General features: G+C 44.6%; 4 protein-coding genes across 4 annotated transcripts; 2 read left to right on the top strand and 2 right to left on the bottom strand.

Annotated features, from left to right (window-relative positions):
* Nucleotides 1–52,460: 52,460 nt before the first annotated feature.
* Nucleotides 52,461–64,413, bottom strand: LOC311128166 (ectoderm-neural cortex protein 1). The gene is made up of 4 exons (XM_084160152.1): nt 64,060–64,413; nt 62,183–62,410; nt 60,422–62,031; nt 52,461–55,641 (listed from the first exon to the last, which is right to left on the bottom strand). The coding sequence occupies exons 2-3, from the start codon at nt 62,402–62,404 to the stop codon at nt 60,478–60,480; spliced, it is 1,776 nt and encodes a 591-aa protein (XP_084016278.1). The 5' UTR covers nt 62,405–62,410; nt 64,060–64,413; the 3' UTR covers nt 52,461–55,641; nt 60,422–60,477.
* Nucleotides 64,414–66,831: 2,418 nt separating this feature from the next.
* On the top strand, nt 66,832–79,855 carry LOC311128431 (beta-hexosaminidase subunit beta-like). Its single transcript, XM_084160565.1, has 14 exons — nt 66,832–67,129; nt 67,792–67,943; nt 69,201–69,266; nt 70,097–70,143; nt 70,242–70,352; nt 70,506–70,607; nt 70,928–71,060; nt 71,282–71,462; nt 72,109–72,195; nt 72,380–72,452; nt 72,969–73,143; nt 78,890–78,980; nt 79,132–79,236; nt 79,434–79,855. Exons 1-14 carry the CDS (start codon nt 66,873–66,875, stop codon nt 79,495–79,497), a joined length of 1,644 nt encoding a protein of 547 aa, XP_084016691.1. The 5' UTR covers nt 66,832–66,872; the 3' UTR covers nt 79,498–79,855.
* A 6,253-nt stretch (nt 79,856–86,108) lies between these two features.
* On the top strand, nt 86,109–98,919 carry LOC311128672 (ribosome biogenesis protein NSA2 homolog). Its single transcript, XM_084160871.1, has 6 exons — nt 86,109–86,295; nt 86,702–86,889; nt 87,089–87,239; nt 88,187–88,366; nt 97,832–98,024; nt 98,480–98,919. Exons 1-6 carry the CDS (start codon nt 86,293–86,295, stop codon nt 98,545–98,547), a joined length of 783 nt encoding a protein of 260 aa, XP_084016997.1. The 5' UTR covers nt 86,109–86,292; the 3' UTR covers nt 98,548–98,919.
* A 1,949-nt stretch (nt 98,920–100,868) lies between these two features.
* Nucleotides 100,869–107,405, bottom strand: LOC311128674 (torsin-1A-like). Its single transcript, XM_084160873.1, has 5 exons — nt 107,124–107,405; nt 104,419–104,684; nt 104,055–104,230; nt 103,249–103,376; nt 100,869–102,974 (listed from the first exon to the last, which is right to left on the bottom strand). Exons 1-5 carry the CDS (start codon nt 107,308–107,310, stop codon nt 102,730–102,732), a joined length of 1,002 nt encoding a protein of 333 aa, XP_084016999.1. The 5' UTR covers nt 107,311–107,405; the 3' UTR covers nt 100,869–102,729.
* Nucleotides 107,406–134,144: the final 26,739 nt, after the last annotated feature.

The raw sequence follows: 134,144 nt of genomic DNA, 5'->3' as shown, positions 1-134,144 counted from the left end.
GAGAGAGAGAGAGAGAGAGAGAGAGAGAGAGAGAGAGAGAGAGAGAGAGAGAGAGAGAGAGAGAGAGACTAAGCCAAGGCTGCCTGACTAGGGGCTGAGACATAGGACACAGCTGATCCAATTATGTCAACCCACACTGCCACGTCTCTGGTGTGCTGCTACTAAACCAGCAGCCAATCACATTGACAGTTATTGCACTGTTACTAAGGGAAGATCCATGGAACCATAGGTAGTGATCAGGGCCTGCCCAGCAGAGCGTGAGTAGAATAGTAATAGCATCGCATAGCTATAACGCATTTAGAAATTCTGATTCCTTGTGAGAAGGCTTGTCATATAATTATGTGAATTTACACTACCGTTCAAAAGTTTGGGGTCACTTAGAAATGTCCTTGTTTTCGAAAGAAAAGCTTTTTTTTTGTCCATTAAAATAACATCAAATTGATCTGAAATACAGTGCAGACATTGTTAATGTTGTAAATGTCTGTTGTAGCTGGAAACGGCTGATTTGTAATGGAATATCTACATAGGCATACAGAGGCCCATTATCAGCAACCATCAGTCCTGTGTTCCAATGGCACGTTGTGTTTGCTAATCCAAGTTTATCATTTTAAAAGGCTAATTGATCATTAGAAAACCCTTTTGCAATTATGTTAGCACATCTGAAAACTGTTGTGCTGATTAAAGAAGCAATAAAACTGGCCTTCTTGAGACTAGTTGAGTATTCTGGTTAGAGCCAGTTTACGCTGTTCTGTGAAGGGAGTAGTACACAGCGTTGTACGAGATCTTCAGTTTCTTGGCAATTTCTCGCATGGAATAGCCTTCATTTCTCAGAACAAGAATAGACTGACGAGTTTCAGTAGAAAGTTGTTTGTTTCTTGCCATTTTGAGCCTGTAATCGAACCCACAATTGCTGATGCTCCAGATACTCAACTAGTCTCAAGAAGGCCAGTTTTATTGCTTCTTTAATCAGCACAACAGTTTTCAGATGTGCTAACATAATTGCAAAAGGGTTTATTTTCATTTATTTGTTATTATTATTATTATTATTATTATATATATTTTTTATATATATATATAAAAAAAAAAATCTAATTCTTTTTAATGTTTTTATTTTATTTTATTTTAGTAAAAAATAAATGCACTGTTGGTTAAGGGCTGTAAGTAAGCATTTCACTGTAATGTCTGCACCTGTTGTATTCGGCGCATGTGACCAATAAAATTTGATTTGATTTGATTTGCACGTACGCACGCACACACACACACACACACACACACACACACACACACACACACACACACACTGGTCAGTTGCCATAGCCTACATAAGGCTCAGCAATTAGGTCCTTATTCACTCACACTGTCTGCATTTATTACCCACCACAGCCTGGCAGCATTGTGTGTGTGTGTGTGTGTGTGTGTGTGTGTGTGTGTGTGTGTATGCGTGTGTGTGTGTGTGTGTGTGTGTGTGTATGCGTGATTGTGTGTGCGTGTGTGTGTGTGTGTGTGTGTGTGTGTGTGTGTAATAAAGTGCATTTCTCCATTTAATGGTGTACTGTAGACTCTCTCTCTCTCTGCCTCCAAGGGCTTTTTCATCTTTGACCCTGGGGACAGGAGAAAGCACATAAACTAAGCCCAGGAAAAGGAAACATGTCCCTCAGTGTTTCGTAAAGGCTCTGATAAAGCCTCTGTTTTTTCCTCAACATCTATCTCCTCTAAATACTGTAAATTCCAGACACTGTTTCTCCCAGACACAACATCGTTAAAGCAGTCTAAGAGTGGTTAAGGGGAGTTATGTCTCCTTCTTGACATACACTGCTACAAACGAGACTGATATACAGTCTATTGTATGACTTCCAAAGTTACAACAGATATTTTCTGTTTGTTTTTTGTTTGTTTTGGATCACTTTCTATCCTATTTAAGTCCTATTTTCTATCTCTTAAAGGAGATATCTAAAGTATTATCATTCAGGCCCATGCACAGACTACTCCTGTGTGTTAGTGTCTCAAAGCTGGGGTTAATTATGCGAGACATAGCGGTCGTTATTGGTGGTTTTAATCATATAAAACATCTCAGTGGGTGTTATAGGAATAGTAATGTCCTCAATCAATCACCTGTGGACACATCATTATATAACACACAAACAAACACAGGTTATGTTCACAAGCAAGCTCAAACACATACACACACGCGCATGCACGCATAGACAATCACACACGTTGGCTTTACCATCAAAGTGGGGACCCAAAAATGTATTCCCATTCAAAATCCTATTTTCCCTAACCCCTAAATCTAACCCTTAACCTAACCTTAACCTTAACCCCAAACCTCTAACCCTAAAACTAAACCTAACCCTAATCCTAACCCTTTACCTTAATTCTAATCCTAACCCTAATTGTAACCCTAACCCTAAACCTAACCCTTAAGCCTAAAATATAATTAGCGAAATGTCCCCACTTGTCAAATTTTCCTTGTTTTACTATCCTTGTGAGGACTTTTGGAACCCAAAAGGAAAGTAAATTTAGACCAAACACACACACACACACACACACACACACACAGGGGGGGGGACTTAATCACTGAAAGACATCTGTTATCTGCGACTAGGGACACAGACAGGGGCTTTTGTGTACAAATGTTGGGATAACACTTCCCCGAATCACATTTCTGACATCTCTGATAACTTTTTCAGACAATCTGAGCCGTGGCAGACAGGTGATGTTGATTGGCCCCTGGGTGGGGTGTGTGTGTATGTGTGTGTGTATGTGTGTTTGCGTGCTCACGCATGCGTGCGTGGCTGCCTGCGTGTGTGTCCGTTGGGACTGGCCCCTGTTCCCTGTAGGGTTGGGTTGGAGGGGATTGGGGGTGTCTGATCTGAACAATTAACAGAGGAGCAACTAATACTGCCTGGTATAGGGCTTACATCACTCAGGAAACCAGCCCAGTCTGTCTAATACTGCCTGGTATAGGGCTTACATCACTCAGGAAACCAGCCCAGTCTGTCTAATACTGCCTGGTATAGGGCTTACATCACTCAGGAAACCAGCCCAGTCTGTCTAATACTGCCTGGTATAGGGCTTACATCACTCAGGAAACCAGCCCAGTCTGTCTAATACTGCATGGTATAAGGCTTACATCACTCAGGAAACCAGCCCAGTCTGTCTAATACTGCATGGTATAAGGCTTACATCACTCAGGAAACCAGCCCAGTCTGTCTAATACTGCCTGGTATAGGGCTTACATCACTCAGGAAACCAGCCCAGTCTGTCTAATACTGCCTGGTATAGGGCTTACATCACTCAGGAAACCAGCCCAGTCTGTCTAATACTGCCTGGTATAGGGCTTACATCACTCAGGAAACCAGCCCAGTCTGTCTAATACTGCCTGGTATAGGGCTTACATCACTCAGGAAACCAGCCCAGTCTGTCTAATACTGCATGGTATAAGGCTTACATCACTCAGGAAACCAGCCCAGTCTGTCTAATACTGCATGGTATAAGGCTTACATCACTCAGGAAACCAGCCCAGTCTGTCTAATACTGCCTGGTATAGGGCTTACATCACTCAGGAAACCAGCCCAGTCTGTCTAATACTGCCTGGTATAGGGCTTACATCACTCAGGAAACCAGCCCAGTCTGTCTAATACTGCCTGGTATAGGGCTTACATCACGCAGGAAACCAGCCCAGTCTGTCTAATACTGCCTGGTATAGGGCTTACATCACGCAGGAAACCAGCCCAGTCTGTCTAATACTGCAGTCTGTCTAATACTCACTGCGCAATAACTAGTTGAATCAACGTTGTTTCCACGTAATTTCAAACCAAAAAATCAATGTGATGATGTTGAATCAAAGTGGAAAACTGATTTCATTTGCAAAAAGTCATCAACGTTAAAGCATTTAGTCTCTGCCTCTGCCTCTGTCTCTGTCTGTCTGTCTGTCTGTCTGTCTGTCTGTCTGTCTGTCTGTCTGTCTGTCTGTCTGTCTGTCTGTCTGTCTGTCTGTCTGTCTGTCTGTCTGTCTGTCTGTCTGTCTGTCTGTCTGTCTGTCTGTCTCTGTCTCTGTCTCTGTCTCTGTCTCTGTCTCTGTCTCTGTCTTTGTCTTTGTCTTTGTCTCTGCCTCTGCCTCTGCCTCTGCCTCTGCCTCTGTCTCTGTCTCTGTCTCTGTCTCTGCCTCTGTCTCTGTCTCTGCCTCTGTCTCTGTCTCTGCCTTTGCCTCTGTCTCTGCCTCTGTCTCTGTCTCTGTCTCTGCCTCTGCCTCTGTCTCTGTCTCTGCCTCTGTCTCTGCCTCTGTCTCTGTCTCTGTCTCTGTCTCTGCCTCTGTCTCTGTCTCTGTCTCTGCCTCTGTCTCTGTCTCTGCCTCTGTCTCTGTCTCTGTCTCTGCCTCTGTCTCTGTCTCTGTCTCTGCCTCTGTCTCTGTCTCTGTCTCTGCCTCTGTCTCTGTCTCTGTCTCTGTCTCTGTCTCTGTCTCTGTCTCTGCCTCTGCCTCTGCCTCTGTCTGTCTCTGTCATTGTCTGTCTCTGTCTCTGCCTCTGCCTCTGTCTCTGTCTCTGTCTCTGTCTCTGTCTCTGTCTCTGTCTCTGCCTCTGCCGCTGTGTCTGCATCTGTCTCTGTCTGTCTCTATCTCTGTCTCTGTCTCTACCTCTGCCGCTTTGTCTGCCTCTCTCTGTCTCTGTCTCTGTCTCTGTCTCTGTCTCTGTCTCTGTCTCTGTCTCTGTCTCTGTCTCTGTCTCTGTCTCTGTCTCTGTCTCTGCCTCTGTATGTCTCTGTCTCTATCTCTGTCTCTGTCTCTACCTCTGCCGCTTTGTCTGCCTCTCTCTGTCTCTGTCTCTGTCTCTGCCTCTGTCTGTCTCTGCCTCTGCCTATCTCTGCCTCTGTCTCTGTCTCTGCCTCTGCCTCTGTCTCTGTCTCTGTCTCTGTCTCTGTCTCTGTCTCTGTCTCTGTCTCTGTCTCTGTCTCTGTCTCTGTCTCTGCCTGTCTCTGTCTCTGTCTCTGTCTGCCTCTGCCTCTGCCTGTCTCTTTCTCTGTCTGTCTCTGCCTCTGTCTGTCTCTGTCTCTGTCTCTGTCTCTGTCTGTCTGCCTCTGCCTCTGCCTCTGCCTCTGCCTCTGTCTCTGTCTCTGTCTCTGCCTCTGCCTCTGTCTCTGTCTCTGGAACTGCCTCTGCCTCTGCCTCTGCCTCTGCCTCTGCCTCTGCCTCTGCCTCTGCCTCTGCCTCTGCCTCTGCCTCTGCCTCTGCCTCTGTCTCTGTCTCTGTCTCTGTGTCTGTCTCTGTCTCTGTCTCTGTCTGTCTGCACCTGCCTCTGCCTCTGTCTTTGTCTCTGTCTCTGTCTCTGCCTCTGTTTCTGTCTCTGTCTCTGCCTCTGCCTCTGCCTGTCTCTGTCTCTGTCTCTGTCTGTCTCTGCCTCTGTCTGTCTCTGTCTCTGTCTCTGTCCATTCCTCTGTCTCTGTCTCTGTCTCTGTCTCTGTCTCTGTCTCTGCCTCTCTCTGCCTCTGTCTCTGTCTCTGTCTCTGTCTCTGTCTCTGTCTCTGTGTCTGTGTCTGTGTCTGTCTCTGTCTCTGTGTCTGCCTCTGCCTCTGCCTGTCTCTGTCTCTGTCTCTGTCTCTTTCTCTGTCTCTGTCTCTGCCCCTGTCTCTGTCTCTGTCTCTGTCTCTGTCTCTGTCTCTGTCTCTGTCTCTGTCTCTGTCTCTGTCTCTGTCTCTGTCTGTCTCTGTCTTTGTCTCTGTCTCTTTCTCTGTCTGTCTGTCTCTGTCTCTGTCCATTCCTCTGTCTCTGTCTCTGTCTCTTTCTCTGTCTCTGTCTCTGTCTCTGCCTCTGTCTGTCTCTGCCTCTGCCTATCTCTGCCTCTGTCTCTGTCTCTGCCTCTGCCTCTGTCTCTGTCTCTGTCTCTGTCTCTGTCTCTGTCTCTGTCTCTGTCTCTGTCTCTGTCTCTGTCTCTGTCTCTGCCTGTCTCTGTCTCTGTCTCTGTCTGCCTCTGCCTCTGCCTGTCTCTTTCTCTGTCTGTCTCTGCCTCTGTCTGTCTCTGTCTCTGTCTCTGTCTCTGTCTCTGCCTCTGCCTCTGCCTCTGCCTCTGCCTCTGCCTCTGCCTCTGTCTGTCTCTGTCTCTGTCTCTGTCACTGTCTCTGTCTCTGTCACTGTCTCTGTCTCTGTCTCTGTCTCTGCCTCTGCCTCTGCCTCTGCCTCTGCCTCTGCCTCTGCCTCTGCCTCTGCCTCTGCCTCTGCCTCTGCCTCTGCCTCTGTCTGTGTCTGTGTCTGTCTCTGTCTCTGTCTCTGTCTCTGTCTCTGTCACTGTCTCTGTCTCTGTCTCTGTCTCTGTCTCTGCCTCTGCCTCTGCCTCTGCCTCTGCCTCTGTCTGTGTCTGTCTCTGTCTCTGTCTCTGTCTCTGTCTCTGTCTCTGTCTCTGTCTCTGTCACTGTCTCTGTCTCTGTCTCTGTCTCTGTCTCTGCCTCTGCCTCTGCCTCTGCCTCTGCCTCTGCCTCTGCCTCTGCCTCTGCCCCTGCCTCTGCCTCTGCCTCTGCCTCTGCCTCTGCCTTTGCCTTTGCCTCTGCCTCTGCCTCTGCCTCTGCCTCTGCCTCTGCCTCTGCCTCTGCCTCTGCCTCTGTCTGTCTCTGTCTGCCTCTGCCTCTGTCTGTTTCTCTCTCTGCCTCTGCCTGTCTCTGTCTCTGTCTCTGTCTCTGTCTCTGTCTCTGTCTCTGTCTCTGTCTCTGTCTCTGTTTCTTTCTCTGTCTCTGTCTCTGTCTCTGTCTCTGTCTCTGTCTCTGTCTCTGTCTCTGTCTCTGTCTCTGCCTCTGTCTCTGCCTCTGCCTCTGCCTCTGCCTCTGCCTCTGCCTCTGCCTCTGCCTCTGCCTCTGTCTCTGCTTCTGTCTGTCTCTGCTTCTGTCTGTCTCTGCTTCTGTCTGTCTCTGTCTCTGTCTCTGTCTCTGTCTCTGTCTCTGCCTCTGTCTCTGTCTCTGTCTCTGTCTCTGTCTCTGTCTCTGTCTCTGTCTCTGCTTCTGTCTGTCTCTGTCTCTGTCTTTGTCTCTGTCTCTGCCTCTGCCTCTGCATCTGCCTCTGCCTCTGCCTCTGCCTCTGCCTCTGCCTCTGCCCCTGGACTTCCTGACGGGCCGCCCCCAGGTGGTAAGGGTAGGTAACAACACATCTGCCACACTGATCCTCAACACGGGGGCCCCTCAGGGGTGCGTGCTCAGTCCCCTCCTGTACTCTCTGTTCACCCATGACTGCATGGCCAGGCATGACTCCAACACCATCATTAAGTTTGCCGACGACACAACAGTGGTAGGCCTGATCACCGACAACGATGAGACAGCCTATAGGGAGGAGGTCAGAGATCTGGCCGTGTGGTGCCAGGACAACAACCTCTCCCTCAACGTGACCAAGACAAAGGAGATGATTGTGGACTACAGGAAAAAAAAGAGGACTGAGCACGCCCCCATTCTCATCGACGGGGCTGTAGTGGAACAGGTTGAGAGCTTCAAGTTCCTTGGTGTCCACATCACCAACGAACTATCATGGTCCAAACACACCAAGACAGTCGTGAAGAGGGCACGACAAAGCCTATTCCCCCTCAGGAGACTAAAAAAATTTGGCATGGGTCCTCAGATCCTCAAAAAATTCTACAGCTGCACCATCGAGAGCATCCTGACTGGTTGCATCACCGCCTGGTATGGCAACTGCTTGGCCTCTGACCGCAAGGCACTACAGAGGGTAGTGCGTACGGCCCAGTACATCACTGGGGCAAAGCTTCCTGCCATCCAGGACCTCTATACCAGGCGGTGTCAGAGGAAGGCCCTCAAAATTGTCAAAGACTCCAGCCACCCTAGTCATAGACTGTTCTCTCTGCTACCGCACGGCAAGCGGTACCGGAGTACCAAGTCTAGGTCCAAAAGACTTCTCAACAGCTTCTACCCCCAAGCCATAAGACTCCTGAACAGCTAATCATGGCTACCCGGACTATTTGCACTGCCCCCCCATCCCATCCTTTTTACGCTGCTGCTACTCTGTTAAGTATTTATGCATAGTCACTTTAACTCTACCCACATGTACATATTACCTCAACTACCTCAACTAGCCGGTGCCCCCGCACATTGACTCTGCAACGGTACCCCCCTGTATATATAGCCTCCCTACTGTCACTTTATTTTACTTCTGCTCTTTTTTTCTCAACACTTTTTTTGATGTTGTTTTATTCTTACTTTTTTTGTTTAAAATAAATGCACTGTTGGTTAAGGGCTGTAAGTAAGCATTTCACTGTAATGTCTGCACCTGTTGTATTCGGCGCATGTGACCAATAAAATTTTATTTTATTTGATTTTATTTTATTTGATTTTATTTTATTTGATTTGTCTCTGTCTCTGCTACTGTCTGTCTCTGCTTCTGTCTGTCTCTGTCTCTGTCTCTGTCTCTGTCTCTGTCTCTGTCTCTGTCTCTGCCTCTGCCTCTGTCTCTGTCTCTGTCTCTGTCTCTGTCTCTGTCTCTGTCTCTGCTTCTGTCTGTCTCTGTCTCTGTCTTTGTCTCTGTCTCTATCTCTATCTCTGTCTCTGTCTCTGTCTCCCAACCCATGAATTCTAGGACAATCTGCTTTTTTTCCCCATCCCTCTTTTTCTTAATGTTTTGTCATTCTCCCTCAAGTCTCTGTCTATTGCTCTTCTTTCTTTATCCCTCTCTTTCCCTCTTTCTTTTGACGTCCTCCCTCTGTCTCTCTGTCTCTGTCGTTGTGCATCCATGGCCGCTGGCAGTCCAAGCGAGGGATGTCATTTGGAGAATAATGTGACCACATTCTTCAGCTTGCTCTGATACGTTAGTTTCTAACAGCTAGGAGGCATCAGTCAGCCTTTCTTCCTAAGGCTACGGTCAAACTTTTTATTTGATTTCTGGGTTTTGGGAGAAAGCGCTGAAGACAATATCCAGTCAGTCTGGCACATGACAGAGACATCAAAGATGTAAGGAGGTTTAGGAGAAAGGGCAAATGTTAAAATATGGAACTAAAAGACAAAGCATTCATGTTAACTCGTCTCCCACAGGAGTGATGAAGAGTTAGTCATGTCCTTTAACGATAATCTAGAAAGAATAACACCTGTTTGTACACAAAGTAACAAATTAGATACAAGTCCTTGAATACTGTCACGACTTCGGCCGAGGCTGCCTCCCCTACTTGTTCGGGCAGGCTTCGGCGTTCGTCGTCACCGGCTTACTAACCACTGCCGCCCCAATCATCATCACAATTGTCTCGTCTTGTCAATCACACACACCTGGTTCCTATCCCCTAATTAGTCTGTGTATAAGTGTTCCCTCTGCCCCCTTGTCCTTGTGGGTGATTGTTAATTGTGAGAGTATGTAGCTCGGTGGAGCTACTCATAACATTATGTTGGCAGGGTAGATTTCCCCCCTGTGCCTATGTATTATTGGATTCCGTTACAGTGTAATTGACAGGGATGTTTGTTTCCCCTGTGCCTGTTTCGTTGATCGCTATTGGAGCGCATTTGTGTGTCAACAAAGGAATAAACTCTGTTTTTGGTGATTACCCTCCTGCGCCTGACTCCTTTCACCACACTCATCACAGATACACTTTAACAGCAAGAGCCTAGCCTGAAAGACACAAGACAGAGAGTGTAACGTCACATTCACACAAGCATCATGGGATACGAGAATCTTATAGTTGGGGTGACATGACAAACATAGGCGACAGAAACACAGCTACACCTCTCCTGTAGCTCATATGTATCTGGGAAATTGACAGACAGCCATGAAAAATATTCATGCTTTTTAAAGGAAACCATGTCAGAAATCAAATTCATCTTGGTTTTTTACAACATCTACACATCATACATTTTTAGAGGCCTATTTTTCTTTCTATCTCAATCCTATACACTGTTGTTCTCAATCACTGTTTTTATTTCAGAGGGGTTGTGACAAAATGGGATTCTCATAAAACTCAGTGAAAATATTTCCGCCGCTGAAGCTAGGTTTCCATCCAATTGGCGACAGAGCTTCATGCGAATATGATAAAATCTGCATAAAAACAATATGCACATTTTCCCACCAGAAATGTGTTTTCATCAAATGGACTTGTTGCGGATAAAAGGCTGTGCGTAATGACATAATACACATACAAAATGCCTTTTGCAGTTAAATTCCCATGTACTGAATAAAACATAGACGTTAAATGGGTTTCCGTCCCATTTTCAACTCAACTAATGGTTTTCTCACAACAACAAAAATGTGCATTATATAGCAAGTGTGCCCACTCTGGTATTGGCACGTGTCTTCTAGCCAACAACTCGCAGACTTGCATGAAAAGGTTGGATGAAACCTGGTTTGATATAACAAACAGTTTTTCTATGACTTTCTCCTTTCTGTGAGTGAGGAAACCCAAACCGGATTGGGGGATGGATGAAAGGTCTGTCCCGGACTGAAGCAGATCAGGGGGTGAACGCCACTCAGACACAGATGTGACCTCGATATTATCTGATACCCCTGTAGGGTGAAATTGCATCCTATTCCCTATATAGTGCACCATTTTTTACTAGGGCCCACACGGCTCTGGTCAAAAGTAGTGCACTATATTGGGAATAGGATGCCATTTCAGACACAGACATATCATCTGATACCCCTAGCTAAGCATCTGGGTCTGGATCAGGTCTGGCATCAGAGGACCAACACCTTTTATAGTCAGACTTGGGGAAGAGGGGGAAGAGGGACAATCTCTCATATGACAGACTGGATGCCATAGTCGTAGCGTAGGCTAACTGTAACAAGATGTTAAAGCGTCAGACAGACCAGCCCAATGCACGGACATAACACGTCCAGCAGCTCTGATTCAGCCTACACACACACACACACACACACACACGCGTTGTTTCCCTATCACCATGCTTTGAGAAAAATAACACTGTCACGACTAGCGACCTCGCTCTCCAACCAAGGTGCATGAATAGCAGCACTGTGCACAGAGCTTTGGGCAGCCCCCCAACCCCCATAAAAGAAAATCGGCTTCATAATTCATACTATACCAACTGTCTTTGTAGCCAAAATGTCAACATATGTAGGCCTATTTATTTTCCGCAAAACACAACTCATCACACATTGTAAGCAAGTAAGAGCCAGTGACTCCTGGTAACAAGAGAAAACTAATCAATTGACATCAGGAAATGACAACATAGCGAATGATGATGTAAATCTGCTAGTTAGCTATGCTGTCTTTTTTTTACTTTATTTGAATTTGTTCTGCTGCTGCTGACATCTGCCTCTTACTAACAAGCAGTGGAATTGCCCCCTTCTCTGCCCCTAACAGTACGAGACACACATGACAACTCAAACGTAGCCTACCAGTATTCAAACTCTCCTCCCGGCGTCCGTAGCCAGTGGCCACTGCAAGCAGAAGTCAGGCGAGTGTGCACTTGGGGCTGGAGGGTGCAGAAGGGGCAATATTTCAGAGATTCAAGTTTATGAAATTAGCTAGTTTGATGTGCACTTCATTACATTTAAATTTAAAACATTAAAAATAAATTCTAAATAAAAAGTATTTCATAAAATGTAATAAATCCACTGAGCTGAGAGGACATTTTTTCATAGAAAGGCAGCTCTCACAGTCTCACTTCAGAATGAGATATTCATCCATGTTTCTCAAACCTCAAATTTAGGAGTTGTTCCAAATGTCAAATTTAGAAGTGTTTAAGGTTAAGTTCAGGCATTAACTCAGAATGGTTAAGGTAAGGGTTAAGGTTTGGGATAGTCTTAAAACAAAAATATCAAAAACAACTTTCTATCGCTCCGATTTTCCGAACTGAAGATGACCTCATGATTTGACCTCGTATTTTTCTGAGTTCCCAGTTGTCTTGAAAGCACCATAAAACTCATGGTACCCTTTGCCAGCTCATATCTGTATGAAGCTGAATTCAGTGCTCTCTCTGCATTAAAACCAAATATCGATCCAGGTTGGATGTGACAGTAGAGATGAGGCGGGCACTGTCAACCACACCCCCTGACTTTGAGAATCTCAGAGGAGACATGCATCAAGCACACCCATCTCATTAGATTAATTTGTAATTGACTGTCATAGCGCCACATTAAATGTACAGTGCCAGTCAAAAGGTTAGACACACCTACTCATTCCAGTGTTTTATTTTTATTTTATTTTTACTATTTTCTACATTGTAGAATAACAGTGAAGACATCAAAAATATATTTTATTTGTGGCCACCCTTTGCCTTGATGACATTTTTACATTTACATCATTTAGCAGACGCTCTTATCCAGAGCGACTTACAAATTGGTGCATTCAACTTATGATAGCCAGTGGGACAACCACCTATTTTTTAAAATTATTTTTTGATGGGGGGTGGGGGAAGAAGGATTACTTTATACTATTCCAGGTATTCCTTAAAGAGGTAGGGTTTCAAGTGTCTCCGGAAGGTGGTCAGTGACTCTGCTGTCCTGGCGTCGTGGGGGAGCTTGTTCCACCATTGGGGTGCCAGAGCAGCGAATAGCTTTGACTGGGCTGAGCGGGAACTGTGCTTCCGTAGAGGTAGGGGAGCTAGCAGGCCAGAGGTGGATGAACGTTGTGCCCTCGTTTGTGTGTAGGGTCTGATCAGAGCCTGAAGGTAAGGAGGTGCCGTTCCCCTCACAGCTCCGTAGGCAAGCGCCATGGTCTTGTAGTAGACGCGAGCCTCAACTGGAAGCCAGTGGAGTGTGCGGAGGAGCGGGGTGACATGAGAGAACTTGGGAAGGTTGAACACCAGACGGGCTGCAGCGTTCTGGATAAGTTGAAGGGGTTTAATGGCACAGGCAGGGAGCCCAGCCAACAGCGAGTTGCATTAATCCAGACGGGAGATGACAAGTGCCTGGATTAGGACCTGTGCCGCTTTCTGTGTAAGGTAGGGTCGTCCTCTGCGAATGTTGTAGAGCATGAACCTGCAGGATCGGGTCACCGCTTTGATGTTAGCGGAGAACGACAGGGTATTGTCCAGGGTCACGCCAAGGTTCTTTGCACTCTGGGAGGAGGACACAATGGAGTTGTCAACCGTGATGGCGAGATCATGGAGCGGGCAGTCTTTCCCCGGGAGGAAGAGCAGCTACGTGTTGCCGAGGTTCAGCTTGAGGTGGTGATCCGACATCCACACTGATATGTCTGCCAGACATGCAGAGATGCGATTCGCCACCTGGTTATCAGAAGGGGGAAAGGAGAAAATGAATTGTGTGTCATCTGCGTAGCAATGATAGGAGAGACCATGTGAGGATATGACAGAGCCATGTGACTTGGTGTATGGAGAGAATAGGAGAGGGCCTAGAACTGAGCCCTGGGGGACACCAGTGGTGAGAGCACGTGGTGCGGAGACAGATTCTCGCCACGCCACCAGGTAGTAGCGACCTGTCAGGTAGGACACAATCCAAGAGTGAGCAGCGCCGGAGATGCCCAACTCGGAGAGGGTGGAGAGGAGGAACTGATGGTTCACAGTATCAAAGGCAGCGGATAGGTCTAGAAGGATAAGAGCAGAGGAGAGAGAGTTAGCTTTAGCAGTGCGGAGAGCCTCCGTGACACAGAGAAGAGCAGTCTCAGTTGAATGACCAGTCTTGAAACCTGACTGGTTTGGATCAAGAAGGTCATTCTGAGAGAGATAGCAGGAGAGTTGGCTAGAGACGGCACGCTCAAGAGTTTTGAAGAGAAAAGAAAGAAGGGATACTGGTCTGTAGTTGTTGACATCGGAGGGATCGAGTGTAGGTTTTTTGAGGAGGGGTGCAACTCTCGCTCTCTTGAAGACGGAAGGGACATGGCCAGTGGTCAAGAATGAGTTGATGAGCGAGGTGAGGTAAGGGAGAAGGTCTCCGGAAATGGTCTGGAGAAGAGAGGAGGGGATAGGGTCAAGCGGGCAGGTTGTTGGGCGGCCGGCCATCACAAGTCGCAAGATTTCATCTGGAGAGAGAGGGGAGAAAGAAGTAAAAGCATAGGGTAGGGCAGTGTGAGCAGGACCAGCGGTGTCATTTGACTTAATAAATGAGGATCGGATGTCGTCAACCTTCTTTTCAAAATGGTTGACGAAGTCATCCACAGAGAGGGATGAGGGAGGGGGAGGAGGAGGGGGATTCAGCAGGGAGGAGAAGGTGGCAAAGAGCTTCCTAGGGTTAGAGGCAGAGGCTTGAAATTTAGAGTGGTAGAAAGTGGTAGAAAGTGGCTTTAGCAGCGGAAACAGAGGAAGAGAATGTAGAGAGGAGGGAGTGAAAAGATGACAGGTCCGCAGGGAGTCTAGTTTTCCTCCATTTCTGCTTGGCTGCCCGGAGCCCTCTTCTGTGAGCTCGCAATGAGTCGTTAAGCCACGGAGCAGGAGGGGAGGACCGAGCCAGCCGGGAGGATAGGGGACATAGAGAGTCAAAAGATGCAGAAAGGGAGGAGAGGAGGGTTGAGGAGGCAGAATCAGGAGATTGAAGGGAGAAGGATTTAGCAGAGGGAGAGAGAGAGCGGGAGAGAGAGAGCGAAGGTTGCGACGGCACATTACCATTGGAGTAGGGGCAGAGTGAGTAGTGTTGGAGGAGAGCGAGAGAGAAAAGGATACAAAGTAGTGGTCGGAGACTTGGAGGGGAGTTGCAGTGAGATTAGTAGAAGAACAGCATCTAGTAAAGATGAGGTCAAGCGTATTGCTTGCCTTGTGAGTAGGGGGGGACGGTGAGAGGGTGAGGTCAAAAGAGGAAAGGAGTGGAAAGAAGGAGGCAGAGAGAAATGAGTCAAAGGCAGACGTAGGGAGGTTAAAGTCACCCAGAACTGTGAGGGGTGAGCCATCCTCAGGAAAGGAACTTATCAAGGCATCAAGCTCATTGATGAACTCTCCAAGGGAACCTGGAGGGCGATAAATGACAAGGATGTTAAGCTTGAATGGGCTAGTGACTGTGACAGCATGGAATTCAAATGAGGAGATAGACAGATGGGTCAGGGGAAAAAGAGAGAATGTCCACTTGGGAGAGATTCCTGTGCCACCGCCGCGCTGACCAGATGCTCTCGGGGTATGAGAGAACACATGGTCAGACGAGGAAAGAGCAGTAGGAGTAGCAGTGTTTTCTGTGGTAATCCATGTTTCCGTCAGCGCCAAGAAGTCGAGAGACTGGAGGATAGCGTAGGCTGAGATGAACTCTGCCTTGTTGGCCGCAGAACGGCAGTTCCAGAGGCTGCCAGAGACCTGGAACTCCACGTGGGTCGTGCGCGCAGGGACCATCAGATTAGAGTGGCAGCAGCCACGCGGTGTGAAGCGTTTGTATGGCCTGTGCAGAGAGGAGAGAACAGGGATAGACAGACACATAGTTGACAGGCTACAGAAAAAGGCTACAATAATGCAAAGGAGATTGGAATGAAATGAACTAAACATCTGGGAAAGCGAGAGAGCGAGGCCTCCCTCACTTACGTTTCACTGAAACACTCAAATATAACTCTTCCAACTTCCACTTTAGAAATTATAATTGTTGTAAACTACAGTGGTTCAATGTTTTCTAGGAATAGACTCTAACTTAGTTTATTCAGCTAGCTAACTTGATACAGTATTCTTCTGTGAAAACCGTCCAGGGCACAGAATCGTATGACGCCATAGCCAACTAGCATGCCAGCCTCCAATAACACGGTTTAGCACCAATACTCGGTTACAACAAACCAGTGTGTTAACACGCCAAACAGATCATTCGTGTCCGTGTCTAACGTTGTGTAAAGTTTTGGGTTAGTTTTGACAGTTTGAGTGAGTACGTCGTCAACTTATTCAGCCAATTAGTTAGCTAGAATAGTTAGCATACTAGCTAGCCATTGCTCTCTGCCAACGAACCACCCCTCCTCCGACGGCACGAAACACACAGAGAGAGCCAAGCTAACGTTAACTAGTCACCCATGTCCCGAATTCCCTTGAACGACTCTTGTTACCAGTATGTAAAAACAAAACAAAAATAAATGTAGGTTATAACTTACCCTTAGTAGCTACTGTTAGCCAGTTAAGTGCAAAGCTAGCCACTGAATCGATTCAGCCAGTTCGCGTCTGTCCCAACGGAGAGAAAGCGTCTCCAGATATTACAGCTAGGTCGTTCCAGCTATTGTTTAGTTAGCTATCCAGGTAGCAACAAGCTACCTACATTTCGAGTACAGTAGCTACTAACTACCTAACGTTAACGCTTCAGATAATGAGGTTAGAAAAACAGCTGAATGGTAGGTAGCTAGCTGGCATAATTACAGGTACTCTTAAGCGTGAAATAACATTGGAAACAACTATCCACAATTGATAATAGTTACCAGTAGCTACCCGCTAGCTAGCTAGCTTTATTGGTCCAGGTAGTGGGTTAGCTAGCCTTGTGCTTCACCGGGCTCAGCCGAATACAATACTTACCTACAATAATTACCTACAATAACCTACAATAACTACCTAGATAAACTACCTACAATACCTAACTACAATACCTACCTACAATCTAAAGCTGATGACAGCTTTGCACACTCATGGCATTCTCTCAACCAGCTTCATGAGGAATGCTTTTCCAACAGTCTTGAATGAGTTCCCACATATGCTCAGCACTTGTTGGCTGCTTTTGTTTAACACTTTTTTGGTTACTACATGATTCCATATGTGTTATTTCATAGTTTTGATGTCTTCACTATTATTCTACAATGTAGAAAATAGTAAAAATAAAGAAAAACCCTGGAATGAGTAGGTGTGTCCAAACTTTTGACTGGTACTGTATGTGATGGTGAGTTGAGAAGACAATCAGAAATACTGTTAGAATGTTTTTCAATAGACTGCCATAGCCCCAAATAAAAAAGTAAATATTGGCTGTTAATTGTATATTTTTCTTCACATGGTTGGAGTCGTGATAATTTTTTGATATCAAAATGGGGTTGTGGGCCAAAAAAGTTTGGGAACCCCTGCCCTAGCAAAATCGAAACCTACTTGAAGGTAACAGCGCTCACTGTTGCCCCTAGTGGCCGGTTTCTATGTAATCTCCCAACGTCCTCAGACATGGATGGATTAACGGTGACCTGGCTGAAAAGGGCAGGTGTGACGGGGAGGAAATATAACCAATTTTGAGTGTGGCCCTCTGGACTTCGTTGAAGACCTAATACGGCCTCTGGGGCAAAATCAGTTTGACACCCCTGATATAAATGGTAAAAAAGCATCACATTGTCCTCTAGATGTTTACTGGTCTGTCCTGACCTGACCTATATCAGTCGCCCACAGACCATCTCTCTCTCTTTCGCTCTCTTTCTCTTTCTCCCTCTCCATCTCTCTCTCTCTCCCTCTCTCCCTCTCTCCCTCCTTCCCTATCTCCATCTCTCGTTCTCTCTCTCTCAACCACATCTATCTCTACCTCTCTCTCTCTGTTTCTCTCTCACTACTTCTCTTTTTCTCTCTCACTCTCTTTCCACTCTCTCTCTCTGTCTCCTTCGGTCTCTCTCATTATTCATATTAACGATGCTGACACACACACATCAGAGGTCATTTATCAGACCCACAGAGAAAGAAAGAGAATGAACGAGAGAGAGCTATTCAAATATGAATGCTCTGCTCATGACTCCCTCTCTTCTCCTATCAGGGCTCAGAGACACACAACTACAGTATGTTAATATATTATTCAACACCTACAGAACTGAACAGAACCACACTACCTGAGCACTGGACAGGTTCATTTCAGTCCACAGGTATTTTCAAAAACCATACCATGTAAAATTCCCAAAGTGCTTTCTTTGTCTAAAATGGACGAAAAGTTTTGATCCGCAAGTAGGTCTTTCTTCGGGCAAAGAAAACACAACAGCAAATCTTCAGTGATTAGTTATTCAACTGCTACAAGCCTAAACCACTATAATGTACTGCGTTCACCTCTACACAGACCTTTATGAATTACAAGGCCTGTCCATACCATATTCTAACCACGGGACACTGTTAATAAGTGATAAGCATTATGCGTGAGTAAGAATTAAGCACTTTTATATCACAACCTCTCAAACCCCTCCCTTTAACATCACAGTATTCACAACCTCCCCTCCCTTTAACATCACAGTATTCACAACCACACCCCCTCCATTTTATATCATAGTATTCAAAACCTCCCTCACACCCCTCACTTTAATATCACAGTATTCACAACCTCTCTCACACCCCCTTCCTTTAATATCACAGTAATCACGAACTCTCTCACACACCCTCCCTTTAATATCACAGTATTCACAACCTCTCTCACACCGCCTCCATTTTATATCACAGTATTCACAATCTCTCTCACACCCCCTCCCTTTAATAGCACAATATTCACAACCTCTCAAACCCCCTCCCTTTAATATCACAGTATTCACAACCTCCCTCACACCCGGTCCCACTAACTAACTAACTAACTAACTCCAAAAAGTTTTGGGACACTGTAAAGTTCATGGAAAATAAGAGCAGCTCCTCCCAACTGCCCACTGCACTGAGGCTAGGAAACACTGTCACCACCGATAAATCTACTATAATCGAGAATTTCAACAAGCATTTTGCTACGGCTGGCCATGCTTTCTACCTGGCTACCACTACCCCGGCCACCAGCTCTGCACCCTCTGCTGCAACTTGCCCATGCCACCCCCCCCCCGCTTCTCCTTCACACAAATTCAGACAGCTGATGTTCTGAAAGAGCTGAAAAATCTGGACCCCTACAAATCATCTGGGCTAGACAATCTGGACCCTTTCTTTCTAAAATTAGCCGCCGAAATTGTCGCAACCCCATATTACTAGCCTGTTCAACCTCTCTTTCGTAACGTCTGAGATCCCCAGAGATTGGAAAGCTGCCGCGGTCATCCCCCTCTTCAAAGGGGGTGACACTCTAGATCCAAACTGTTACAGACCTATATCCATCCTGCCCTGCCTTTCGAAAGTATTTGAAAGCCAAGTTAACAAACAGATCACCGACCATTTCCAATCCCACCGTACCTTCTCCGCTATGCAATCTGGTTTCCGAGCTGGTCATGGGTGTACCTCAGCCACGCTCAAGGTCCTAAACGATATTATAACCGCGATCGATAAAAGACAGTACTGCGCAGCCGTCTTCATCGACCTGGCCAAGGCTTTCGACTCTGTCAACCACCGCATTCTTATTGGCAGACTAAATAGCCTTGGTTTCTCTAATGACTGCCTCGCCTGGTTCACCAACTACTTCTCAGATAGAGTTCAATGTGTCAAATCGGAGGGCCTGTTGTTTGGACCTATGGCCGTATCTATGGGGGTGCCACAGGGTTCAATTCTCGGGCCGACTCTATTCTCTGTGTATATCAATGATGTCGCTCTTGCTGCTGGTGACGCTCGGATCCACCTCTATGCGCACAACACCATTTTGTATACATCTGGCCCTTCATTGGACACTGTGTTAACAAACCTCCAAACGAGCTTCAACGCCATACAACACTCCTTCCGTAGCCTCCAACTGCTCTTAAACACTAGTAAAACTAAATGCATGCTCTTCAACCGAACGCTGCTTGCACCCGCCCACCCGACTAGAATCAATACTCTCGGCGGGTCTGACCTAGAGTATGTGGACAACTACAAATACCTAGGTGTCTGGTTAGACTGTAAACTCTCCTTCTAGACTCACATTAAGCATCTCCAATCAAAATGTAGATCTTGAATCAGCTTCCTATTTCGCAACAAAGCCTCCTTCACTCATGCTGCCAAACATGCCCTCGTAAAACTGACTATCCTACCGATCCTTGAATTCGGCGATGTCATTTAAAAAATAGCCTCCAACACTCTACTCAGCAAATTGGATGTAGTCTATCACAGTGCCATCCGTTTTGTCACCAAAGCCCCATATACTACCCACCATTGTGACCTGTACGCTCTTGTTGGCTGGCCCTCACTACATATTCGTCGCCAAACCCACTGGCTCCAGGTCATCTACAAATCACTGCTAGGCAAATCCCCGTCTTATCTTAGCTCACTGGTCACCATAGCAACACCCACCCATAGTCTGCGCTCCAGCAGGTATATCTCACTGGTCATCCCCAAAGCCAACACCTCCTTTGGCCGCCATTCCTTCCAGTTCTCTGCTGCCAATGACTGGAACGAACTGCAAAAATCAGAAATTTTCATCTACGTAACATTGCAAAAATCAGAAATTTTCTGTCCAAAAATGATGCAGAAAAATTAATCCATGCATTTGTTACTTCTAGGTTAGACTACTGCAATGCTCTATTTTCCGGCTACCCGGATAAAGCACTAAATAAACTTCAGTTAGTGCTAAATACGGCTGCTAGAATCCTGACTAGAACCAAGAAATTTGATCATATTACTCCAGTGCTAGCTTCCCTACACTGGCTTCCTGTTAAGGCAAGGGCTGATTTCAAGGTTTTACTGTTAACCTATAAAGCGTTACATGGGCTTGCTCCTACCTATCTTTCCGAGTTGGTCCTGCCGTACATACCAATACGTACGCTACGGTCACAAGACGCAGGCCTCCTAATTGTCCCTAGAATTTCTAAGCAAACAGCGGGAGGCAGGGCTTTCTCCTATAGATCTCCATTTTTATGGAACAGTCTGCCTACCCATGTGAGAGACGCAGACTCGGTCTCAACCTTTAAGTCTTTACTGAAGACTTATCTCTTCAGTAGGTCATATGATTGAGTGTAGTCTGGCCCAGGAGTGTGAAGGTGAACGGAAAGGCTGGAGCAACGAACAGCCCTTGCTGTCTCTGCCAGGCCGGTTCCCCTCTCCACTGGGGTTCTCTGCCTCTAACCCTGTTGCAGGGGCTGAGTCACTGGCTTGCTGGTGCTCTTTCATGCCGTCCCTGGGAGGGGTGCGTCACTTGAGTGGGTTGAGTTACTGACGTGATCTTCCTGTCTGGGTTGGCGCCCCCCTCTTGGTTTGTGCTGTGGTGGAGACCTCTGTGGGCTATACTCGGCCTTGTCTCAGGATTGTAAGTTGGTGGTTGGGGATATCCCTCTAGTGGTGCGGGGGCTGTGCTTTGGCGGAGTGGGTGGGGTTATATCCTTCCTGTTTGGCCCTGTCCGGGGGTTTCTTCGGATGGGGCCACAGTGTCTCCGGACCGCTCCTGTCTCAGCCTCCAGTATTTATGCTGCAGTAGTTTATGTGTCGGGGGGCTGGGGTTAGTTGGTTATACCTGGAGTACTTCTCCTGTCTTATCCAGTGTCCTGTGTGAATTTAAGTATGCTCTCTCTAATTCTCTCGTTCTCTCTTTCTCTCTGAGAACCTGAGCCCTAGGACCATACGTCAGGACTACCGGGCATGATGACACCTTGCTGTCCCCAGTCCGCCTGGCCTTGCTGCTATTCCAGTTTCAACTGTTCTGCCTGCGGCTACGAAACCCCTACCTGTCCCAGACCTGCTGTTTTCAACTCTTAATGATCGGCTATGAAAAGCCAACTGAGAGACCTGAGCCCTAGGACCATACGTCGGGACTACCGGCCGTGGTGACTCCTTGCTGTCCCCAGTCCGCCTGGCCTTGCTGCTATTCCAGTTTAAACTGTTCTGCCTGCGGTTATGGAACCCCTACCTGTCCCAGACCTGCTGTTTTAAACTCTTAATGATCGGCTATGAAAAGCCAACTGAGATTTATTCCTGATTATTATTTGACCATGCTTGTCACTTATGAACATTTTTGAACATCTTGGCATGGTTCTGTTATAATCTCCACCCGGCACAGCCAGAAGAGGACTGGCCACCCCTCATAGCCTGGTTCCTCTCTAGGTTTCTTCCTAGGTTTTGCCTTTCTAGGGAGTTTTTCCTAGCCACCGTGCTTCTACACCTGCATTACTAGCTGTTTGGGGTTTTAGGCTGGGTTTCTGTACAGCACTTCGAGATATTAGCTGATGTAAGAAGGGCTATATAAAATAAAATTGATTGAAAATTGATTGATATCACAGTAATCACAACCTCTCTCACATACCCCCTCCCTTTAATATCACAGTATTCACAACCTCTCTCACACCCCCTCCCTTTAATATCACAGTAATCACAACCTCCCTCACACCCTCACACCATCTCCATTTGAACCTCTTCTCTCTCTGAGCACAACCACACTGACGGGGGTCCAGACTCTACATGGACCCCCTGTCCTTATCTCCCTTTTTTCTTTGACTGGGGTAACTGGTGGGGTAAGGCTGGGGGTCGATTTAGCTTCAGCTACAGCCTGTCAGTCTGTTCTGTCTGTTCTATAGGGATTCATCAGCAGACCAGAGCCATGCCAGGTCGGGTTTGTTTGGGTGCCTGACTGTAGACTGGACATCCCCATTGAGGCCCAGGCCCTGTTTCCTAAACATGTAGCAGTGGTTACACCAGAGGGGGGGACTGGTGGGGGTGGGGGGTGGAGTGGGGGGGTTAGGATGGAGGGGGTGGATGGAGAGGTTGCGTTAGGATTGAAGAGGGTTCAAGAGAGGCTGTAGTAGCTTTCAAACCCCAGTCGGTCACATTTGAATGGAAGAGGAGGAGTGAAGATGGGTTGCAGTTCAGTAGCATGACTCTCCCTGTGTCTGTCTGTCTGTCTGTGCTTTTGAGATGGAATGTTGTGGTTGGGATGATTAAGACAGAACAGGATGACTGTTCAGTCTCTCTCTCCTGACAACATAGCCCCTCCCCTTCTCTGACTGTCTGTCCCCCATATAACCCTTCCCCTTTCTCTGTTCTATTCAGTTCAGCATTGGGTTGTATCATACATTCTGGGACCAGAATTTGTTATTTTGATTTCTGTTTTACATTCTGGGACTAGAGTTAGTTATTTCTAGGAAGAAGGCAAATCCTCCTGGTACCCAACAACCAGCATCACCCTGGCCTCTCTATTTGTATTCTATCCCCTCTAAAGTTTGGGGATTTGAAAAGTATGAGTCAGCGCCAGTTCAGTTCACTGTGTCCGATTATTCCCCAGCGGAAGTGTGAGTTCTATTGTTAATGGTAATGAGTAAACAAAGCTTTACTCATCCTTTTCTCAGAGGGCCAAGGAACAGACCTGAGGGAGGAAGAGAAGAGTAGCATACCATCTTACACATGCACACACAAACGCACGCTCGCTTACAAGCACACATGCACACGTGCACACACACAACCTACTGCTGTAGTTACTGCGTTTCCCAGATGTTTTATTTTCCTGAGATATTAGTTGTTCCGCTTCACTGAGCTGTGGTGGACAGAAAAGCAGTTTGAAACAGTAAAAAGCTTATTATAGTGAAAACATCCAGGAATAAACACGTTATTACCTACTAGAACAAATTAAAGCCAATCTTGTGCATCACAATGGAGAGTCATTAGACTGTTTGTGTGGAAATGGAACACAGGGGAACAAACTATCCCATAAGAGGGTTGTTCATCCATTCAGTACACCAAACAGGGTTAAACGGTAACCTTTGGTCTTATCTAGCCCTCTCCAGGCTCCACTAGCAGTATCTAGAGGGGCATTTGCATCCTAGACGTGGCTAGTGGGAGTAGAAGTAGCCTTAAGGCCTTTTGAACGAGGAAGGTGTGTGTGTGTGTGTGTGTGTGTGTGTGTGTGTGTGTGTGTGTGTGTGTGTGTGTGTGTGTGTGTGTGTGTGTGTGTGCGTGCGTGCGTGTGTGTGTGTGTGTGTGTGTGCGTGTGTGTGTGTGCGTGCGTGCGTGTGTGTACCGCTCCAATGTATATGTGTGTGTGTGTGTGTGGGTGTGTGTGCGGGCACCCCGGTCTGCCCGTGTGTGGGTGTGTGTGTGTGTGTGTGTGTGTGTGTGTGTGTGTGTGTGTGTGTGTGTGTGTGTGCGTGCGTGCGTGTGTGTGTGTGTGTGTGTGTGCGTGTGTGTGTGTGCGTGCGTGCGTGTGTGTACCGCTCCAATGTATATGTGTGTGTGTGTGTGTGGGTGTGTGTGCGGGCACCCCGGTCTGCCCGTGTGTGGGTGTGTGTGTGTGTGTGTGTGTGTGTGTGTGTGTGTGTGTGTGTGTGTGTGTGTGTGTGTGCGGCGTGCGTGTGTGTACCACTCCAGTGTGTGTGTGTGTGTGTGTGTGTGTGTGTGTGTGTGTGCGTGTGTGTGTACCGCTCAAATGTTTGTGTGTGTGTGTGTGTGTGTGTATGTGTGTGTGTGTGTGTGTGTGTGTGTGTGTGTGTGTGTGTGTGTGTGTGTGTGTGTGTGTGTGTGTGTGTGCGTGCGTGCGTGCGTGTGTGTGTACCGCTCCAATGTTTGTGTGTGTGTGGGTGTGTGTGTGTGTATGTGTGTGTGTGTGTGTGTGTGTTTGTGTGTGTGTGTGTGTGTGCGAGCACCCCGGTCTGCCCATGTGTGGATGTGTGTGTGTGTGTGTGTGTGTGCGGGCACCCCGGTCTGCCCATGTGTGGATGTGTGTGTGTGTGTGTGTGTGCGGGCACCCCGGTCTGCCCGTGTGTGTGTGTGTGCTGTCATTCTGGGTCAATTAACATTCCAGCCTAGTTTCTCAGGGGTTTAGCATGCGTGACCTGAGGCCCCAGGGCATCTTGGGATAGCCGAGGTCTGTGGTGGAGCAAGCCATCCTTCCCCGCTACTGACCTTTGACCTTCAACTGAGCATGGCTCAGGAGCTAAACAGCTAAGTAAATGTTGGAGGATGTTAGAGAAAATGGTTGTGTTGCAGGTGGTTTTCTGTGGTGACTGATGTGCGGAAGTCAAAAGCCTGGAGCATTGACACTGGAGATACACTACATTACCAAAATATGTGGACACCTGCTTGAACATTAATATGGAGTTGGTCACCCCTTTGCTGCTATAACAGACTCCACTGTACTGGAAAGGCTTTCCACTAGATGTTGGAACATTGCTGCGGGGACTTGCTTCCATTCAGCCACAAGAGCATCAGTGAGGTTGGGCAATGATGTTGGGCGATTAGGCCTGGCTCACAGTCGCCGTTCCAATTCATCCCAAAAGTGTTCAATAGAGTTGAGCTCAGGGCTCTGTGCAGGCCAGTCAAGTTTTTCCACACTGATCTCGACAAACCATTTCTGTACGGACCTCGCTTTGTGCACGGGGGCATTGTCATGCTGAAACAGGAAAGGGCCTTCCCCAAACTGTTGCCACAAAGTTGGAAGCACAGAATCGTCTAGAATGTCATTGTATGCTGTAGCGTTAACTAAGGGGCCTAGCCCAAACTATGAAAAACAGCCCCAAACCATTATTCCTCCTCCACCAAACTTTACAGTTGTCACGATCGTCGGATATAGAGGACCAAGGCGCAGCGTGGAAGGTGAACATACTTATTTATTAAATGATACACGAACAAAACAACAAATCGACACGTGACGTCCACAGGTGCCACGAACACTGTGGGAAAACCACCTGACTAAATATGGTTCCCAATCAGAGACAACCAGCAACAGCTGATACTCGTTGCCACTGATTGAGAACCACTCTGGCCAACATAGATATACAAAAACTAGACTAGACACAACGAGCACAAAACATAAACTCTACACACCCTGGCTCAACTTAAAAGAGTCCCTAGAGCCAGGGCGTGACAACAGTTGGCACTATGCATTTGGGCAGGTAGCGTTCTCCTGGCATCCACCGAACCCAGATTCGTCCGTCGGACTACCAGATGGTGAAGCATGATTCATCACTCCAGAGAACGTGTTTCCACTGCTCCAGAGTCCAATGGCGGCGAACTTTACACAATTCCAGCCGACGCTTGGCATTGCGCATGGTGATCTTAGGCTTGTGTGCGGCTGCTCGGCCATGGAAACCCATTTCATGAAGCTCCTGACGAACAGTTATTGTGCTGAAGTTGCTTCCAGAAGCAGTTTGGAACTGAGTAATGAGTGTTGCAATCGAGGACAGACGATTTTACGCGCTACGCGCTTCAGCTGAGCTGCTGCTCCTAGACGTTTCCACTTCACATTAACAGCACTTACAGTTGACCGGGGCAGCTCTAGCAGGACAGAAATGTGACAAACTGACTTGTTGGAAAGGTGGCATCCTATGACGGTGCCACGTTGAAAGTCACTGAGCACTTCAGTAAGGCCATTCTACTGCTAATGTTTGTCTATGGAGATTGCATGGCGGTGTGCTCGATTTTATACAACTGTCAGCAACGGGTGTGGCTGAAATATCCACTAATTTGAAGGGGTGTCCACATACTTTTGTATATATAGTGTATTTTCCCTCATCATACAAAAATATAAATGCAACATGTAAAGTATTGGTCCCATTCTTCATGAGCTGAAATAAATCATCCCCAAAATGTTTCATCCGCACAAAAAGCTTATTTCCCTCAAAGTTTGTGCACAAATTTGTTTACATCCCTGTTTGTGAGCATTTCTCCTTTGCCAAGATAATCCATCCACCTGACAGGTGTGGCATATCAAGAAGCTGATTAAACAGCATGATCATTACACAGGTGCACCTTGTGCTGGGGACAATAAAAGGCCACTCTAAAATGTGCAGTTTTGTCACACAGCACAATGCCACAGATCTCTCATGTTTTGAGGGAGCGTGCAATTGGCTTGCTGACTGCAGGAATGTCCACCAGAGCTGTTGCCAGGGAATGCAATGTTAATTTTTCTACTATAAGCCACCTCCAACTTCGTTTTAGAGAATTTGGCAGTACGTCCAACAGGCCTCACAACCGCAGACCACGTGTAACCACACCAGCCCTGGACCTCCACATCCGGCTTCTTTACCTGCGGGATCATCAGAGACCAGCCACCCAGACACCTGATGAAACTGAGGAATATTTCTGTCTGTAATAAAGCCTTTTTGTGGGCAAAAACTAATTCTGATTGTCTGGGCCTGGCTCCAAGGTGGGTGCCCCTGCCTAGTCATGTGAAATCCATAGATTAGGGCCTAATTTATTTATTTATTTCAATTGACTGATTTCCTTATATCAACTGTAACTCAGTAAAATCATTGAAATTATCACATGTTGCATTTATTTTCTTGTTCAGTATAAATAATGTATTTCTCTCTCTTTCTCTTTTTTTCTCTCTCTCTTATTCTATCTCTTTCTCACACACAGAAACAAACACACACACACATACACACAAACACACACACATACACACAAACACACACACACAGAAACTACACACTCAGGAAACCAAACACATGGCCTGCCTGAGGCAAAGGGAAATGTGAATATTGAATGGCAACCTTTGACTGACCTCAGAGATGCAGAGCTCTCTCCATCATGATTGAACTGATGCCAAGCCAGGGTCGTCCCTACTGGGTCGGGGCCAAAGTGGGCTCATTCATGCTGGAGTGGGGCCAAAGTGATGACTCAGTCAGGCGGGCAGTGGAGGTGTTGTGAGTCCCACTAATGATGAGAGGAGAGAAGAGGAGAGGGAAGAGGAGAGGAAAGGAAAGGAAAGGAAAGGAAAGGAAAGGAAAGGAAAGGAGAGGAGAGGAGAGGAGAGGAGAGGAGAGGAGAGGAGAGGAGAGGAGAGGAGAGGAGAGGAGAGGAGAGGAGAGGAGAGGAGAGGAGAGGAGAGGAGAGGAGAGGAGAGGAGAGGAGAGGAGAGGAGAGGAGAGGAGAGGAGAGGAGAGGAGAGGAGAAGAGAGGAGAGGAGAGGAGAGGAGACATTGCTCTCTGAGTCAGAGCATGGGACTGAGATGAGTAAGAAGAGAAAGAGTGGGATTATGCGAGAGGGGAGGATAGGGAGAGAGAAAAAGACAACAATACAGACAGAGAAAAACCTAGGGTTTTGTAGAGAACAAAACAGTGATTCAGTGCTTGGTTCAGACATGTTTTCATGAGAGTTAGCATTATGGAGTGGATAGGGGTAGACAGAGCACTGAATATACAGTATGCACTAAACACAACTGACTACAATATTGCTCACTATGGAGATCATGCTACACTAAAGATGCTCCAGGTCAAGATATGTAGGGGGAAGGAACGGCCATGGCTTGTCTCTAAACGTGGGAGGGACTGCTTTGTAGATGGGAAAATATCCCGGAAGATCAGTCATGAGGGAAAGATGGAGGGAGAAGGGAGGAGGGAAGGAGAGAGGAGTTTTATGTATTTTCATGAGGTCTGATAGATGGAGAATGTCTGTGCACACAGAACAGAAGGGTCAGGGAGAGTTGAAAGTTGAAAAATGGGTCATGGTCTCCAAGGATCAAATCAAATCAAATCAAATGTTATTTGCCACATGCGCCGAATACAACAGGTGAAATGCTTACTTACAAGCCCTTAACCAACAATGCAAAGTAAAAAAATAAAAAAAAGTGTTAAGCAAAAAAAATAAAAGCAAATAACTAAAGAGCAGCAGTAAAATAAAATAACAGTAGGGAGGCTATATACAGGGGGGTACCAGTGCAGAGTCAATGTGCGGGGGCACCGGCTAGTCGAGGTAATTGAGGTAATATGTACATGTGGGTAGAGTTAAAGTGACTATGCATAACTAATAAACAGAGTAGCAGCAGAGTAAAAAAGGGGGACGGGGTGGGGGTGCAGTTCAAATTGTCCAGGTAGCCATGATTATCTGTTCAGGAGTCTTATGGCTTGGGGGTGGAAGCTGTTGAGAAGCCTTTTGGAACTAGACTTGGCGCTCCGGTACCGCTTGCCGTGCGGTAGCAGAGAGAACAGTCTATAACTAGGGTTGCTGGAGTCTGGAGAATTTTGAGGGCCTTCCTCTGACACCACCTGGTATAGAGTTCCTGGATGGCAGAAGGCTTGGCCCCAGTGATGTACTGGGCCGTACGCACTACCCTCTGTAGTGCCTTGCGGTCGGAGGCCGAGCAGTTGCCATACCAGGCGGTGATGCAACCAGTCAGGATGCTCTCGATGGTGCAGCTGTATAACTTTTTGAGGATCTGAGGACCCATGCCAAATGTTTTCAGTCTCACATTTTTACATTTGAGTAATTTAGCAGAAGCTCTTATCCAGAGCAACTTACAGGAGCAATTAGGGTTAAGTGCCTTGCTCAAGGGCACATCAACAGATTTTTCACCTAGTAGGCTCAGGGATTAGAACCAGCGACCTTTCGGTTACTGGCACAACACTCTTAACCACTAAGCTACCTGCCTCCCTGTCTCCTGAGGGGGAATAGGCTTTGTCGTGCCCTCTTCACGACTGTCTGGTGTGTTTGGACCATGATAGTTCGTTGGTGATGTGGACACCAAGGAACTTGAAGCTCTCAACCTGTTCCACTACAGCCCCGTCGATGAGAATGGGGGTGTGCTCAGTCGTCTTTTTTTTCCTGTAGCCCACAATCATCACCTTTGTCTTGATCACGTTGAGGGAGAGGTTGTTATCCTGGCACCACACGGCCAGGTCTCTGACCTCCTCCCTATAGGCTGTCTCATCATTGTCTGTGGGGATTGAGCACGCACCCCTGAGGGGCCCCCGTGTTGAGGATCAGCGTGGCAGATGTGTTGTTACCTACCCTTACCACCTGGGGGCGGCCCGTCAGTAAGTCCAGGATCCAGTTGCAGAGGGAGGTGTTTAGTCCCAGGATCCTTAGCTTAGTGATGAGCTTTGAGGGCACTATGGTGTTGAACGCTGAGCTGTAGTCAATGAATAGCATTCTCACATAGGTGTTCCTCTTGTCCAGGTGGGAAAGGGCAGTGTGGAGTGCAATAGAGATTGCATCATCTGTGGATCTGTTGGGGCGGTATGCAAATTGGAGTGGGTCTAGGGTTACTGGGATAATGGTGTGGATGTGAGTCATGACCAGCCTTTCAAAGCACTTCATGGCTACAGACGTGAGTGCTACTGGTCGGTAGTCATTTAGGCAGGTTATCTTAGTGTTCTTGGGCACAGGGACTATGGTGGTCTGCTTGAAACATGTTGGTATTACACTCAGTCAGGGACATGTTGAAAATGTAAGTTAAGACACTTGCCAGTTGGTCAGCACATGCTCGGAGTACACGTCCTGGTAATCCGTCTGGCCCTGCGGCTTTGTGAATGTTGACCTGCTTAAAAGTCTTACTCACATCGGCTACGGAGAGCGCAATCACATAGTCATCTGGAACAGCTGGTGCTCTCATGCATGCTTCAGTGTTGCTTGCCTCGAAGCGAGCATAGAAGTGATTTAGCTCGTCTGGTAGGCTTGTGTCATTGGGCAGCTCGCGGCTGTGCTTCCCTTTGTAGTCTGTAATAGCTTTCAAGCCCTGCCACATCCGACGAGCGTCAGAGCCAGTGTAGTACAATTCTATCTTAGTCCTGTATTGGCTCTTTGCCTGTTTGATGGTTCGTCTGAGGGCATAGCGGGATTTCTTATAAGCGTCCGGGTTAGAGTCCCGCTCCTTGAAAGCGGCAGCTCTAGCCTTTCGCTCAGTGCGGATGTTTCCTGGAATCCATGGCTTCTGGTTGGGGTATGTACGTACAGTCACTGTGGCGGACGATGTCATCGATGCACTTATTGATGAAGCCAGTGACTGATGTGGCGTACTCCTCAATGCTATCTGAAGAATCCCGGAACATATTCCAGTCTGTGCTAGCAAAACAGTCCTGTAGCTTAGCATCTGCGTCATCTGACCACCTTTTTATTAACCGAGTCACTGGTGCTTCCTGCTTTAGTTTTTGCTTATAAGCGGGAATCAGGAGGATAGAGTTATGGTCAGATTTGCCAAATGGAGGGCGAGGGAGGGCTGTGTATGCGTCTCTGTGTGTGGAGTAAAGCTGGTCTAGAGGTTTTTTTTCCTTTGGTTGCACATTTAACATGCTGGTAGAAATTAGGTAGAACGGATGTAAGTTTCCCTGCATTAAAGTCCCCGGCAACTAGGAGCGCTGCCTCTGGATGAGCGTTTTCCTGTTTACTTATGGCCTTATACAGCTCATTGAGTGCAGTCTTAGTGCCAGCATTGGTTTGTGGTGGTATATAGACAGCTACGAAAAATAGGATTGATGGAATAGGCAGTTTACTCGCTCGCCGTCAGATCCTTACAAAGCACCCCGACCTATGTCCACGATGGCTCCGTCTCTTTCTTATGCAAAGGACGGGGATTTGGGCCTTGTCGGATGTTAACGTCTAGAGAGAGCCGAAGTTGGAGATAATGATGCAGCAAGGGAGGAATGTGAAACAGAGATGTTTAGTTTCTCATATATTCCCCTTGAAAAAGTAATTAGGAAAACGCTGAATAGTAATATAGAAACTGAATGATTGTCTAATACAGCAGTATTGAGGATAATTCTGAAAAAAATGAATATGCAGTATTATAGAGAGTTGGTTAGTTAAAACATTTAAAATGTATCAATATAAGCAAGGAGAGTCAGTTGTAAATGGAAAATGTATCAATGTAAGCAAGGGGAGTCAGTTGTAAATGGAAAATGTATCGATGTGAGAGAGCAGAGGGAAGGAAGGAATTGGCTCTGGTGTAGGTGAGACCCGGCACATGAAGTGGGCCTGTTCAGAGGGTATGGATGATGGAGGTACTGTAAGGATGTTGATGTGATATGGAGGTTATAGGAGGTTTATAGAGGTATGAAGGTTGAACGTCAAGGCAATAGAGAGTACAGTAGGCTGAGCCAGGCTGTTTCGCCCTCACTGAGGTGTACTGTAGTTGCACACTGAACAAAGAGAGGTTTCCTTCCTCCCTCCACAGCTGTAATGGTTTGCCAGCTGGACCCTTTCCAATCTTTAAATATTAAACAAAATCACAAAACGTAATTGAATTGGGAAACACAAAGAAACAGAAAGGAAGGAGAAACTTAAAGGGAGCAAGGCAGGGATGGAGGGGGGAGGGAGGGAGGGAGCGAGAGAGAGAGAGAGAGAAAAGTGAAGGCTATGGAGACTGAGGAGATAAAGGGGCATTCCCATTTCCCTCCTGAAGATTATCCTCCCTGCCTGCCTGCTTCTCCTCCTTGCCTCTCCTCCCTGCCTGCCTCTCCTCGCTCTCTGCCTGCCTCTCCTTCCTCCCTCCCTGCCTGCCTCTCCTCCCTGCCTGCCTCTCCTCCCTGCCTGCCTCTCCTCCCTCCCTGCCTGCTTCTCCTCCCTCCCTGCCTGCCTCACCTCCCTCCCTGCCTGCTTCTCCTCCCTGCCTCTCCTCCCTGCCTGCCTCACCTCCCTCCCTACCTGCTTCTCCTCCCTGCCTCTCCTCCCTGCCTGCCTGCCTCAACTCACTAGTCCCTCCCTCCCTCCCTCCCTCCCTGCCTCTCCTCCCTGCCTGCCTCAACTCTCTCCCTGCCTGCTTCTCCTCCCTCCCTCCCTCCCTCCCTCCCTCCCTCCCTCCCTCCCTCCCTCCCTCCCTGCCTCAACTCCCTCCCTGCCTGCTTCTCCTCCCTGCCTCTCCTCCCTCCCTCCCTGCCTGCCTCTCCGCCCTAGTCCCTCCCTTGCTCCCTCCCTCCCTGCCTCCCTGCCTCCCTGCCTGCCTGCCTGCCTCTAACCCCACTGCTTCCTGCCTGCCTCTCGTCCCTCCCTGCCTGCCTCTCCCCACTGCTAACTGCCTGCCTCTCTGCCTGCCCATGTTTCATACAGCACTATTCTCCCCCCTGAACATAAAATACTTGTTTTCACCCAGATCCAGTCCATACGCTGTCGCAGGAATCAACAGAAATAATAGTTTCTGTAATAGTCTCTGTGACTTTGCGGAAGGGCAAAGTCATTTTCCACCATAATTGGAATGCTTCGTCATTTCATTCTATCTATCATGTGTGAGCTGGTGGAGGGAGAGAGGGAAGGAGGAAGAGAGAGCGAGACAGAGAGAGAGAGAGAGGGGAGAGAGAGAAAGAGAGAGGGAGAGAGAAAGAGAGAGCAAGAGAGAGAGAAAGAGTGAGAGGGAGAGTATGAGAGGGAGAGAGAGTAAGAGAGAGACAGAGAGAGAGAGAGAAAGATTGAGAGTTGAATTTAAATTTAAATTGAATTGAAATTGAATTGAGAGAGAGAGAAGCGAGTGTTCCTGACGCTCACCCTTTATTTTCTCTCTCACACACACATCTATAGACAGACACTAGCTCATACACATAAAGTCATACACACACAAACACACACACACAATCAAACACACACACAGACACACACACACACACACACACATCAACACACACAAATACACACAAACACACAGACCCATGAGCACAGAACCCAATCACCCGCTGTCTGTCTCCCTCTCTGTAGAATCCCAGGCTAAATCCCCTCGCTAATCTTCAATGAAAACAGTGATAATAGCTGTTAGCATAACGCAGTGACTGGCTGGCTAGTCCTCCACTCCTCCACCCAGTGACTGGCTGGCTAGTCCTCCACCTCTCCACCCAGTGATTGGCTGGCTAGCCCTCGACCCCTCCACCCAGTTACTGGCTGGCTAGCCCTAGACCCCTCCACCCTGAATCCATCCCTCCACCCCTCCACCCCTCCACCCCTCCACCCCTCCACCCCTCCACCCCTCCACCCTGAATCCACCCCCCACCTCTCCACCCTGAATCCATCCCTCCATCCCTCCACACCTCCACCCTGAATCTATCCCTCCATCCCTCTCCCTTTAAATCTGTAACAGGGGACTCAAGCAAGCACACTCACAAGCATGCACACATACACACACACACACACACACACACACACACACACACACACACACACACACACACACACACACACACACACACAGGCAAACATTGCCGGCCGGACTCTTTTCCAGAGGATTGACCTAAATCGAGCCCCACTTCACAAACTAATTTGTGTTTAACACAAAGAGGGATTAATGCAGATTAGGATGACAGGGTCTGAGGCGTAACAGGCCGGGCCAATTAGAATCACTTAGTGCGTCCCAAATTGCACCCTATTCCTATGCAGTGCACTACTTTGGAACAGAGCCCTATGGGCCCTGGTTAAAAGTAGTGCACTAAATAGGGAAGGTGTGTCATTTGGGATGCAGCCACTGCCTTTACAAAGACACCAATTGGGCTAATCCAGCTAGCCGTGACGTAGAGGCTAACACTGGAGTCTGTTATATATGGCTCCGAACTGTTACAACACTCTGTTACAGAACTGTTACGTACAGCACTTGTCACGAAACCTGCGTTCAACAAGTATTTGCCTGGCGCAAAAGAATCAATGAGATAACCCTAAACCTAAACCTTCTACTAATCTTCATTGAACTTGTATCACTCATCCTCCTATAATACATAATATAATATATGTAATATGAGTGTGGGAAGGGGGGGGGGGGGGGGGTCTATGAGTGTGGGAAGGGGGCGGTGAGGGGGGTGGGGGGGTCTATGAGTGTGGGATGGGGGGTCTATGAGTGTGGGAAGGGGGGGTCTATGAGTGTGGGAAGGGGGGATCTATGAGTGTGGGAAGGGGGGGTCTATGAGTGTGGGAAGGGGGGATCTATGAGTGTGGGAAGTGAGGGTCTATGAGTGTGGGAAGGGGGAGTCTATGAGTGTGGGATGGGGGGTCTATGAGTGTGGGAAGGGGGGGGGTCTATGAGTGTGACTAGGGGTGGTCAATAAGTGTGTGTGCAGGGGGGGGGGGGTCTATGTCTGAATTACTGTGGTTGAGCGCATGCCTTTGTGGGTGTTTGGAAGTGTGTTCAGCACATGGTTGTGGTTATGAGTGTGTCTGTCTGTCTGTGTGTGTGTGTGCATGTGTGTGTGTGTCTAGCCTCAGATGGAGGAACAGAAGCAGGACACTCAGTAGAGTTGGCGTATGCACAGCAACGCAGCAGCGAAGAAAAAGAGAGGAGGCACAGAGGCTTTTATCCATCCGGCCCCATCCACAGCACAGAGGCTTTTATCCATCCGGCCCCATCCACAGCACAGAGACATCCAGACATCCAGGCCCCATCCACAGCTCAGAGACATCCAGATATCCAGGCCCCATCCACAGCACAGAGACATCCAGACATCCAGGCCCCATCCACAGCACAGAGACATCCAGACATCCAGGCCCCATCCACAGCACAGAGACATCCAGACATCCAGGCCCCATCCACAGCACAGAGACATCCAGACATCCAGGCCCCATCCACAGGACAGAGACATCCAGACATCCAGGCCCCATCCACAGCACAGAGACATCCAGACATCCAGGCCCCATCCACAGCACAGAGACATCCAGACATCCAGGCCCCATCCACAGCACAGAGACATCCAGACATCCAGGCCCCATCCACAGCACAGAGACATCCAGACATCCAGGCCCCATCCACAGCACAGAGACATCCAGACATCCAGGCCCCATCCACAGCACAGAGACATACAGACATCCAGGCCCCATCCACAGCACAGAGACATACAGACATCCAGGCCCCATCCACAGCACAGAGACATACAGACATCCAGGCCCCATCCACAGCACAGATACATCCAGACATCCAGGCCCCATCCACAGCACAGAGACATCCAGACATCCAGGCCCCATCCACAGCACAGAGACATCCAGACATCCAGGCCCCATCCACAGCACAGAGACATACAGACATCCAGGCCCCATCCACAGCACAGAGACATACAGACATCCAGGCCCCATCCACAGCACAGAGACATACAGACATCCAGGCCCCATCCACAGCATAGAGACATACAGACATCCAGGCCCCATCCACAGCACAGAGACATCCAGACATCCAGGCCCCATCCACAGCACAGAGACATCCAGACATCCAGGCCCCATCCACAGCACAGAGACATCCAGACATCCAGGCCCCATCCACAGCACAGAGACATCCAGACATCCAGGCCCCATCCACAGCACAGAGACATACAGACATCCAGGCCCCATCCACAGCACAGAGACATACAGACATCCAGGCCCCATCCACAGCACAGAGACATACAGACATCCAGGCCCCATCCACAGCACAGATACATCCAGACATCCAGGCCCCATCCACAGCACAGAGACATCCAGACATCCAGGCCCCATCCACAGCACAGAGACATCCAGACATCCAGGCCCCATCCACAGCACAGAGACATACAGACATCCAGGCCCCATCCACAGCACAGAGACATACAGACATCCAGGCCCCATCCACAGCACAGAGACATACAGACATCCAGGCCCCATCCACAGCATAGAGACATACAGACATCCAGGCCCCATCCACAGCACAGAGACATCCAGACATCCAGGCCCCATCCACAGCACAGAGACATCCAGACATCCAGGCCCCATCCACAGCACAGAGACATACAGACATCCAGGCCCCATCCACAGCACAGAGACATACAGACATCCAGGCCCCATCCACAGCACAGAGACATCCAGACATCCAGGCCCCATCCACAGCACAGAGACATCCAGACATCCAGGCCCCATCCACAGCACAGAGAGATACAGACACCCTGGTGGGGACCACATGGTTACTGTAAGTGAAGCGTTGTTGTGTTTGATGGATGCAAAAAAGGTTTGGCGTTTGGAGCGATAATGTATTTGCCATTATAGCAGAGATAGAGTATGACTCAGTTTCTAGTTTTATTAGTCTTCTGTACAGGATACACATGGTATTTACGGTCCAACGAAATGCCAACTTGCAGGTTACTTCTCGACAAAGCAACAACAATAAGAAATAAAATAGAAGAATACGAACATAAAGTAAATGGCTCAGTAGAATATAAGAAATATTTTAGCGTAAGTATAATACAGGAAGACACAATTTATAGTCCAATATTTACACATGTACTGGGGAAGGGGGGGATGGAGGGCAGTGTATCCACTGAGCAGTATAATAAGAGTCTGGTAGCAGCAGTTGTGATATGTCTGTGTGGGTGTGTGCATGAGTGAGACCGTGTGTGCTAAGGTGCAGAGATCAAACACATCAAACATATGGAAACCATGTGTGTGTGTGTGTGTGTGTGTGTGTGTGTGTGTGTGTGTGTGTGTGTGTGTGTGTGTGTGTGTGTGTGTGTGTGTGTGTGTGTGTGTGTGTGGCAGAGATAATGTTTAGAGAGTGAAGCTGCATGCCGCTGGTCGGAGGTCAGTCCTAGTTGGAGGAGCGGAATGTGTCTCTCTCTATCAGAGGCACAGTTAGCAAGCTGCCTTGGGGGCAGAGGATAAAATCAGTCAAACTCCTCGCCAGCTGTTGGACGTCCTGACTAACTCTGCTAATTACAAACTCAGTGGGCTTCCTCTCTGTCCAGACTCCCCCTGCAGACACACACACACTCACACACGTGTGCGCAGACACGCACACGCACACACACACACACCCTGTCCCGTCCCACACCGCCTGTCCCGTCCGACCCCCACCTCCGCTCCATCTGCTAGCGAGCTGTTTAATTTGGAGCAGCTCTTTAGTTGATGAAAGAGAGTGAAGGCTTGAAAACTTCAAACCAAGTCTGCTAAATGACAAAAAAATAAAAAAAATAAAAACCAAACCACGGCACGTCTGCGCTGCCCTCAACCCCACATACAACTGCGTCTGAAGTTGGCCTCCTCCCTCCTTCATTAACATTAGCTAACGGTGGCTATGCTAGCTACCTCGTCATGTCAGACCCCATTAATTAATCGGGCATCTCAGGTAAAGCTAGTGTGCCTCCATAAACAAAGGCTTTTCCTGAAGCTATGTTGAAGCTATGTTGTTCTTTGTTTGCTGGACTTGTTTTCTGTCTGTGGTTGTTTTGGTTTGTAGATGAAGGTCTTTGCTTGGGACTGTTGTTTGGACTTGCTAGCAGGCTGGCAGGAGCACTGATCTTGTTACTGACATGTATCTTCATTGGGGGTTTGGTAGGGTGGGGTGTGTGTGTCTGTGTGAGGGGGGTCAGTTCTTTGCTGTGGAGGTAGAACAGTGGCCTTGTGTTGGCATGGATGGAATATTGATAGTTTTGATCCGTTAACAACATTCCCCATAATTTGTTGTCTGCTGTTGTCAACACTCCACCTATTTCCCTCCTCACTCTTCATTCAGGTGGAGTGTCTGACCTTCATTCAGATGGAGTGTCTGGCCTTCATTCAGATGGAGTGTCTGGCCTTCATTCAGGTGGAGTTTCTGACCTTCATTCAGATGGATGGTCTGACCTTCATTCAGATGGATGGTCTGACCTTCATTCAGATGGATGGTCTGACCTTCATTCAGATGGAGTTTCTGACCTTCATTCAGATGGAGTGTCTGAACTTCATTCAGATGGAGTGTCTGAACTTCATTCAGATGGAGTGTCTGACCTGAGCCGCAAAAATAGTGCACTACGTAAGGAATAGGGTGCCATTTGAGATGCATCCAAGGCCTGCCGGTCAATTGAGTGGCAGATTGAAACGGGTCAATATTGACATCCTCTGTGCTGGTTCCTCATTCTAATCTAATCACCTCCTCTGTGCTGGTTCCTCATTCTAATCTAATCACCTCCTCTGTGCTGGTTCCTCATTCTAATCTAATCACCTCCTCTGTGCTGGTTCCTCATTCTAATCTAATCACCTCCTCTGTGCCGGTTCCTCATTCTAATCTAATCACCTCCTCTGTACTGGTTCCTCATTCTAATCTAATCACCTCCTCTGTGCTGGTTCCTCATTCTAATCTAATCACATCCTCTGTGCTGGTTCCTCCTTCTAATCTAATCACCTCCTCTGTGTGTTTGAAAAGGGCAGCTGACAGGGAATCACTGGAGTCTGACAACAGTGGAGGCAGGCTCACTGGATGTGTCCCAAATTGCACCCTATTCCCTATATAGTGTACTACTTTTGACCATAGGGCTCTGGTCAAAATTAGTGCACTTATAGGGAATAGGGTGCAATTTGGGACACAAGCACTGTTCAACTGCCAGGCAACGGACTCATTACCAAATTCCTAGCTGTAATTAGAAGGCTGATGATCGCTCACCTCAATAATGTTTAGTGTTTAACAGACTTCACCAAAACTATGCTACTTTAAAGTGAAAATAATAAATAACCAACCTAGCTAATTCAACAACCCCTCCTCTCTCTCACCCTCTCCTTATCACATATGCCATTTATCACAAACTCAACCTTAACCACACCCCAGCAAAAAACCCTTATAACAGTAGAAATTGCAGGGCGAACCAACGCCTTTCCTTTGAGTGAGAGCTTGATTAAAAGACCAAACAGACCTATTTCAAAGAGAGAGAGAGAAGGGTGTAAACAATGTTATGAGGCTGCCTGCTACACCTCCCGCCCGCCTGCCTGCAGGGACTCAGACTTGTACCACACTGTTATTACACTGCATCCCAAATGGCACCCTATTCCCAATAGGCCCTGGTCAAAAGTAAATCAAATCAAATAACATTTTATTTGTCACATGCGCCGAATACAACAGGTGTAGACCTTACCGTGAAATGCTTACTTACAAGCCCTTAACCAACAATGCAGTTCAAGAAATAGAGTTAAGAAAACATTTACTAAATAAACTAAAGTAAAAAAGAAAAGAAAATGTAACTATAACGAGGCTATACAGGGGGTGCCTGTACCGAGTCAATGTGCGGGAGAACAGGTTAGTCTAGGTAATTTGTACATGTACAATGAGGGAAAAAAGTATTTGATCCCCTGCTGATTTTGTACGTTTGCCCACTGACAAAGACATGATTAGTCTATACTTTTTATGGTAGGTTTATTTGAACAGTGAGAGACAGAATAACAACAAAAAAATCCAGAATAACGCATGTCAAAAATTGTATAAATTGATTTGCATTTTAATGAGCAAATAAGTATTTGACCCCTCTTAGTACTTGGTGGCAAAACCCTTGTTGGCAATCACAGAGGTCAGACGTTTCTTGTAGTTGGCCACCAGGTTTGCACACATCTCAGGAGGGATTTTGTTCCACTCCTCTTTGCAGATCTTCTCCAAGTCATTACGGTTTTGAGGCTGACTTTTGGCAACTCGAACCTTCAGCTCCCTCCACAGATTTTCTATGGGATTAAGGTCTGGAGACTGGCTAGGCCACTCCAGGACCTTAATGTGCTTCTTCTTGAGCCACTCCTTTGTTGCCTTGGCCGTGTGTTTTGGGTCATTGTCATGCTGGAATACCCATCCAAGACCAATTTTCAATGCCCTGGCTGAGGGAAGGAGGTTCTCACCCAAGATTTGACGGTACATGGCCCCGTCCATCGTCCCTTTGATGCGGTGAAGTTGTCCTGTCCCCTTAGCAGAAAAACACCCCCAAAGCATAATGTTTCCACCTCCATGTTTGACGGTGGGGATGGTGTTCTTGGGGTCATAGGCAGCATTCCTCCTCCTCCAAACACGGCGAGTTGAGTTGATGCCAAAGAGCTCAATTTTGGTCTCATCTGACCACAACACTTTCACCCAGTTCTCCTCTGAATCATTCAGATGTTCATTGGCAAACTTCAGACGGCCCTGTATATGTGCTTTCTTGAGCAGGGGAACCTTGTGGGCGCTGCAGGATTTCAGTCCTTCACGACGTAGTGTGTTACCAATTGTTTTCTTGGTGACTATGGTCCCAGCTGCCTTGAGATCATTGACAAGATCCTCCCGTGTAGTTCTGGGCTGATTCCTCACCGTTTTCATGATCATTGCAACTCCACAAGGTGAGATCTTGCATGGAGCCCCAGGCCGAGAGAGATTGACAGTTCTTTTGTGTTTCTTCCATTTGCGAATAATCGCACCAACTGTTGTCACCTTCTCACCAAGCTGCTTGGCGATGGTCTTGTAGCCCATTCCAATCTTGTCCCTGACATCCTTGGAGAGCTCTTTGGTCTTGGCCATGGTGGAGAGTTTGGAATCTGATTGATTGATTGCTTCTGTGGACAGGTGTCTTTTATACAGGTAACAAGCTGAGATTAGGAGCACTCCCTTTAAGAGTGTGCTCCTAATCTCAGCTCGTTACCTGTATAAAAGACATCTGGGAGCCAGAAATCTTTCGGATTGAGAGGGGGTCAAATACTTATTTCCCTCATTAAAATGCAAATCAATTTATAACATTTTTGACATGCGTTTTTCTGGATTTTGTTGTTGTTATTCTGTCTCTCACTGTTCAAATGAACCTACCATTACAATTATAGACTGATAATTTCTTTGTCAGTGGGCAAACGTACAAAATCAGCAGGGGATCAAATACTTTTTTCCCTCACTGTAGGTAGGGGTAAAGTGACTAATAAACAGCGAGTAGCAGCAGTGAAAATAGTGTTCAGCAGTCTAATGGCTTGGGGGTAGAAGTTGTTAAGGAGCCTTTTGGAACTAGACTTGGCGCTCCGGTACCGCTTGCCATGCGGTAGCAGAGAGAACAGTCTATGACTTGGGTGACTGGAGACTGACAATTTTTTGGGCCTTCCTCTGACACCGCCTAGTATATAGGTCTTGGATGGCAGGAAGCTTGGCCCCAGTGATGTACTGGGCCGTACACATTACCATCTGTAGCACCTTATGGTCGGAGGCCGAGCAGTTGCCATACCAGGCAGTGATGCAACCGGTCAGGATGCTCTCGATGGTGCAGCTGTATAACTTTTTGAGGATCTGGGGACCCATGCCAAATATTTTCAGTCTCCTGAGGGGGAAAAGGTGTTGTCGTGCCCTCTTTACAACTGTCTTAGTGTGTTTGGACCATGATAGTTTGTTGGTGATGTGGACACCAAGGAACTTGAAATACTCGACCCGCTCCACTACAGCCCCATTGCTGTTAATAGGGGCCTGTTCGGCCCTCCTTTTCCTGTAGTCCACGATCAGCTCCTTTGTCTTGCTCACATTGAGGGAGAGGTTGTTGTCCTGGCACGACATTGCCAGGTCTCTGACCTCCTCCCTGTAGGCTGTCTCATCGTTGTCGGTGATCAGGCTTACCACTGTTGTGTGGTCATCAAACGTAATGATGGTGTTGGAGTCATGCTTGGCCACGCAGTCGTGGGTGAATAGGGAGTACAGGAGGGGACTTAGCACGCACCCCTGAGGGGCCGCAGCGTTGAAGATCAGCGTGGTTGATGTGTTGTTACCTTCCCTTACCAACTGGGGGCGGCCCGTCAGGAAGTCCAGGATCCAGTTGCAGAGGGAAATGTTTAGTCCCAGGGTCCTTAGCTTAGTTATGAGCTTTGTGGGCACTATGGAGTTGAACGCTGAGCTGTAGTCAAAGAACAGCATTCTCACATAGGTGTTCCTTTTGTCCAGGTGGTTATAGGTGGTTACTTCTGATAACCAGGTGGCGAATCGCATCTCTGCATGTCTGGCAGACATATCAGTGTGGATGATGGATCACCACCTCAAGCTGAACCTCGGCAAGACGGAGCTGCTCTTCCTCCCGGGGAAGGACTGCCCGCTCCATGATCTCACCATCACGGTTGACAACTCCATTGTGTCATCTTCCCAGAGTGCAAAGAGCCTTGGCGTGACCCTGGTCGTTCTCCGCTAACATCAAGGCGGTGACCCGATCCTGTAGGTTCATGCTCTACAACATTCGGAGAGTACGACCCTGCCTTACACAGGAAGCGGCACAGGTCCTAATCCAGGCACTTGTCATCTCCCGTCTGGATTACTGCAACTGGCTGTTGGCTGGGCTCCCTGCCTGTGCCATTAAACCCCTACAACTCCTCCAGAATGCCGCAGCCCGTCTGGTGTTCAACCTTCCCAAGTTCTCTCACGTCACCCCGCTCCTCCGCACACTCCACTGGCTTCCAGTTGAAGCTTGCATCTGCTACAAGACCATGGTGCTTGCCTACGGAGCTGTGAGGGGAACAGCACCTCTGTACCTTCAGGCTCTGATCAGTCCCTACACCCAAACGAGGGCATTGCGTTCATCCACCTCTGGCCTGCTGGCCCCCCTATCTCTGCGGAAGCACAGTTCCCGCTCAGCCCAGTCAAAACTGTTCGCTGCTCTGGCACCCCAATGGTGGAACAAGCTCCCTCACGACGCTAGGACAGCGGAGTCACTCACCACCTTCCGGAGACACTTGAATCCCCACCTCTTTAAGGAATCCTTCTACCCCCCCTTACCCCACCCACCAAAAAGAAAAAAGAAAAAAAAACATATTGTAAAGTGGTTATAAGGTGAATGCACCAATTTGTAAGTCGCTCTGGATAAGAGCGTCTGCTAAATTACGTACATGTAAATGTAAAGGGCAGTGTGGAGTGCGATTGAAATTGCATCATCTGTGGATCTGTTGGGGCGGTATTGGAGTGGGTCTAGGGTTTCCATGTCACGATCGTCGTATGGAGTAGACCAAGGCGCAGCGTGATGAACGAACATGTTTATTTATCTTTAGTGATAATACGGACAATAAACAAAACAACAAACGATACGTGCAGACCTACGGTTTAGACCAAAAGGAAACAAGATCCCACAAACACTAAGGGAAACAGACTGTTTAAATATGGCTCCCAATCAGAGACAACCAGCAACAGCTGACACTCGTTGCCTCTGATTGGGAGCCACTCTGGCCAACATAGAAATACAACAACTAGAACTCCCGACATAGAAACACAACACATAGAATGAACACACCCTGGCTCAACATATAGAGTCCCAGAGCCAGGGTGTGACAGTACACCCCCCCCTAAAGGCGCGGACTGCGACCGCGCCTCAACTTGAACCAAACAGGGGAGGGCTGGGTGGGCATTCCTCCACGGAGGCGGTTCCGGCTCCGGGCTTGCCCACCACCCTCCAATAATCCCCCCATAGCGCCCCTGGTCCGGTCTGGCCCCGCTGGCTGGAGCTGAACTGGACATCGTAGGAGCGGATAGCTTCAGCTCCGGTGTGTAGTAGCTGACCGGTACCTGACCAGGCACCGGTGACCCAGGCACGGGTTGTGCCGGACTGACGACGCACACCCCTGGCTTGGTGCGTGGAGCAGGAACGGGCCGGACCGGGCTGACGATGCGCACCCCTGGCTTGGTGCGTGGAGCAGCTACGGGCCGGACCGGGCTGACGATGCGTACCCCTGGCTTGGTGCGTGGAGCAGCAACGGGCCGGACCTGGCTGACGATGCGCACCCCTGGCTTGGTGCGTGGAGCCGGAACGGGCCTTACCGGGCTGACGACTCGCACCCCTGGCTTGGTGCGAGTAGCAGGAACAGGCCGGGCCGGGCTGGCGACGTGCACCGTAGGCTTGGTGCGAGTGGCAGGAACAGGCCGGGCCGGGCTGGCGACGCGCACCGTAGGCTTGGTGCGAGTGGCAGGAACAGGCCGGGCCGGGCTGGCGACGCGCACCGTAGGCTTGGTGCGAGTGGCAGGAACAGGCCGGGCCGGGCTGGCTACGCACACCGTAGGCTTGGTGCGAGTGGCAGGAACAGGCCGGGCCGGGCTGGCGACGCGCACCGTAGGCTTGGTGCGAGGGGCAGGAACAGGCCGGACCGGGCTGTGGAGACGGATAGGAGACCTGGAGTGAAGAGCGGCCACAACCCGTCCTGGCTGAATGCCTACCTTCACACACTCTGTGTGAGGCATCCGCACAGGACACACAGGGCTGTGTACCCGTACTGGCATAACAGCACGTGACACTGGCGCAGGATATCCGGGACCGAGGAGAGGCACTGGAGACCACGAGCGCTGAGCCGGTACACTCCGTCCTGGCTGCATGCCCACCTTCGCACGACACGTGCGGGGTGCTCGCACAGGACGTACCGGACTATGCCGGACCACTCGTGGCACAGTACGCCGCTCCGCATACCGCGGAACCTGCCCAGTCCCATGCTGCCATGCCTGAGTATGGGAAGTTGGTTCCGCTCTCCATCCAGGCTCCGCCAACCTGCCTTCTGGCCCCCCAAACCCGGTGGCCTCCTCTCCAAATCTCCCAAATCGCCCTGTGGCAGCCTCCTGCTGCCCAGTCTCCCATGCCGTGTGCCCCCCCCCCCCCTAATATTTTTTTGGGGTTGCCTCTCGTCCGACCGACGACGACACTGTTTACGCCGTTGCTCCTCTCTCGCCAGGGCCTTAATCTTAGCCCATGGCCCCTTGCCCCCGAGCATGTCCTCCCAGGACCACGATTTGCCCACCTGGGCCATCGCCAACCTTTCCAGCTCCTTTCCCGGCGCTTCCTCCCATGTCCAGGCCGCCTGCTCCTGGACACGCTGCTTGGTCCTGGTATGGTGGGATCTTCTGTCACGATCGTCGTATGGAGTAGACCAAGGCGCAGCGTGATGAACGAACATGTTTATTTATCTTTAGTGATAATACGGACAATAAACAAAACAACAAACGATACGTGCAGACCTACGGTTTAGACCAAAAGGAAACAAGATCCCACAAACACTAAGGGAAACAGACTGTTTAAATATGGCTCCCAATCAGAGACAACCAGCAACAGCTGACACTCGTTGCCTCTGATTGGGAGCCACTCTGGCCAACATAGAAATACAACAACTAGAACTCCCGACATAGAAACACAACACATAGAATGAACACACCCTGGCTCAACATATAGAGTCCCAGAGCCAGGGTGTGACATTCCAGCCTTTCAAAGCACTTCATGGCTACCGAGGCGGTAGTCATCTAGGCAGGTTACCTTCATTTTCTTGGGCACAGTGACTATGGTGGTCTGCTTGAAACGTAGATATTACAGACTCGGCCAGGGAGAGGTTGAAAATGTCAGGGAAGACACTTGCCAGTTGGTCCGTGCATGCTCTGAGTACACGTCCTGGTAATCTGTCTGGCCCCGCGGACTTGTGAATGTTGACCTGTTTAAAGGTCTTGCTCACATTGGCTACGGAGAGTGTGATCACACAGTCATCCGGAACAGCTGGTGCTCTCATGTATGCTTCAGTGTTGCTTGCCTCGAAGCAAGCATAAAAGACATTTAGCTAATCTGGTAGGCTCGCGTCACTGGGCAGCTCGCGGCTGGGTTTCCCTTTGTAGTCCGTAATAGTTTGCAAGCCCTGCCACATCCGACGAGCGTCAGAGCCGGTGTAGTAGGATTCAAAGTAGTGTACTATATAGGGAATATGGTGCCATTTGGGACGCAGACTGCATCCACCTTATTAAGTAGTCCATATGGTGTTTCATCTCTATCCATGAGATAAGCCTCTGAGCGCTGAGGTAAGCTAAGTGGCACTAAAAGCAATACTTATGACGTTAATAATTATACTCTAACGACCCTAAACACATTTTGTCTTATATGAAAGAAAAAAATCCTTCTCATATATTCAACGGGGCGATGCGGTGGTGTGTTTGGAATTTACAAGCACAAAGTATGAGGGAAGGAAGGCTTTTAAATCTGCTGCTATGAGAGAAATGAGAGCGGGTGCGTTACAAGGCTTGGCTGCAACACAAAGGTATGGAGCCTCAGCCCCAGTGCTTCACACACAGAGAGAGAGAGAGAGAGAGAGAGAGAGAGAGAGAGAGAGAGAGAGAGAGAGAGAGAGAGAGAGAGAGAGAGAGTATCAGTCAGTTTTCTTATCAGTATGTGATGGGGAGTTTCATGCGTTTCCAAGGATAAAGCTTTGTAAAACCATTAGTCTCTAGGTGTGGAGCTGGAAGATTTGTTGCACGGTGAGGTAGGTTGGTGTCAAAGTTGTTGGACAAAACAGAGCTTATTGAGCTCCTCATAAAACATTTACAGCTGCCTGCTTCTGATGACCTTGCTATGAACAGCTATTTTCACAGGCTTTCGAAAGATGAACAGCACAAACCTTGTCTGGAGGGTTTTTAACTTATTTCCCACTATCCAAAGATGTAATCAGAAATATCTTATTTGTGGGATTTGGCAATGTTAGAAATATACTACTGGCTTTAACTGGGATTGGGCGAAGTTGGTAACTTGTACCATGCTAGACCATATTAGCCTAGGTTAACCATAGTCATCAGATGACTATGACCTTAGGCTGCTTCCCAAGAAAAGCTTCCAGAATCTGTTGCAATCCTCTGTCTTATTAGTCAGAGAAGGCTTGACCCTCTCCCCATAAACCGACATCAACTTTAGCCCCTTTCGTTACCACTCACATCTGACAGATAGCATTGAGCATCACATCCCACTCCAAATTGTTTGTTGTGTCACGTCCAGTCTGCATCTGTAAACCAGCTGAGAGGTTTCTGGGCTGAGACAGGACTGGATTAAGGAGCATCCTGGTGCTTTATTCCACAGATAAGCTGTGTCAACTCTGACACTGATAAGCCAAGCGAAGCGGAGCGGAGCCGCTGTCCTTCTCCTGACACTCACCCATACTGAGTCCCAAATGGCACCATATTCCCTACGGGCCTTGGTCAAAAGTAGTGGACTATATAGGGAATAGGGTGCCATTTGGGACGCACACCCAGTCAACTGTCTCTTTACACAAACAACAACTGTTTTCCTAAATAGTTTTATGTTTAAGCTTAGAACAGTCTTTGTAGATCGAATCTGGAAGAGGAGAGAAGATAGAGCAGACAGGCAGAGCAGACATCTAGAGCAGACAGGCAGAGCAGACAGGTAGAGCAGACAGGCAGAGCAGACAGGCAGAGCAGACATCTAGAGCAGACAGGCAGAGCAGACAGGTAGAGCAGACCTCTAGAGCAAACAGGTAGAGCAGACCTCTAGAGCAAACAGGCAGAGCAGACATCTAGAGCAGACAGGCAGAGCAGACAGGCAGAGCAGACAGGCAGAGCAGACATCTAGAGAAGACAGGTAGAGCAGATATCTAGAGCAGACAGGTAGAGCAGACAGGTAGAGAAGACATCTAGAGCAGACAGGTAGAGCAGACATCTAGAGCAGACAGGTAGAGCAGACAGGTAGAGAAGACATCTAGAGCAGACAGGTAGAGCAGACATCTAGAGCAGACAGGTAGAGCAGACATCTAGAGCAGACAGGCAGAGCAGACAGGTAGAGCAGACATCTAGAGCAGACAGGTAGAGCAGACAGGTAGAGCAGACATCTAGAGCAGACAGGTAGAGCAGACAGGTAGAGCAGACATCTAGAGCAGACAGGTAGAGCAGACATCTAGAGCAGACATCTAGAGCAGACAGGCAGAGCAGACAGGCAGAGCAGACAGGCAAGATCAGTGGTTGTTTGTTCCTCCCCAGTGTTCGATTAATTCCATCGCTTAGCTAACTACTGTCCTCATTCTGATGGAAAATCACTTCAGATTAGGTTCAAGTAGTAAATCAGGCGCTGACTGCATTTGGAAGGCGACCTAATCAACCCAAGATCTCTCCAAGGACTGCAGACAGAGAGCAAAAAGGACAAAGCTAGGAGGATCTAATGAGGAAGAAGGGAGTTAAAACAGAGTGAGGGGAACTGTAAGAGGGGTAGAGAGCAGAGGAGGCTGGTGAGCTATAGGAGGACGATGGTGAGCATTGCAATGGCTGGACATGTGGTTTCCATGTGTTCGATGTGTTTGATACCGTTCCAATTCTTCCATTCCAGCCATTACAATGAGCCCGTCCTGCTATATCTCCTCCCACCAGCCTCCTTTGGTAGAGAGAGGAGCTATTGTAATGCGTTCTGGACCCCCTCCAAGCTAATTAAATCAATTTTAATTTCCCTGTTCGTCCAATCATGCTGTAGAGGGGACAGAAGCAGATGTGTTGTACCTGAGAAGAACCAATGAACTGTCTCCCCTCTCTCACTCCATGGAAACATTGGGGCATTTCTGATACAAACATTCTATCTCTCATTCTTTTCTCTGTATGTTCTCTTATGATGCAGCAATCGACAATCACTCTCTTTCAGCAAGGGAAGTGCAATCTCTGTGCAATCACATTTCAAATCTCCTACCTAAGAGTCAAAGATACTCTTTATTTTTATTTTTTCTGATATAACACACAAAGAGAACAGGACCTGACGTGGGTTTAGATACTCTTGTGTGGTCCAGACCTACAGTAGGCCCCTGAGCCCCTCGTCGGCTCTCCCTCTCTGCTGCAGTAAGTCCAGCATCTGTTAGCTAGCTAACTATCTCTACCCTTTCTTCCATCATGTGTTATCTCCTGTGTGTCTAACTGCCAGGTGATCCAGATCAGCAGAGAGCCAGAGGTCAGCAGAGAGCCAGAGATCAGCTGGAGGGCTTGGAAAAGAGAGGCAGAGGCTGCTGCACACTTTCATTACTATACAGCAGTTGAGGGCTGTGTCTGAAATGACACCCTATTCCCTATATAGGGCACTACTTGACCAGAGCCCATAGGCCAAAAGAAGTGCACTACATAGGGAGTAGGGTGCCGTTTCGGACGCAGACCAGGATCAGTGGGCTTAAAACCAATACATCTAGCCACATGCTGTGCTGTATGCAAGTATTGCGAGTATCTTTGAGAGGCCTATGTTACCTCATTGAGAGGCTTATGTTACCTCATTGAGAGGCTTATGTTACCTCATTGAGATGCCTATGTTACCTCATTGAGAGGCCTATGTTACCTCATTGAGGCTTATGTTACCTCATTGAGAGGCCTATGTTACCTCATTGAGAGGCCTATGTTACCTCATTGAGAGGCCTATGTTACCTCATTGAGAGGCCTATGTTACCTCATTGAGAGGCCTATGTTACCTCATTGAGAGGCCTATGTTATCTCATTGAGAGGCCTATGTTACCTCATTGAGAGGCCTATGTTACCTCATTGAGAGGCCTATGTTACCTCATTGAGAGGCCTATGTTACCTCATTGAGAGGCTTATGTTACCTCATTGAGAGGCCTATGTTATCTCATTGAGAGGCCTATGTTACCTCATTGAGAGGCCTATGTTATCTCATTGAGAGGCCTATGTTACCTCATTGAGAGGCCTATGTTACCTCATTGAGAGGCCTATGTTACCTCATTGAGATGCCTATGTCACCTCATTGAGAGGCCTATGTTACCTCTCATTAATAATGAATAAACTGCACATTTAGTGTGCTCTTGATCATTCCCCACCTGTCTCAAAGATCTGCAAACCTGCAGCACAACAGTAAATGTAAGGTGGCCCTAAATTCACATAGAAATGGCCCCACCACGAAGAGAATGTTTTACTTTGTCACTTAAAGCCCCTCCAGGGGTACATGTATACACAGTCTTTTCTGCTCTGATATTTACTTGGCCTGAAGCTCCCTGGTCTCTCTCTATCTCTCTTACTGGCACATCTCAAAGGACCTCTCTCTCTCTTTTCAACTCTACTTTGACAGGAGGCTCACACCCAGTGTGTGTGTGTGTGTGTGTGTGTGTGTGTGTGTGTGTGTGTGTGTGTGTGTGTGTGTGTGTGTGTGTGTGTGTGTGTGTGTGTGTGTGCGTGTGCGTGTGAACTGGGAAGGCTGAATCAGAGAGTTGCTAGACGTGTTGCCAGGCGACGGTGACATGCAGGAACATTGTTTTTATCGCCTGTGGGCACGTAGTACATGCTGCCAGAGCGTAGGTTGGTGCCTGGGTGGGCAATCATTCTGTCCCTGTTATATTTTAGAAGCAGTCTTTCTAAATCTGAATATGTTTAATCTCTCTCTCTCTCTCTCTCTCTCTCTCTCTCTCAGTCTCTCACTCTCTCTCTTGCTCTCTCTTTCTGTCTTTCTCTGTCTTTCTCTGTCTCTTGCTCTCTCCCCTCTCTCTCTGTCGGTCTCTGTCTGTCTCTGTCTGTCTGTCTCTCTCTGTCTCTGTCTGTCTCTCTGTCTCTGTCGGTCTCTCTCTGTCTGTCTCTCTCTGTCTCTCTGTCACTGTCTGTCTCTCTCTGTCTCTGTCTGTCTCTCTATCTCTGTCTCTCTGTCACTGTCTGTCTCTCTCTGTCTCTCTCTGTCTCACTGTCTCTCTCTCTCTGTCTCTCCCTCTCTTTGTCCCTCTCTCTCTCTCTCTCCCCACCCACCCACCCACCCACCCTCTCTCCCTCTCTCTCTCTCTCTCTCTCTCTCTCTCTCTCTCTCTCTCTCTCTCTCTCTCTCTCTCTCTCTCTCTCTCTCTCTCTCTCTCTCTCTCTCTCTCTGTGTCTCTCTCTGTCTCTGTCGCGCTCTCTGTCCCTCCCTCCCTCGCTCCCTCCCTCCCTCCATCTGCAGCACAAAGCAGGGGTTTGAAGTGAACTTGGTGAGGACAGACTTCCCAGCAATCACTAGAGGTCAAGTTATCATTGGTAATGTTATGTTTAGGGAAACAGGAGCCATTTCCTGCTAGACAGGATATTCAATTTCCTTTGATTAATAAGGGACTATTAACTCACATAGGGGCACTAGAGGAGCCTCCCAGTCCCTCACACACAGACCAAAACTTCAACTCAAGTGCTAGTCAGTATATCTTTGTCATACAGCATTGCCGCTGGGGGAAGATAAACGTACTTCCTCAGTCCTCTTCGTCCCGGGTGGGACATAAGGCAGCAACAATATTCTACCACTGGAGTCTGTCTTTGGCCACATCTTGTGCCCTGTCCCATGAGGAGGAAACTAAAGAGGGAAGAAAATTCATTCCATCTCACGGATACACTGCAAAAAAGGCTGGGCATCGCAATACTTTCGGTTCTAACCACAAAAGTGAAGCTGAATCCAACCTATGAACTTGAAGAATGTCTCTTTTAGTCGCATTCCACATATTTCCGTGAAAGGGTACGTGTGTTGTGTTTGTCTATGGTGAGGGTCAGGACTGGATCCAGTTAAACTGGTGTTTCACAACCTGCTGTCAACGATCAAGAGTTGTTTTAGACAAAACATTTAAATAGAAACACTAAGCAGAGCAGAAAGGAGAGGAGCTGGACTCCACAGCACTAGAGGAATGCAGTGTTATGTTGAGTCCCAAATGGCACCCAAACTCCATGGGGCTTTGGTCAAAAGTAGTGCACTAAATAGGGTCATTTGGGATGCCATCTTAGTAAGCAGCTGGGCTGTGCTGTGCTGTGTGCTCTCTGCTTTGCAGTCTCCACACTAATGGGATATTAAACTTGTTGGAGAAACAAGGAAACGTTAAACACAGGGAGTCCACAGTTGGCAAGCAGATAGGTACTGTATTCTCTGCACAGTCTCATGTGGAAAGAGCGAGTGGAGGGCGTAGGAAGTGAGAGATGAGGGAAGGGAGGGAGAGAGCAGAGGGAGAGAGTTCTCCTTCTTCCTTCCTCAGCCCCCACAGTTTTCAGCAGATAAAGGTCACCGTTGCCTAGGTGACTTGGCAGAAAAAGGGAAACTATCTGGTCAGTCTTTTTTTGCCTTGTTCCTTCCCGAGCTGCAGATAGAGAAAGAGAGAGAGAGCAGAGAGAGAACTGAGAGGGAGCAGAGAGCAGAGCAGAGCAGAGCGGAGAGAGAACAGAGAGAGCACAGAGAGAACAGACAGAGATAACAGAGTGAGAGAACAGAGAGAGAGCAGAGCAGAGCGGAGAGAGAACAGACAGAGATAACAGAGTGAGAGAACAGAGAGAGTGCAGAGGGAGAGAGAACAGAGTGAGAGCAGAGCGGAGAAGGAAAACCACATGCATACAGTAGATACGATTATTTTAGTGTCTCCTCTAACAGAACAAAGGGCTGTGTGGATGGACAATACAATGGGCTTTAATACCGTGGGACAATTAAAGTGAACTACATTCCCTCTAAAGCTGCCTAAATATGTGAAACATGCAGTAATGAGCTTGCTAGACCTTCAGGACCCAAGGATATGGTGCTACTGCTGGAATGAGTGGGTTGTATTTTTCCTCATTCCTACTACTCAAGAGCTATGTCAAAATATTTGCAGGAGGTTTATGGGGGAAGTTTGTCTTAGGAATGATAGATAGCCTATATGCAAAACCTTCACGTGCCTTCACATGTGTTTAGCCTGGAAAATACATTGGATGTTGGTTTAAACATAGTGTTAAAATAAATCTTAAAGAGGTAATTGTGTGTGTACACCACATAGTTACATAGACAATATATCAAAGCTCAATTGCAAATAAAGACAGGTAAGGCAAGTCATTACAGTAAAGAGGAAAAACTCATGTTTATTTTGTCATGAATTTTACACTGTGAAAGAAAATCTGTCACATGTACAAAACAATGTTATTTAAAAAAATCATAATAAAATAAAACTTTGACATGACAGACAAAATGAAAACAAATGAACATTGACAGTGTTTTTAAAGATGCATCCTGTCAGAATTTTACATCATTTTGGTGAACGCCTACAGCAAGCCAGTCAGGGAGAACACACTACACGTAAGCGAGCTGAATCCCGATAAAGGGGGAAGAGAGAGAGGGCAAAAAGAGAAAGGGAAGAAAATGACTCTCAACAATTACTTGTAAATTGGAGGGGCACTCACTGTTGACCGTTGCCAAGGTAACTTATGTTCAAAAGGAACCCTCTTATCTGATTGGTGAGGCGAAAGGCGCAGTGTTCTGTGAGCGGGTTGGTTAGGGGGTCGACATCAAGGAGCCAATGAGCTCTCCATAGAATTCCTTAAACAGTTTGTGCTTTTTTAAGCCTGGGAGGTGGGAGTTGGGCTGGGAGGTGGGCTGGGAGCTGGGAGGTGGGCTGGGAGGTGGGCTGGGAGGTGGGAGTTGATCTGGGAGGTTGGTGGCTCAAATAATCAAACAGGAATGTGGAATGCAAGGGATTGAGGCGATTCACTGAATCCATCCAGAACACATCCTGCCTGGGAAAATCTATACAACTGTTAGCTTTTATGTTGACCGTGACAATTATTTAATCATGCTAAACTGTACATGTCAATATTTTGGCCACCCAGACAGACAAACAGACAAAAACATCCAGAAATCAACGACTACTGGTACGAAGTTTTGGATGCAAGTATTTAAGACATTCTCTTTTTTGGTCTTTGGAACTCTTCCCTGTCATATTTCCTCCCATACATCAGTGACACGATGGTGAAGAGCACTGCGGGGTCTGCCTGCCATTTAAGCTTACAGGATTCAGCTAACTACACATCCTCTTTCTCCTCCTCATCTTCACACTAAAAGGGCAGTATTCTGACTTGAGATCTACATGCTTAGCTCGTATTATTCGTGCAAGTCTCCTGTTGACATTGATAAATGATGTACACAGAAGTCTGAGCTACATACGCTCCTCTCAAGTCAGAATATTGAATATTTGAGTGTGGGACTTAGAATTAAGCAGATATGCCTCCTAGCAGAGTCAACATTTAAATGGGAGATGTTACTCTACCAAGAGTCCATCTCTAAAACAAAACACATTCTCTAAGCAAGGCCTTGTTGACCCACCCACTGGACACTTGCACTCTAGGTAATCTGAGCGTCCATCCCTACACTGACCCCTAACCCCAGACCTCTAACCTCTGACCTGTTCACCTCACTGACCAAATGGTTGGAACAGGTTCCACTTTGGGAGAAACTGAACAGTGCAAAAAAAAGGGTCATGCATGATATACCCTTAAAAAGATCAACATTCATTCACTTGGAAATGAATGCAGGCAGAGAAACAATAAATAGGATTCAACTTTTTCTTTACGTAAACAAATAAAGTAAAGTAATTTTCATATAAATTAAGATTTATGAAACATGATACATTGGAGCAAGATAAGACAATAATGTATTAAGTTTGGGTTAGCAAGGTGACAAGATGATCTTGACCAGAGAAGTTCATCATGCCAATCTTATTGAGTCCCCATGTCCGTAGTACATGCTCTGAAGAGTTCAGAATAATCTTCTAGGCAAAGTGGAAAATCTATCCATCAGTAATCCAACAAAATAATACTTCTCATTGGAATTACTTTAGAACAAACAGTAAATAGTGTGCAAGAGAAAACCCTTTAGGGCTGGATGCAATCCATACAGCAAGCTTAAAATGTAAAGGTCATTTCCGATTGAGCCGACGTATGCAGCTATTACCGTAAATGCAGTCTCTGCGAACGCGGAAACATTGCCTTTCAATTTCAATCACGCTGTAACCCTGATATTCAGCGCTACAGATTGAATCGAGCCCATAGTGTCCAACTGAGCTTGAATTAGCATTTTCTTCAGTTCTGTGCTGCATTGTTCACTACTCTTCTTGGATTATTGTTATTTTGGATCAGGAGAGTGTAGTGACCTACTGCCAGAATGGGCTTCCTTTGGGGTTGGGGGAGGCAGGGTCGGGGGGAGGCAGGGTGAAAGGGGGTGGCAACTTCACATCGGTAGACATGTCAGGACATGACCCTCCTTCACCCTCTCCCCAACGCCCCTCTCAGACTCAGCTGGTGCTGGCACCTCAAGTCCCCACGACACGTAGTGACAGCTAGAGCCAGGTCTCACAGCAAACTGCCAAAGACGAACTTCCAACACCCATTACACCGTTTTAAACCCCAAACGCCTACTAGGTGACGGAGACAGGAAGAGGAGGGGAGGAGGTTGTCCATCTCTCTCTTTCTTCTCTCCTCTTCCTTGGCGAGGGCAGAACGACTGGAACAAGAAGAGTCTAATGTCTCAGATACACTAGGGAGGAGATAAAACTGTTTATGGATCAGTTGGTTATAATCAAGCTGAAGAGTTGTCTGTCTCTGGTCACTCACATGCTGATCAAGGTCTCTCCCCTCTCCTCACATGTATCCTATGTCCAAACAGGACAAACTTCCTTCATGCTATTAAATTAAAGGCCCTGTACAGAGGGTTTTTACATTAATTTTTCTAATTTCATATCACAGAATTATCAGAGTGAGAAGAGCAAAGACATAGTCCGTAGTACAAGTATTTCATGATTGAATGGAAAGAAATCCAGGCAGTGTGAGTGTGTGACTGACTGATATGTTGATGGGTGTTTCATGGAAGGCTGAGAAGCACAGGCGCGGTATGCCGATAGTACACTGGGATTAGGGGGTTGTTGGATCTTACAGCACAAGCAGCAGGTTGTTGGGTTTGTTTGCATGAATAACGTCCAAACCTCTCTCTCAAAAACGATATGACATCATTGACATTATGACATCATTCTGTGTACAAGGTCCTCTCAGGAGCATTGATAGTTCTTTAAACATCTGTAAACTCACAGTAGCATTAGGGTGGATCAATGTGCGTTTTCACACTTACACCATGGTTCAGTTTTTTTCATGGAAGAAAATTAGAAAGTCGTTTTTTTTTATTGCACAGACAGGAAGTTAAAGAGTGTGATTCTATCTTCACATCTGGAATCCAGTGGATGATGCAAAACAGAGAAATCTGAGGAAAAAGGAGAGAGAGAAAAAAAAAAAACATTAGACAAACAGTGTTTAAGAGGTCATGGAAAATATCTCTGCTTTCGCGCCTCGAAAAAAGGCTCAAAAGTAGACAATTTAACACATTTGCTAAGAGTCAAACGTTTGGACGGAAAAATCCCTCAAATAGACTCCAGACCCTATCTTCACTCCCTTACTGTCCCCCTCACTCCTTCTCTTTCTCCCCTCAGTAAAAAAACGAAACAGACACTGCTTTGCCTGCTGTGGCGTTTGCACCTGTTTCTCTAGAGAAGTGCCAGAGATATCACGCATTAGGCTAGAAGGCTAATGGACTCCTTTGTGAAATTCATTCACTTTACTGCCATTCCCGACACAGTTAGGCTTCTTTTTAACGCTCCCCCAAATCTAAATCCAGATAGATATTTCAAATCTGACGGCCTTTGAGTTCTGCTCTGCATCTCATTCTGACTTTTCGGTTTTAAAAGCTTTCTTTTTTCTTTTTTCAGCATTACACCCCAGATGGTTTATAGCCTAGGGAAGGCCCCATGTGTAACACGAGTCTAATATCCATTTTAAAAACATATCCTCCTCCCCAATCTCTCTCGCCTTCTTCCCATGTGGCCCTATCTAGAGGGGGAAACCCAATCTTACAACTGGCTGTGGTAGCTAGAGGAAACGCACACACACATACACACACACACACACACACAGAGATGAGTGCATAACGGTCGCGCCCGAACATCCTATGCAAGAAGCCAACTCTTCCTCCCAGAAGAGGCCTTTCTCATTTAGGCTTACAGAAAATATCTAGTTATACTGGCGTAGTGATGGGGATATCTGCCTGGAGGTCATAGCATAGCGAAGGAAGCATCTCTCTCCTCTCCAACGCATGAGTGGAATGAGCTAGCTGACTGATAAAAGAATCCTCATTTCAGATTTTGGGAGATTCTATACCCTATAGTTCCCTAGTCCTTACCAACCTTGGGAGTTACAAAATGGAACGATAACAAATTGGATTTGATCAATATTGGCACCCTTGCGAGACTAAAGCTGATCACTGAACAAAAACATGAATTGGCTTGACACCAGATTCCTAGTGGGGCTCTAACCAGTACAAGCCAGCAGGACAGACTAGACCTGATAGAGGGAGAGGGAGCAAGAGAAAGGGAGGGATGAAGAGAGAGGGGAGGGAAGAGTAGAGAGGGGAGGGAAGAGTAGAGAGGGGAAGGAAGAGTAGAGAGAGGAGGGAAGAGTAGAGAGGGGAGGGAAGAGTAGAGAGGGGAGGGAAGAGTAGAGAGGGGAGGGAAGAGTAGAGAGAGGAGGGAAGAGTAGAGAGGGGAGGGAAGAGTAGAGAGGGGAGGGGAGAGTAGAGAGAGGAGGGAAGAGTAGAGAGGGGAGGGGAGAGTAGAGAGGGAGGGAAGAGTAGAGAGGGGAGGGAAGAGTAGAGAGGGGAGGGGAGAGTAGAGAGAGGAGGGAAGAGTAGAGAGGGGAGGGAAGAGTAGAGAGAGGAGGGAAGTGCAGAGTAGAGTGGGGAGGGAAGAGTAGGGAGGGGAGGGGAGAGTAGAGAGAGGAGGGAAGAGTAGAGTGGGGAGGGAAGAGTAGAGAGGGGAGGGAAGAGTAGAGAGAGGAGGGGAGAGTAGAGAGAGGAGGGAAGAGTAGGGAGGGGAGGGGAGAGTAGAGAGAGGAGGGAAGAGTAGAGAGGGGAGGGAAGAGTAGAGAGGGGAGGGGAGAGTAGAGAGAGGAGGGAAGAGTAGAGTGGGGAGGGAAGAGTAGAGAGGGGAGGGGAGAGTAGAGAGAGGAGGGAAGAGTAGAGAGGGGAGGGGAGAGTAGAGAGAGGAGGGAAGAGTAGAGTGGGGAGGGAAGAGTAGAGAGGGGAGGGGAGAGTAGAGAGAGGAGGGGAGAGTAGAGAGAAGAGGGAAGAGTAGAGTGGGGAGGGAAGAGTAGAGAGGGGAGGGGAGAGTAGAGAGAGGAGGGAAGAGTAGAGAGGGGAGGGGAGAGTAGAGAGAGGAGGGGAGAGTAGAGAGGGGAGGGAAGAGTAGAGAGAGGAGGGGAGAGTAGAGAGAGGAGGGAAGAGTAGGGAGGGGAGGGGAGAGTAGAGAGAGGAGGGAAGAGTAGAGAGAGGAGGGAAGAGTAGAGAGAGGAGGGGAGAGTAGAGAGAGGAGGGAAGAGTAGGGAGGGGAGGGGAGAGTAGAGAGAGGAGGGAAGAGTAGAGAGAGGAGGGAAGAGTAGAGTGGGGAGGGAAGAGTAGAGAGGGGAGGGGAGAGTAGAGAGAGGAGGGAAGAGTAGAGAGGGGAGGGGAGAGTAGAGAGGGAGGGAAGAGTAGAGAGGGGAGGGAAGAGTAGAGAGAGGAGGGAAGTGCAGAGTAGAGTGGGGAGGGAAGAGTAGGGAAATGTAGAGTGGAGTCCCCCTGGGAAGTGTTGAGCAACTAAAAAAGTGTGAGAACAGACAAACTGAAGAGGAGAGATCTGTTTTTCACCCTTCTCTCCTCCCCTCCCACTATTTAGTGGACAGTAATACATCACTGTCATTGTGTCTCTGTGTAGTCACCGCTCCACACTATAACTGATAACAGAAAAATGGGCACCTACACAGAAGAGAGGATCAGCCCTTATTATAAATCAGTGACTGACATCTGAAATAATTGTACACCCAAAATCAGTCATTTTGCATTGGTCTAGGTTAAAGCCTTCACTGCAGTTTCAGAGATGAGTCACTGAAGAAAAATGAGCACTTATAAGTCAGGGAGCATTTCATAAAAGGAGAGCGGAGAATAGTGGAGTGGAGAGGCGCATCAGTATCCCAGGGCCGATCGATCAATCTATTTATCTATCCCTCCCTCTCTGTCTCACTCTCTCCTGTTTCTCTCTCCCTCTCTGTCTCTCCGCTCTCTTTGGCTCATGAGCTGAGGACACACAGCCATTTCACCAAGGTCTGCGAAATGAGAAGGTCTGCCAATTGTGTGTGTGCATGCGTGTGCCTTTATGCGATCGTGTGTGAGTGTGAAACAGAGAGTCGGATTATGACACCAGGGTCTCCAGTGTTCAGAATGAGCACAGTTGCCAATGGTCTGTGCTCTACATCCGTCTGGCCTGCTTATCGTCACGGAGACAGAGAGTGGTTACTATAAGGCTATGCAGACACACACAGACAGACACAGGGCACAGGGGAGAAGTGGGGGAGAGGTGGGGGAGACTGGGGCTGCTCAGAGCAACAGTAAACACTCACTTCCAGGCCAGGCACTGTTATTTGTCAGGGCCGGAGTGTACTGGCTGGGTGTTTTGCTTGTCTGCATGGCTGTGCAGCCGCGTTCTCTCTAAAAGACAAATGCCAAAGCCTTACTCTCTCCCCACTACTCCCTACTACCACCCTCTGCCTTCCCCTCATCTCAGTAACCCCAGACTGCAACTGAAGAGCAGCAGTCTGCCTCCCTGAGCTGCTGGCTGCCTCCCTTCCTCAATCCCTCTTTCCCCCATCCCCCTCTCTCCCTCCCTCCCGTCCTCCGTCCCTCCCTCCCGTTTCTTCCCTCCCTACATTTCTCCCTCCCACTCTTCCCTCTCTTCCCTCCCTCTCTCCCTCCCACCCAGAGCACCATAAACCCATCAAAAGGAGGCGATTGAGAGTGGATTAGCCTCACCAGGATGTTGTAGCCTGCCGGCATGTAACTTGTCTAATTGGCCTCCCCCCTCAACCCCCTCAGACAAATGTCACCCACAGGGATAATAAAAGTATTCTATTCTGTTTCAATTACCCCCTGTGTGCCTCCTCCCTCGCTGCCTCGTGCAGGTTGAAGTTTATTGTCATGAGTCTTGTCCTGGAGGCAGAACTGAGCGATTTCCCCTTAGGCCAGCTGCAAAGTCAAAATTGCCTCACCCCAACCCTGCGGTCTCATAACTCTCATAACCTACACATACAATCCCCTATATTCTATCCTACCACTCACTCCCCTCTCTCCACACAGACCCCCGCACACATGCTCAAATACACACACACACACACGCTCAGATACAAAGGGATATCCAGCTATGGTGAAATCTGTGGTCTGATGCATTTTGTTTATCCCTGTATCTGTGGTTTTCAGTGGAATCGACAGACAGAAATCAAATAGCAGCGGCTGCTTGGTTAGTATTCAAAGCATGCAGTTCAGCCCTGGCCAAAATCGCATGGCAATCTAATTACTCTATCAATAGTCCATTTGTGCTTGATTCAATCAGGATCTTTGTAGGGTGACGGAGGGAGAATGGGATTTTGATCTACTGGCTATTGAATGAAAACAGCTGTCTTTAACCTATGAGCTGGGAATTTTACTAATAACATCCCAGTATGTGACAATGAGAGCTCAAAACACAGCCCAATAGATATGTGACTAAGTGAAAAAAAATGTGGGGAAAAACTGACAACAAGAAACTGTCTTACGCACTCAGCTCAGCTGAGAATACTTGAAATCACTTGGACTCTCCAGTTTGGACTGTCCAGAGTATCACTAATACATTATGCATTCCATCTCGTTCCCCTACTGACAGACAGTAACAAACAACAACACTGAGAGAGAGAGAGAGAGAGAGAGAGAGAGAGAGAGAGAGAGAGAGAGAGAGAGAGAGAGAGAGAGAGAGAGAGAGAGAGAGATAAAGAGACACAGAGAGAGACAGAGAGAGAGAGACACAGCGAGAGAGAGAGAGAGAGAGAGAGAGAGAGAGAGAGAGAGAGAGAGAGAGAGAGAGAGAGAGAGAGAGAGTGAGAGAGAAAGAAAGAAAGAAAGAAAGAAAGAGAGAGACTGATCTCCATACCTCATGGGAGGGGGGTTGGGATGGAGGTGTGGGGCTATCCCAGAATGCCATCCGGCTCAGGCTGGGAGATGTTTCCAGGTGCTGACGAAGGCAGTGGGGATGAGGGAGTAGGGTACGGTAGTGATGCTGTTCCAAGCGTCCAGCGTCGGGTCATAACAGTCCAGAGTCTTACACCGCTGCGTGCCAAAGTAGCCCCCCACCACGTAGAGTTTGTTACCTGACGCCACGGCCTGGCAGCTCATCCTCTTGGCCGTCACGTCTCCCACTTTAGTCCACTGGTAGGTATCGCTGCTGAACTTATAGGCCGAGCATGCAGAGAACTCTGTGTCCCCGCCCATCACAAAGATCTGGTTGCCGAGGACGGCGGCGGCAGTGTAGCGCCAGGGCTGCGGGCAGGAGGCGGGTACCACCCAGCAATTCTCCTGCGGGTCATAGCACTGCACCTTGGGTAGTTTGTCGTGGGTGACGCTGGTGCCTCCGAAGGCGAAGAGTTTCAATTTGACACTGACCACCGCCGCGTTGCTCACGCCTTCCCTCAGCGGCGCCACCATGGTCCACTTATTGGTCGCCGGGTCGAACTGCTCCACCTGTTTCAGGGACACCGAGGGCGAGGCGGGGAGACAGCCGGTGCCTGCCGTGTGTCCTCCAACCACGTACAAGCAGTGTTTCAGCTCGGCTGACCCGTGGCCGAAGCGGGCGATGAGCATGGGCGCCGCCTTGGACCACTCCTCATGCACGGTGTCGTAGACCCACACGTCTTTGGACACACCGTTCTCCGAGCCCCTCCCACCGGTCACGTAGACCTTACAGCCGATTGCGCAAGCGCTGAACTCCTTCCTGGGGCTGGGGATGTCCGCCTTGGGGATGATCTCCTTGGCCTTCTGGTCCACCAAGTACAGCTTGTCACACATGAAGGTCTGCCCTCCCAGGAGGAACAGGGCGTGGCTGGTCTTCCTGGGCCGGGCGCAGGGGCTGTTCACCACCCCGTCGTTCTGGAGGATCTTCAGCTTGCAGTGGATGGCCTCGTCCACCAGCTCCTTGCTCTTTAACTGGGCGTTGATCAGCTCCTCCGTGGACACGTTCTCCATGAGGAAGATGGCAGGGAGGAGCGCCAGGCGGACGGTCTGCAGCAGCTCCGGCAGGTGGCAGTGCCTCCTCTCCAGGTCGTAGTTGACCCAGTTGAGGGTGGCCTCATAGACCAGCCTCTCGTCCTCTGTCTCCAGCTCCTCATGGGAAAGGAGCTGCACCACCATGTCTTTGGGGAGCTGCAGGAAGTCCTCCGTCTTGCAGATGGCGGGGAAGTTGCTGAGGCACATGCCCCAGGAGAGCTCGGACAGCTTGGTGCACTGGTGGGCGTCGGACAGCAGCAGCATGCCCAGGCAGTTGGACGGGTGCAGGTTCCTCTCCAGGAACTCAGCGCAGGCGTCCCGGATGTCCTGGAACTCCAGCATGTCCCCGGCCTCCAGGAGGGACTCTGCGTTCTCCTCGTTAATGACCACGCGGGAGGAGTAGGCGTAGTCTAATAACAGCTCCAGGACCTCAGGGTGGATGGAGTCCCTGAAGTCAACCTCGCTGGCCTGGCTCTCCCGGAGACCTCCAGAGAACATAGCCTGACAGACAAACAAGGGGGTGGGAAACCAAGAGTTAGCGCATTAGCTCATTAGCATTTAGCCCAGCTAGTGTTAGCATGGCAGCTAAAAGTGACATGTTTTCCAATGGGAAACACTAACAGTTCCCTGCCTTGGTAAACAGTGTCTTTACCTCGAAGTAGCGGCTGCAGGCGGCCAGCACGGCACGGTGGCAGGGGAAGGAGCGGCTCCCGGCGTGGAGGAGGACGTCGGTGAAGAGACGTTGCTGCCGCAGCGTGTTCAGGTGCATGAGGACGCTGTCAGCGTACGACGACTTGTGGAACAGGTAGATGTTCATGGAGCCGGTGCTGGCACGTGACTTGCGGTTCTCATGGACGCAGACAGACATTTTCATTGAATCCTGGAGAAAGAGAACAAAATTCTGAATTGTATTTACATTATTATACTGTATAATAATCAAGTAATAGACATAGCCAGTGGCATGGGTGATTCTAAAATGAAAACCCATACAAACATATGGAAACCCATACAAAAACATGATAGAATAATGCATGATAATATATTTAAAGCCTGGGGATATAGCCTACAGTTCAAAGTCCCTTTTCTAACCAGAAACCCTGAATATAAATGGAAGCTAGTCCAAGCCAAGCCAAACCCTGTTAGAGTGTATTACTCATCTCTACACAGTCCTAAGGGTAGTGAGTCTCCATCTCATTCTCAGGTTGCGTCCCAATTGGCCCCCTATTCCCTATATAGCCCTATGGGCCCTAGTCAAAGTAGTGCACTATATAGAGAATATGGTCCCATTTGGGATGCAGACTCTCAGTCTCATTTTGATTTCATGGGGAGTGTGTGATATGATCAATATCAGCAGGGTCACTCCCTGGGCTGGGATCAAGAAAGCAATGCCTATCTGCCAGAGACGCTGATATGACTGGGACAGGTAGACAGATAGCTGCTGTGCTGGATGATGTCATGACACACACACAGACCATGTCTGATCTGATGTCTGGGGCTGGCTGGAATCTGTCTAATCATTGCCAGGTGTTCAAAGTGGACCAGGGATACTATTCAGGGAGAAAACTTTCAAAAGTAAACAGCAAGGCATGTGTATCCTATAACTGTCCAATGGCTACAGGAAAAATAAACCCTATCACTGGGCAAGATGTCAACATAACCCGTCAGTGTAAACAGCCGTCATCGCGAGTGTATATTCAAATCCAATCAGTCCTAATTGTCATGTAACCAGTACAATGCCGGCGGTCCCCGACTGGCTGTCACCGTCTCTGCGCGAGAGGTTAATTGTGTTATTAAACCCAACGCTCCACTGGACTAAAATTGTGTTCCTTACCGAATTTAACCGAATAAGGTACATTAAAGACACATCAGCAGCTATGTTGGCACTATATCGCACCTGATGCCCCCCCATTAATCTGGTTACACCGGGAGCAGCTGTGAACGGCACCCAGGGAGACCATTCAGAATAGACCGGGTTTAATCAATGAGAAGACAACACAATATAAGGGTTACAATTTCAAGGGATGATTTCTTCTGTTTATAAATATAGCCTCAGTGTTTCTAGATGGGATTGGCTTGAAGATATTTATAAACGACATACACATGTTAAAACTCCTCTTCGTGCCCTAAAAATAACACATTTTAGGCTATATGATCTCAATCTTCGCTTTGTCTTGCTTCTCTCGTTGAAGTATGCTAGAATACATGCAGCCTAGAATATTAACATGATATTGCAAATGTAAAACATAACGTTCCCTCTGAATATTGTCCTCTAAATTATTATAATATGGCATCTCCTAGACATATGTTTGAGGAATTTCTTTAAGTGTCATGCTGCAAAATACATTACAGGAAGGTGTCTTTAGGCTTTGTTCTTAAATTAGGCGTTTCCCCCAAAAAATACACAATAATGGTAGATGTGATCTTCTCAAATGCTCTATCAGAGCTCCTCCATGCATGGAGCCTATATCACAACAGCAACAATAATGGCAATAACAATTCTCAAATGTGGAAAATATGTGCCATGCATACCTCTTTGGGTGAAAGTAGGAGTTCAATTTTGTCCGCTTTATCCTTCGAACATGCCACTGCTGGAAGAGTAGCCACGATGCTGGTTCAAACAAGCCACTTGTGCTTGGGAGTATGCGCGTCTTGGGTTCCTCAATATGAAATAGCCTTATTTGGAGAGGATCTGGACACTATTTCTATCCCTATAGAGATGTCAATGGAGTCGAATCATGCAAATGTGTCGTTCAGTGATGAGATCTCCAGTTCAACATTCGTCGTTCAGTCCAGTTTAAAGGAATAAAGATAAAGGTTTGCGCTCGCGGACTGACTCCAGACTTGCGTCTGATCATATAGGAGTTCTATGTCGCTAGTGCGTACGGTGCGCTCGGGTGAGTCGGGTCTTCCCTCCGTAAAATCAATGGGTGTGTTTATAGTGAGAAAGGGGGAGGAACGTCCTCGTGTCGAGGAAGCGGAGTGGGAAGTAGCCTAGCGTGATGCGAACGGAGCAGCAGCAGCAGAGGCAGAGGCAGTAGGATGACAAGGGAAGGCAGAAAGAAGGGGGAGGTAATAAAACAGTTAAATAGTGAGTGAGAAAGAGTCAGCCGACTCAAATCCAAGAGTGGTAATATTTACTCACCTGCAGAACTGTGCCCTTTATTACAAACGGATGCTCAACAGACAAATTGGATCCTGATCCATCAGTAGGCATATAGAGCCTATAGCCTACCTACACTCTGTAATGTAGGCATTTGAGTTCATATTTTTTGCACACCATACTTGGCCTACTGGATGATAAAATGCACAAAATAAAATTTATATTAGGCTACATTTGAATTCCATGAAGTCAACTTCCTTAAAGGGAAGCTTCACAATTTTTCAACTTCCTAGTCATCATCTCCTGCACCACCCCAACATCAACATATGTGAAAATTGTGCATTTCTATGTTTTGTACTAAAAACATAGAGGAAGATAAGTGTTTCCAATGACATCATCGGTGTGCATTCATGTGGTTTTGACCAATTGTGAGTAGGTATTGCCTACTAATTGCCTACTAATTGTCTACTAATTGGTTGATGATGTCATTGGAAATACATATTTCTCTATCAGGAGTTTTTCAGGATAAAAAATAAACGGAATGGGGCTAAGCACAGGCAAAATCCTAGAGGAAAACCTGGTTCAATCTGCTTTCCACCAGACACTGGGAGATGAATACACTTTTCAGCAGGACATTAATGTAAAACACAAGGCCAAATCTACACTGGAGTTGCTTACCAAAAAGACTGACTTACAGTTAAAATCTATGGCAAGACTTGAAAATGGTTGTTTAGCAATGATCAACAACCAATTTGACAGAGTTTGATGAATTTTGAAAAGAATAATGGGCAAATATTGTACAATTCCAGGTGTGCAAAGCTCTTAGAGACATACCCAGAAAGACTCGCAGCTGTAATCACTGCCGAAGGTGATTCTAACATGTACTGACTCAGAGATATGAATATTTCAGGGAGATATTTCTGTATTTCATTTTCAATAAATATGCAACATTTCAAAAAATATGTGTTCACTTTGTCATTATGGGGTATTGTGTGTAGATGGGTGAGATTTGTTTTGTTGCTTTAATCCATTTTGAATTCAGGCTGTAACACAATAAAATGTGGGATAAGAGAAGGGGTATGTAATACTTTCTGAAGGCACTGTAGGTGTGTGCCAATATACACGTCACCAGAGGCCTGGCCATGATCCAACATAGTCTAGTGTACATTTTACATTTTAGTCATTTAGCAGACACTCTTATCCAGAGCGACTTACAGTTAGTGAGTGCATTCATTTCCATACTGGCCCCCCGTGGGAAACGAACCCACAACCCTGGCGTTGCAAGCGCCATGCTCTACCAACTTAGCTACAGGGGACCCTGTACATTTTGCCTGCCAGGGTCTTTACAGCTAAATGAGTTCATATTTGTGAAATATAATGGACAGACACGGCACAGTATGATTTAGATGGATATAGGTCATATTGGCAAGCAACATTTGCAAAATTCCAAATGTTTTACTGCAGAAACATATTGTCACAAATAATTCATCCAGTTAGAAATTGTGAAATGGGGAGATATTGTTGAGGTTGATGTGATACTGAATGAAAACTGTTTTTGTGACAACATCGCCACTTGCTGGAGAAAATTTAAGTTTGAGAAAAGGTTTATTCTAGAACGTTCAAAGAGCAAGGAGTCATATTAACAAGTCTTATCGTACTCACTCACTGAAAATCGAACATTCGTTTGGTCAATGTTCAGGCAGCCAGTGTAATATGTGACCATAGGGACTGGCTAGATTACCTTTCAACCTGCTTATGTATTTTTGTCCATATGCTTTTTTTAACCATAATCTATTTCTGTGGCAATAAGACTTTAATCCATCCGGTGGGGATGAGAGCAAATAAACATATTCATGTTGTAATGTGTTTGTGGAGATATTCTAGACATTCATACTTGTAGTAGGTATTTACAATAAATAGCCTAGCTATCTTGAGGACTTCTAACTCATAAATAATGTATTTATATTTTCTTTCCATTATTTATGAGTTGAAAGTCCTCAGATAGCTAGATTGTAAGGTCATCTAGCCAGTCCCAATGGTCACATATTTCACTGGCTGCCTGACCATCAACCAAACAAATGCTCGATTTTCAGTGATGTACTGTCTCATTGTGAGATGTCTTATATGATTTGCTAGATTCGATTTGTTCTCTTTCCACATTGATTCAAGCCTCGCCCTCTCGAATCTATTACCGTCTCGCCAGTTGTCAGCTGACTGGTAGCTGGCAACAACGTAGCACATCATGTTCGCGACGCTGAAGTTTGCGGCGTTGTTGCTCGCGCTTGTTGTCTGCCGGGCAGCGCAAGATTATGATTATAATGACGCTGAAATGGACGAGGAGCCTACTGATTCTCAGTATGGATCTCTTTGGCCGTTGCCTCAGAAAGTCCAAATATCCACGGTAGTATTCAAACTCAGCGGTGCTAACTTCCATATAATCGACGCTAAAGAATCGTCTTCTGGTGCAAGCTGCATACTTCTTCAAAATGCATATAGAAGGTAAGACGGCTGAGTCATGTGAATAATAGGCATCAGCATGCTTTCATGATTTGTTTGTTTTGCTTGAACTCCTTTTAAAGTGGCAATATACGGTTGCTACAGCAACTGTTTTACTTTTAAATGAATGTACCCATTGATTCTTGAAGAATATAACTTATAATTGCCTCATGAGTTTATGAATTTGAGTGGTTACATTTCTCCAGCCCCAACCCAAAGCTGTTTACCCCAAAATGTGGTGCTTATTGTTGTTTGAACTGCAGATGACCATTTTAATAATTAACGTTTGCTTTAAATGCCGGTAGTCACGTTTGATTTAATTAGGCCTACAGATGTATCAATCTGAAAGTTTTTCAGAAGTACGAGATAAATTAATGTATAAATACAAATGACTTGCTACTGAAGTGTACTGACTTGCTACTGAAATTCCCCTTACATTCCTTCTCTTCCTGGGGTTCTAGACCAATCGTCACATAAACAACATCAAATCAAATGTATTGGTCACATACACATGGTTAGCAGATGTTATTACGAATGTAGCGAAATGCTTGTGCTTCTAGTTCCGACAGTGCAGTAATATCTAGCAAGTAATATCTACAGTTCCACAACAAATATCTAATACACATGACATACACTGGTTTTGTTCCTCCTAACTTCTCCTTCAGGTATGATGAGTACATCTTTACCAGTTCCAGAAAACAAGGGCAAAACAAGAGCAAGAAGGCATTGGCCTCTGACATATCTGAATTACAGGTGTGGATCACGTCAGCTGACTCGGAGTGTGACAGCTACCCCAGTGTGACATCTGACGAATCATGTGAGTGCCCAGGCATGGTGTTTGTCTTCCATTTACATTTAAGTCATTTAGCAGACGCTCTTATCCAGAGCGACTTACAGTTAGTGAGTGCACACATTATTTTATTTTTCATACTGGCCCCCCGTGGGAATCTCTACCAACTGAGCTACATCCCTGCCGGCCATTCCCTCCCCTACCCTGGACGACGCTGGGCCAATTGTGCGCCGCCCCATGGGTCTCCCGGTCGCGGCCGGCTACGACAGAGCCTGGATTCGAACCAGGATCTCTAGTGGCACAGCTAGCACTGCGATGCAGTTCCTTAGACCACTGCACCACTCGGGAGGCCATTTCCATTTTAGTCATTTAGCAGACACTCTTATCCAGAGCGACTTACAATTATAATGCATTCATCTTATGGTAGCTAGGAGAGACAACTACATATTTCAGTCATAATATGTACATTTTACCCCAATAAAACCGCTATCAGCAAAGTCAGTGCTAGTAAGAAAAGACAAGTGCGAGTGCTGGTGTTCTAAGACAGGGTCCGTATGCACAAAGACTTTGAGTGTGCTCATACAGGATCTGATTTCTAAAGCATATGGTCAGGGGGGACCTAATCCTAGATCAGCACTTCTGAGTCTCTGTGACTACGGACCCATGTTTTCAAGTTTTGGACTGAAGCAGGATACATGCAAATGGCAGAGACTTCAGTAGTATAATGGAGGGGCCTCCCCAGAGGGATTGAGGATCGGGGTCTCATCATCCCACACCAGTGTTTAGGGGAGTATTATCCTCTAGTACGGCTTACGTCTGCCAGTATATTATACGTCAGTAGTCGACCGAGAGGGAGACCCATTGGATGAGATGGTCAGAAGGGAGGGACCTCTGACCTTCTCATCCAATGGGTTTTGAGAAGGAGTTGAGGAGAGTGGACACGAGGAATCAAGGAAATGCAATTGAGATTATCCTACGGAGGGATTACCTGGATTGTCTTGGGAGATAATGGGTTTATTCTATGTTCAGATCTTTGTTGTAAAGACCCTTAGCTACTTTTTCATGAATGCACACCAGTAGTACACATGCAAGTTTGGTCATAGACGAGTTTCAAGGCCCCAAACTAATAGAGAAGTGAATGTATTTACTCACACATCAAAGAAGAAACATTCACTTACCTGGATGGATGACAAATGCATGTCTTTGAATCAATAGGCATTATCAGATGTTTAAAAAAAATAATAAAAACCTTGGACTTACTGTGTTCTCTCTGCCTTTCCACAGACGAACTGTCAGTGGACTCTCCTGTTGCTGTGCTGAAAGCACCTAAGGTGTGGGGAGCTCTAAGAGGTAGGGTCCTTCGCTTTTATTCACACACACACACACACACTCAGAGGTAGGGGTCATGGCTTTTATTCTACACACTATGTTTATATTCTGATGAAGAGGTTTGTTCAAGACTGTCACTTCTTCCTGTAATAACCCTTTATTGTTCTGCGTGCTTATAACATTTCACTTGTTTTCATAACCCTTGTGCAACTTTTGTGGTTGCCTTAGAGTTTCTTGTGTCTAGACCTTGAGAGCTACAGAAAGTACTTACACCATAAGTGTTGCAATGTATTCATTGGCTATGTCATAGCTCATTTCTAAACGATAAATATTGATACATTGATACTAGCTCAAACACTTCATCTGCAAAAATGACAAGTTAATTCAGAACCAAAGTGTGTGTGTGGGGGGGGTGGTTGTAGAGGCCTAGTCTCCCTTATGGCTCAACACAGGAGCCTACATAGTACATACACCATAGACATACATCATTTACACACACACACACACACACACACAACTCATATCAAACCGAATCTCACAAATAATTTCAAACTAAACTAAAACGTATCTTTCCTGTATCGTATCGGAGCCCATAGATCCTGGAAAGATGCACATCCCTAGTTGTAAAGGGATGTAGCTCAGTTGGTAGAGCATGGCATTTGCAACGCCAGGGTTGTGGGTTCGATTCCAGTATTTAAAAAACTTTTTAAATGTATGCACTCACTAACTGTAAGTCGCTCTGGATAAGAGCGTCTGCTAAATGACTAAAATGTAACATGTAAATGTAAAGCATGTGTTTGCAATCATGTTGCGATTGTGACTCTGTTGATTAACCATTGTCTATGTGCTAGGTCTGGAGACTTTTAGCCAGTTGGTGTATAAGGATGAATATGGAGCAGTAAGTTTGCATTAGTGCCATGTGATTATATGTAAATAGTTTAAATTGTAGCAATTTTTCAATAATACTTTAATTTTGCATTTGTTTTTTTTTCACAGAAAAGCATCAATAGGACAGACATTCACGACTTCCCACGGTTTGCACATCGAGGCCTCTTATTGGACACCTCTCGTCACTTCCTGCCCATCAAAGTCATCTTAGCCAATCTGGTGAGAGGATGATACATAGATCCTGATTTCAGTTCACTTTGTTATGGTTAAATGTTTGTGTTGGCCATATGATCAAATCATTTTCCATTTCTGTTAATGGCATAACATAACGTTATACTCATAACATCTTGTTCTCCCCCGATCCATACACAGGAAGCCATGGCGTGGAACAAATTCAATGTTTTCCACTGGCACATAGTAGATGACCCCTCCTTCCCCTACCTGAGCCGTACCTTCCCCCAGCTGAGTCAACAGGTGAGTGTGGTGGGCGTTATTATTGATATCTTGGTCCCATTTCAGCTGCTATGCCTTCAGTTTTCACACACCTGAAAGGACTAGATGATTGAAGGTGATATAGCGAAAGTGAAAAGGATAGGGTCGGAGCTTCACAAAGCCTATTGGAGGGCTAGGTAGAGCCATCATATTGCTAACACATCTGTAATCATAGATGTAGGGATATATAACCAGTCTAAACTTCATTGTGATCATGAAGTACAGTACATGTCCATAATTTATGCATGTTTTATATAGATGTCAAATGTGTGTAGATAACTTTTTCTATTGCATGACTGCAGGGAGCATACCATCCATACACACATGTGTACACGCCTTCTGATGTGAAGATGATAATCGAGTTTGCTCGCCTCAGGGGCATTCGGGTTGTCCCTGAGTTTGACACCCCTGGGCACACTCAGTCATGGGGCAAAGGTGAATGTGGGGTCATTCAGATTAACATTTTCTGGCTGTATCGAGGGGTTCATTTCTATGGGGTCAGGGTAGTCTTTTGTCTTTAAGACATGCACATTTTCATAATCTTTTTGTAAGAATTTAACTGAAAAATGCAGCTACCTGATATTGCATTAGTTTTATCTGCACCAAATGACTCCTCTTGCCTCTCGAATGCACCCCTCTCACTCATAACCTTCCAGGGCAGAAGGACCTGCTGACCCCCTGTTACTCTGGAGCCAGCCCCTCTGGTTCGTTCGGACCAGTCAACCCCATCCTCAACACCACCTATGACTTTATGAGCATGTTCTTCAAGGAAGTCAGCACAGTGTTCCCTGATGCCTACGTCCATCTGGGAGGAGACGAGGTCGACTTCAGCTGCTGGTGAGACAGGGACATTTAACATGCACTTTCCAATGGGAGTTACAGTTAACATATTCAGCACCCACTGAACCACAGACTCCTCATCCACTACAAAGTTATATGACCACAATAATTGTCAATAGCCAACAGCCATGTGACACTGGCTTGTTTGACAGTCAATGGAAATTAAATCACAGAAACAGTACTGTAGGCTGTGTCTTGGCCAACATCATGGCTACCCGGACTATTTGCACTGCCCCCCCCACCCCATCCTTTTTACGCTGCTGCTACTCTGTTAATTATTTATGCATAGTCACTTTAACTCTACCCACATGTACATATTACTTCAACCATCTCAACTAGCCGGTGCCCCCGCACATTGACTCTGCACCGGTACCCCCCTGTATATATAGCCTCCCTACTGTTCTTTTATTTTACTTCTGCTCTTTTTTTCTCAACACTTTTTTTGTTGTTGTTTTATTTTTTTGTTAAAAAATTATTTATTTTTTTGTTAAAAATAAATGCACTGTTGGTTAAGGGCTGTAAGTAAGCATTTCACTGTAATGTCTGCACCTGTTGTATTTGGCGCATGTGACCAATAAAATTTGATTTGATTTGATCAAGCACATCAATAAAAACACTTCTACTTTCTGCCTCTGATCCACAGGAAGTCCAACCCTGACATCCAGAAGTTCATGGAGCAGCAAGGCTTTGGGACGGACTACAGCAAGCTGGAATCGTTCTACATCCAGAGGTGTGGCTTCATTCAGACATGGCCTTAAAGTTAAACAAATTACGTTGATCAGACATTCGGCCAACCTGAGAAACCGTAACTTATCCATATATTGTCAAAGATTTCCACTCCTTGACTTCCACTCTTTTTTTTCTGAAGCTTAATTATTCACATTATCATGTGGTTATTTTCTGTCACGTGATAGGCTCTTGGATATTGTCACCACTACCAACAAGGGCTACATGATCTGGCAGGAGGTATTTGACAATGGAGTAAAGGTAACTGAACAACAGCAGTTATCAGCACTGTAAGAGAGAAAAGCAGCCACTCTGATGTTTCTGAAATCAAATTCTGATATTTCTATAATCAAAATATATTAAGTTACCTTACTCACTTCTTACCTGGTGTTTACATAGTAGTACATTTAGCTTCATGGCTTGGCTTCTATAGTTTCCCCCCTGTTAGTATTAGCTTTTCCTTTCCAACTCTATCTGATAACCACCAGACCTTGGTTCACATACTTAAAGTCTATGTACAGTGTATCTGTGCCTGTTTGAGCTTGCCTGGATGAATAGACCAATACAAAAGTCCCAAAACGGAAAATACCACCCATCTGGCACTCCAGGCAGAGAGGGGATTCAATTAAGCTTAATCAAATTCCCTCAGACTCAAGCAAACGCTCAAAGTATTTGAATCGATCGGCTATTTGAAACCCAAGTCTGACCACCACATCCACAAATAATACACAGACAAACATGTTTTCTGAGTCTAACAAATCAGTGTAATACTTGCAGTTGAAGTCGGACACGGTAGTGCATGTGTGGATGGGGAACAAGGTGGAGGAGGAGCTTCAGAAGGTGACAGAGGCAGGCTTCACCACCATCCTCTCTGCCCCCTGGTACCTAGACTACATTAGCTACGGACAGGACTGGCAGAAGTACTACAGGGCCGAGCCGCTGGGCTTCAAGGGTCAGTTGTCTTCATCAGATGGTGTTTTTATACTCCCAACGTGTAAAAATCTAAAGGACAGTGTTCCAGGAGAGATGGAAATTGCTCTGATTTTTTTGGCCTAACACTCCAAAGCTGAAAATGCCAAAATAGTGCTTAAAAACTGAAAGACCTCACTCAACAGGTTTGCGCTTGAATATTGTACAGCTGTATCGAAATGTCTGCTCTCTGGGCGAAAGTTGTGTTGTACAGAGATGGTCACTGTTGGAAGGTGGGTTTGGCACTATTTTGTTGTGGCATTAGCTCTTGGTGGTTTTGAGAGCAGCCTATTCAGTTGAAAAAGTGTCTTGTTTACATCTATTACACATGTTTCTCCATCCTGGTCCTGGGGACCCAAAGGGGTACTTTTGTTTTTGCCTTAGCACTACACACCTGATTTATATCATCAAAGCTTGATGATGAGTTGATCATTTGAATCAGCTGTTTATTTCTAGGAAAAATCTAAAATACCCATTTGGGTCCCCAGGACCATTATTGAGAAACACTGTATTACAACATTGACAGGTGGCCCGAAATATACATTTTCATAGCTTGTTGCAATGCATTACTTTCCAGATACTATCCCTGACAATTCCTACATTGTCAGTTATTTTCCTTTCTATACATGTTCACTTGGCATTCATAATGCATTGTTTCCCAGCTGCACAATGCTTCTCTTATATCAGGGTTACATTCAAGATCAGCAACACTGTAACATGTTAAACAATGTGAGCAAGAAGTTGACATACAGTGCATTCGGAAAGTATTTAGACGCCTTCCTTTTTTCCACATTTTGTTACGTTACAGCCTTATTCTAAAATGGATTTCAATTATTATTATTTATTTTTTACAATTCTCATCAATCTACACACAATACCCCATACTGACAAATGTATTAAAAATAAAAAACTGAAATACCTTATTTACATAAGTATTCAGACCCTTTGCTATGAGACTCAGAATTGGGCTCCGGCGCTTCCTGTTTCCATTGATCATCCTTGAGATGTTTCTACAACTTGATTGGAGTCCACCTGTGGCAAATTCAATTGATTGGACATGATTTGGAAAGGCACACACCTGTCTAAATAAGGTCCCACAGTTGACAGTGCATGTCAGAGCAAAAACCAAGCCATAAGGTCGAATGAATTGTCCATAGAGCTCTGAGACAGGATTGTGTCGAGACACAGATCTGAGAAAGGGTACCAAAAAATGTCTGCAGCATTGAAGTTCCCCAAGAACACAGTTGCCTCCATCATTCTTAAATGGAAGAAGTTTGGAACCACCAAGACCCTTCCTAGAGCTGGCCGCCGGGCCAAACTGAGCAATCTGGGGAGAAGGGCCTTGGTCAGGGAGGTGACCAAGAACCCGATGGCCATTCTGACAGAGCTCCAGAGTTCCTCTGCGGAGATGGGAGAACATTCCAGAAGGACAACCATCTCTGCAGCTCTCCACCAATCAGGCCTTCATGGTAGAGTGGCCAGACGGAAGCCACTCCTAAGTAAAGGGCACATGAAAGGCCGCTTGGAGTTTGCCAAAAGGCACCTAAAGGACTCTCAGACCATGAGAAAAAATATTCTCTGGTCTGATGAAACCAAGATTGAACTCTTTGGCCTGAATGCCAAGCGTCACGTATGGAGGAAACCTGGCACCATCCCTACGGTGAAGCATGGTGGTGGCAGCATCATGCTGTGGGGATGTTTTTCAGCGGCAGGGAATGGGAGACTAGTCAGGATTGAGGGAAAGATGAACGGAGCAAAGTACAGAGAGGTCCTTGATGAAAACCTGCACCAGAGCGCTCAGGACCTCAGACTGGGCCGACGGTTCACCATCCAACAGGACAACGATCCTAAGCACACAGCCAAGACAACGCAGAAGTGGCTTCGGGACAAGTCTCAATGTCTGAGTGGCCCAGCCAAAGGCCGGACTTGAACCCGATCTAACATCTCTGGAGAGACCTGAAATTAGCTGTGCAGCAATGCTCCCCATCTAACCTGACAGAGTTTGAGAGGATCTGCACAGAATAATGGGAGAAACTCCCCAAATACATGTGTGCCAAGCTTGTAGCGTTATACCCAAGAAGACTCGAGGCTGTAATCACTGCCAAAGGTGCTTCAACAAAGTACTGAGTAAAGGGTCTGAATACTTATGTAAATGTCATATTTCCGTTTTTTACATTCCCAAAAATGTATAAACCTGTTTTTGCTTTGTCATTATGGGTTATTGTAACTTAACAAAAATTTGGAAATAGTCAAGGGGTCTGAATACTTTCCGAATGCACTGTAAAACCTTACAAATGCAGGTAACTTTGGAACTTTGCTCCATCTGTATTGTGATGTCTACCACGAAGAGATACAAACACCAATGCACTGATGAAAACCACTCCACCGGAAGCATCTTGCAAGAGGAAAGCTCCTTCAATTGGTCCCTGCTCTGTGGTTTTGCATCTTGAATGTACCCTGATGCAAGCTTATCCATGGAGAGCTCTGCTGTGGCATTTGTTTTAAATGTCTTTCTCCCCAAAAAATACTACTCTACACTAATTAGTGCTAATAATACTCCTAAATACTAAGGCTATTTCTCAACCACATGTTGCATGTGTATCTATGTGTGTCTACTGTACACTACCGGTCAAAGGTTTTAGAACACCTATTCATTCAAGGGTTTTTCTTTATTTTTACTATTTTCTACATTGTAGAATAATTGTGAAGACATCAAAACTATGAAATAACGCATGTGAAATCATGTAGTAACCAAAAAAAAAAAAGGTATGAAACAAATCAAAATATATTTTATATTTGAGATTCTTCAAATAGCCACCCTTTGCCTTGATGACAGCTTTGCATATTCTTGGCATTCTCTCAACTAGCTTAACCTGGAATGCTTTTCCAACAGTCTTGAAGGAGTTACCACGTATACGTATGCTGAGCACTTGTTGGCTGCTTTTCCTTCACTCTGCGGTCCGACTCATCCCAAACCATCTAAATTTGGTTGAGGTCGGGGGATTGTGGAGGCCAGGTCATCTGATGCAGCACTCCATCACTCTCCTTCTTGGTCATATAGCCCTTACACAGCCTGGAGGTGTGTTGGGTCATTGTCCTGTTGAAAAACGAATGATAGTCCCACTAAGCCCAAACCAGATGGGATGGCATATCGCTGCAGAATGCTGTGGGAGCCATGCTGGTTAAGTGTGCCTTGAATTCTAAATAAATCACAGACAGTGTCACCAGCAAAGCACCCCCACACCATAACACCTCCTCCTCCATGCTTTACGGTGGGAAATATACATGCGGAGATCATCCGTTCACCCACACCGCGTCTCACAAAGACAAGGCGGTTGGAACCAAAAATCTCTAATTTGGACTCATAAAAGGACACATTTCCACTGGTCTAATGTCCATTGCTCGTGTTTCTTGGCCCAAGCAAGTCTCTTCTTCTTATTGGTGTCCTTTTAGTAGTGGTTTCTTTGCAGCAATTCGACCATGAAGGCCTGATTCACACAGTCTCCTTTGAACAGTTGATGTTGAGATGTGTCTGTTACCTGAACTCTGTGAAGCATTTATTTGGGCTGCAATTTCTGAGGCTGGTAACTCTAATGAACGTATCCTCTGCAGCAGAGGTTCCTCTGGGTCTTCCATTCCTGTGGTGGTCCTCATGATAGCCAGTTTCATCATAGCGCTTGATGGTTTTTGTGACTGCACTTGAAGAAACCTTCAAAGTTCTTGAGATGTTCCGTATTTACTGACCTTCATGTTTCAAAGTAATGATGGACTGTCATTTCTCTCTGCTTATTTATATGCCATAATATGGACTTGGTCTTTTACCAAATAGGGCTATCTTCTGTATACCCCCCTACCTTGTCACAACACAACTGATTGGCTCAAACGCATTAAGAAGGAAAGAAATTCCACAAATTAACTTTTAAGAAGGCACACCTGTTAATTGAAATGCATTCCAGGTGACTACCTCATGAAGCTGGTTGAGAGAATGCCAAGAGTGTGCAAAGCTGCCATCAAGGCAAAGGGTGGCTATTTGAAGAATCTCAAATATATTTAGCACTTTTTGTTTAGCACTTTTTTGGTTACTACATGATTTCATATGTGTTATTTCATAGTTTATGTCTTCACTATTATTCTACAATGTAGAAAATAGTAAAAATAAAGAAAAACCCTTGAATGAGTAGGTGTCCTAAAACTTTTGACCGGTAGTGTATGTAGCTGAAGGCAGACTCACTAATCCATGTGTGGAAAGGCAACCAGCAGCAGTACCAGGCTGAGATGACGAGGGTCACAGCATCAGGCTACCAGACCCTGCTCTCCACACCCTGGTACCACAACCGCATCTCCTAATGCCAGGACTGGCAGGCCGCTTACAAGGCCGACCCACAGAACTTCAATGGTGTGTCCCCTATATGGCTGCATTTACACAGGCAGATCAATTCTGAAAATGTTGTCCAATAATTGGTCTTGTGACCAATAACATCAGATCTTTTTCAGAGATGATGTGATTGGTCAAATGACCAATTTGGAAAAAAATATCTGAATTGGTCTGCCTGTGTAAACGCAGCCTATCTAAATGCTTTGGACAGAGGCTTTATTTCTGGGAAAGTACTATTCCTCGGCTCTTTTCTTTGCTGTGTTGGAATGACTCGTGCATCCTCAATGTCCAACTTATTTGGTTCTTGTTGATTTTAAGGTTTGAGGAGTTTTTAGTTGGTCATTTTACACACTGGCCCCAACACTCATCACAATATCCAGTGGTGTAAAAATACTTTAAAGTACTACTTAAGTCATTTTTTGAATCTGTACATTACTTTACTATTTATATTTTTGACTACTTTTACTTTTACTACACTACATTCCTAAAGAAAATAATGTACTTTTTACTCCATACATTTTCCCTGATACCTAAAAATACTTGTTACATTTTGAATGCTTAGCAGGACAGGAAAATGGTCCAATTCACGCACTTATCAAGAGAACATCCCTGGTCATCCCTACTACCTGATCTGGTGGACTCACTAAACACAAATGCTTCTTTTGTAAATGATGTCTGAGTGTTGGAGTGTGCCCCTGGCTATCCGTAAATGAAAAAAAATTTAAAAAATTGTGCTGCCTGGTTTGCTTAATATAAGGAATTTGAAATGATTTATACTTTTACTTTAACTTTTGATACTTAAGTATATTTAAAACTAAATACTTTTACTCAAGCAGTATTTTACTGGGTGACTTTCACTTTTACTTGAGTCATTTTCTATTAACGTATCTTTACTTTTACTCAAGTACGACAATTGGGTACTTTTTCCACCACTGACAATACTTCACTCTATATTAACAGTAGGGCAGCAAAGACCAATACAGTGATTGACTTGCTTTTATGGTTTGTGATTAAGAAATACTTTGCCTGGCCCCTGGCCCTCCTGTTCTAGAGTGATAGTGGATTCATGTGACGCAGTTCTGAGGTCACCCACCTGCTCTGAGTCTGAATAGGGAAGACGCCCTCCATGCCAAAAGCCATCTGCTTTTTTTCTTATGAGCCAATGGTCACACGGTTTGGATTTCTGTGCAACTAAGTGCAAGCCTGTTGACTGAAGTAGCAGAAAAAATATACCTCCAAAAACTCTGTTCCCATGGTAAGATTAAATACAGAAATGGGCATATATAAACATCATATGTAAACATTTATGTGAATGTGATTACCCCCTGACCCCTAATTGACCTTGTGAACCCAGGCACGGATGCCCAGAAAAAGCTGGTGATTGGGGGAGAGGCATGTCTGTGGGGAGAATATGTGGATGCTACCAACCTGACACCTAGACTCTGGTACACCACACAACACCCCATAAATATTATCAATAATAATCATAAAACATCCTTTCTCTCATCTTTCTCACACGTTCAGCAATGTTATAGCCTATACATTCATTACTAAGAAGTCTGTTGGTCCCATAACGTGTTTCTCTCCTATCCTCAGGCCCCGTGCCAGTGCTGTGGGGGAGCGGTTGTGGAGTGACAGGGATGTGAGGAACTTAAACGATGCCTACAGTCGTCTGGCCAAGCACCGCTGTCGCATGGTCCAGTATGTCGAGACATAAAGATGCATACTTCTGTTAATTGCTGTTCTATTTAATTCTATGGTGGCCCCCTGTTAAAGACAGTTGTGTAAAAGATTATGATCAACTCTTGACTGTGGTATACAATGTGGCAACTCTCTCTTCCTGTCCTCTCTCTTGACTTGTAACTCTCTCTTCCTGTCCTCTCCTCCCCCCTCCCCAGGCGTGGTATCCCAGCTGAGCCTCTTTTTACAGGTTACTGTGCACATGAGTACAAAGGGGTATGAAAAGTGAAGACCACTGTGATCGTCTTCATGACTTGATTGATGCACTGATACGAGCCAAAATTTGTCTTTTTAACAATGTTTTCCAGAACAATCCTCATTCCATGCAATGTCACATTGATCTTGTTTTTAGAAAGCCATTTATTTTAATATGAATGTATGTTTTAAATTAATAATAATTACATTTTAGTCAATTAGCAGATGCTCTTACAGCGACTTGCAGTAGTTAGTGCATACAGTTTCATACTTTTTTTTTATACTGGTCCCCCGTGGGATTCAAACCCACAACCCTGAAATTGCAAGCACCATGCTCTACCAACTGAGCCAAACGGGACTTAATAATAATAAACCTTTGCAAGGTAAATTGTCTGTGTACAGTGCTGTGGACACCTGAAGTGTGATAGTTTTACAAACTCATGGAAATGACACATTGGGGACACATTTCATCACAAGAGCATCTTTCATACAATATCTATACATTTGAATGACATACCTCCACCACTACAATATGTTCAGCAGCAGTACTGTATGCCAACATACACAGAGTACCATGTTCTTGATTCATCTGTTTGCACAGCAAACGCCCTTACAAGAGTATTGACAGTGGCATTCCTGGCTTACATTTACATTCAAACATCCATGTATATTCCACAGAAACATACTATAACCACTGAATTGTGCTCTTGCTCAGTTTGGTACAAAAGTCCATTAGTCCAATCCTAGTCTCTTGTGACACAACACGGCCATGCCACATACTTGAACTGGATGCCGAGATTTGTCAAACCCCAACTGTTCAGTTTCGAAGTGCAACAATCGCAAATCCTGCAGCCATTTCCTGTAGTTCAGGAACAGGAGGTGATGTCATCAGGCGAGGCCAGCCATCTTGTTGAACAGGGTGTTCTGGTGCTGGAGGTTCATGGCCTCGTAGCTGTCCAGCTGGAAGGAGAAGGTGGCGTTGTCAGAGTTTGCAGGGCATTGGAGTAGCCCTGAAACAGGAGGAGGAAAGATTAGATCCATTACAACCTGGGACATAACTGGATGTCCCGGATAGCCCCTCGTCTCTGAGCCAAGTCACCGAGCTCAGGTGCTCCTCCCACACTGTCACCTCCAGTGACATCCCAAGCTCCAGCCCAGTATTACAATTAGGGGCACTGTTACTACCGCTGTACTACTATCACCAACAAACCCACTACTGTATTGCTGCTAATGTCTTCTTCTATGGACAATTCTTTTCTGTGGACACTCTTCTTCTATGGACACTTCTATGGACACCTCTTCTATGGAGACTCCTATTTGCACTCTCCTTCTATGGACACTCCTCTTCTATGGACACTCACAAATCCACGACACGACTACAGTACAGTACATAGGCAGAGATCTCATTGTGTGCACAACACTATCAAACGATGTCTCTGTGCAGGTTTTGAAGATGCTGTCCAGGATCTTAAGCACAACAAATTCATAAGATATTGTACAAATTGGATTCATAACATATCATACGAAACCACGCCTCTTCCTCTCCCCCTCCTGGAACCGTGTCAAACCTGTGAAGGAGAACAATTGAAATACCAACTGTAGAATCTCTGGGTGGTTCATCTCATAGCTTTTACACAGGTTTGTGCTGTACTCGTTTGTAAAGTGATGTTAGCTATCAGTAGGAGTATCTTCCTACATCCACACTAGATCAGGGGTTCCCAAACGTTTTGCTTCGTGATCTACCAATTGAGGTGTCTTGAGTTGGGATGATGATGTCATTTCCATGACCTGTTCTATCAGAGCTTCCCTGACCTCCATGGCCTCCTGTAGAAGTTCCAGGTCATCTAATTGGCTGAGGGGTTTGGCCTCAAACAAATGGCCATCCTCTGGATTTCACCCGCCACGTCATTCGCTGGTTGGTAATCAAGTCGACCAATCCTGTGAAGCTCTTCCCGCTGCCAATTGGAATCTGTGCAACAGGTAGTTTCTCATTTATAAAACAGCTACTGCAGCATTTACTTTGCTATGAATGTGATCATATTTCACTATTTTTATTCACAAATGCAAGTGAAATGCTCGCACTGTCGAGCCCTGACCACCTGCCAACGTCAAAATCTACCTGCATTTGGCAGGTGGCGGGTGTTAATTTTAGGCCCTGTATTATTATAATTACAGTGCTCAGCCCACTCCTGTACTCCCTGTTCACCCATGACTGCGTGGCCAAGCACGCCTCCAACTCAATCATCAAGTTTGCAGACGACACAACAGTAGTAGGCTTGATTACCAACAATGACGAGACAGCCTACAGGGAGGAGGTGAGGGCTCTGGGAGTGTGGTGCCAGGAAAATAACCTCTCACTCAACGTCAACAAAACAAAGAGATGATCGTGGACTTCAGGAAACAGCAGAAGGTGCACCCCCCTATCCACATCGACGGGACCGCAGTGGAGAAGGTGGAAAGCTTCAAGTTCCATGGCGTACACATCACTGACAAACTGAAATGGTCCACCCACGCAGACAGTGTGGTGAAGAAGGCACAACAGAGCCTCTTCAACCTCAGGAGGCTGAACAAATTTGGCTTGGCACCTAAAACCCTCACAAACTTTTACAGATGCACAATTGAGAGCATCCTGTCGGGCTGTATCACCGCCTGGTACGGCAACTGCACCGCCTGCAACCGCAGGGCTCTCCAGAGGGTGGTGCAGTCTGCCGAACGCATTACCGGGGGCAAACTACCCACCCTCCAGGACACCTACAGCACCCGATGTCACAGGAAGGCCAAAAAGGTCATCAAGGACATCAACCACCACAGCCACTGCCTGTTCACCCCGCTATCATCCAGAAGGCGAGGTCAGTACAGGTGCATCAAAGCTGGGACCGAGAGAATGAAAAACAGCTTCTATCTCAAGGCCATCAGACTGTTAAATAGCCATCACTAGCACATTAGAGGCTGCTGCTGCCTATTTGAAATCACTGGCCACTTTAAGAAATGGAACACTAGTCACTTGAATAATGTTTACATATCTTTCACTAATCATCTCATATGTATATACTTTTTTCTATTCTATAATATTCTACTGTATCTTAGTCCATGCCGCTCTGTCATTGCTTGTCCATATACAGTTGAAGTCGGAAGTTTACATACACTTAGGTTGGAGTCATTAAAACTTGTTTTTCAACCACTCCACAAATTTCTTGTTAACAAACTATAGTTTTGGCAAGTCGGTTAGGACATCTACTTTGTGCATGACACAAGTCATTTTTCCAACAATTGTTTACAGACAGATTATTTCACTTATAATTCACTGTATCACAATTCCAGTGGGTCAGAAGTTTACATACACTAAGTTGACTGTGCCTTTAAACAGCTTGGAAAATTCCAGAACATGATGTCATGGCTTTAGAAGCTTATGATAGGGTAATTGACATCATTTGATTCAATTGGAGGTGTACCTGTGGAAGTATTTCAAGGCCTACCTTCAAACTCAGTGCCTCTTTCCTTGACATCATGGGAAAATCAAAAGAAATCAGCCAAGACCTCAGAAACAAAATTGTAGACCTCCACAAGTCTGGTTCATCCTTGGGAGCAATTTCCAAACGTCTGAAGGTACCACGTTCATCTGTACAAACAATAGTACGCAAGTATAAACACCATGGGACCACGCAGCCATCATACCGCTCAGGAAGGAGACGCGTTCTGTCTCCTAGAGATTAACGTACTTTGGTGCGAAAAGTGCAAATCAATCCCAGAACAACAGCAAAAGACCTTGTGAAGATGCTGGAGGAAACAGGTACAAAAGTATCTATATCCACAGTAAACATGTCCTATATCGACATAACCTGAAAAGCCGCTCAGCAAGGAAGAAGCCACTGTTCCAAAACCGTCATAAAAAAGCCAGACTACGGTTTGCAACTGCACATGGGGACAAAGATCGTACTTTTTGGAGAAATGTCCTCTGGTTTGATTAAACAAAAATAGAACTGTTTGGCCATAATGACCATCGTTATGTTTGGAGGAAAAAGGGAAATGCTTGCAAGCCGAAGAATACCATCCCAACCGTGAAGCACGAGGGTGGCAGCATCATACTGTGAGCGGGCTTTGCTGCAGGAGGGACTGGTGCACTTCACAAAATAGATGGCATCATGAGGAAGGAAAATTATGTGGATATATTGAAGCAACATCTCAAGACATCAGTCAGGAAGTTAAAGCTTGGTCGCAAATGGGTCTTCCAAATGGACAATGACCCCAAGCGTACTTCCAAAGTTGTGGCAAAATGGCTTAAGGCAACAAAGTTAAGGTATTGGAGTGGCCATCACAAAGCCCTGACCTCAATCCTATAGAAAATTTGTGGGCAGAACTGAAAAAGCATGTGCGAGCATGGAGGCCTACAAACCTGACTCAGTTACACCAGCTCTGTCAGGAGGAATGGGCCAAAATTAATTAAATGTATTGTGGGAAGCTTGTGGAAGGCTACCCAAAATGTTTGACCCAAGTTAAACAATTTAAAGGCAATGCTACCAAATACTAATTGAGTGTATGTAAACTTCTGACCCACTGGGAATGTGATTAAATAAATAAACGCTGAAATAAATCATTCTCTCTATTATTATTCGGACATTTCACATTCTTAAAATAAAGTGGTGATCCTAACTGACCTAAGACAGGGAATTTTTACTAGGATTAAATGTCAGGAATTGTGAAAAACTGAGTGTAAATGTATTTGGCTAAGGTGTTTGTAAACTTCCGACTTCAACTGTATGTATATATTCTTAAATTTTATTCCTTACTTAGATTTGTGTGTATTAGGTCAATGTTGTGAAATTGTTAGATATTACTTGTTAGATATTACTGCACTGACAGAGCTAGAACCACAAGCATTTCGCTACACCCGCAATAACATTTGCTAAACACGTGTATGTGACAAATACAATTTGATTTGATTTGGGGATGTCTTATAGTATTTCTGATTGTCTTAACTCACCACCACTAATGAGCTGTGGAGCTTCTCAAAGTAATTTTTCTTCAACTCAAACAGCAAGTAAACAAAGTATGATTTTAGAATCAATTGAGAATGACAATAGTTCCTCAAAGTATTTGAACAATATTTCCAGCTCTCCCTTTCGATAACCACTCGGCATTAAAGGGAAAAATGTAATGCTGTTATCCAGTGGAAATGTCATAAAATACCTGATTACTTCTTATCCTGTGCACAAATAGCCTACAGCTGTATTTGCCCCGAGGTCACTGGCGCTGGAAACTGGGCCCAGAATATTTTATACAATGTTTCAAGTTTGCCAGCGCAAGTTTCGGCGTCCCAGTTGATAGTTGTACAATATTTCAAGTTTGTTACAGACAGGTAGCCAATGTGATTTATAGGATATTTATTTATATCAGGATATTTTCTACCTGCAGGCTGCAATGTTTTTATGTGTTGTCTTTATGTAGGCTATTTTTTACATAGGTGGCAATGGCAATAAGTTACTTTTAGATTTAGATAGAATGTAGATTAACCACAGATAATGATTTTGAGATAGTCCCCTGTAGCTCAGTTGGTAGAGCATGGCGCTTGCAACGCCAGGGTTGTGGGTTTGTTTCCCACGGGGGGCCAGTATGAAAAATGTATGCACTCACTAACTGTAAGTCGCTCTGGATAAGAGCGTCTGCTAAATGACTAAAAGGTCAAATGAGATACAAAGACTATTATAAGTTAAATGAAACTGTTCCACAAAAATGTGCATATGAAAATCATAACTGGCACTCAGATTGGTAAAAATGGTAAGATACACTGGCACTCCAAATGATAAAGGTTGCTGACCGCTGGTGTAGCAGCCTATTACCGGCAACTTCAGGTGCATAATGGCAGAATCTGTGAAGGCCAGCAGCAGCGGGAGGAGGGTCGGGAACAGTTTTTTCTTCTTCTGGTTAGGCTATCTTGCTCTCTGGCTCCCTCTTGAGTCATTTGTGTGTCATAATTATTTAATCAAACAGCCTGCCTAAAGCTCAAACAAGTTCAGTACATATAGCCTAGTTTATTTTATTAAAACACATAGGGTGTGTCTATATATGGAAAAATACACATTTTAAAATTACAACCAATCGATTAGAAAAGACTACTCTTGGTCAGCCAAGATTATAATTTTTTTGTCGGGGACAGCCCTAGTAGAAATGCAGGAAATTCTTTAGATGGCCAAACATTTCTGAGGGAGGACCCCCAGACCTACGCCCATGCTCAACTCTAAAATTAGCTACTACTGTTGGCCTTGAACTGGCTGTCAAATAATGTAAACACATTCTCTAAATGCCTGGCCTTCATTTTTCCTTATAACAATAATCAAAAACAGTAATATATTCATTATCTCAATGATGCAACTAGAAGAAATCTATCCACATAAATTCTAGCTTTCCTTATGAGGGGAACCTTCAACATACACCCCCAAGCAAGCAGTCCCATCAGAATTTCACTTCTGGTTTTACATTTTAAAAAGCCATTTTTATTTATTGTTGAATAGTTCTGAAAGGTGTAATGAATATTAAAACCGGCCAGATTTTTTATATTTTTTGTTAATAATTTATAGGTAACTCATCAACTTAGTACAATTTATAAGTTTGCAACGGGACAGTTCCTGAACCCTCTTACCAGGTTTCATTCCGGAATTTGTTTGAGAGGACACTCCAATGACGTACTTCCTCTAAAATATTGGCTTCGGGGAAAACACCAACGACCCAAGCCTTAAGTCAAAACGACGAAAGAAAAACACATTTGAAACAACCAATTCCATCAAATAAGTATTGTACCTGAACACGTAACATTCAAGACACAAAATGGTAAGATATCCCCATGTTTCACGTTCTTTATAACATATTTGATAGGGAAATGTATTAGTATGCTGGCTAGCTAACATGTGGCAGACACCTGACGACATACAGTTTCTCAAACAAATGTGTTATGTTGGTCGAACTGCTCTGGCCTGAATTGTTTTGATTTTGCCTTACCCTAATTACCTAACGCTAGCTGACTAATCAATCAGCAATTAGCTAACTAAGTTACTTTAATGGTCATCATGCCAAACATTTTGAGGATCCTTGAGCCAAGTTAGCCTACCTTTAGAATTGAATATTCTGAAATCATTCATTATTTCTGTGATGTTTGTTTACTTAAGAATACGTTCAGAAAGCCACAAACCTTTAAGGAAGGAGTCGAACTGTAATCCTTCTTTGCTTCTTACCCCAGCCCCAGAACGAACACATTGAGTTACATCGCAAGCGCCATGGCCAGCGCCTGGACCATCAGGAGAGGAAGAGGAAGAAGGAGAGCCGTGAGGCCCATGAGCGCTCACATAAAGCCAGGAAGATGATTGGTCTGAAGGCCAAACTCTACCACAAACAGAGGCACTCTGAGAAGATCCAAATGAAAAAGACGTGAGTATATAGTCATACACTACCATGCTGCAGCACCCTCTGAAAAATCAGAATAAAATGTACAAAATCTTAACGAAAGTAGTGCGCTGGGCCTTTACTAGTCCTGTATTAATGGACCAATATAGCTGTCTGTAGCGCGGGCAAACAAATGTTTCCTTTGCCATTGCCGCTGTTTGTTGACCGCTATGTATCACCACAGCCTCAAAATGCACGAACAGAGGAAGACCAAGCAGAAGAACGACGACAAGACGCCTGAGGGAGCAGTTCCAGCCTACCTGCTGGACAGAGAGGGACAGTCACGCGCCAAGATCCTCTCCAACATGATCAAACAGAAGAGGAAGGAGAAGGCTGTGAGTATTCAATGCCTTTCTTTTACATGTTTGTGTTTTCGTCATCATCTCCCTGAAGACCGGTAATAGTGTACAGTGAGGGGAAAAAGTATTTGATCCCCTGCTGATTTTGTATGTTTGCCCACTGACAAAGAAATGGTCAGTCTATAATTTTAATGGTAGGTTTATTTGAACAGTGAGAGACAGAATAACAACAAAAAAATCCAGAAAAACGCATGTCAAAAATGTTATAAATTGATTTGCATTTTAATGAGGGAAATATTCCAGCCTTGTGTAGGTCTACACTCTTGTCCCTGACATACTTGGAGAGCTCTTTGGTCTTGGCCATGGTGGAGAGTTTGGAATCTGATTGATTGATTGCTTCTGTGGACAGGTGTCTTTTATACAGGTAACAAACTGAGATTAGGAGCACTCCCTTTAAGAGTGTGCTCCTAATCTCAACTCGTTACCTGTATAAAAGACACCTGGGAGCCAGGAATCTTTCTGATTGAGAGGGGGTCAAATACTTATTTCCCTCATTTAAAATGCAAATAAATTTATAACATTTTTGACATGCGTTTTTCTGGATTTTTTTGTTGTTATTCTGTCTCTCACTGTTCAAATAAACCTACCATTGAAATTATAGACTAATCATGTCTTTGTTAGTGGGCAAACATACAAAATCAGCAGGGGATCAAATACTTTTTGCCCCTCACTGTATGTCTGGACAGATTCTCTTGTAAAAGGGAACAATACCTAGCTGAATCCTGACTAATTGTTTCAAATGTCAACTTAATACTGTATGGACGGGTTTCCAGCACTCTCATATTAAGCCTAGTCCTGGACCTAAATGCACTTTCAATGAAATTGGACCTATGTGTGCAAAGGCCATGCCAGTTTAGTTGAAAAGAGGTTTTTAAAGGCATCCTGAAATGGTATCTGATCCGATCTTCTATTTCTCCCTGTAGGGTAAATGGGAGGTGCCCCTGCCCAAGGTTCGGGCCCAGGGGGAGACGGAGGTGCTCAAAGTAATCCGTACAGGCAAGAGGCAGAAAAAGGCCTGGAAGAGGATGGTGACCAAAGTGTGCTTCGTAGGCGACAACTTCACCCGCAAGCCTCCCAAATATGAACGCTTCATCAGACCCATGGTAAGGAGGATAACGCCACTACTCACTAGCATACTGTGTGTGTGTGTGTGTGTATATACAGTACATTCGGAAAGTATTCAGACCCCTTCCCCTTTTCCACATTTAGTTACATTACAGCCTTATTCTAAAATTGATTAAATTAAATTGTTACCTCATCAATCTACACACAATACCCAATAAGGACAAAGCATAACCAGGTTTTTAGAAATGTTTGCAAATGTATAAAAAAAATAAACTGCTCCCTTACTAACATAAGTATTCAGACCCTTTGCTATGAGACTCGAAATTGAGCTCAGGTGCATCCTTTTTTCATTGATCATCCTTGAGATGTTTCTACAACTTTATTGGAGTCCACCTGTGGTAAATTCAATTGATTGGACATGATTTGGAAAGGCACACACCTGTCTATATAAGGTCCCACAGTTGACAGTGCATGTCAGAGCAAAAACCAAGCCGTGAGGTCGAAGTATTTGTCCATAGAGCTCAGAGACAGGATTGTGTCGGCACAGATCTGGGGAAGGGTACCAAAAAAGTTATTAAATGGAAGAAGTTTGGAACCACCAAGACTCTTCCTAGCACTGGGCGCCCGGCCAAACTGAGCAATCGGGGGAGAAGGGCCTTGGTCAGGGAGGTGACCAAGAACCCGATGGTCACTTTGACAGAGCTCCAGAGTTCCTCTGTGGAGATGGTAGACCCTTCCAGAAGGACAACCATCTCTGCAGCATTCCAACAATCAGGCCTTTATGGTAGAGTAGCCAGACTGAAGCCACTCCTCAGTAAAAGACACATAACAGCCCGCTTGGAGTTTTCCAAAAGGCACCTAAAGGACTCTCAGACCATGAGAAACAAGATTTTCTGGTCTGATGAAACCAAGATTGAACTCTTTGGCCTGAATGCCAAGCGTCACGTATGGAGGAAACCTGGCACTATCCCTACGGTGAAGCATGGTGGTGGCAGCATCATGCTGTGAGGATATTTTCAGCGGCATGGACTGGGAGACTAGTCAGGATCGAGGAAAAGATGAACAGCGCAAAATACAGAGAGATCCTTGATGAAAACCTGCTCCAGAGCACTCAGGACCTCAGACTGGGGCGAAGATTCACCTTCCAACAGGACAACGACCCTAAGCACACAGCCACTCCTGCGTTGTCTTGGCTTCGGGACAAATCTCTGAATGTCCTTGAGTGGCCCAGCCAGAGCCTGGACTTGAACCCGATCGAACATCTCTGTAGTGACCTGAAAGTAGCTGTGCAGCAACACTGTCCATCCAACCTGACAGAGCTTGAGAGGATCTGCAGAGAAGAATGGGATAAACACCCAAAATACAGGTGTGCCAAGCTTGTAGCGTCATACCCAAGAAGACTCGAGGCGGTAATCGCTACAAAAGGTGCTTCAACAGAGTACTGAGTAAAGGGTCTGAATGCTTATGTAAATTTGATATTTTAGTTGCTTTTTTTTGTATATAAATTTGCAAACATTTCTAAAAACCTGTTTTTGCTTTGTTATTATGGGGTATTGTGTGTAGACTGATGAGGGGGAAAAACGATGTACAGTGGGGAAAAAAAGTAATTAGTCAGCCACCAATTGTGCAAGTTCTCCCACTTAAAAAGATGAGAGTGGCCTGTAATTTTCATCATAGGTACACGTCAACTATGACAGACAAATTGAGAGAAAAAAAATCCAGAAAATCACATTGTAGGATTTTTAATGAATTTATTTGCAAATGATGGTGGAAAATAAGTATTTGGTCACCTACAAACAAGCAAGATTTCTGGCTCTCACAGACCTGTAACTTGTTCTTTAAGAGGCTCCTCTGTCCTCCACTCGTTACCTGTATTAATGGCACCTGTTTGAACTTGTTATCAGTATAAAAGACACCTGTCCACAACCTCAAACAGTCACACTCCAAACTCCACTATGGCCAAGACCAAAGAGCTGTCAAAAGACACCAGAAACAACATTGTAGACCTGCACCAGGCTGGGAAGACTGAATCTGCAATAGGTAAGCAGCTTGGTTTGAAGAAATCAACTGTGGGAGCAATTATTAGGAAATGGAAGACATACAAGACCACTGATAATCTCCCTCGATCTGGGGCTCCACGCAAGATCTCACCCCGTGGGGTCAAAATGATCACAAGAACGGTGAGCAAAAATCCCAGAACCACACGGGGGGACCTAGTGAATGACCTGCAGAGAGCTGGGACCAAAGTAACAAAGCCTACCATCAGTAACACACTACGCCGCCAGGGACTCAAATCCTGCAGTGCCAGACGTGTCCCCCTGCTTAAGCCAGTACATGTCCAGGCCCGTCTGAAGTTTGCTAGAGTGCATTTGGATGATCCAGAAGAGGATTGGGAGAATGTCATATGGTCAGATGAAACCAAAATAGAACTTTTTGGTAAAAACTCAACTCGTCGTGTTTGGAGGACAAAGAATGCTGAGTTGCATCCAAAGAACATCATACCTACTGTGAAGCATGGGGGTGGAAACATCATGCTTTGGGGATGCTTTTCTGCAAAGGGACCAGGACGACTGATCCGTGTAAAGGAAAGAATGAATGGGGCCATGTATCGTGAGATTTTGAGTGAAAAGCTCCTTCCATCAGCAAGGGCATTGAAGATGAAACGTGGCTGGGTCTTTCAGCATGACAATGATCCCAAACACACCGCCCGGGCAACGAAGGAGTGGCTTCGTAAGAAGCATTTCAAGGTCCTGGAGTGGCCTAGCCAGTCTCCAGATCTCAACCCCATAGAAAATCTTTGGAGGGAGTTGAAAGTCCGTGTTGCCCAGCGACAGCCCCAAAACATCACTGCTCTAGAGGAGATCTGCATGGAGGAATGGGCCAAAATACCAGCAACAGTGTGTGAAAACCTTGTGAAGACTTACAGAAATCGTTTGACCTGTGTCATTGCCAACAAAGGGTATATAACAAAGTATTGAGAAACTTTTGTTATTGACCAAATACTTATTTTCCACCATAATTAGCAAATAAATTCATTAAAAATCCTACAATGTGATTTTATGGAAAAAAAATCTCATTTTGTCTGTCATAGTTGACGTGTACCTATGATGAAAATTACAGGCCTCATCTTTTTAAGTGGGAGAACTTGCACAATTGGTGGCTGACTAAATACTTTTTCCCCCACTGTAATACATTTTTGAATGAGGCTGTAACGAAAGTGAAGGGGTCTGAATACATTTTCCAAATGCACTGTATATATGTGTATATGAACGTACTGTTAAGGCTCTGAACAAACAGAGCAGAAACTCAAACGGATGACTAGAAAAAGCTCAAACCAAGTCATCTCCTTGGATGTCTAAGATAAACACTCCTTCTCTGTTAGGCAGAAACACAGTAGGTTCTTCTTACTGGTATTGTCATGGCCCTGTGTGTGGAAATGTGTGTGTGAGAGGACTGTAATCAGATGGTCTTCTGGGTGGGCCCCTGTGGCCCCCCTCCCAGCAGTGTCTGTTGACCTTATCGCGAGTTGAGTGCCACATCCCTCATGGTCCTGGTTCCGCAGCAACTGGCTTGGCTGTTGACCTTTGCCTCCCTCCTTAGGAACATTCATATTCAACAATAATATATTTGAACAGAGTATGAACTTTCTGCACTTCCCCTTTTCTCACTCAGTAACTTTCCATATCACTTAGTAACTTTCCACACACAAAGTTCCTCTTTACCCTTCCTTGACCCATATCATATACATTCTGTATACATGTGAAATAATAAGTTATGGTATAAAGTGTTGGTTTCATGAGCTGAAAAAAAAGAAATCCCAGAAATGTTCCATACACACAAAAAGCTTATTTAGCTAAAATGCTGAGCTGTATTTCTTTCATAAAGCCCTTTTGTGTAGAAAAATCTTTCTGATTGGCTCTCCAGTGGGTGGGCCTCTTCCCACCCATAGTTGCACCCCTGCCCAGTCATGTGAAAGATTATGGCCTAATGAATTTATTTCAATTGATTTCCTTATTAACTGTAACTCAGTAAAATCTTTGAAATTGTTGCATATTGTGTTTTATATTTTTGTTCAGTGTGTGTGTGTGTGTGTACACTACGTACCTAAAGTATGTGGACACCTGCTCATTCCAAAATAATGGGAAGGATTTCCACTAGATGTTGGAACATTGCTGCTGGGACTAGCTTCCATTCAGCCATGAGCATTCGTGAGGTCGGCCACTGATGTTGGGTGATTAGGCCTGGCTTGCAGTCGGCGTTCCAATTCATCCCAAAGGTGTTCGATGGGGTTGAGGTCAGGGCTCTGTGCAGGCCAGTCAAGTTCTTCCACACCGATCTTGACAAAACATTTCTGTATGGGTCCCCTGTAGCTCAGTTGGTAGAGCATGGCGCTTGCAACGCCAGGGTTGTGGGTTCGTTTCCCACGGGGGCCAGTATGAAAATGTATGCACTCACTAACTGTAAGTCGCTCTGGATAAGAGTGTCTGCTAAATGACAAAAAAATAATAATAATGTATGGGTCTCGCTTTGTGCACGGGGGCATTGTCATGATGAAACAGGAAAGGGCCTTCCCCAAACTGTTGCCACAAAAAGTTGGAAGCACAGAATCTTTTAGAAGGTAGCGTAAAGACTTCCTTTCACTGGAACTAATGGGGCTAGCACCAAACCATGAAAGACCGCCCCAGACCATTATTCCTCTTGAACCAAACATTACAGTTGGCGCTGTGCATTTGGGCAGGTAGCGTTCTCCTGGTGGACTGCCAGATGGTGAAGTGTGATTCATCACTCCAGAGAACGCGTTTCCACTGCTCCAATGGCAGCGAGCTTTACACCACTCCAGCCGATGCTTGGCATTGCGCATTGTGATCTTTGGCTTGTGTGCGGCTGCCCGGCCATGGAAACCCATTTCATGAAGCTCCCGACGAACCGTTCTTGTGCTGACGTTGCTTCCAAAGACCGTTTGGAACTCGGTAGTGAGTGTCGCAACCGAGGACAGGCGATTTTTACGTGCTTCAGCACTCGGCGGTCCCGTTCTGTGAGCTTGTTCCTAGATGTTTCCACTTCACAATAACAGCACTTACAGTTGACCGGGGCAGCTTTAGGAAGGCAGACATTTTACAAACTGACTTGTTGGAAAGGTGGCATCCTATGACAGTGCCACAATTAAAGTCACTGAGCTCTTCAATAAGGCCATTCTACTGTCAATGTTTGTCAATGGATGTTGCATGGCTGTGTGCTGGATTTTATACACCTGTCAGCAACGGGTGTGGCTGAAATAGCCCAATCCACTAATTTGAATAGGTGTCCATATACTTTTGTATATTTAGTGTATGTATACGTGTGTGTATATCTGTGTATGTATACAGTGCATACGGAAAGTATTCAGACCCCTTCACTTTTTCCACATTTTGTTACATTACAGCCTTATTCTAAAATGGATGAAGTTGTTTTTTTCCCCTCATCAATCTACACAAAATTCCCCATAATGACAAAGCAAAAATGTTTTTTTAGACATTTTTTCAAATTTATGGAGGGGGGAAACCGATACCTTATTTACATAAGTATTCTGGAGCAGGTTTTCATCAAGGATCTCTCTGTACTTTGCTCGTTCATCTTTCCCTTGATCCTGACTAGTCTCCTAGTCCCTGCCACTGAAAAACATCCCCACCGCATGCTGCCACCACCATGCTTCACCGTAGGGATGGTGCCAGGTTTCTTCCAGACGTGACGCTTGGCATTAAGATCGAAAAAGTTCAATCTTGGTTTCATCAGACCAGAGAATCTTGTTTCTCATGGTCAGAGTCCTTTAAGGTGCCTTTTGGAGAGCTCCAAGTGGGCTGTCATGTGCCTTTCACTGAGGATTGGCTTCCGTCTGGCCACTCTACCATAAAGGCCTGATTGGTGGAGTGCTGCAGAGATTGTTGTCCTTCTGTAAGGTTCTCCCATCTCAACACAGGAACTCTGGAGCTCTGTCAGTGACCATTGGGTTCTTGGTCACCTCCCTGACCAAGGCCCTTCTCCCCGGATTGCTCAGTTTGGCCGGGCGGCCAGCTCTAGGAAGAGTCTTGTTGGTTCCAAACTTCTTCCATTTAAAAATGGAGGCCACTGTGTTCTTGGGGACCTTTTAATGCTGCAGACATTTATTGGTACCCTTCCCCACATCTGTGCCTTGACACAATCCTGTCTCCGAGCGCTACGGACAATTCCTTCGACCTCATGGCTTGGTTTTTGCTCTGACATGCACTGTCAACTGTGGGACCTTATATAGACAGGTGTGTGCCTTTCCAAATCATGTCCAATCAATTGAATTTACCACAGATGGACTCCAATCAATTTATAGAAACATCTCAAGGATGATCAATGGAAACAGGATGCACCTGAGCTCAATTTCGAGTCTCATAGGAAAGGGTCTGAATACTTAAGTAAATAAGGTATTTCAGTTTTTTTTTATATATATATATAAATTTGCTCACATTTCTAAACCTGTTTTCGATTTGTAATTATGGGGTATTGTGTGTAGATTGGGGGGGATATCATTTAAATAAATTTTAGAATAAGGCTGTAACGTAACAATGTGGGAAAAGTCAAGGGGTCTGAATACTTTCCGAATGCACTGTATATGTGTGTTAGGGCTGGGCAATATGGCCTAAAACTAATTTCTCCATAAAATAAAATAAACAACAACAATTATTCTCTAAATAAGCTTTGTTGTGCAATTAAAGGTCAAATACACTGAATTTAAGTCAGCAATAATCTAATGAATTCAGAGCTTGTGAAATCATACCTAGGCTGAATATATGCCTTCCACAACCATAAAACACTAATGTAATGATTTTATCAAAATAGTTGTACCTGCTTTTTTTTATGCAATTATCACTGACAATTACTGGCTTTCAGGTCTGTCTATAAAAATGTCATTTTTGTTACAAATTTAACCAGAACCATGCATAATGCACATTCAATAATAATGTAGCAGGCATTATAGAAAATGAACACCGGTCTCATAAACAGGCCCACGTGCTAGTGAGTAGCCAGCTAATATTTATATTTCAAGTTTAGCCAACCTGCACCTGTTGTATTCGGCGCATGTGGCAAATCAAATTTGATTTTGGTAGGGGGAGGAGCTTGGGAGAAAGAGGCAAAGCGAGAGGTTTCACTCTCGCCAAAATCTGTCCAAAATAAGCCCAATGCGATTCTATGTGCTTATTTTGAACCTACGCTTGTCGCGTTCCTTCCCGCCTTTGGGACAACACCCCCATTGTTAGGGCGGATACATGAGTATCTCGTCATTATAAACAGATCTCTGGTGTAAATGTAAAGTTGCACAGAAGGAGCGAACGAGACAAGACCTAAGAGACAAGACCTAAAAGCGGATTAAAACGATTCTGCGATACAGCCATTTGGAATATCGCGAAAAACATACATTCAAGTTAATGAAGTTAATTCGATATATCGTCCAGCCCTTAATGTGTGTATATGTATGCATGTATTCTTTAATATACAGTATTTGGCATGTTGACGCCATGGACGGCTTGTTCAATAGGGCGATATGGGCGACGCACTGCCAAACGGGAAAAGGAAGGGATTTTTTTTCTAATCAATTATATCACGGCAACAGCAGTTATCAGTGTTCACGTCTGATCTGCCAGCCACTAAATGTCAAATCAGGCTAAAGTCGTGCTTCAAATGGCCCCGCCCGTTTTTTGGGCGATTTCAGTCAGGTTGAAAATCGCCCAGAAGTCTCTCATAGCCTGTCATGTAAAATCTATTTTTTTCACATTTCAAAGCTTTCAATACATTCTCTATGGGTGTCTGTGTGCATGCACTTACGCGCTTTCGTCATACGTGACGTAACGTTGAACGTAACTAAGACAATGGCGGCTATCAGCGTCTATGTTGCGACCTGCAGTGTGGCGTTATTTTATGTTTTTAATTTGTAGACTTAGTTTACAAACATTCTGCAAACATTCTGCTTTGGACTGATCTTCGGTTTTGGACTGATCTTGTTGATCGTGTACATACCCGCTACGAACGGACTAAATAATGAAAACGCTGCTGGCAGCGGAATCCCAATACAGCTGGGAGACTTGACTGGATGACAGAGTCCCGGACAGAGAGGTGGAGCCGGCCACCTTCACCCTGGTCAGAGCGGACCGCGATCCTGGTAAGAGAGCGACTCTGTACCCCGACATTGAACTGCTTTCTGTGTCATTGAACCTTACTATTGTTGATAAAACAAGTTTACTGGAGAACGGAGAAAAAGTAGAGACTTTTGGACAAGGTGGATAATTGTATAATATAAGGCAGTTTATTCAGAGGTAAAGATATCTGCAATCGCGTGCACGGACCCGTTCGTCAAACTCGTAGGGAGTTTATCAGAAGAGCCCCTAAACATTGTGTGCTGACATTTTATACAATAAAATTAAGTAGGTTGAATCTAGTAGTTCTGATCTTCTGATTGGTCCTGATGAGTTGGGCGATGTCACCTCCAGGCTAGTGTCACTGTTGCATTGGCTCTGAGTCGGGTTCTCTGTCTTCAGATGTTCAGCCTAAGAGAAGAGGATTTGTGTGTGTGTGTGTGTGTTTGTTATCAGTGTGTGTGTGTGTGTGTGTTTGTTATCAGTGATGATGTGTGTGTGTGTGTGTGTTTATCAGTGATGATGTGTGTGTGTGGGTGTGTGTGTGTGTGTGTCCTCAGGGCAAGAACTCGTGAGTTGGAAGAACTGAGAGACCTATGGCGTGGGTGTTATCCTTAGCCACCTGCTGACAAGGCTGACAAGATAGGACTCTTGTTCATTGTATTGAATACAAAGGCCCAACACAAAATGGGTCATGCACAAGATTTTAGTCAGACCAAGCTATAACATTATATATTTACTACGACAGTACATTCAACCAAAAGCTAATATAACAAAGGCATCAGAGATTATTTATAATCTGTCACAGAAACTGGAATCCATCTCCCCAGATCAGTCAATAAATGCTTCTGGTATTGACTTATATGCTGCCCCTGTCTTCATGTTGTTGCTGGACATATCTTTTTTAAAATGTGTGTAGGTCACCTAAATCATCAGAAAAATTGCCCCTCCTGAGAATTTTTTCAGGAGCCGCCACTGGTTGACGCCTTTCTCAGGTAGTTGCAAGGTTGGATTGAAACTCTGATGTGTAAACACCCAAACTCTGATGTGTAAACACCCTCCTTATCACTGTGTGAGCATCAGAGTAACTTTTACTATATTTAACACATTTATCAGACTACTGTCTAGAGAGACTTAGTTACAACCAGTGCATTCAACTAAATTAGGTAAAACAACTTGACTTAAATCCTATTGCTCTTTGGGGACCAAAGGTCATTGGCAAACTTCCTCCAGTGGGCTCAGTGTTGAGCTGCTTTCTCCCTTTATTTCAATGACGTTCCTACTACTTTAAGACTATAAAAAACGAAATGGCCTGAAATAACTCAATAACTGTCCCCACCCGCCTCTGTCACTTCCTTTCTTCAGGGTCTACGTTTCAAAAAGGCCCATGTGACCCACCCGGAGCTGAAGGCCACGTTCTGTCTTCCCATCCTGGGGGTGAAGAAGAACCCCTCGTCACCCCTCTACACCACCCTGGGGGTCATCACCAAGGGAACCGTGGTAGAGGTCAACGTCAGCGAGCTGGGCCTGGTAACGCAGGGGGGAAAGGTCATCTGGGGTGAGTCATCTCCTGTCTTCTCACATGGCCGCCTATTGATATTTATCTGGATCAGTATGGGCCGGTTTCCCAGACACAGATTAAGCCTAGTTCTGGACTAAAAAGCACTTTCCATGGAGATTCTCCATTAAACATGCTTCTTAGTCCACGACTATGGAAACCGGCCCTATATATTTGATTTATTTAACCAGGGGGCTGCATAGCTGCTAGAATTGTGGGGGTTGGGTTGGTGTTTGTCTGACATTGCCACAAGGAGATGCATACTTTTATGAAACGGTGCAGAAACATCTGGCCACACCAGTCTTCTAATCAAAGTAAAGAATAATCAGTGATGACAATGTATTAGCTTTATTTCACTCCTGACAACACTAATATAAACAACTGCATACAATCTGTCAGTGCAATTCCATTTCTGAAATTAAGATTAAAATGCATCTTTTTTTTCTCCTCCTCAGGTAAATACGCCCAGGTGACAAATAACCCAGAGAACGACGGCTGCATTAATGCTGTACTGCTGGTGTAAATGAAGAACTCTATGGGACGTTTTCCCGGTCACAGATGAAGCCTAATCCTGGACTAAAAAGCATTTTCATTGGAGACTCCATTGACCTTGCTTTATAGTCCAGGACTAGGTTTCATCTGTGTCTGGGAAACCGCCCCTCTACACAGACTGTGCCTGTAACATACAGTTACGGCTGGCATGGAATAACGGACATCTGTGTTTAAACCGTGTGTCCAGCCATGGAGATAATCACGAAAGCCCAGAAAAGATCAGATGGCATATTTTGCATCAAGGTGTCTCGTAACTAAATTCTGAAACGTACTCAAAGGAATGTGACTAAATAATGTTTTTTTTTAAAAATGTTTGTCAAATACAGTTGTCATATAAATCGTTCTTCTGATTTGTTTTTCTTGGTTGCAAATTGCTTCACAACAACATTCATACGTGACTGCGCTCTGAGAGGATTGCAGCATTTGGGGGGGGGGTTCGGTTCTATACAGATTATACTGATTAAGCGCAATGAGTGTGAAAAAGGATGGTGTTATTAGTGTGAGAAAGGGAGAATGATAGCCAGTCCCCTCCACTCCTCAGAAAAGTATTCTGACAGCAGGCTAACACAGCTCAGTGGAGCCCCAGTTTAAGACCAATATGATACCTGCAGTGATATTGATGATCATCTGCTTGAGGACAGGTAGGATTCTGTTATACTGATATAAACCTGTGTTATTGTATGTAGGGCTGTTAAACTGATAAACACATGTTTAAGTGCATACAGGGCTATCTTATATATGTTTAGTATATTTAAAACTTGACTGTATACTAGGGCTTTTGGTGTCACACATGCATTCACTAACACATACTGTGAGGGTGGAATGGGTGTTACACCAATTAATGACTTCCCATCACATCAAGGATTAAGACCTGGTGGTTGTTTCTCCAGGCTCAGTTAGACCAGCCACCAGAAGGCACAGTCTGACTTCAGAATGGGACCAGCCTGTGCTCTGGGAGAGTGTTAGTCCTTAACAAAGGAAAATGGATGACAGTATGTGGCTTTCATTGGGACATGATGGCTGCAACGGTGGTGTGTAGACAGCTTGGCTGTGGGAGCTGTTGGTGTCCAGACGAACCACAGTTTGGAAAGGGAGCGATAGAAAGACTATTATATGGAGCTGGGTGCAGAGGAGATTAGTCTACTGTTGGTCAGTGTTATTCAAAAACCAAATTAAAATGATGCCAATGTGATCTGCCTCGACTGTGAGGCTTGAAAATGGATCAGGTCCGAGGTGTTCTGGGAGAGTGGAGGTGAAGTCCAATCAATCCTGGGCCTCGGTGTGTGAAGCTAGCTGACTGACTGGCAGGTTGCAAGGGTAGTCTGTAGGGAGATTGGCTGTGGGGCTCCTTCAGCTCTACACAGGGGGGCTCTATGGAGAACGTGAAGGTCCTAGTAGAGTCACTTTAATGTAAATAAGAAAAGAATATGTTTATGAAAACTTCTACATTAATGTGGATGCTACCATGATTGCGCATAATCTGAATGAATTGTGAATAATGTGAGAAAGAGGCATAAATATCCTACTACCCCCACAAAAAATGCTAGCCTCCGCTTTTATTGTAATGGTGAGAGGTTAGCATGTCTTGGGGGTATGATACTTGTCCTTCTGTAACTTTCTCACTCATAATTATTCACAATTCATTCAGGACGATCTGTAATCATGGTAGCATCCACATGAATGTAGAAGTGTTATGAAAAATATTCAATTATTTACATTAAAAGTGACTCCAAAATGACACAATACCATATTTACCATAGATTTCTATTGGGCACCACATAATCTGAAACACAACCAAAACAAACAAGTGCATCTAACAAGTTTGAAGAGTCACAAGCTTCTTGTAATCATTGTGTGCTAGGAATATGGGACCAAATACTAAACTTTTGACTACTTTAATACACACAAGTGAATGTCCCAATACTTTCGGTGAGAGTGGAGATGATAATATTACAGATTGACTACATCAGACAAGCCTACAACATGTCCATTGACCAAAATCACAGTTAATTTGTTATTGACTTGCATGAATAACACATTAATGAGCAAGCTAGAATGCTTTGAGATTTATTGTAGTTCTGAGCTTAGAGTAAAATGTAGAAATATATAGTGTTTGGTGCCTCCTTCGGGGTTGACTTCAGAGTAGGAGTTCTTACATTTCCTTCAACCTTTGATTTTTCATTTACTCAAACAAAAGTAAAACAAAAGTTTTTGTACAAACATTTAAATGACAAATAGTGAACCTTCCTTCCCGTAATGATTTTGTGCATTTAAACCAGGAACAGCCGAATGCCAACTGAAAATAAATCATACAATTGTTTAATTGTGGCTTATATTAAAACACATTCCATTTGGATTTACTTCGCTCCAGAGACATTGTCAAGGAATGGTTGTTAAGACTACTCAATTCAATTATTTAGGAAAAATGAAAAAGTTGGTGGACTGACCACTATATACTTGTATACCCACAAAGTTAAACTTACAGCAGTTTTTATAATGTACACAATGCTTCACGTGAATAATTAAGGATTAAAACCAAAGGCAAAATAGATGCAAGTATTAAGGCAGATTTTTTTTAAAGGTTTTGGTAGACCAGGTATTGACGACAATCCGTTTGGATGAAAAAAATTATTACAGATTGTAGCTTTAAACCACATTTGTTTCTTATACACAACTAGTTTTCACTTACCACTTTGGTATTCTGCTGCACATTAACTTAATCTACACTGAGTATACATACCAAACTGTTACGGATACAGGTATCCTGTGTCTTTTTGTGTTTCCTCTCCTTCTGCCCTAATAACAGGTGTCCTGTATGTTCCTGATTGGTGGTCGTTGAGGTGTCTGCTGATTGCTAAGGTGGACCAATCAGTGAACATTCCTCTGCATTGCACCACCTGTTGCTGGTTTTTCAATCACACATCCCATTGAATAAAAGCCGGTCAGTTGTGTTTGTTGTTAGAGAGAAAGACTATTTTCCGTATGTGAGTATGGATACTGTGGTGTCCTGTTTTTTGTTTACTCACTAAGTTGCTGGTTACTCTGTTTGGTAACTTTGTTAGAGACTATTTTCCCTATGTGAGTATGGATACTGTGGTGTCCTGTGTATTGTGTACTCACTAATTTGCTGATTACTCTGTTTGGTAACTGTGTGTGTTTCTAGGAAAAGGGGAGTTTAAGCTAGTTGCCCTTGGGCGTACATTACCCGTAGGAAGAAATCTGTCTAAAAACACTAGTTAGACCTGAGCGGACCACCCACTGTACTTTTGAATGATTAGCAGTAGCTTAGCGGTTCTTGAGGCAGGCAAGATCAGTTTAAGGTTTTTTTTACACTGTTGTTTCATTTCTTGGGTCCTGCTCAGCCCTTTTTCCCAAACCTTTACAGTGTGTTCAGCAATAAACCTTTTATGTTTGACGGTAGATATGGTTGTCGTGTAGTTTTTTGTTCTCACTGTTCCATGTCATCATCCTAATTTGCATGAATTATGTTACGGGTCTCATGTCCATCCACCCTAGACGTTTAAAGCCACGGGGTTCGTAACACAAACATTAGGAACATCTTTCTAATATTGAGCTATGATTTAAAAAATTGTTTGTTTTGGATTATGTGTATTGTATTTACAATGTTTTTATTGCTAGGTATTACTGCACTGTTGGAGCTAGAAACACGAGCATTTCACTGCACATGCGATAACATCTGCAAATCTGTGTATACAAACAAATCAACTTTGATTTGAATTCCCTGAAAAAAAAAAAGGAACATGTTTTTGGAGATTCTCATTTACAGAATACATAAAAGTTGGGATCGAGCAGCTGGGATCTCAGTAGTCCATTCATTACTATTCAGGGAAAAGTGACATCAGCGCAAGCCCGTTGATGTCCTCCACATGGTTGTGTTGAGGTTAGGATACCTGAGGGTCATCCACTTTGTCACTGACTTCCTCCCTCCGACTGGCGGAGATGTTCTCATTTAAGAAAGTCCACACAGTAGAGTAGGCGGTAGATAGATAGCTGTTCCCTCTTTGAAATCAACTAAATTTCCGTTGGTGACTGCAGACTGACTGATCAGACCAACAAATCCCCTTTCATCCTAAGTTACTACTCATTATGATTCGTAAATTGTTCACTCCACAGCCGCCAACTGCAATGCAGTCTATGTGTAGTAGTCCAGCTTGCTGCTGATGGTCTTGCAGCCCTTTACGGAGAAGAGCTTCTCTGTTTTGGGGGTGTAAATCATTTCTCTGGCCATCTGGGCGGCCACGTTATGGTTGGGCTTCAGGCCCTTGGCGGCCATCTCAGCCATGCCACACAGCAGAACGTGTTTGTACTCCAGAGGCAGGAAGGGGACAAAGAAGTCCACCAGGTTCTTGTCTATCAGACTGGCGTGCCAGAACCCACCTTTAAAGAGAGAGAGAGGAGGAGAGGTTGGAGTGAGACAGTCATAAGATGGGTTAGGGACAAGAAACATGGATGGACAGAATAAATAAGAACACTGGGGATTTTTGTATTTGAGGTCTAAAAAGCCTCCTGTTTTCTAAACCCAGGATAAAAAACCCAAAAGGGACGGATCTTAACGTTAGACACACGTGTGATTTGATCTTTCAATGCATGATTTGTTAAATACGAGAATGAGTTACAACAGTGCATCTACAGTAGTGAACAGGTGTCTTACTCTGCTTGTTGTTGAACACGGACAGGGAGAGCGCTGTTTCCAGATCTTTCAGCTCCATTTCCTCTCGGTCTCGCCCTGCTCTCCAGAAGTCCAGGGCCACCTGCATGATTTTCTCTCCTCCAGCGTTGCTATGGAGATGATCAACACACAGTAAATATTTTTTGGGGTACTTCTACCCCCTTTTCGTGATATCCAATTGGTAGTTACAGTCTTGTCCCATCACTGCAACTCCCCTACGGACTCGGGAGAGGCGAAGGTCGAGAGCCATGCGTCCTCCGAAACATGACCCTGCCAAGCCGCACTGCTTCTTGACACACTGCTCGCTTAACCCGGAAGACAGCCGCACCAATGTGTCGGAGGAAACACCGTCCAACCGGCGACCAAAGTCAGCTTGCAGGCACCCAGCCCGCCACAAGGAGTCACTAGAGCGCGATGGGACAAGGAAATCCCGGCCTGCCAAACCCTCCCCTAACTCGGACGACGCTGGGCCAATTGTGCGCCGCCTCATGGGTCTCCCGGTCACAGCCGGCTGTAACACAGCCTGGGATTGAACCCGGGGCTGTAGTGAAGCCTCAAGCACTGCGATGCAGTGCCTTAAACACACAGTAAATATTAAGACATAAGAAATAAAAACTTTAATTTCGCATTATTAGATTTCTTATTGACAGCTGACTTTCAGCTAAATAGAATACTGGTAAAGATAGGATAATGGATGACTATAGATCCAGTTTTAAAAATGATAGTATAAAAGTATAAAAAACAACACATGATTTCTTAAACACACACCGCTGGTCTGTCTCCCCTACCTGAGGAAGATGAAGATGGCATGGCGGTAGGAGATCCCGTCCAGATTTTTGTAGTAGTCCAGGTAGGCCTTTATACTGTCGATCAGACCTGGCTGCATCTTGTCCATCTCATCAAAGATGAATATGGAGCGTGGGCAGATGGTGACGTTGCCTTTGATCCACTGCTTCAGCTTTGACTGGGGAATGGGGATGAATACAACAGTATAAACAGACTTATCTAGAGCTGTGGAGAATAACTTCCAGCACAGCCACAAAATACATTTACATCCTATATCTTACAGCTTTTCATTACTGTGAATTTCCTTCCTAGTAATACTTAAATTACTTAACTGTGTAAAGGAATAACAAAATTATAGCAATTTACTTTGTAGTTCTCAATATTTCTCTGATGGGGGAAGTGAACTGTAGATACAAACTGGTGGATGAAACTGCTGGCCATGCCCTCCTTATAGATGTTTTCAGCTATCAGCTCGCTGGCAAAGTTCTTCCCTGTGCCAGTCGAGCCATGTAGAGAAAGCACCAGGGGCTTTTTAGGGTTTTTATTGTTCATGAAACCCGTTACAGCTTTCAGGATAACTCTGGAGGCAACATGTTGACCAAACAGCTTATGATCTAGGTCAAATTCCAAACCTGATGGGGCAGAAAGTGATCACTATTACACCACCATCATAATTTCGATTCAAATGATCCATGGGGATAGGTGGTAATTTTCATAACATGTGATTAGTAATACATGAGGTACATTCATTTCCAATGGAACGCTGCGTTTGCCTTGCAGCATTGCGTTGCAGAGGCAGTTGCAGTGCGTTCTGTGTGGCGCATACGTTAGATTTATGTACTCCTGGTGTACCAAAATGCAATGACACAGTCGGTGTGTAACGCTTCGAACACACCGACTGTGTCATGCGCAAAATAGTATGCAGCATCATCTAGATATGTGTGCAATAAAAGTTCAACATTCACCTTCTGCTACCATTTCTGTCAACCCTTTAAAGCATACAGTTTGACGTATATGTTCGATAAATCTAACGTATGTACCACACAGAACGCATTGCAACTGCCTCTGCAACGCTGCGAGGCAAACGCTGCATTCCATTGGAAATGAATGTACTTCTGGTGTACCAAAACGCAATGACACAGTCGGTTGCTTTCAATGAGAATGAAATATACATATATATATATATATATATATATATATATATATATACACATATATATATATATATATATATATATACACATATACATATATATATATATACACACACACAGTGGGGAGAACAAGTATTTGATACACTGCCGATTTTGCAGGTTTTCCTACTTACAAAGCATGTAGAGGTCTGTAATTTTTATCATAGGTACACTTCAACTGTGAGAGACGGAATCTAAAACAAAAATCCAGAAAATCACATTGTATGATTTTTAGTAATTCATTTGCATTTTATTGCATGACATAAGTATTTGATCACCTACCAACCAGTAAGAATTCCGGCTCTCACAGACCTGTTAGTTTTTCTTTAAGAAGCCCTCCTGTTCTCCACTCATTACCTGTATTAACTGCACCTGTTTGAACTCGTTACCTGTATAAAAAGACACCTGTCCACACACTCAATCAAACAGACTCCAACCTCTCCACAATGGCCAAGACCAGAGAGCTGTGTAAGGACATCAGGGATAAAATTGAAGACCTGCACAAGGCTGGGATGGGCTACAGGACAATAGGCAAGCAGCTTGGTAAGAAGGCAACAACTGTTGGCGCAATTATTAGAAAATGGAAGAAGTTCAAGATGACGGTCAATCACCCTCGGTCTGGGGGTCCATGCAAGATCTCACCTCGTGGGGCATCAATGATCATGAGGAAGGTGAGGGATCAGCCCAGAACTACACGTCAGGACCTGGTCAATGACCTGAAGAGAGCTGGGACCACAGTCTCAAAGAAAACCATTAGTAACACACTACGCCGTCATGGACTAAAATCCTGCAGCGCACGCAAGGTCCCCCTGCTCAAGCCAGCGCATGTCCAGGCCCGTCTGAAGTTTGCCAATGACCATCTGGATGATCCAGAGGAGGAATGGGAGAAGGTCATGTGGTCTGATGAGACAAAAATAGAGCTTTTTGGTCTAAACTCCACTCGCCGTGTTTGGAGGAAGAAGAAGGATGAGTACAACCCCAAGAACACCATCCCAACCGTGAAGCATGGAGGTGGAAACATCATTCTTTGGGGATGCTTTTCTGCAAAGGGGACAGGACGACTGCACCGTATTGAGGGGAGGATGTATGGGGCCATGTATCACGAGATCTTGGCCAACAACCTCCTTCCCTCTGTAAGAGCATTGAAGATGGGTCGTGGCTGGGTCTTCCAGCATGACAACGACCCAAAACACACAGCCAGGGCAACTAAGGAGTGGCTCCGTAAGAAGCATCTCAAGGTCCTGGAGTGGCCTAGCCAGTCTCCAGACCTGAACCCAATAGAAAATCTTTGGAGGGAGCTGAAAGTCCGTATTGCCCAGCGACAGCCCTAAAACCTGAAGGATCTGGCGAAGGTCTGTATGGAGGAGTGGGCCAAAATCCCTGCTGCAGTGTGTGCAAACCTGGTCAAGACCTACAGGAAACGTATGATCTCTGTAATTGCAAACAAAGGTTTCTGTACCAAATATTAAGTTCTGCTTTTCTGATGTATCAAATACTTATGTCATGCCATAAAATGCAAATTAATTACTTAAAAATCATACAATGTGATTTTCTGGATTTTTGTTTTAGATTTCCGTCTCTCACAGTTGAAGTGTACCTATGATAAAAATTACAGACCTCTACATGCTTTGTAAGTAGGAAAACCTGCAAAATTGGCAGTGTATCAAATACTTGTTCTCCCCACTGTATATATACACACACATATATATTTACACATACATATACAACAAATTTCTGTGAATTTGGTCGGGTCGCCCAAAGTTACATATTGCTGCATTAATGGAAACATAGCTACTGTCTACACGATCAGTGGAGTACCAAATAGCCCAAGTAGACCATGACAAAATATCAACCATAACAGTTTAGCTGTGCACATACTTGTTGAATTAAAATGAGTCCATTTTGAATTACAACTTTCACTTTCAAGTAAATAACGATATACTGCTGCTACTGCTACTCCTCCAAGTCCCGCACCGACTAACATTGCAGAGATTGAACCGAGCGCGTTCACAAGAACACTCGATATTAAAACACATCCGAACAAGGTTTTGTATGTTGCTCTCATTTTCACTTAAAATAAACATTTAGCTAAGAGTGCAAATACGTTTGAAAGAGCCCGAGTCAGCTACTTGTTTCGGTTTCAACAACTTTCTTCCACGTAATCAATATACGACACCAACACAGAAAAGGGGGGCGGATTCAACGTCAGCAGCTAATTAGCTACATTCTGTTGGGTTTTTTCACATGGATGTCATTCAGAATTTCAACACTAAAACTGCAAAAAACTCAAACCATAGTGTGGTATGGACAGTGGCGTTATGGCTGAGCCAGAGAGATGCAATTAGCCAAGGAATTAATCAAGGAATAATTCCTTTATTTACTGCAAAGGAGGATATGTTTAGAAAACCAGTTTCAACGCAATTCATAAATCTTTGAAATCCCCCTCAAAAGAAACGTTACCACACTGACACTAAAAGTTCAACATACCTGTTCTGTTGAAGGCGATCCAGTCTGGTCTACAACGTTAATGAAAATAGTAAAACACTTTCTGGTATGTTGCGAGGAAGCCGGTGATAGTCGCATATGGAGCTTCCAAAAGGCAGTGGTGGAAAAAGTATCCAATTGTCATACTTGAGTAAAAGTAAAATATACCTTAATAGAAAATGACTCAAGAAAAAGTCACCCAGAAAAATTATACTTGAGTAAAAGTCTGTTAAAACGGCCAGCTTCAGTGAGCTGATTCTAATAAAATAAAATACAATTGTATTGGTCACATATATGTGTTTAGCAGAAGTTATTGTGGGTGTAGCGAAATGCTTGTGCTTCTAGCTGCAACAGTGCAGTAATATCTAACAAGTAATATCTGACAATTTCACAACATATACCCAATACACACAAATCTAAGTAAGGAATGAATTAAGAATATATACATATATGGACAAGCGATGTTAGAGAGGCATGGACTAAGATAGAGTAGAATAGTATAGAATACAGTATATACCGCCCCAACAGATCCACAGATGATGCAATCTCTATTGCACTCCACACTGCCCTTTCCCACCTGGACAAGAAGAACACCTACGTGAGAATGCTATTCATTGACTACAGCTCAGCGTTCAACACCATAGGGCCCTCAAAGATCATCACTAAGCTAAGGACCCTGGGACTAAACACCTCCCTCTGCAACTGGATCCTGGACTTCCTGACGGGCCGCCCCCAGGTGGTAAGGGTAGGTAACAACACATCTGCCACGCTAATCCTCAAAACGGGGGCCCCTCAGGGGTGAGTGCTCAGTCCCCTCCTGTACTCCCTGTTCACTCATGACTGCATGGCCATGCACGACTCCAACACCATCATTAAGTTTGCCGACGACACAACAGTGGTAGGCCTGATCACCGACAACGATGAGACAGCCTATAGGGAGGAGGTCAGAGACTTGGCCGTGTGGTGCCAGGATAACAACCTCTCCCTCAATGTGATCAAGACAAAGGAGATGACTGTGGACTACAGGGAAAAAAAGAGGACTGAGCACCCCATTCTCATCGACGGGGCTGTAGTGGAACAGGTTGAGAGCTTCAAGTTCCTTGGTGTCCACATCACCAACAAACTATCATGGTCCAAACACACCAAGACAGTTGTGAAGAGGGCACAACAAAGCCTATTCCCCCTCAGGAGACTGAAAAGATTTGGCATGGTTCCTCAGATCCTCAAAACGTTCTACAGCTGCACCATTGAGAGCATCCTGACTGCCATCCAGAACCTCTATACCAGGCGGTGTAAGAGGAAGGCCCTAAATATTGTCAAAGACTCCAGCCACCCTAGTCATAGACTGTTCTCTCTGCTACCGCACAGCAAGCGGTAACGGAGCGCCAAGTCTAGGTCCAAAAGGCTTCTAAACAGCTTCTACCCCCAAGCCATAAGACTCCTGAACAGCTAATCATGGCTACCCGGACTATTTGCATTGTCCCTCCCACCCCACTCACCCCACCCCCTCTTTTACACTGCTGCTACTCTGTTTATTATCTATGCATAGTCCCTTTAACTCTACCCACATGTACATATTACCTCAATTACCTCGACTAACCGGTGCCCCCTCACATCAACTCTGTACCGGTACCCCCTGTATATAGCCTCCCTACTGTTATTTTATTTTACTGCTGCTCTTTAATAATTTGCTATTTTTATTTTTTCCTTATCTGTTTTTTCCTTAACTTTTTTTTAAAAAACTGCATGGTTGGTTAAGGGCTTGTAAGCATTTCACTGTAAGGTCTACACCTGTTGTATTTGGCGCATGTGGCAAATTAAATTTGATTTGATTTCAGTTTATGTTTCTCTCCAAGAATCCACGCCAGAAAGAAGTCCAGGCACCACACGTCTGTAAGACAAAAAAAGATAATAAATGATACTTCATTGCCAGGTTTGAACGACAGTTGAACTGTGGCAGCATAACACCATTAGAGTAGACTAGTTGAACATGCATACATGTGCATAGGCAAAAAGATTACATTTAGAACAATATCTAGACTAATAGAAATAAATATGGCATAACCCTCAACCTTTGCACAGTGACCAGACCAGACAAATGTACCTAGGTAGGTAGGCAGACAGTATCTAGCTCCAGCCATATCTAACAGGCATGCTTAGGCAAATATTTTTTATAGTAAAACCAGCTTATCAGTTTTAGAGATTTACAACAGTTAAATTGTTGTATTACTGTTTCGGTAACACTTTACTTGACATCCAGTGTCATAACACATTATGACACGGTCATAACCATTTATAATATGGTCATAACACTGTCATGACCCATATATTTACACCTGTTGTGACATATATTGCATTATTTTATGGCTGGTTATAACACCTACATAAGAGTGTCAAAACCCACATTTGTTTAAATTAGTTTTTTCCCTGCCAAGAAGTTTCCTTTCGTTTGAAAGTTTGTTTCTTAACGCCTTTGTTGTTGATGTATTGCATTCTTTACAGTCATGTTTTTTTCATCATATTTTAAATAACTTTCATGAAGCATTATGACCATCCTGTGTCACTTTACTTGGACTACGAAAATACTCTTTATGACACCTTCACAAAGCATTATGACCATCCTGTGTCACTTTACTTGGACTAAGAAAATACACTTTATGACCCTGTCAAGAAGCATTATGACCATCATAATCATATAAGCCAGATAGGCCTATCACCTACATTCCCTTATATCAGTCATCAGTCAAAAAGAGGATGCCTTGTCCTGTTACTGAAATCTGCTCCTGCATTCATCCCAGTCATCAGCAGCAGAGCATTGCATGTCTGACATCAATGTGTGCACAATTACAATGGTAGTTTAATTGGGTCAATTAAAAAACATATACTGCATATAACATAAACATACTGTTGACACGTAGGCTATGGTGTAATGGAGTGTTTTGCCTTGTGTGGTAGGTTTTGTGGGTTTTGACAGTCTTATGTAGGTGTCATAACCAGCCATAAAATAACACAATATATGTCACAACAGATCTAGATATATGTGTCATGACAGTGTTATGGACATATTATAACAGGTTATGACAAGTTATGTCAGCTGTTATGACATATTATGACATGGTTATGAATGTGTCATAATGTGTTATGACACTGGGTGTCAAGTAAAGTGTTACCCTGTGTATATTACCTAAACAAACTTGATTGCAGACTCGGTTAAATTAAATTAGACACTACATGGTATTGAAGAGTATAACCAAAAAAATGGCTGAGTGAGTCCAGAGATACTTTAGAGGACATGGGAAACTCCATTGGAATCGCATTAGTCTCGCATTGTTATACCTCCAAAATCACGTAGTTGTCACGCCTCCCTTGGAAGCCTGGTTCTCGACGAGGCTAGAATCGTATCAACGCCCATTGTGTACGTTGCCCTTGCATCGTTAATGGGACGCATGGAGCATTCTGGGCGATTCTAGGACACAGCAGAGAGGAAGAGCTGAAGCGAGAGAGCCAACTCAGCCAAAAATCGGTATTCTCCGCCAGGTGGCGTTGTTTCGTTTCTTTCTCTCACCAAGCAAGGAGTTGTTGTATGGAGGTCAATGGTTTGGTCAACTAAAAATGTAATGGCTTATTTGCTATGTGAGGTTTATTTGATCTAATATAAGTTTTGTAATGCTTAGGTTGTTACGAGTGTACTGATAGGAGTAGGACACGTGACATCCTGGCAACTTTATATCGGAGATGGCTATACACATTCATGACATGAGGTTAGTTAGTGTCCTAAGGCACTGCATCGCAGTGCTAGCTGTGCCACTAGAGATCCTGGTTCTAATCCAGGCTCTGTCGTAGCCGGCCGCGACCAGGAGACCCATGGGGCGGCGCACAATTGGCCCAGCGTCGTCCAAGGTAGGGGAGGAAATGGCCTGCAGGGATGTAGCTCAGTTGGTAGAGCATGGCGTTTGCAATGCCAGGGTTGTGGGTTCGATTCCCACGGGGGGTATGAAAAATAAAATAAATAATGTATGCTCTCACTAACTGTAAGTCGCTCTGGATAAGAGCGTCTACTAAATTACTCAAATGTAAACGTAGTAGCATAACATCTCTCTCTATTGAATACAGGCAGTTGACGTCAACAACCCTCATCGAATATTTAAAAATGTATGTATCCACCAATCCAAAGAGAGGAATAGGCGGGTGCTTCACAGCCCACCGTGCCGCTTTCTGGATAGCAACCTCCATTGTTATGGAGAGACAAGTATTCTGTCAGTATATCCATCATCTTTGGAAAAGGAGATCACTCCTTCAATTACTGTACGTGAACAAGAAGTAAACCATTACAAATATTTTCAGAGATGTGAGATAATTAACTTGTTCTCTCTAATATCGTATAGCTTTGAAATCGTGACATTATGTACTTTCGGGTAAAATAGGCAGGTTTCTCGACTCATGGTGCTTTCAAGACAACTGGGAACTCTGAAAAAAAACTAGGCCAAATCATGACGACAGTGATTTTCAAATGATTTCCCACAGTCGGAGCTAGTTATTTTTTTTTTCCCACAGGCGGAGCGTTATACGTTTTTTCATTGATTTCCCGCTGGGATTCTTATCTCCTTTTCTACAGTGTCCTCCGTAATTATTGGGACAGTGACACGTTTTGTTGTTTTGGCTCTGTACTACAGCACTTTGGATTTTAAATGATACAATGACTATGAGGCTAAAGTGCAGACTGTCAGCTTTAATTTAAGTTTTCATTCATTCATATTGGGTGAACCGTTTAGAAATTACAGTACATTTTGTATGTAGTCCCCCTATTTTAGGGGACCAAAATAATTTGGAACAAACTCACTTATGTGTATAAAAGTAGTCAAAAGTTTAGTATTTGGTCCCATATTCGTATCACACAATGATTACAACAAGTGTATGACTCTACAAACTTGTTGGATGCATTTGCTGTTTGTTTTGATTGTGTTTCAGATTATTTTGTGCGCAATAGAATGAATGGTTAGTAATGTGTCATTTTGGAGTGACTTTTATTGTAAATAAGAATAAAATCTGTTTCTAAAGACTTCTACATTAATGTGGATGCTACCATGATTAAGGATAATCCTGAATGAATTGTGAATAATGAGTGAGAAAGTTCAAGACCCACAAATATCATACCCCCAAGACATGCTAACCCCTCACCATTACAATAACAGTGGAGGTTAGCATTTTGGGGGGCTTATCATATTTGTGGATCTGTAACTTTCTCAGTAGGGTTGAATATTTTCCTGGTATTTTACAAAGGTTCCATCCCGAGAATATATCACTTTTCTCCCGGGTAACCCGGTATTTCCCGCCAAAACCGGAAATGTCATTCAAAAGCATTATAAAATTCTCCTGAGTGGCGCAGTGGTCTAAGGCACTGCATCGCAGTGTTAACTGTGCCACTAGAGATCCTGGTTCGAATCCAGGCTCTGTCGCAGCCGGCCGCGACCGGGAGACTCATGGGCGGCGCACAATTGGCCCAGCGTCGTCCAGGGTAGGGGAGGGAATGGCCGGCAGGGATGTAGCTCAGTTGATAGAGCATGGCGTTTGCAACGCCAGGGTTGTGGGTTTGATTCCCACGGGGGGCCAGTATAAAAAAAAGATGTATTCACTAACTGTAAGTCGCTCTGGATAAGAGCGTCTGCTAAATGACTAAAATGTAATGTAAATGTAAATAAAACATATAAATAAGCATGTCTGGATTTGATTAGAGCTTTGATTGAAAATTCAAATCTGATGCTACCGGAGCCTGATGAACCATATATTAAATACATTTTATGAGCCCTACATTAAAGACATTTAATGAGCCCAAGCCTAAAAAAGGACAAATGATTGTGCTGTTATCCAATACATATATGATATAGTGTAAAGGTTGGTGTGATGTGTGACCCAGGTGCGGTGCAGGATAGACAGTAGGCAGTAGGCAAGGATGGTGAAACAAGGATCTTTACTGGTGGTCCAAAAGCCAGAATACAAAACAACGGACTAAACACGAAAACAAATGAGGAGCACATAGGTCTCCAAAAAACAGGCTGACAACAAATAGGGTATTTACAAACACTACAGGAACAAGATCATCCACATGTATCGATCACATTTTTACTAATACTGTAGACCAGGAGAGGCGCGCGCGCGTAGACAAGATGGCGTATTGAATAGAAAGCGGTACAAACTACCTCAAGATAAAAACATAATATTCAAAATCTGTAAGTTAGACTAAATATTAGCATTTCATATATTCGCAGTAAATAAAATTCAATCTGGATAATAACACAAAACAAATCATAAGGCTAGAGAAATATATCAACAAATATTACAACAACACGCAACACCCAAACATGGCAGAAGATAAACGAGGAGAACCAATCTCCAAGAGAAAACGCGACTCGTCGACTGATACAGATGATATATGCTTTTCACCACTGGGTCTGGTAAGTGTGGAAAGCGACCTGTTGAAGTCGATAAATGACAAATTGGGCATACTAGAATTGGTCAGTAAGGACGTGAAAGAGTTGAAAGCGAGTCTTGAAATGAGTGACGAAAAAGCAGCGATAATGTAAACAGAAACCAAAAAATGTAAAGTGACAGTAACTAAGATGGAAACGGACGTTAGGGAACTTAAAAAGGAGAACAACCTTCTGAGAGAAGCCTTACTAGACATCCAAACTAGATCGATGAGAGAAAATCTAGTACTTATGGGTATTCAGGAAAAGGAGGGAGAAATAACCGAAAATATTATGAAGGATTTCCTGCATACAGCGCTTCAAATACCACTAGAGGCTGTCGATAAAGTCCAACTCGAACGTGTACACCGTTTTGGACAAAGAGGACAGAAATATGATTGCCCAAAAATTTTAAAGATAAAGCTATGGTTAAAAGCCTAGGAAAAAGACTTGCTGGCACGAAAATAGGCATGAATGATCAGTTCCCGAGGGAGATTGCAGAAAGGCGCAAAGTTCTGTATCCAATCTTCAAGGAAAATAGATTAAAAGGGAAACGTGTGGCACTTGTGGTCGATAAACTATATATTGACAACCAAATGTTCAGAGACACAAAGACTACTCCATGGCTATTCTAAAAGTTTTAATAGAGGAGTTGAATAATGGAACACCCAGTACTAGCAATGATAGGGATTGGAATATTAAATAACATTTATAGTAAGTATAGCATTTAAAAAAGGACAAAACGATATAACAAGAAAAGATAACAAGCAGAATAATACATCTTCAAATACAACTAATTAGAACATGGCTTTTTTGGTGGGCAATTGTTGTTTTGGCGGACGGTTGTTGAGGTTGGTCCTGTGTTCTCCCTGGCGTCCTTTCCCCCTTGCGGCAGGTGTGGGATGTGGGTGCGTTTCGACGCTCGGCCCATTTCCTCCGCAGTCAACCATGTGGTGTGCATTTTTGTGTTTGGAAAGGTGCGGTGTTAATTGAGTGAGAGGGGAAATGGTTGCATATCCTAGAGCCGACGGGTGTCTATGAGCAGGGGTAGTGAGAGGGAGCTTTCAATTTTGTGTAGATGAGGGATATACATTTTTAAATATAGTATACATCTAATCAAATTTTTTATTGTCCTATCATGATGGAAAGATCCCCAACCCTATATCCTGGACACCCAACTGAGTGACCCATACACAAAAGAGAAGTTCCCATCTCTTTTATGGACCTGCTGTGAGTATGCAGCCTAAACAGAGAAATAAATGCGGTCAGAGACCTACTTGAGCAGCACCGCCCCCTCAAGATTCTGAGCCTGCCTGGCAGGGTTGGTCCTACAAAGCCAGAGCCCCCTGATGGGAGAGCATTATATACAAGGACATTTTCAAAGCTGCTAATGAGAACCTTGACGACCTTTTACCTAGCCGGTAGGGATTCCGGTGGGGTACCCCCACCCAGGTAGTGGCAGTGCTGGCAACACTGGCTGCAGTAACCCATGGGGAGGGGGTCACACTCGGACAATCAGAGAGGGGGTTTATCATTGTGGCCCAGGTGGCACAAAATAATCAAAGGTCTGACTGCACGGAGATGCTTGGGGAAAAATGGTTACAACGGGGGACCAGAGTGTTTGTGTCTCAGGTGAAGAGGGTGGATCTGATCTCCATCACCTAGGACTTGACATAGATTAAGTAGATTAATCAAATCTCACATTGTTGTCAATTTCTGCTCAATCTTGCATGCTTTCTCAATCAGCTGTAACTGTATGTGCACTCGTAAATCAGGTCCTTTCTTGAGTTGGGCTCTGGGATATAACAACCGTTGAGTATCTGATTTTATGGTGGATTGTGGAGGAGGGGGGTTGAGTGTGTTGGAGTATGTGAGTATGTGTGTGTGTGTGTTTGTCCGGCATCTGTTGTGGGGGGGTGGGGATGTTGGGGGGGGGGGGGGGGGGGGGTATGGGATGGACCACGGTAATTATTTGCTAGAATAATAATTGCTTGTCAATAAATTAAATGTACTACAATGGCAATCCGGGTTATATGTTAAAATCCTATGTATGAACTGCCGACATTATTACGCATATTAATTGATAATGATGGAAAATAAGATATGCAAGATATTTGAATCGATATATATTTTTAAATAGTTATATATAGAGGTGACAGCATTGGAAATGCTTTTGGCGGTTAATCTGCTTCGGTTTTGTGTGTGGCACTGTGTGCTGTTTTCGATGGATGGGTCCTGGCCTCTCGGGGCCCTAGGGATCCGGAGGGATGTGGGTGGGATGCCGATCATTGGGATGACGGCTCAACTTGGGATGGGGAGGGGCTTTAGCGGGGTAATTAGTGGAGAACAATTGAAGGTATATTTAGTATCAATGCAAATATCATGGTACAGCTATATGGACATTCAATCATTACGGTATTTTTTATTGGTAAATGTACAAACATATATAATGATAAATAGACTTGAAACTTGTATCTCATTATGGTGTATGGTGAAATAAGTATAGCCAGTTATAATTGTAAAGGCTTAGCTGATAATAACAAAAGAAGAACAATATTTACATGGCTCAAAGAGAAGGAATATAATATCTATTGTTTACAGGAAACTCATTCAACAATTCTAGATGAAGTTGCGTGGAAAAAGGAATGGGGGGGCGAAATATACTTCTCTCATGGGCAAAGAAATTCAAAAGGGGTGATGATATTAATTAATAGTAATTTCGATCCGAATGTGCAAATTGTCCAAATAGATACGCAAGGTAGATGGATTATTTTAAATATGTTATTGGACAATAAACAGATATGGCTCATTAACATTTACGGACCAAATAATGATGGTCCACACTTTTATGACAATATATATAATAAATGATCAACCCTGCAAGCAATTCAAGACAATATTATTATGGTGGGGGATTTTAATACTGTTTTAAATATATCAATGGACCGTAAAGGAAATCACACCACAAACAATCACCCACATGCTCTTAAGAAAATCGTGAATGCCATGGATACATTAGAACTAGTAGATATATGGAGGCTTAAATATCCTGATCTAGTGAGATATACCTGGCGGAGACTCAATCAAGCTAGTCATCTTGACTTCTTTCTTATCTCATTCTCGTTGACATCAAAAGTTTAAAAAGTGTTGATAGGGGACAGAATGCGATCGGACCATCATATAATTGGCATATACATTACTCTTACTGAATTTCCAAGTGGGCTAGGATATTGGAAATTTAATCAAAGACTATTGGATGATAATTTATTTTTAACTAGGACAAAGGAATTTCTAACTGACTTTTTCTGACATTACATAGGTACAGCAAATCATTTTTTTTACATTTTTACATTTTAGTCATTTAGCAGACGCTCTTATCCAGAGCGACTTACAGGAGCAATTAGGGTTAAGTGCCTTGCTCAAGGGCACATTAACGTCATTTAGCAGACGCTCTTAGCCAGAGCGACTCACAAATTGGTGCGTTCACCCTATAGCCAGTGGGATAACCACTTTACAATTTGGGGGGGGGGGGGGGGGGGGGATGGGACACCTTTAAATGTGCCTTTAGAGGCCATGCAATTCAGTACTCATCTCGAAAACAAAAGCAATTTAGGTCAAAAGAGTTTATACTAACAAAGGAAATAGAAAGTCTAACAGAACAGATAGATGGCAATAAAAACTGTAACATAGAGGCTCAGAATAAATTAGAGGAAAAACAAAAAGCAATTGAGAAACTTATTCAAGAAAGATCAAGTGTATTATATTATAAAAATAAAGCAAACTGGATGGAATATGGGGAAAAATCCATAGGAATGCTAACAAAAATAATTTAATGAAACTGCTTACAATTGACGGAGTAACCCATGATTCACCAAATGATATTTTGAAGGAGGAAACAAGGTACTTTAAGCATATGTTTTCGTTTCAGTCGCCTCATTTTTTTTCTATTGATAATGTAAAATTAACAGCCAAACAGAAAGACTCATGTGAAGGTGAAATTAGAGGAGGAACTTCTGGATGCAATTAAATACTTTAAGTCCGGGAAAACTCTAGGGTTGGATGGCATACCAGTCGAGGTATACCAAACCTTTTTTGATATACTAAGAGGACCGTTATTAGCATGTTTTAACCACTCCTATGTAAATGGTAGATTATCTGACACTCAAGAAGAAGGTCTGATCTAATTATTACTGAAACAGGATACAAGTGGAAAATATAAAGATCCAGTCCATTTAAAAAATTGGAGGCCCCTTACACTTCAGTGTTGTGATGCAAAAATTCTAGCAAAATGTATAGCGCATAGAATTAAAAAGGTATTGTCGGATATTATTCATTCTAATCAGACAGGTTTTTTACATGGAATATACATTGGAGATAATATAAGGCAAGTATTGGAAACATTAGAACATACAGTGGGGAAAAAAAGTATTTAGTCAGCCACCAATTGTGCAAGTTCTCCGACTTTAAAAGATGAGAGAGGCCTGTAATTTTCATCATAGGTACACGTCAACTATGACAGACAAATTGAGAAAAAAAATCCAGAAAATCACATTGTAGGATTTTTAATGAATTTATTTGCAAATTATGGTGGAAAATAAGTATTTGGTCACCTACAAACAAGCAAGATTTCTGGCTCTCACAGACCTGTAACTTCTTCTTTAAGAGGCTCCTCTGTCCTCCACTCGTTACCTGTATTAATGGCACCTGTTTGAACTTGTTATCAGTATAAAAGACACCTGTCCACAACCTCAAACAGTCACACTTCAAACTCCACTATGGCCAAGACCAAAGAGCTGTCAAAGGATACCAGAAACAAAATTGTAGACCTGCACCAGGCTGGGAAGACTGAATCTGCAATAGGTAAGCAGCTTGGTTTGAAGAAATCAACTGTGGGAGCAATTATTAGGAAATGGAAGACATACAAGACCACTGATAATCTCCCTCGATCTGGGGCTCCACGCAAGATCTCACCCTGTGGGGTCAAAATGATCACAAGAACGGTGAGCAAAAATCCCAGAACCACACGGGGGGACCTAGTGAATGACCTGCAGAGAGCTGGGACCAAAGTAACAAAGCCTACCATCAGTAACACACTACGCCGCCAGGGACTCAAATCCTGCAGTGCCAGACGTGTCCCCCTGCTTAAGCCAGTACATGTCCAGGCCTGTCTGAAGTTTGCTAGTGTGCATTTGGATGATCCAGAAGAGGATTGGGAGAATGTCATATGGTCAGATGAAACCAAAATAGAACTTTTTGGTAAAAACTCAACTTGTTGTGTTTGGAGGACAAAGAATGCTGAGTTGCATCCAAAGAACACCATACCTACTGTGAAGCATGGGGGTGGAAACATCATGCTTTGGGGCTGTTTTTCTGCAAAGGGACCAGGACGACTGATCCGTGTAAAGGAAAGAATGAATGGGGCCATGTATCGTGAGATTTTGAGTGAAAACCTCCTTCCATCAGCAAGGGCATTGAAGGTGAAACGTGGCTGGGTCTTTCAGCATGACAATGATCCCAAACACACCGCCCGGGCAACGAAGGAGTGGCTTCGTAAGAAGCATTTCAAGGTCCTGGAGTGGCCTAGCCAGTCTCCAGATCTCAACCCCATAGAAAATCTTTGGAGGGAGTTGAAAGTCCGTGTTGCCCAGCGACAGCCCCAAAACATCACTGCTCTAGAGGAGATCTGCATGGAGGAAAGGGCCAAAATACCAGCAACAGTGTGTGAAAACCTTGTGAAGACTTACAGAAAACGTTTGACCTGTGTCATTGCCAACAAAGGGTATATAACAAAGTATTGAGAAACTTTTGTTATTGACCAAATACTTATTTTCCACCATAATTTGCAAATAAATTCATTAAAAATCCTACAATGTGATTTTCTGGATTTTTTTTTCTTGTTTTGTCTGTCATAGTTGACGTGTACCTATGATGAAAATTACAGGCCTCTCTCATCTTTTTAAGTGGGAGAACTTGCACAATTGGTGGCTGACTAAATACTTTTTTCCCCCACTGTATTTGGAAAATCGGAGAAACCAGGCCTGCTATTTATAGCAGACTTCGAAAAGGCATTTGATAAAGTACGACTGGGGTTTATATATAAATGCCTGGAGCATTTCAATTTTGGTGAATCTCTTATAAAATGGGTCAAAATCATGTATAGTAACCCTAGGTGTAAAATAGTAAATAATGGCTATTTCTCAGAAAGTTTTAAACTGTCAAGAGGAGTGAAACAAGGTTGTCCACTATCGGCATATCTATTTATTTTGGCCATCGAGATGTTAGCTATTAAAATCAGATCCAACAATAATATCAGGGGATTAGAAATCCAAGGCTTAAAAACAAAGGTGTCATTGTGCGCTGATGATTCATGTTTTCTTTTAAATCCACAACTAGAATCACTCCACAGCCTCATAGAGGATCTAGATACATTTTCTAACCCCTCTGGATTACAACCAAATTATGACAAATGTACTATATTACATATTGAATCAATAAAAAATACCATTTTTACATTGCCATGTAGTTTACCAATAAAATGGTCTGATGGTGATGTGGATATACTCGGAATACATATCCCAAAGGAAATAAATGATCTCACTTCATTAAATTATAATAGAAAGTTAGCAAAAATAGATAAGATCTTGCTACCATGGAAAGGTGGGTGCCTGTCACTTTGTGGAAAAATCACCCTGATTAACTCGTTAGTCTTATCCCAGTTTACTTATTTGCTTATGGTCTTGCCTACAGCTAGCGAACAGTTTTTAAAAAATTATATGAGAAAAAAAATTCCATTTTATTTGGAACGGCAAGCCAGAAAAAATTAAAAGGGCCTATTTATAAAATGAATATGAATTCGGAGGACAGAAATTATTAAATATTAAAGCATTAGACCTATCACTAAAAGCTTCAGTCATGCAAAAGTTATACTTAAATCCGAACTGGTTCTCTAGCAAATTAGTAAGATTGTCTCACCCAATGTACAAGAATGGCCTTTTTTCCTTTATTCAGATTACAACCACTCATTTTCAGTTATTTGAAAAGGAAATCATCTCCCAGATATCACTATTTCTAAAACAAGCCATAGAAAGTTGGTTGCAATTTCAATTTAATCCTCCAGAAACGACAGAACAAATAATGCAACAAATATTGTGGTTAAACTCAAATATACTAATTGACAAAAACCTTTTTTTTTTGACAAACTTAAAAAAAAAGTTATAATCTTTGTAAATGATATCATCGGTAGGACTGGTGGAGTTATGTCGCACATGCAGCTAACAAAAACATATGGAAATGTCTGCTCTACCCAAAATTACAACCAAATAATTGCAGCCTTACTGCAAAAATGGAAGAGGAAAGTGGAAGGATGAGAAAGTAAGGAACTTGTCTGTCGGCCTAGCATTAAAGAACATAATTGGTTAAGGAAAACTGTGATAAATAAAAAAGTATATCAGTTTCATTTACGGACCAAAGGATTGACAGCCGTCCCATATAGATTGCAAAATAGTTGGGAAGAGATTTTTGACGTACCGATCCCATGGCATAGTGTTTATGAACTGATACGCAAAACATAGAATCTTTCAATTTAAATTATTATATAAAATTATTGCTACCAATAGAATGTTATTTATATGGGGGATACAATCTTCCCAGCTCTGCAGATTTTGCTGCAAAGAGACAGAATCATTAGATCATTTGTTTTGGTACTGTTCATTTGTAGCTTGTTTTTGGACACAGGTCCAGGAATGGCTAAAGGATTGCAGTATTTACCTGGAGCTAACCCTGCAGATAGCACTACTGGGTGATCTGAAAAGTCATAGTCAATCGATCAATAACATAATAATACTATTAGCAAATTTTTTTATTTTCAATTCACAATCTGTAGAAACAATGAGAATAGGAAGGTTCAGAACTTTTGTAAGACATCACAGTACAGTTGAAATATATATGGAAAATAGAAATCCTATATGGATGGTGTTAAAAGATAGGTGGGAGGTGTTGAATGGAATTGAAGGATGGGACTAATAACAACTAACAAAAAACAATAACAAGATATCAGATAATGTAGGCACGCTGTGTCCATAACAAGTGTATGGGTTGTAGGTTGGGAGCTTTTGTGAAGGAGCACAGTTAGAAAGATATGGCATATAGAAGCAAACCGGATGGACATCTTGAAAATGATCGGAGAAGTTGAGAGTAGAGGAAGTTCAGGAGAAAGAACAAACAAAATGTAATTATTGTAAAATTGACTGTGTACATAAAATGTAGATAGTGGGTATGGGCTGGAAGTAGAGGCCTAGGCGTTGTTGTTCACTAGTTTACTCCAAGTGAGGAAAGGGTGGCGGGGTTGGAAAGTAATAAAGGGGAATATATATATATTTTTAAAGGATATGTATGTGTATGTATGTATGTATATGGGTGTGTATGTGTGTGTGTATGTGTGTATATGTATATGTACAGTGGGGGAAAAAAGTATTTAGTCAGCCACCAATTGTGCAAGTTCTCCCACTTAAAAAGATGAGAGAGGCCTGTAATTTTCATCATAGGTACACGTCAACTATGACAGACAAATTGAGAAAAAAAATCCAGAAAATCACATTGTAGGATTTTTTATGAATTTATTTGCAAATTATGGTGGAAAATAAGTATTTGGTCACCTACAAACAAGCAAGATTTCTGGCTCTCACAGACCTTCTTTAAGAGGCTCCTCTGTCCTCCACTCGTTACCTGTATTAATGGCACCTGTTTGAACTTGTTATCAGTATAAAAGACACCTGTCCACAACCTCAAACAGTCACACTCCAAACTCCACTATGGCCAAGACCAAAGAGCTGTCAAAGGACACCAGAAACAACATTGTAGACCTGCACCAGGCTGGGAAGACTGAATCTGCAATAGGTAAGCAGCTTGGTTTGAAGAAATCAACTGTGGGAGCAATTATTAGGAAATGGAAGACATACAAGACCACTGATAATCTCCCTCGATCTGGGGCTCCACGCAAGATCTCACCCCGTGGGGTAAAAATGATCACAAGAACGGTGAGCAAAAATCCCAGAACCACACGGGGGGACCTAGTGAATGACCTGCAGAGAGCTGGGACCAAAGTAAAGCAAAGGGACCAGGACGACTGATCCGTGTAAAGGAAAGAATGAATGGGGCCATGTTTCGTGAGATTTTGAGTGAAAACCTCCTTCCATCAGCAAGGGCATTGAAGATGAAACATGGCTGGGTCTTTCAGCATGACAATGATCCCAAACACACCGCCCGGGCAACGAAGGAGTGGCTTCGTAAGAAGCATTTCAAGGTCCTGGAGTGGCCTAGCCAGTCTCCAGATCTCAACCCCATAGAAAATCTTTGGAGGGAGTTGAAAGTCTGTGTTGCCCAGCGACAGCCCCAAAACATCACTGCTCTAGAGGAGATCTGCATGGAGGAATGGGCCAAAATACCAGCAACAGTGTGTGAAAACCTTGTGAAGACTTACAGAAAACGTTTGACCTGTGTCATTGCCAACAAAGGGTATATAACAAAGTATTGAGAAACTTTTGTTATTGACCAAATACTTATTTTCCACCATAATTTGCAAATAAATTCATAAAAAATCCTACAATGTGATTTTCTGGATTTTTGTTTTAGATTCCGTCTCTCACGGTTGAAGTGTACCTATGATAAAAATAACAGGCCTCTCTCATCTTTTTAAGTGGGAGAACTTGCACAATTGGTGGCTGACTAAATACTTTTTTCCCCCACTGTATATGTGTATGTATGTGTGTATGTGTATGTGTGTATATATATATATATATACACATGTATATGTATGTATGTGTGTATATATGTATATATACAGTGGGGAGAACAAGTATTTGATACACTGCCAATTTTGCAGGTTTTCCTACTTACAAAGCATGTAGAGGTCTGTAATTTTTATCATAGGTACACTTCAACTGTGAGAGACGGAATCTAAAGCAAAAATCCAGAAAATCACATTGTATGATTTTTAAGTAATTAATTAGCATTTTATTGCATGACATAAGTAATTGATACATCAGAAAAGCAGAACTTAATATTTGGTACAGAAACCTTTGTTTGCAATTACAGAGATCATACGTTTCCTGTAGGTCTTGACCAGGTTTGCACACACTGCAGCAGGGATTTTGGCCCACTCCTCCATACAGACCTTCTCCAGATCCTTCAGGTTTCGGGGCTGTCGCTGGGCAATACAGACTTTCAGCTCCCTCCAAAGATGTTCTATTGGGTTCAGGTCTGGAGACTGGCTAGCCCACTCCAGGACCTTGAGATGCTTCTTACGGAGCCACTCCTTAGTTGCCCTGGCTGTGTGTTTCGGGTCGTTGTCATGCTGGAAGACCCAGCCACGACACATCTTCAATGCTCTTACTGAGGGAAGGAGGTTGTTGGCCAAGATCTCGCGATACATGGCCCCATCCATCCTCCCTTCAATACGGTGCAGTCATCCTGTCCCCTTTGCAGAAAAGCATCCCCAAAGAATGATGTTTCCACCTCCATGCTTCACGGTTGGGATGGTGTTCTTGGGGTTGTACTCATCCTTCTTCTTCCTCTAAACACGGCGAGTGGAGTTTAGACCAAAAAGCTCTATTTTTGTCTCATCAGACCACATGACCTTCTCACATTCCTCCTCTGGATCATCCAGATGGTCATTGGCAAACTTCAGACGGGCCTGGACATGCTCTGGCTTGAGCAGGGGGACCTTGCGTGCACTGCAGGATTTTAATCCATGACGTCATAGTGTGTTACTAATGGTTTTCTTTGAGACTGTGGTCCCAGCTCCCTTCAGGTCATTGACCAGGTCCTGCCGTGTAGTTCTGGGCTGATCCCTCACCTTTCTCATGATCATTGATGCCCCACGAGGTGAGATCTTGCATGGAGCCCCAGACCGAGGGTGATTGACCGTCATCTTGAACTTCTTCCATTTTCTAATAATTGCGCCAACAGTTGTTGCCTTCTCACCAAGCTGCTTGCCTATTGTCCTGTAGCCCATCCCAGCCTTGTGCAGGTCTACAATTTTATCCCTGATGTCCTTACACAGCTCTCTGGTCTTGGCCATTGTGGAGAGGTTGGAGTCTGTTTGATTGAGTGTGTGGACAGGTGTCTTTTATACAGGTAACGAGTTCAAACAGTTGCAGTTAATACAGGTAATGAGTGGAGAACAGGAGGGCTTCTTAAAGAAAAACTAACAGGTCTGTGAGAGCCGGAATTCTTACTGGTTGGTAGGTGATCAAATACTTATGTCATGCAATAAAATGCACATGAATTACTTAAAAATCATACAATGTGATTTTCTGGATTTTTGATTTTCTGGACCTATGATAAAAATTACAGACCTCTACATGCTTTGTAAGTAGGAAAACCTGCAAAATCGGCAGTCTATCAAATACTTGTTCTCCCCACTGTATATATATATATATATATATATATATATATATATATATATATATATATATATATATAAAACATGGGGGATTGGAAGTGATGCAGACAATTACATTGATGGAAGTTACAATCTATCTGCAATATTAAGCTGAAATACTAACTCAGACTGGAAAAACACAATGACACAGGGAGAACACTTCTTGAGTACCTGTAACTCCGTCACGTGATCCGACACTGATACGTACTGCTTGACATCAAGGAACTAGCAGAGAAAACTGAGCAAGGGAACACAGGGAAGTGAGGGCATAAATACATAAGTGAATCAGATAGCCACAGGTGACACCAATAGGCAGATAATTAGTCCCGACTGTGAGTGAGGAGGTGCCTATGGTTGTCGGAGGATTACACCTACTGGGTCGCTCCGGAACTGCGACCCACTCCTGTAACAATATAGGCTACTGCACATTACCCATGACAGAAAAACATAAAAGACCATATATGTAGCTAGCTATATGCTCTCTTGGGTAAATAAACGAAACTAGCTCCAGTAGGCTAATCTATTGAGTGTGGACTGTGTAACTGTGCTGTTTTTTATTATATGACTGGAATTACGCACATTGTTCAAACCATGATAAAGCAGAAGAGAACATGCGATTCTGGTGCAGCACATGCGGTCTACAAAGTTACAAGTATAGGCTAGCGAATTTGATTTTAATTTTGAAATATAATAGGGCCTATTTGTATAATTAGTAGGTTGATGCATATTTCATCATATTTCCCCTAATGTTATTAGCCTACCTCCTCTTTCTCTCTCTATTGTTGCTTCATTCCTTCCTCACTTTTAACAGTTAAATGAAATAAGTTTTGTGGTCCTTATCTTCATCATTCTAATGGCATCCTTGAATAATATAGGACTATAATTAGATGCAGAAGGCTTTCACTTCTCTTCGTGAAGATTGAATAGTTATAGGCCTGAATAAATAACTGCTATAGCCTACCACCATCGCTCGTTCACTCTTCTTTCAAACTACCCGTGAGTTCTATTGGCTACTGTATTTAACATTCAGCAAACAAGAGCTTGTGTCCCGCTTCGAATAGTCTATTGGTATAAGAAATACAACAAAAAAAAGATGTCCCGCAAGATATTCTACTCTAGCTTTTCCTGCATGCGACTCCAAGAGGTAAGGAGCATTTTTTACGGAGAGAGGCCAGCGGAACACAGGTGCGTGCGTATTGCGCAAGAGACAGAGGCTATAAGTTAGAAGCTTATTGTGCATAACCCATCATTAATTAGCTGAATATCAGGCTAATACTCCATTGAATGTATTACCTAGGCTAGGACATCTACAGTGTATATATAGGGCCACATATACATCTAGAACAGGATTATCTATTTTGGATAAAATTTGAACTGAGTTGATGGAGCAAGGGAAAGACTGTGAGAGAGTGCTCTTGCGTGCACTGATTTAAAGCAACAATATTCCAGTGATAGGCTTTTTTAAAACTCTGCAGCTGCAATTTAAAACAAATATATTTACAATAAAAAAATAAGGTGACCCCCAAAAGCCAGATGGAGATGTGTAAATTAGACGTGCATTCTGTCTTTATATTACTGTAGCATAGGCTATGCTGCACCAAACTAGGCCAACATGTCACAAGAAAAAAAGTTACCATGATGAGATGATAGGTCTACATGCGTTGTGAACTGCGCTCCATACTGAGATGGGCTGTCTGTCTCCAGCCTAAACGTTGATGATTCATCATGCAGAGGCTGTAGAGAAGCCAGATTTACTCCTCCCCCCACCACCCTCAGACGATCCCGCAGGTGAAGAAGCCGGATGTGGAGATCCTGAGCTGGTGTGGTTACACGTGGTCTGCGGTTGTGAGGCCGGTTGGACATACTGCCAAATTCTCTAAAACGACGTTGGAGGCAGCTTATGGTAGAGAAGATGAGTGCAACATAGGCCTAAGAGGTTTGGTGAAAGTTCATTTTCGACAAGGTTGCATAATAGCCTATGTATATAGATTTTCTAAATGTCATTACAGTAAACTCAGTAATCAAAATTTAAAGGGACCAATACAGTATATCTGAATGTTTGATCACAAATAATGTGCCACTCCTATCCTATCCTATTAGAATTAATCTACAGGCCTACCAGAAGAGGGCATCTTTGTGTTGCAGTAGATGTCTTGCCTTTCCTTAATAGAAATCTACCTTCTCAATGGAATTATCTTGCCGAATAACAGCCACCTTTTTAATGCCTTCAAATCCTCTTCAGCATCTTCCCCCTACGCATTTCCATGGCATTTCCATTGTTTTGGTAGAGTTCCAGTGACCTCTTTACTGCATCTATCAAAATATTTTTAGAGAATTTGAACAGTCAAAACTGAGAATGGAGGCAAATATTTATATATTTGACCAAATACACCATTAGTAGTCCATCCACATGCCCATAGAATGCTAATTTGTTGAGTTCTGAATGATATAATAAAATATATGGTGTGTCATTTATTTTCTATCTGAGAGAGAGAGTTATTTTCTAACATGGTCTCATTAGCTGTGCTATAAACCAGAAGATGTGGGTGACACAGCCAGGGTCAGAGATGGAGCAAGCCAGATGGTTCTGCTGGAATGAGCATACTCTACTTTCCACTATACGGTGTACTTGTGAGGAGTTTTAATGTTGTTGGCTGATGATCAGATGCAGTGTTGCAACACTATGCTGGCACTGTTTTAGCACAGGGCCAAGTCTGTTTTCTTAGTCAAGTGGAAAATTAGATTCTTTATTAAAACAATATTACTTCCTGGTTTAAATAACGGTTGAATAAATATGTTATAAATCATAAAAAATCATAGATCACTATAGAACTGGATAACATGTTAGTCCCCCCCACACGATGCCAGGTCTGGCGAATGAAATTAGGTAGGGAGAGGGAGCGAGAGAGAGAGAGAGAGAGCGAGAGAGAGTGAGAGATCAGAATGTTTAGCTTAAAATGTTGATAAACTATTATTTCTTGACATTTTAAGTGCAGCAATGTGCACAAGGCGGAAGGCCTATGCGCGAACGTTCCAAAATGTATTTTAGCAGGAAAACACCGGTTTCATGGATAGATATGGAAATATCCATTACAAATTTAGAAAGAGGTGAGATCTAAAGATGCAACAACTATCATGGGTTGCTAATATAACCAGGATAATGCCTTTGGCTGCTAAAAAATGAAAGAAAGTTGATTTGAAAACCAATAGAACAGGCGAGCGCTGAGGAAGTCTTTATAAAATAAATGCCTCCCCGTTTCTATGGTGGAATTTTGGCTATAAGCTACTTTGAAGCAAGGTAAGACATGCCTCATAATATGAAGTAAAACATCCAGACAATTAAGGAACAGGAAAAATATAGTGATGCTAATGATAGGCCTAACCGTCATCTGATAGATGGAAAGGCTTTCCCAAAAACCTTCTCAATTAAATGTTAACTAGTTACAATGTAGCCTATGCCTACCTGGCAGAAGGAGATCATGATTATTTGCATCAATCCAGTGGCCATTTGTTTTGCAAATTCCATCTCATGTGCGCTAAAGAAAAACCCTAACCCAACAGCAGTGCTAGGTGCCTGCTCAGTTGAATTAAAGGGTAATTACAAAAAAAAAAAAATCCCAGACCTCAAAAGTGGTCTCCTAATGTGGTTTAAGCATTGTTGTGAACTTTTTTGTTGTTTTTCTCTTTAAAAAAGTGTGACTTTGAGAGCGAAAACCTGAAAAAATGGGAGAAATCTGAAACCTGTGAATTTCTGACTCAGTTGACAGCCTCATTTATCTGTTTCAATAGTAGGCCTACTATTAGTCTACTTGAACAGTACAGCTTGGGTTGGCCTGACTGAAAGACCAATATGGGATCTATCATTTTAGGTCATTCAGAGTGTACGTCACGGTTTGTCACAACTTTCCTTCGTTGGGCGGACCGTTTAGGATTTATTTTGGCAAAATTAGAGTATACCCACTTCTCCAGGTACCACTACACCACTGACCACACTTGAGTTTATGCACTGTACATGCCAAATTATAAAGAGAGACTGACCGACAGACAGACGGACAGAGTGAGATAGTGTGTGCATGTGTGTACTTGAGACCCATTCAAGAGCTACCTGACCCCATTATGACTGAGGACACATTAATAAAGCCATGTGCCATTGAACCGGACATACCATAACTATTTGGGGCAAGGGGAATCATGTTGTTTGACGTTTATGACTCCCCACTTTGAGATCTTAGGGTTTATCTTCCTGTTTATGTTTTGGAGACAGTTGGGGTCACATTTCTGTTTTGATACTTTAATATTAAAAGGTTATTTTCTTATTTTGTTCCAATAACGCTACCCTGCTCGTGACCTGTTCATCTTTGACTTCATTTCACTTTCTGGCCATTCAGATCAATCCCTTCTATTTTGAGAGAGAGAGAGAGAGAGAGAGAGAGAGAGAGAGAGAGAGAGAGAGAGAGAGAGAGAGAGAGAGAGAGAGAGAGAGAGAGAGAGAGAGAGAGAGAGAGAGAGAGAGAGAGAGAGAGAGAGAGAGAGAGAGAGAGAGATATTATGGATTGGTTTGTAGAAACCAAATGTTCTATCCCCTCACATTCTATCCCCCCTCCACCCTCTCTGTCTGGCCTCCCCAACACCACACCCCACCGGGAGCTTTGCCCACTCTAGCTATGGCTGAGGTGATGATGCTGATGATACACTTACAAGTTTATATTCAAGAATGTGAGTTGGAATGTAAATGTACAGACATAACAATATAAGTTGAATTGGGGAATAGAGACGAAAAAGGGAGAAGGAGGAGGAAAACAGATTGTGAAATAGGAAACGGGTTTCCAAAAAACTGGTAGGAAACATTGCTGCTCCTGTGTGGCTTTATGGAGGAAAGATTGCCGATTATACAATACTAATGATACTGGACTGACATTCCAAGAAATCTTACATTATGATTAGAACATTCAGCAAAGAAGCAAAAGTGTGACAATAAGGTACAAAACAGATCTAGTATCTTAGTTGAATCAGACCCCCAGGGCTCTCTGACTGACTATGGAAGGTGACCTGGCTGTTTGTTACATAATCTGGCTGTGAGATCAGTGGGCTCTTTAATCAGTTGCTGTATGACAGGTGAACAACAGAGCCAGAGAGATTAATCAGGATCAGTCAGGTGACGTGGACCCCCTGACTCCAACCGGCCTCTCTCCTGCCTTCCTTGTACTCTCTCTGGTCTCTGGCCTGGCTGTAAATCTGCCAACACTGGCCCTCTGCCTCAAGAGGGAAGAAGCCAAACAAAGGGCCTGGTGTTTTCTCTTCCTCCCGCCTGTCTGTGTGTGTGTGTGTGTGTGTGTGTGTGTGTGTGTGTGTGTGTGTGTGTGTCTGTCTGTCTGTCTGTCTGTCTGTCTGTCTGTCTGTCTGTCTGTCTGTCTGTCTGTCTGTCTGTCTCTGTCAGTGTCTGTCTCTGTGTCAATCTCTGTGTCTTTGTGTGTCTTTTTATGTGTGTGTGTAAGGCTGTTTTTCGTAATGTAGATGGACCAAGTCCGATGTAATGAGGGCCATGGCCCCTGACTAAACACAGGCGTTCTTGCAGACAGAGATAAGACTGGAGAGAAATTGAGGGATTTGGGTTTCCTTTGATAGAGCGGTAAACTGTGAGACACGGAAAGTCTGAAAGCTGAGAGGGCACATCCCAACACGCGCTCCTCTCCCCGTCCCGGACCCATCTACTCTTGGCAGCGTCTGCCTCTGTTATCCAAAGTGATCTGCACAAACACTGGCCAGTTTTGAAAAATAAACAGCCTCATTTCTTTTATCTCTCAAGGAGATCATTGAGTGACAGACTTTCAGGAGGAAAATACAGTGGAACGATATTTTCCATCATCAGGGGAATGTTTATTTTGTGTTTTTCAGTGTTTTTATTTTATTTCCTTGGCAGGATAGAGCAAGAGGTTGTATTGCCAGGGGTGGAAAAAGTACCCAATTGTCATACTTGAGTCAAAGTAAAGATACCTTAATAGAAAATTACTAAAGTAAAAGTGAAAGTCACCCAGAAAAATACTACTTGAGTAAAAGTCTAAAAGTTTACAAACAAAGCATGTGTGTTTAGTGAGTCCGCCAGATCAGAGGAAGTAAGGATGCCCAGGGATGTTCTCTTGATAAGTACGTGAATGGTACCATTTTCTTGTACTTTTGGATGTCAGGGAAAATGTATGGAGTAAAAGGTACATAATTTTCTTTAGGAATGTAGTGAAGTAAAAGTAAGTTGTAAAAAATAGAAATAGTAAAGTAAAGTACAGATACCTAAAAAAAATGACTTAAGTAATAATAATAATATGCCATTTAGCAGACGCTTTTATCCAAAGCGACTTACAGTCATGCGTGCATACATTTTTTTTTTTTTGTGTATGGGTGGTCCCGGGGATCGAACCCACTACCTTGGCGTTACAAGCGCCGTGCTCTACCAGCTGAGCTACAGAGGACCACAGAGTAGTACTTTAAAGTACTTTTACTTAAGTACTTTACACCAATGTGTATTTCTCTTTTATAATAGCCATAATAATCATGACCAAAGGCATTGACATGGAAAGTTGAGATCCAGTGTTTTGATTTGGTCTGAACACCACAACATGTTTTACATTATACATGCTCTTTCACAATCTTATATTTGAATCCTAGTTCTAACTCTCATTTCCGCTTCCATTTCAGTCTTCATTTCAGGTTGTGTTATTGGCAATGGAGAAATCCATTTGTGTCACCAAAACCTGTGCCAAAACAACAGAAAATAAAATACGTTTGTAACAAAATAGATATCAACAAAGTCTGGAAGTTATTACCTGAGCGTGATAGTGAATCGGGAACGTGATAGTGAATGTGTGTTTGCTTTTGCCTCAGTCCAATGACAACCCCCTGGACCGCAGTAAAACCCAGCCATCTTAATCCAGCTATTCTCCTGTGCTCCTTCTCTCCCCTCTTCTTTTTCAGTTCCCTCTCTTCCTCTCAGTGTTTGTGTTTCCACCTGTCCGCACCCCTGGGACCTCATCAATCTCATTTTACTCTTCACCCCCTCTCGCTCCTCAGCTCTCTCTTTTGATAAATGTGTGTGTGTGTGTATGTGTGTGTGTGTGTGTGGTTGCGTGTGTGCGTGTGTGTGTTGTCTATATAGGATAGTCATGGCAGTAGCGCCCTCTGCTCAATCAGCTCATTTTCAGATGTTTGGTAATCTGACACTACACAGGGATTACACAGGGTCAGATGTTAGGAACCTCTGAGATACCTCTGAGGAACCTCTGAGATAATCTCACAAATTATAAACTGCTCTTCAGCTAAACACCCAATAAAGACTATCTCTGTATGATTTTTTCTAGAGAACATTACCAACCCCTAAGCTCCGTATTTTCCGCTGGCTGACCCACCACCACAGAAACACTGAGCTAGGCTGAAACACCTGCATTTTGGAGCTGCCTTACTCAAGAAAGAAAAAAGAGACCATGTTTGTATGTGGCTTTATTAACTCAATTATTATAATTTTTTATATTGTTTGCAAACTGATATGTGACACATATTAATGCCAAAATAACATGCAAAACAGGCCCACCTGCCCTGAATGACGGGTCGCCACACTGTATACACTGCTGTACAGAAAGCCTGTAATCAGTGAAGTATGTGTGTAGTTTTAGGCAAGAGGATTTTCTCTCTGGCTGGGCTGCAGAGTATAGTAACAAAATCCCCCTAGTCTGACAAGTCTGGGCATCCTCAATGGTCTTCAAAATAGGAAACACAAACTAGGAAAGCAAAGTAACAAGGGGTATCCACTGTGGACCTTGGTGTAGACTTTGATGTCTTTGGCAGATTGGAAATATTATGTCCATTGCAGTGTTTAATTAAATATTGTGTTACCAGACACATTTCCATACCGTAGTAATAGGTCTACTATTGTCAGACTGAGTTTTGATAATAAATCCTATAATGGTGGACAAGCAGCATATCTAGTGTCAACAGGTATTAACATTTACAAAAACTGACTGAACAGTGGGAAAAGAGATCTAAGTCAGTTTAATGGATGAGATGCTTGTGGTGGGTCTGAAGGCAAAAGGTTTGTGAATAAGTGTTCTGGGGAACATTGGATGAGTTCTGGACAATGATGGTGAGGGCTGTGGAATGGAACAGGGCACCTCTGAGGGCTTTATGTTCATAGAAGGACAGAGGACAGGTCAACTACTAATCTCAGTTTAAACAGAGACCCCTGCCACTACAAAGGCCCACCCTCCCTCCCGGCTGACCCAACTCCTCCTCTCTTCTCCTGGGTTAACCCAGCCTCCCACTCCCCACCACCCCCAACCTGGCAGCCTGGCTCCTTGGAGAATAAACACAGGGCCAAAGCACATTCCTGTGAAGTCAAGAATGAGGGAATCTGCTAAAAGAAGATGGAGTGAGAATGAAGAGGAGTAAATCAACATAGAATAAATAGTTTTTTCACTCCTTCAATCACGTTATGGCTTGCTGTTCTTGTAGATCCTCTCCCCCTCC

Source organism: Coregonus lavaretus, assembly GCF_964263955.1.
Source record: "Coregonus lavaretus genome assembly, chromosome: 4".
Classification (NCBI taxonomy): domain Eukaryota; kingdom Metazoa; phylum Chordata; class Actinopteri; order Salmoniformes; family Salmonidae; genus Coregonus; species Coregonus lavaretus.
Note: the sequence above shows the minus strand (reverse complement) of the source record. Positions and strands in the feature narration are given on the sequence as shown.

Bases quoted from the DNA above. Each gene is read 5' to 3' on its own strand.
- LOC311128431 (XM_084160565.1), top strand. From the start codon at position 66,873: ATGTTCGCGACGCTGAAGTTTGCGGCGTTGTTGCTCGCGCTTGTTGTC. The intron at 67,944-69,200 runs GTGAGTGCCCAG...GCCTTTCCACAG, and splicing joins TGTGACATCTGACGAATCAT to ACGAACTGTCAGTGGACTCT. The intron at 79,237-79,433 runs GTATGTCGAGAC...CCCCCTCCCCAG, and splicing joins CACCGCTGTCGCATGGTCCA to GCGTGGTATCCCAGCTGAGC.
- LOC311128672 (XM_084160871.1), top strand. The intron at 87,240-88,186 runs GTGAGTATTCAA...TTCTCCCTGTAG, and splicing joins AGAAGAGGAAGGAGAAGGCT to GGTAAATGGGAGGTGCCCCT. The intron at 88,367-97,831 runs GTAAGGAGGATA...TCCTTTCTTCAG, and splicing joins AACGCTTCATCAGACCCATG to GGTCTACGTTTCAAAAAGGC.
- LOC311128166 (XM_084160152.1), bottom strand. From the start codon at position 62,404: ATGAAAATGTCTGTCTGCGTCCATGAGAACCGCAAGTCACGTGCCAGC. The intron at 62,032-62,182 runs GTAAAGACACTG...TTTGTCTGTCAG, and splicing joins CCTGCAGCCGCTACTTCGAG to GCTATGTTCTCTGGAGGTCT.
- LOC311128674 (XM_084160873.1), bottom strand. From the start codon at position 107,310: ATGAGAGCAACATACAAAACCTTGTTCGGATGTGTTTTAATATCGAGT. The intron at 103,377-104,054 runs GTAGGGGAGACA...TCATCTCCATAG, and splicing joins GCCATCTTCATCTTCCTCAG to CAACGCTGGAGGAGAGAAAA. The intron at 102,975-103,248 runs GTAAGACACCTG...CTCTCTTTAAAG, and splicing joins CGTGTTCAACAACAAGCAGA to GTGGGTTCTGGCACGCCAGT.